The 144,179-nt window shown below is 42.2% G+C and overlaps 1 protein-coding gene, 1 long non-coding RNA gene, 1 other non-coding gene and 2 pseudogenes across 3 annotated transcripts; 3 read left to right on the top strand and 2 right to left on the bottom strand.

Moving 5' to 3' along the window:
• Positions 1–6,989: 6,989 nt before the first annotated feature.
• Positions 6,990–7,469, top strand: LOC125352279 (annotated as a pseudogene).
• A 45,019-nt stretch (positions 7,470–52,488) lies between these two features.
• Ly86 (lymphocyte antigen 86) lies at positions 52,489–122,800 on the top strand. The gene is made up of 5 exons (XM_048348562.1): positions 52,489–52,657; positions 93,485–93,571; positions 95,457–95,585; positions 119,410–119,462; positions 122,378–122,800. The coding sequence occupies exons 1-5, from the start codon at positions 52,519–52,521 to the stop codon at positions 122,459–122,461; spliced, it is 492 nt and encodes a 163-aa protein (XP_048204519.1). The 5' UTR covers positions 52,489–52,518; the 3' UTR covers positions 122,462–122,800.
• LOC125353100 lies at positions 63,871–85,446 on the bottom strand. The gene is made up of 3 exons (XR_007211264.1): positions 85,225–85,446; positions 82,170–82,175; positions 63,871–63,882 (listed from the first exon to the last, which is right to left on the bottom strand). It is a non-coding gene; the product is annotated as an uncharacterized LOC125353100 (long non-coding RNA).
• Positions 64,090–64,678, bottom strand: LOC125353098 (annotated as a pseudogene).
• On the top strand, positions 64,799–64,905 carry LOC125354053. Its single transcript, XR_007211437.1, has one exon. It is a non-coding gene; the product is annotated as a U6 spliceosomal RNA (small nuclear RNA).
• Positions 122,801–144,179: the final 21,379 nt, after the last annotated feature.

Raw genomic sequence — 144,179 nt, 5'->3', positions numbered from 1 at the left:
GTTCTTTGAAAAAATCAACAAGATAGACAGACCCCTAACAAACCTGACCAAAAAACAAAGGCAGCACACTCAAATAAACAAGATAAGAGATGAATCAGGTAACATCACCATAGAAACAACCAAAATTCAGATAATAATTAGGGACTATTTTGCAAAATTTTATGCCAACAATTTTGAGAACTTGGAAGAAATGGATGATTTTTTAGAAAAAAATACATATCCCCAAACTCAACCATGAAGATTTAAACCTTCTAAACAGACCCATATCCAGTATTGAAATAGAAACAGCAATAAGTGATCTCCAGCCAAGAAAAGCCCAGGTCCAGACGGATTCACTGCAGAATTCTACAAGACCTTCAAAACAGAACTCACACCAATATTTCTCAAACTCTTCAATGAAATTGAAAGAGAACATTCACTACCAGACACATTCTATGAATCCAGTATAACCCTCATCCCAAAACCAGGCAAGGACTCATCACAGAAAGAGGACTATAGACCCATTTCCCTGATGAATATAGACTCAAAAATTCTCAACAAAATTCTGGCCAATAGACTTCAACAGGTCATCAAAAAAAATCATACACCACGATCAAACTGGACTCATCCCAGGGATGCAAAGTTGGTTCAATATATGCAAGTCAATTAATGCAATTCACCACATCAACCAGAGCAAGGTAAAGAACCACATGGTTATATCACTCCATGCAGAGAAAGCGTTTGATAAAATCCAGCACCCATTTATGCTAAAAGACCTGGAAAAATTGGGATTCCAGGGAACATTCTGAATATAATCAAGGCAGTTTATGACAAACCAACAGCAAGCATAACTCTAAATGGTGAAAAAGTAAAGCCATTCCCTTTAAAATCAGGAATAAGACAGGGATCTCCACTCTCTCCCCTTCTCTTCAACATAGTACTAGAATTCCTAGCCGGAGCAATTAGGCAAGAAGAAAATATAAAGGGGATCCAAATAGGAAAAGATGAAGTTAAACTTTTTCTCTTTGCAGATGACATGATCCTATACCTAAAGAACCCCATAGACTCTACCCCCAAGCTACTAGAGCTGTTCCAAAACTTTGGCAAAGTTGCAAGATATAAAATAAACCCTCAAAAATCAACGACCATTCTCTATGCTAACGACCCAAAGACCGAGACTGAAATCAGGAAAACAACTCCTTTTGCAATAGCCTCAAAAAATATAATGTACCTAGGAATAACCTTAACAAAAGAAGTGAAAGACCTCTACAATGAGAACTTTAAAAACATGAAAAATAACATTAAGGCAGAACTAAGGAAATGGATAAACCTCCCATGCTGCTAGATTGGGAGGATTAATATCATCAAAATGGCAATATTGCCAAAGGCTATCTACAAATTCAATCCAATACCCATTAATATCCCAACACCATTTTTTAATGAAATAGAGGAAGCAATCCAGAAATTCATATGGAACAATAAAAGACCTAGAATAGCAAAAACAATCCTAAGCAGAAAGAACGGTGCTGGAGGAATTACAATACCCAACTTCAAGCTGTATTATAAAGCTATAGTAATAAAAACAGCTTGGTATTGGCACCGGAACAGGCCTGAAGACCAATGGAACAGAATTGAAGACCCAGAAATGAACCAACAGAACTATGCCTACTTAATCTTTGATAAAGGAGCTAAAACAATAGTCTAGAAGAAAGATAGCCTCTTTAACAAATGGTGCTGGCAAAGGTGGTTCAATACATGCAACAAAGTAAAACTAGATCCTTATATATCACCCTGCACCAAAATCAATTCCAAATGGATCAAAGACCTAGAAATCAAAACAGACACCCTGAAAACACTACAAGAAGGAGTAGGAGAAACACTTGGGCTCCTTGGCACAGGACGGAACTTTCTTAACAAAGACCCAGAAAGGCTACAGATCAAAGAAAGGTTAGACAAATGGGACTGCATCAAACTGCAGAGCTTCTGCAGGGCAAAGGACATAGCTCGCAAAATAAACAGAAATCCCACAGATTGGGAGAAGATCTTTACTGGCCATACCTAAAATATATGCAGAACTAAAAAAATTACCTTCATCCAAAACAAAACCGCAAAGAACCAATAGCCCCCTTATCAAGTGGGCTAAAGACTTAAAAAGAGACTTCTCTGATGAGGAAATGAGAATGGCCAAGAGACATATGAAAAAGTGCTCTACATCACTGGCCATAAAAGAAATGCAAATCAAAACAACATTGAGATTCCATCTCACCCCAGTAAGAATGTCCTAAATCAAGAAAACTAACAATAACAACTGTTGGAGGGGATGTGGCCAAAAGGGAACCCTACTTCATTGTTGGTGGGAATGTAAACTGGTTCATCCACTCTGGCAAAAGGTGTGGAGATTCCTCAGAAGGCTAAACATAGAACTCCCCTATGACCCAGCAGCCCCACATTTGGGTATCTTTCCAAAAGACCACAAACATAACCACACTAAAGCCACCAGCACAATGTTCATCGCAGCATAATTTGTCATAGCTAGAATCTGGAACCATCTTAGATTCCCCTCAGTAGAAGAATAGATCAGGGAAATGTGGTACATATACACAATGGAATTTTATGCCTCTATCAGAAAGAATGACATTGCCCCATTTGTAAGGAAATGGAAGGGCCTAGAAAAAGTAATACTAAGTGAAGTGAGCCAGACCCAAAGAAACATGGACTCTATGGTCTCCCTTATAGGGAATAATTAGCACAGGTTTAGGCAAGTCACAGCAGAGGATCACAGGAGCCCAATAACTATATCATTATGAACACATAAGATAATGCTAAGTGAAATGAACTCCATGTTATGGAAATGATTGTTATATCACAGTTGTAACTATGGCACAGTTTCAACGTGCCATATGTAACTGTAGCCTCTATTATTGATGATCTTCTTGTATCACCTTCCTGTGGCTGTACCTACACTTTCTCTGTACCTTATCTGAATATATTGGAAACCAGGCATACTGGTTTTAGAACTAGGAAATTGGAAGCGAATACCAAAATCGAGAGACACAGGGTTAAAAAAAAAGACAAACAATTACAAAAGCAATACTTGCAAAACTGTTTGGTGTAAATGAACTGAACAACTCATGGGGGCGGGGAGGGAAAGGGGCAGAGGAGAGGGGGGAATGAGGGACCAGGTAACAAACAGTACAAGAAACGTATCCAATGCCTAATGTATCAACCTGTAACCTCTCTGTAATTCAGTTTGATAATATAAATAAATAAATAAATAAAATACAGGGGAAGAAATTACAGTTTTATTATTTAAGATCAAAAACAGAAAATGTGAGCTATTAGTTTCTTTTAAAATCGGCAGTTCAAATTTAAATTAATGTGAAAAAATACTTCTCTGGGTGCTAAACCTTTTTAATAATGTAGATTCAGGTATCATAGAGAAGAAATTTTAAAGTTCCACAGGTAAAGGGGTGGGGATGGGGATCCAGGAGGCCGTCCTTTCTCTGAAGCAGTTCTGCTAAATCCTCACCTGCCAGATTGGAGGTGCAAGTTCTACCCTCAAAATAGCTCCTGGTCTAATGCTAAGTAGGCTAGAATTGGCACAGTCTTCTTTCCCAAGAATTTCACACCAAAGAGTTAATTGTGTCAGATTGTTCTATATCTATCTCTAACTCTGCTAACAAGCAAATTTCCAACAGTTTCCATTTTCTTTCTAGAACCAGAGAAAATCTTCCCTTATTTCGTTCAACATTATTTTCTTGAAGCTCTCTCATCCTTTTCATGCTTCTCATCACAGTGTAAGCCCATGAAAAATTAACACTCCTGTTCAGCAGGGAAGCTAACTCCTTTTAAAAGAATGTTCTGGTGAAGCCAACACCAGCACATGAATCTCCAAGGAGACTAGCCTCAGAAAGGTACAGTGTGTTCCAGAAGTTTCTCCCCTGAGGATGGGTCTCAAAGTCATGTCAATTCCATCAGACACTCCTTTGGCTTCCTCTACCATCCCTTCTTCAGTTCCTTCACACAATAACACAGTTTGGATCTATGAATTTGAAAAATCAAAATCATCCATTGTAATGATGTAGGAACCACTATACTTTAGTGGCCTCCACAGCCAATGAAAGAAGCAGATATGTCTAATCCTAAATTCAACAAACAAAATATCACACTCACAGTTGTTGAAAAAATAATTGAATATCAGGTGAGACATTTTGTGCATAACAAAGACCTTAAAATATCAAGGTCTACTAGAAAAATATGCAGTGCAGCAAGGAAGAAATGTACTTACAATGAGACAATTCATCAGGCTTATGAAAATTCCTCTTAGCCCTCTCCAGATTCATACCTGCTAGGCATCATTTCAAGATGCCAAAACCAAACCAACCAAGTGACACAACAGCTTTAAAACAGAAAAGGGATTATCCTGAGAGACAGACTTTGGTTGGCTATCAAAGAAGAGCCCTGTTCAGATAAATTTTATTTCCCATTCCTTCACTTCATGTCACCCCTCCATACAGGATCCTCCTGAACCCAGTGAACTCTCTCCTCTTCCGTTGACAGGTCTTAAAATCCTAACCATCTGACTCCAGTAAGATGCCCATTTTCACAAAGAGCCTTCCAATGTGCTTATAGTCTCTCCCTTCCCACTCATCCCCTCTAGGTCTAGAATCCCTTGTATTCCACAAGCAGTCTTAACAACAACACTCAGATTCTGCTATCAGTGCTTGATTCTGACTGATTTACTCTTCCTCTAGAGCCTACTCAAAGGTCAAAATAACCCCAATTCCTTTGGATAGACTGGATAAAGTGCATACAGTTTGGGAGCCATCTTCACAGAGAAATGTGCACTGTTTTCCTTCTTTCTAATGATTTCACAAGTCTGTCATCTTCTTCCTGAAGTTTTTCAAGTAACAAAATATTGAATGAGCACAGGATATTCCTGTGTCTTGAGATATCTTGAAAGACTTTCAAAAGGTTTAACAACTCCCCTTTGTTGAACCAGAATAGCAAAGAAACACTAAGAAGCAGTGCTCTCTCTCTCTCTCTCTCTCTCGGTCCTCTATTTCTCCTTACCCTCCCTATTCCCCTTTGTCCTTCCTGCACAAAAACTCTCAGAATCAGATTTTGTCACCTTCATTCCTCTTATATCCACCTCAATCATTCAGCATGGGAAGAATTCATTATTCCTCAATTGCGTAGGATGCTGCTAAAATAGCTACCCTACTGTCGCCACAGAATTGGGAGTTCAGACAGTGAAAGTTCAACCACATATCTGGTCTTAGGGCAGCATTAAACAGGTAGAGAAGAAAAAAACATTTAAGACACAATTCTTTGGGGTTTTTTTTTGGCCAGTCCTGGGCCATGAACTCAGGGCCTGAGCACTGTCCTTGGCTTCTTTTTGCTCAAGGCTAGCACTCTGCCACTCAAGCCACAGTGCCACCTCTGGCCTTCTTGTATACATGTGGTGCTGGGGAATCGAACCCAAGGCCTCATGTATACGAGGCAAGCTCTCTTGCCACTAGGCCATATTCCCAGCCCAAGACACAATTCTTAAAAGTAGCCCTTTAGTCAAAACTGTTCACATCTAAATCCACTCTAAACCACTGCCCGATTCAATAGGAACTGAAAGGGAACTGCACACTAATGGATTCTCAAAAGAAAAACACATTCTAATTGAATCATTGTATTCCGTGGCACACTTACCAGCTGCTCTGACCACATGTGGAATATTATGTTGAATGCTGGTGCCATATTTTTAAGAGGGAGAATGACAAAGTGGAAAACATATTCAGAACAGGACAACCTATTGGGGGAACCATTTTGTGTGATAAATGGTAGAGAGAATTGGGGATCAATAATCCAGCAGTGAGGAAATAGAGGTAGCTGCCTGCATCCCTGGGGGTGGCTGGCAGGCAGGTGTAGGATGATAAAAGAATTATCCATAATATTAATCAAGGAAAGCGTGCTAATCAAATAAATGCAATTTTTTTTCAAATTTTTATTATCAAACTGATGTACAGAGAGGTTACAGTTTCATACGTTAGGCATTGGATACATTACAAATAAATGCAAATTTAAACAATAGTGAAATGCTATTCCACATTCTCTCACCTTAGCAAATTGGAATATGAACACATACACAAACACACACACATACACACACACACACACACACACACACTCCTAATTTCATTTCTGACAGAAATGCCTGCTGTTTTATTGATAGGGATGATGGGAGCTTTTCTGTTTGTTGGTTTAGAAATAAGAATTAAAATTAATTATATTATTTCAACAATTTTTTTCTATGTAGCAGTTCATCTCAAGAAAATAACAACATCCAAGTGCCAGTGGCTTACCCTTGTAATCCTAGTTACTCAGTATGCAGAGATCTGAGGATCTAGGTTCTAAGCTATCCTAGACAGGAAAGTCCATGAGATTCTTTATCTCTAATTAATCACCAAAAACCTAGAAGTAGAGCTGTGATGGACTGCTAACCTTGAGGAAAAAATAATAAGGCACAGAGCCCAATCTTGATTTTCAGATTTGGTACTAGTACCAAAAAGGAAAGAAAAGAAGAAAATAACCAGAAACATTTCCAAAGACTATTGCAAATGAATTTTCATCATAATCATGCTTACAAAAACAATGAGCAATACTAAATACTTCATAGAAATCCCTGGATGTTCTCCTGTAATATTGAGTAGTGCTTACAATGCACCACTCACTCCAAGTATTTTTCTCATGACTCCCACAATCCCTTGCACAGCTCCCTGTGTAGGACAGAATAATCTCCATTTTAGAGATGAGGAATTTCAAGTGCAAAGATGATACATGCTCAAGGCCTCCTGGTGACAATTTGAAACTGAAATTCCAACAGGAGAATCCAGGCTCCACATAGGCTGGTTAAAAAGTCATGATACTGGCTGTTGCATCATGAACAGCTTGTCCTATCTAGAGCCCAGTAGCTCACCTGGATGATTGGGCCATGGTCTGCCTGTAATTGACCAATTATGAACACAAAGGGAAAGAGGAAAGCTACCCAAGACATGTTCTTTAGGCTGTTCAGGAAACATGGAGTTGTTCCTTTGGCCACATACATGAGAATCTACAAGAAAAGTGTCATTGTAAACATCAAAGGAATGGGTTCTGTTCAAAAAGGAATGTCCTACAAATGCTACCATGGCAAAACTGGGAGGGTCTACAGTGTTACCCAGCATTCTGTTGGCATTGTTGTGGACAAGCAAGTCAAGGGCAAGATCCTCACCAAGAGGATCAATGTTCTTATTGAGCACATCAAGCACTCAAAGAGCAGAGATAACTTCCTGAAATGAGTGAAGGAAAATGAGCAGACAAAGAAGGAAGTCAAAGAGAAAAGAACCTGGGCTCAACTGAAGCATCAACCTGCTGTTTCCAGAGGAGCACAGTTTGCGAGAACTAACAGAAAGGAGTCTGAGCTGTTGGAACCTATTCCCTGTGAGTTTATGGCATAGGCAATATAAATACAATACAAGACAAGGCAATGAAGACAAGATAATACAATGCAGTAAAAGACAAGACAAGACTGGTGGACTACAAAAATTTTTAAAAATCATGATATGACAAAATATAGTATACTAGTTTTTAAAATTGCATGTAAAAGGCATATGATAATACTCACGGGTATTAGCAAAATTTGATTCAACTCCATTTTTAACTAAGACTATGTTGGCCTTACTTGGAAATCTCTCCTGTTCTCCAACCTTTCAAAGACATCCTCACACTCCCCTGCCCTCTCGATGTGATTCTTTATCTTGTGTACAGCTGGGGTCCCAGTAGCTAGGGGCCTTGACACTGTCTCTGGCCAGTAGGTTCTTCTTCAACTGTGGTGGTTCTGTAAGATCAATGCACATAAAGTACTAAGAAGATATTTTTGAGGTTTTTTAGGAAGAATATTTTTGGGGGGGAAGGGGGCAGTCCTGGGCCTTGAACTCAGGGCCTGAGCACTGTTTTGAACAGTGGCTTCTTTTTGCTCATGGTGAGCACTCTGCCACTTGAGCCACAGAGCCACTTCTGGCCATTTTCTATATATGTGGTGCTGAGGAATCGAACCCAGGGCTTCATGTATATGAGGCAAGCACTCTTGCCACTAGGCCATATTCCCAGCCCCAGAATATTTTTATTTTTACATCCTTCACCCCTAAAAAAAGTATTTTCAAGCAAATTAAAATATTAAAAATTAGTAATAGGTTTGTTTACTTTTTTCCTTTTCATCTTGGAATAATTAGAGGAAACTGGATGGTAGTTGTAATTACTAAGAAGAAATTTTAAAACAGTTTAGGTTAATTCCATCCACTTTGTCAAATGAAGTAAATGTTTTCATCTTTTCTCTTCTTCCTGATGGATAGTTCCTGTCAACCTATAGAGATAAACCAACAATATTTCTTGGATATCAACAACAAAATCATGATTGTTACTTTTTCTGTCTTAGAAAATATCTTGTTTTAACTTTTAACTCCCTTGTGAGCCCAAGCCAGTGTTTTCAACTCATTGGTTTCTCACAAAAGTTAGATTAAAATATACACATAAATGACCAGATAAAGAGGATTTTTAGAATCCTTTTACATAAATACAAATAGGAAGCTAGATGTTGGCGGCTCATACCTATAACCCTGGAAAACTAAGGAGGCTGGGATTTGAGGACTGTGGTTCAAAGCCAGCCCAGGCAGAAATGTCCATGAGACCCTTATCTCCAATTAATCACCCAAAAGCCAGATTTAGAGCTGTGGCTCAAGTGATAGAGAGCTGCCTTTGAGCACAAAAGCTTGGAGACAGCCCCCAGGCCCTGAGTTCAAGCTTTAGGACTGATGCGCATGCGCGCACGTACACACACACACACACACACACACACACACACACACACATACAATTAGGAAGTAGGAAACAAATATGCATCCAGTGACTTATCCCTATTATCCCAGCTACTCAGAAGATGGAGATCCAGAGAACTGAAATACAAAACCAGCCAGGGCAGAAAAGTCTTCAAGATCCCATCTCCATAATAACCAGCAAAAAGCTGAGCTGGAGGCATGACTCAAGTGGTAGAGCACCAGTTGTGTAAGAAAGCTAAGTAGAAAGTAAGGCTCTGAGTTCAAACTCCATTAAAGAGAGAGAGAAAGAGAGAGAGAGAGAGAGAGAGAGAGAGAGAGAGAGAGAGAGAGAGAAAATACATAGGTGGAATTGCCCAAAAAAGGTACAAAGAAGTAGCAATATAGGAATGTCAACAACAGATCTGCCAACACCATGTTTGTTCAAAAAGAGAAACACCTGCAAATAAAAAATGAAGGACATGTGTGACACCATGAATCATGGTTAAATTCAGAGAGGCCAAGGGCCAGTTGGCTCATTAACAAGAAAATGAAGAGTTCACAGACGTTATCTTGAGACCTGGTTATGGGGCCACAGGGCCTGAGCTTATTTCGTTCCTGGAGACTGTGCATCAGATGAATTTTTACACTGCTCCAGAGTCTCAAACGTTTTGGAAGTCATAGGCAAAAGTAAGGCAAACATAGCCTTCAGTTAGTCTTAGCAATAGTTCTTATCATAGGCATGTGGCTTGAAGACCCTAGAATTTTTGTTTTGTTTTGTTTTTTGCTTGCTTGTTAGGGCTAGACACAAGTTATGCCATTTTGATCCTGACAGTTTTCGCAGTGTTACCTGAAGAAGTGGTAGAATGCTCACAGTTGCTCTAGAAGATACAAGTTTGATCTCTAGAGATCTGGTGGGAGCTGGCAGGTCACTCTGATCTTCCCAGTCTTCTGATTTGAACATCTTGCATCTGCTCCTGTAAGAACCTTACATTCTCCTGGTTATCCTCAGAGCCAGCCCCAGTTCTTCCTGAGTTGGTGGTGCTCACTGCAGGTCCTATTATGATCCCTCCACCCAGACAGGAGCATAATGCTTTCTTTCCCTTTCACAAAAGTGGACATTGCTCAGAAAACAAGCATGTCAAGAGAAGCCAGGCTCACACTTCCTTTGCACAGCAGGCTTCACTGGAACACTGGAGGCAGATGGCCACCAAAGAAGTTTACATCCCAGCAATGTAAACTTGAGGTGTGCATCCTATCACCTTCTTCCACATGCACTTTTTTGTTTGTTGGTAATGGGGCTTAAACTCAGGGTCTGGGCATTGTCCCTGAGCTTTTTGCTGTTGTTCAAAGCTAGTATTCTACCACCTAAGCCACAACTCTACTTCAAGCTTTTTGGTGTTTAATTGGAAACAAGAGTCTCATAGACTTTCCTACCTGGGCTGGCTTCTAACTGCAATCCTCAGATCTCAGCCTCCTGAGCAGCTAAGATTACAGGTGTGGGGCACCAGCAGGGTGCTCTGCCCACATGCACAGCTGACTACCTCCTTCCTGCCATTGCTGTTTATTGGTTACATCACACTGGCAGGTGGCAGGCATCTAGCTACTGTGCCTCAACTTCCCTTCTTCTCTTTCCCCTCCTGAGTCCTGTTCATTTATAGTGTCAAGCATCTAACTCTTCTCATTCTTTTCCTCCAGCCACCTCTGTATGATTTCCTATGTTAACAAAGTCAGTTTCTCTAACAAGAATGCTATTTATTTTCCTGCCACTTCCATGCCATAGAATCTTAAAAGCCATTTGTTCAATTTCCTTACTTTGACAAGTGGGAGGGGGAAAAGAAAAGGAGAAAAAAGATTTCCTCCAAGGTCTTTTATGTTAATATGACAGAGCTAGCAGGCAAACCACTTCTCCTCACTAAATGTAAATCCTAAACAAATAACCACTATGCAAGTGTTAATTTTGTTTCCTTGTTTACTCCAAGAAAATAACAGAAGCCAAGCTCTGGTGCCTCACACCTCTAACCCTAGCTTCTCAGACAACTGAGATCTGAAGGATCATAATTTGAGATCAGCCCAAGCAGGAAAGTCTATTCAATTCTGCGAACCAATAGACCAAATAAACTGATGTTGAGACAGGGTCTTGCTGTGTAGCCCAGGCTTGCCACAAATAGGAGTGCTGAGACTATAGGCATGAAGCACCATGCCTGGCCTATTTCTGAAGAGTTTTGGTCCATACAACTCAGATCCGTTTTCTGAAAGGCAAAACCCGGTCCTGGTTTTTGGCAGGAAAGTTGTGGTTATGGTAGAAGCTTTACTCTTTCATAATATTCCTCACAATTTTTGTTTGATTTATTACTGGCTGATTTTGTGCTTTTATTGTTATTGCAAATAGCACCATTTTAGTGTAGTTTTGAAATATTTATGGTTGACTTTTTAATATTGATCTTATACATCTTGTTTACTTGGTAAAATATTTACAAATCTTTTACAAGCCAGCCATAGCTTCATTTGGAGTTCCTTTGTAGAAAACTTTATTATCTGCAAATAATAATAGCTACATTTTCCCCTTTCAGTTCTTCAATTCCTCTTTTATTCCTCTTTTATCCTCTTTTATTCTTTTCCTGTTTCTCCTCTTTCATGAGCTTGCTAGAAGATATTAAATGTCCAAGCTGGGTGCTAGTGGCTCACGCCTGTAATCCTAGCTATACAGGAGGCTGAGACCTGCGGATCATGGTTCAAAACCAACCCAGGCAAAAAAAAAAAAAAAAGCCATGAGACTCTTTTTGCCAATAAACTGCTTAGAAAAAGCCAGAAGTGGAGTGGTGGCTCAGGTAGTAGAGGCACCAAGAGGCTCAGAGACAGTACCCAAGTCCCAAGTTCAAGTCCCAGGAGTGGCAAAAAAATTAAATGCCCAGATCACATTAGACACGTTTGGGTATGTTCAGGGCAGTATTGCCATGGAATCCAAATAACATTAAAATCTGTTATAACACGCAGGGCCATCTTGAATATTTTAAGTAGAATGCTTCCATGGTTCATTCTTGCATGTAATATTTACTTAAGATTTGAGGTTAATATACTTTGTCAAGCTAATGGTTTCTAGTTTCATAGTAAGGATAATAATTATTTTGATATATTGAATATTTTGACTACTTCTACAGAGATATCATCCTCTTTTAATAATAGATTATTTAAAAATGATTAATAAATCAATTTTTGCCACTCAATGTGATCCTCTTCTTCATGTATTTCTGGATTTATCAGTTAGCATTAACATATTGTACTATTGTTCTTAAGTGAGCTTATGCAATATCTGTCCCATTTGGGGATAAAGTTACACTAATCTTATAAAATAAATACTCTTTTTTCTACTTTTATGAAGAATTTCTGTTATGTTGTAATTATCTTTTCTTTGGCAGATCAATACAATCCATCCATAAAATCCTCCAGGCTTGTTTTTCTTAGTGAAAATGTTTTTAATCTACTAACTTTTATCTTTTGGTGATTGTTATAAGCCTGTTTGTGCTATTTTTTTCCCTTGACCTTGTTTGGGGAAAAAAAAATCCAAGGGTTTGTCTTTTTACCTAAATATTCTGGTTGCTAGCATATACTTTTTCATGATGATCCTGGTTCAAGGCCAGCTTTGAAAATGTTCATAAGAACCCCATCTCAACCAATAAAAAGATGGATGTGGTGATGCACACTTGTCACTCCAGCTATACAGGAAAGTTAAATAGGGAAGATCATAATCCAGGCACTCCTAGAGAAAGAGTGGGATCCTATTCAAAAAATAACAAAAGCAAAAAGGGCTATGGGTATGACTTGGGTGGTAGAATTCCTACTGAGCAAGCTCAAAGCCCTGAGTTCAAGCAACAGTACTGAATAAATATTTATTTAATTGTGTTTCCTTTATCTGTTACCATATTCTTTCCATTTATTCCTAATTGCTCACTTGATGCACCCCTAAAATTTAATAATCCAGACTCACTGGAGATTTTTCTGTGTTCCTTCTATTTTTTAAAGAACCAGCTTTTGAAGTCAGGTGCCATGGTTCACACCTGTAATCCTAGTTACTCAGGAGGATGCGATCTCAGGGTGGAGGTTTAAAGCCATTGGAGAAACCAAAGTTCCTAAGACTCATTTCTCTAATTAACCAGCAAAAAGCAAGAAACGGAGTTATGGTCCAAGTAGTAGGGTTCTAGTTTGGAACAAAAGCTAAAGGACAGTGCTAAGGCTGAGTTCAAGACCCAGTACAAGAAAGAAAAAACAAAAACAAACAACAAAAAGCAGTGACACTCCAGGGTCTCTCTGGCATATTTTTTGCTGTTCTTTCCTTTATTTTTTATTGTTTCATGCTTGCCATTTCCTATTGTTGCTGTTCTTCCAAACTTCATCTGGCTCCCATCTGGTCACTTAGTTCTTCCTTCAATTATTCCTTAGGTTGGGATTTTCAGTGTGTGTGTGTGTGTGTGTGTGTGTGTGTGTGTGTGTGTGTGTGTGTGTGTGTGTGTTGTGTCTCTCTGCTGGCCATTCTTTGAAGATTTTGTAGCCCTAGCTTTAAGTTCCATTGCATATACAGTACAAATGCCACATGAACAAGACTTGGTGTTCCCCAATTATTCAAAATTTTAGGTATAGGGTTCAATGTAAGTATCTATTAAATCAAACTGTGTACTATGTTTGCTAATCTTCTCTATACACATTTGTTTCCTTAATCAATTCAGTGTTAGAGTGATAGTTTAATGGAGATTTATCTATTTTTCCTTGACCCTTGGTGAACTTTGAGTTTCTGTCTTTTATGTTTATTAGGTGCATATGAATTGAGTCTTTTAACATTTCCTCCCTACCTTTATGTCTGTAACAAGTTGTTTTATCTTTTTATTTAATATAAGTTTTGTTTTAGCTCATGTTTCTTATAGCCTGCATTTGCTTGGAGTTTTTTGTTTGTTCTGTTTTGTCTACTTGGATTAGCCTTTTATTTTTAATTCTTATATGACTTAATTTGTAGGTGTGTTGTTTCTAAAAGCTCTTAACAATTGATACGTTTAGTGCTTCTGTATTTGTTGTGACTGTATTCTAACCACTCCAACCTTATTGTTTTGTTTCCTTGTTCACAGTTCTGCTGTTGACTTTCTCATGTGATCTTTTTAATACAGCTTTTCTCCTCTGCTAATTGGAACTCTGCTTTTGTTCTTTCAGGATAACCCTTGAAATTTTACTATACAAACAATATCAATGTAAATTAAATCTGTAGCCTCCTTATGAGGGATAGAGAAGTGCATCTTCAATCACTTTCCCTCTACTTAATGGATAATTATCGTAATTTCATCTAGGTTTTTTTTTTTTTTTTGGCCAGTCCTGGGCCTTGGACTCAGGGCCTGAGCACTGTCCCTGGCTTCTTCCCGCTCAAGGCTAGCACTCTGCCGCTTGAGCCACAGCACCGCTTCTGGCGGTTTTCTGTATATGTGGTGCTGGGGAATCGAACCTAGGGCCTCGTGTATCCGAGGCAGGCACTCTTGCCACTAGGCCATATCCCCAGCCCTCATCTAGGTTTTTGAAACTCCACAAATAGGACATTTCATGCATGACTGTTTTAAGCAGTTAATTATATAGGTATTCTTCAGGAATGATTTTTCTTCTTCCTAAAGCAGATCCTTAAGGATTTCACTGAGTCTCTTGTAAGATTGTTATGCCTTTTCCTTTTCTCTCCAATGACTGTATCCTCTCTATGATCCGTGTGGGTAGTATCTTCTCTCTTGTTCATGGATTCTTTTTCATTTGTATAGAACATGTTAAAACAAATATTCAGCGAGTTTGGGCATAGTGGTGCCCACTTTTCCCAGTCCTTGGGAAACTAAGGCAGGAGGATTATGATTCTGTGGTCAGCCTGGGCTGCCTGGTGAGGTCCTGTCTCCTTAATGACTAAACTTTGATTCATTTCTGAAAGTACTCTGCTAATTTTCTAATCTCTCTTGTCATTGTTTATTATCTCTTGTTTGATGAGTACATTTTTTATTTCTTTAAAAAAATTTTATGTAATTCTGTATCTAAGAAACATACTGTCTCCAGTGGCCATATTCTGTGTCTAAGAAACCTACAGTGTCCAGTCACTGGTGGTCTGAGTCTGTTTTCTCCTGCTGACTCCCACTGGTTGTGGTTCTCTGTTCTTGAGTGCTCACACTTCTTGAGTTCCTATGGGGTGACATTAAATCCTGGAATGCAGAGGGGCTTTCCTCCTGGCTTCTACACAGCATCTGGAAGCCTTCAGACAAGCACTGCTCATGACATTCCACCTATGCGGTCCTACTGTTACATTAAGTCATAAACTGCCAGAGGTTTTTAGCCTCCCGCACTCTCCTGTCCTGCAGGAGAGACGGGAAAGCACACCCCACGCGGGCAGGTCCAGGAAGAGGATATAGGGGGCTGACAGACTGCCACCCCTCTCCACGGAGGACACACAGACAGTCAGGGAGCCAGTCAGCACTAAGACTCATTTAATGGCGGCAATGAGCTGTTATTTTAAAGGGGTCAGAGTGTGGCGAAAGGGGAGGGGTACATGCACCTACATAGGGGCTGGGATTTGATGCCTGATCTATCCATCAGGGTGGAGCCCCGAGGGACCTCCCTAAGGGGCGGCCTACATCTACGTGGACCGCCTCCGGGTTCACCACCAGGCCCATCTTGGTTACACGTGGTCCCAAGGCTGGGAGGCAGGACCAGCTAGAACTGCCTCTTAATGATACAAGGCATCTGGGCGGGTGGGCCCCACAATAAACATAGTCACAATTCAGAAAATGGATGGCACATTCCCTTATGAATACATCATATCTCTTCTCCTCTAGCCTCTTGTAGGGGAAATCTGAGTGTCACTCCTCTGTCCCCCACTTTCTCCCAACAGTTTCCTCTCACAACCATGATATCTACTGCCTTACACTCTGCAGCATCAGGACCAAGAAGGAGGACAAATGGAGAAAAGTCTGTGTCTGACTTTTCTTTAGTAGATACTTCCTCGGGTACTTCAGAGATTCTTCAGTTTTATTCTTCTTACTCATGAAACATGGGTGATGCCTTTTCAATAAATAAAGGCTGTTGTTTCATTTGTTTTCCATACTAGGGTTTGAACTTAGCCCTAGCCCTTGCTATGTGAAACCTCTACCACTTGACAAAGCCTCAAGCCCTCTTAACAAGGGTTTTGGTTGGTGGTAGTGGTGGTAGTCTTTTTGTTTTTGTTTTTAACAATAGTCATAGGTTCACAGGAAAACTGAAAGAAACACAGACATAACTTTCAATTCATGTGGTTCCCCAGTGGCACATGAATGTTGCTGGTCCCTCTTACATTCTGTGGGCATTGACAAATGTGCAGTGACACCAACCCACCAATGTAAGTAGCACATAAAGTAGTCTCACTGGCTTCAGTTCTCTGTGCTCCAGTTACTCATCCATCTCCTTCCCTAGCCCTTAGGAGCCTTTGCTCATTCACAGTCTTCATCCTTCTACCTTTCTCAGTATGCTATTGAGGTGGAATCATGACATGCAAATAGAAGGCCTGTTGGATTGGCTTCTTTTGTTGGCTATAGGTATGTAAGTTTCCTCAATGTCTGTGCATGGTTTGATGGCTCATTTTTCATAGTGCTGAATAATATTCCATTATCTGGATATACCACAGCTGATGTATCCATTTATCTCCTGAAAGATATCATCATTGCTTCCAAATATCAATAATTAGGAAGAGAATTGTCACTTTGTGGTGTGTGTGTGTGTGTGTGTGTGTGTGTGTGTGTGTGTGTGTGTATGTGTGCTGGTCCTAGGGCTTGAATTCAGGGCCTGAGTGCTATCCTTGAGCTTTTTTGCCCAAGGCTAGTACTCTACTAGTTGAGCCACAGTTCCATTTCCATCTTTTGGAAGATTAATTGGAGATTAAGAGTTTCCTTCCCAGACTGGCTTTGAACCACAATCCTCAAATCTCAGCTTCCTGAGTAGCCAACACTTCAGGCAAGACCCACCAGCGCCTGGCTTGCTTTTTGTTTTTTTTTTAAGTGCACATATGCTTATGCCTCCCTTGAGTACCTTCCAAGGAATTCAGTTTGGGGTTGGTGAGCACATGTTTGGGTTTGTGAGAAACTGATAAACTGTATTCCAAAGTAGATGAAGCTTTGGTACTGGTCACGCAACTTAACGAGTTATCTGCACCTCATCCATAGGCAGGTCCCCTGCAAACACATGACTGCAGTCCATTACCTCCTCCATTCAGGCCTCTCTGGCAACATCTAGAAATGGCTCCAGCCAGATCTCTCTACCAGAGAGGCCACATCTGGCCTAAGGATTCCTCAGTTTGTCCCATTGTTCTCTCTTAGCAGCCTGCATCTTCTACTCTCCAGACATCTTGACTGGTATGTAGAAGTGGAATACAAAACCTGGTATGGCGCTGAAATGTGTTGTCTTTCCACAGAAAGGCTGGCTTTATTTGGGGCTGATGAAAAGGGAATTTGAGGACAGTCTGTACATCCCCATAGAATGGTGGCCACTGGAGCCCATGTTTCTGGCTGTCTGAGAGCTGCTGTTGTGTGCTTGCTCTTATTCCTGTGGCCTGGGCCTCCAGAATCACTAATAATTCCATCTTTTCAAGGCCTGACCTCCTTTGCAAGCCTACAGCGCGTGCTATATCTACCCACCGTGAGGTGCATGCCAGCATCTTGGCTTCACTTTTGCAGCCTCTTAGCAGCTGCTTTTGTTTGGTTTCTTGGCATCTTGCTCTTCTCCTGCTTGGCTTAGAAATTGGGAAATGGTTTGAAGGGAAATTGCATGCACACTCAATTTTCTTCAGTTCCCTTTTCTCTGGGTGTTCATGGTCCATCAAGTCCTGGCAATGTTGTATCCTGAACTCCAATTTTTTTGACTGTGGCAATGAACTGTCACTTTCCGTTTGGCTCCTCCATCCCATGACAGTACATGCCTCAGCAAGAGCTCCCTGGGGACCAGAAGGCTGGAAAGGACTCACTACCATGTGGCCCTTTCCTCTCCAGGCAGTTCCCACCTAGCAATCTAGATTGGACCTTGATGTCCTCAGACTTCTGTATTATATTTTGCTGTATTCAGCCTTCAAAATTCTTCAACAGAATTTTGAACCTGATACAAACGACTCCTTCTAGCCCAATGAAAATCCTCCTTTCTTTTCTTACCTTCTCTCTTTTTAAACAGACAGAGCAAGCTTATTTGAAAGTAAAAGGAAGCCAAGAAGCAGACTCTCCATAGGAAAGAGGGCCCGGATCCAGAAGTCCATCTCATCTCTTTCCCCCAAGAAATAAACTGGTCACTTTCCTTTCCTGTTGGTTTCATGTTTGGTTTTATCCACTCTGAGGTCTTTTGAGACAGGATCTTACTAGGTAGCCTGGGCTGGCCTGCTTCTCCAGGCCCTTCTGCTTCTGCCTCCCAAATGCTGGAATCACAGCATGTGCCAGCATGTCCAGGTTGTACTTTCTTAGTTAATGGAAATGTCTTTCTGTTGGGTTGAAATGTGAGATTATTGGACATAGAATAAAAACCCTTGGTTCATAAAGAACACTTTTTTCTTTAAAATGCTGGAGATATTGGTCCATTTTTTAATATTTAGTATTTCAGAGAAAACCTCTAAAGTAGGCCTGACTTTTGTTGAAATGAATTTAACTAAAGTTGTAAGCAAGGCATCAGAAAGGGTGAGACCAGCTGCCATGAAAAGACAGAAGGATTACCCACAGAGGGGATTCCACACTCTGGCAAGGAGAGCAGCAAGGAACTCTGTAGGGAGGACTCAGGGGAGCAGATTTGAGGAGCACCAGTCTCTCACTGACATCTTCACCAAGTATTGGAGGGTAGGGTGAGCTGAAGGGACCACCCAAATAATCTAAGACCATTTCTACCTTTACTTTCAGATAAGTAATGTTTTCCCATACTATCCCCCCCCTAACTCCCCACTTGCACTATTGGGGATTGAACCCAGTGCCTCACAATTGCTAGGCTAGTGCTCTACCTCTTGATCTCTATTGTTTATACCTCATATTTGTGTCTTGTCTAACTTTGCCCCAGCTGGCTGGGAGCTGCCCATGGTCACTGTCTACCCCTGGAATAGCTGGGATTACAAGTGTACACCACCAAACTAATCCAGTAATAATTCCTTCAATAACTACATGTAAACAGACCAAATGGATTATAATATATTTAGAATTTGGATCAAATTTTTTAAAGATTTTTGTCTTCTCATATTTCCTTCTCCTCCCAAAATATACAAAGGTGTGTACCACCATTTATACTAAAAGTTATTTCAAAAATATCATTAAGTCAAAAATATCTTAATAAACAATGGTAAATGCTACCATAGGGTAGCATATAGATGCATAGTCTGTGTGTATCTTTTAAACACACAATTATGTAAAAAGAATACATAAGGCTGAAGACCTAAAAAGAAACATCTCACCCTCATCCAAGAAAAACAAACCCAGTGTTTTCCTCATCTACATGTTATCCCTATATATACTTATTTCCACATTTCTCTTTTGTGTGTGTGCCAGTCCCCAAGCTTGAACTTAGGGCCTTGGTGCTGTCTCTCAGCTTTTGTTCTCAAGGTTATCTCTCTACCTCTTGAGCCACAGTTCCACTTCCAATTTTTGTGTGGTTAATAGATTAGAGTTTCATGGGTTTTCCTGAGGAGCTACAATTACAAACATGAACCATCATTGCTCAGCTTCATTTCCACATTTTTATAGAGAGGAGGAAAGTAAGCAAATGCCAGCTTAGTGGTCTAAAGGCCACACCTGGACGGCCTGCGCTGTTCTTCCTACTTCCCCCTGCAGCTTCAAGTTACACCCAGCCCTCACCTGCTTCTTCCTGTGACACCCTTCACCCCACTCCTCCCAGCTCCCAGAGACCTCAGGGAGCATCCTGGGGCTCCTGTTCCAGGCTGAGCCCAGACAGGCTTTCTTCAAATGTCACTAAACTGGGCAGCACCTTCCCTTCCTTGGCTTTTCTACTTTTGTCCCAGGCCTGGAAGTCTAGCAAGGCCAAAAGGGCCCAAGAAGTGCCCTGGAGAGGGAGGGGGACCCCAAGGCTCTCCAATTCCCCAGATGTCAGTAATTAGCACGGTCAGGGAGGGGAGAGGCTGCCCCTGGCACAGACACTGAGTCCTTAATGGTTCCTGCCCCAGAAATTGCCTTCAGATCGACAGCCAAGGGAATCGCCATGAAAAATTCATCAGCTTCTTCCCCCCTGCAGCCCAGCTGCACTCAGCAGATGACCTCTTGGTAGGAGCGAGACACGCCCTGGGGGAGCTGGTGGTGGAAGAGGCCGCCAGGCTGCCGCGGGACCTGGGGCAGGGGACCTGGGGGAACCACACCACCAGCCTCCGGCCTTTTGATGTGAGCTGCAGGGAAGCAGCAGGTCCCTCTGGGGTGTGCGCCTGCCCGCAATCCACACCTGCCTGCCCAGAGCACACACCACCCTGGCTCAGCTGCCTTTGCTCCCTGGCTAGCAATGGGCTGTGCCCTACAGGGACCCCAGGGCCCCTCCAGTGTGCAAAGAGGCCAGCCTTGGTGACTGGGCCTCCTAATTTCCTTGTCACCAACTCCTACACACACACACACACACACACACACACACACACACACACACACCTTCCTCAAACGGCCAGAGCAAGCTCACCGCCCTGGCGGCTTGGGGGTGGTCAGGACCCACAGATACAGGGCCGCCAGGACCCACAGATACAGGGCCCTGGTGCGAGGGTGGCTGGAGAGGACAGAGTTGGGAAGATGCCAGGGAATCGCGGGTTTCCGGAGGCCTTTCCGCCCCTGCCATCTGGGCGTTGCGCTCCCCTGGTTCTTTGCATTTGAAGCCATTTTCTTGGCCACCTATACGTCGCCCACACTGTGGCAGTGCGGTGCCATCCCTTGCCTCTCTGGGTTGCACAGCTTTTCTCTGCTGTTTTGCTTTGCAGCCAATGTGGTGATTAAGGAAATTCTAGATTCAGGTCAGGCGTTCCCATCACGTATCCCGGGACGGCAGCGCCGCCCCGTGGCCATCGCGGGGAAGGCCGGAGGCCGGAGCCAGGCCGGGCGCGATGATGTAATGGCCTCCTGCCCTCCTCCCAGAGAGCCCCACCGCAGCCCTGCCAGCATCTGCTGTCTAGCTCAAGGTTTGTGGGATTTTTATTTGAGGTTTTGTTTTTGTCTTTTTCTTTTATGTAAGCGAATCGCAAGGCAGGGGGTCTCTTCTTAAGACCAATGCTTTACATTATAACAGAAATTACCCTTCTTGCCATCTATCAGGGACATACTGGGTTTGAAATTGAAGACGTTGTTGGAGATCAAAATCCAACCAGAATTTGATTTACGGCCATAAAGTGAGCTGGTTATCTGACTTTCCCTGAGTCCCACGAAGACACAAGTGGAGATCATCTCTCCTGATTTCAACAGTGGGGTTACTTTTCTGTTCTGGTGCTCTCTTGTAATCCTGTGAGCCCCTTTTACTCCGCCCCCCCCCACCCCACCCCCTCAGTACTAAAGTACAGGCCCCACAGTGCCTGAGAAACATGACAGACACTGACTCTCATCTGATTCTCCCTCACTCCTTGGGGTTTCTTCCTGTCCCAGTCCCGGTACCTTCGGTTTCCTGGGCTCTTTCCTCTCTGTTCTTTACCTTACCTTACCTTACCTTACCTTACCTTACCTTACCTTACCTTACCTTACCTTACCACTGGCCAATATCCTGCCTCCCCCTCCCACCAAGGCTAACCAGGAAAGGTCATCAAATTATGCTTGTGGGCCTAATGGGAGCTCAACTGCAGCTCAGGGTTTTCAGCATGTGTGATTACTGCATTGCAGACATCCCAAATGTTTCCTTCCCATCTGGGGCTCTCGCCTTACAATTTTGAGCAACAAAGTCTCCTCATTTCCAGAGATGAAGTTCACCTCATGTAAACTCACTCAGTATTATCTCTTTCACCCTTTAAACATTTAAATCACCTCCTCTTCTTTCAGATTGTCTTACACTGGGGAGGAAAATAAAATCCCATTGTCTTGTCCAAGACAAATGCATCTGTTATGACTTCTAACATAAAATATGAAGTGCATGCCAAACAAGGAGGGTGGGGGAGGGAGAAACCCAAAGGCAAAAATACAAGCAGTCAAAGGAAACTTCAAGAAGCTATCACTAACATTCTCAGAAGAATGAATAAAGAATATTGCATGCATAAAAAGTATGAAACAAGTAGAAGAATATTCAAGCAATTGGAGAAAGCCTCAAAACATTTTTAAATGATCATAAAAATGAAAGATTCAAAAAAGGATAAAAGTTTAAAGAAGCTCCCACAAAGTAGAACAAAACAGCAAAAAGATGGTCAATTTTTTAATAAAGGGAGAAAGAAAGAGAGGGGGAAATGAAGGAAAACTATGAGATCTAATCTAAGAAGCAAAATCAACTATGTAATATAAGGGTCTCAACAAAGAATGCAGTCCTCAATGCCAGCCTAGCTACATAGCAAGATCTTTAAAAAACATTCTTTAAGAATCTCAAACAGTGACAACACAGGGCTAAACCAAGTGTTGTCCAATAGATTGAGCCCTGCTCCTTGGCCTGTCTTTCCCTCACAGCTCAGGAATTCAGCAACTCATGCAGATGGAGTCCCTCGAGTTTGGAACCACAAAGTTCTGTCTGGTGGACTGTATTCAGAGTAGAAGGCAAGTTTCCATCTCACAGTTGAGGGCTAAGAGGTGTAAACTAATACAGAATCCCTGTCACACATGGCTACTGACACTTAAATGTGTGTAATATGAAAAAGGATGCCAAATGTGTCACTAGTTACTGTGTTACTTTGGTTACATGCTAAAAGTCTAAGTGTTTTAGATATGTTGGATTAGATTAGATGTATATTAAATTTAATCATACCTGTTTCGTTTGACTTCCTTTAAGATCTAACAACTAGATTTTTTTTAATGTGGCTTACATTGTCATTCTATTGGATGACATTGATCTTTTAAGATTTATTATGGATCCAGTTACTAATTGATCATAGTTGAAGGCATCAGTTTGCAAGGAAGACAACAAAAACCATTTTAGATATTTTGACATGAAGGAGATTTAGTATGCTTACCAAATTGCTATGAAGAGTGGAAGAGCAAAAAGTAAAAGGTAATGTTTCCAGAAATCCTGCTTCCAAGAGAGCTACCATCAAACCCTCAGGAGCTAGTGCTCATGAGGGCCACCCTCCCTTGGCTGCATTGTGGGTAGAGGGCTTCAGAGTCCAGTCATGCACTCATTATGCCAGGTGGAGCCAGTCATTGCTGGTATTGTTGAAAGAGTCAGGGATCATCCTGTCCCATCACATCATTCAGCTGGAATCACTGATGCTTGCTGCAAAACGTCGCTTCCAAAAACGTCAGAGGCCACCTTTGCATACCTTCAAACTCCTGTGAATAAATCCAGTGGCAGAATGCAGCTGAGAAGAGAGATGGAAAAATGTAGTTTGAAAGCTCTCAGCCCTGATTGTGAAGCCCTGATAGCAAGGCGATGTTTTAGATAATCGTTTACTAAAATGAGTAAGTATAATTAAATATACTAGGAGAGCAGTCTTAGGAAGGAATTATTGATGGTGACATAAAAATCTTAAACTAGCTGGGTGGTGGTGGTTCATCCCTGACATCCTAGCTACTCAGGGGGATGAGATCTGAGGATCATAGTCCAAAGCCATCCCAGGCAGCGAAGTCTATCTTCAATTAACCATCAGAAAACTGTAAGTGGCACTGTGGCTCAAAGTCCTAGAGCATTAGCCTTGAATGAAAAACAACTCAAGGATAGCATCCTGACTCTGAGCTCAAGCCCCATGGCCAGAAAAAAAAAAATCTTAAACTGAATCAACTATAAACTCCAAGAAAAGCAAAAAGTTGTACTTAACAATGGAAATACACTCACAGGACACTACTTGCTTTGGCTACGAGCAGGGTTCCTACTGCCATGGTGATATAAACACAGAGTATTAACTTACCAAAAATGATGCACAGTTTTTTGGGTTGATGGAGCAAGTAGGAAATTGCATGCAATAAAGGTTGGTGGATTTGAGGTCAAACGTTTCATCTTCCACAATAGGAATTTAATACATAAACATAAACACAAGTAGGAAGGGAAATATGAAACAGCATGAGTGATCATGTTTGAAGGTATATATACCATACATATGGGTGTGTGCGCACATACACACATATATGTATATATGTGCATATATATGTGTGTGTGTATTCAAGGAAATGATTGACTAGAGTAGACTCTGAAAGGAAATAGGGGACAGGGAATTTGAGGTTGTAAGCCTTGGGATTATAATTTGTTTTTATGATATATGCATTCTTACATACCATCTTATATATGCAATTCAATGTATAAACATTTATAATGTAAACTTATATATATATATAAATTTATGCATACAAAATTCAATAAGAGACTTGTAATTTTATAAGCAAGGAAATTCATGTCATATAAAATCCTTTATTTCTCAAAACATTCATTATGTATACAAATTTATGGCTGGGAATATGGCCTAGTGGCAAGATTGAAGCCCTTGGTTCGATTCCCCAGCACCACATATATAGAAAACAGCCAGAAGTGGCGCTGTGGCTCAAATGGCAGAGTGCTAGCCTTGAGCAAAGAGAAGCCAGGGACAGTGCTCAGGCCCTGAGTCCAAGGCCCAGGACTGGCAAAAACAAAAAAACTACAAATGTATGGAAATGATGATATGAAAATGTCATTACTGTCAGAGAAAAGAATGTTTGACAGCAATGAGTGACATGATTTATGGAAAAAGTTGACTAAGCAGGAACTAATTATGGCTCTCTTTGGCCAGTAATTTTTTTTTTTTTTTTTTTTGGCCAGTCCTGGGCCTTGGACTCAGGGCCTGAGCACTGTCCCTGGCTTCTTCCCGCTCAAGGCTAGCACTCTGCCACTTGAGCCACAGCGCCGCTTCTGGCCGTTTTCTGTATATGTGGTGCTGGGGAATCGAACCTAGGGCCTCATGTATCCGAGGCAGGCACTCTTGCCACTAGGCTATATCCCCAGCCCTCTTTTTTTTTTTTTAAAGACAGGGTCTTGTCAATGTATCTCAGCCTGGTCTCAAATTCAGACTCCTCCCCCCTCAGCCTCTTCGGTGCTGGAATTTTAGACATACCTCACCAGGCTTGCACTAGCCATTGTTCAACAAATTCATGCAAATGCAATTATTCTTTGAATGAGCAATTATAGACATTTTGTAAAAAAGAAAAAAAAACTCTGCTTTGGAAGGATACATGGAGCATGTTGTCCCAGACTATCAGCCATGCTGGGGTTCTTAGATAACTTTAAACTATGTGTTAGCTCTTTGAAGCAAAACTGTATCGGAGCAGGGGGAGCCACTACTTGCTAAATAGCTACCCTTTCAAGGTTAAGCAGGATGTGATGTAGACCAACAACAGATGGAGTTGATTTCTATCTTTTCTGAGCCAAAGCATTAAGAGCCAGTGTTGAACTCTTCAGCTCTGTCTCCCACGCTAGTTGAGAAGAGAGTACCCCGAGAGCAGAAGCATTTTGGGTTGCCTGGTTATCACTTGGAAAAAAGTTATCCTGAGATCATAAATTCATAAATAGACTATTTCATCCAGGATCTTCAAAGAAGCGACAGTTACGTTATACCCCATACATACCATGCGTTACTTCAAAATGACTACCATAACAAACTATCTAAACTGATTGCCTGACACAATAGAAAGTTATCTCTCTCAGTTCTGTGTCTAGCAGACTAGAATTAAGGTGCAGCATAACTAAGCTCTAGTGAAGGCCTTGCTGTGAGCATGGAACAACTTCTTGTATCTCTGCTTGGCCGAGTCAATACACATTCTATTCATGAGGGCTCTGCCCCAGGACCTCACCACTTCCTGATACCATTGCTGTAGGAGTGAGGATTTCAATGTGGAGGTGGAGGAGGGGTGCAAGCAGTTAGCCTGTAACAGAAAGGAAAGTACTGCAGGAAATTACATAAAAGTCTTTTCTTTATGTGAAGTCAACTCACCTGTTTGAAAACAGTCCACCACCATGCTTTAACTAACTGACATAACTCACCAAGACAGCAGTACCAGGGTTAAACAGGACTTCAGTCACTCATTAATAGCATTGATTTGAAACCTGCTGAATTGAATGTATTGAGCCACATCTAACATAAGACTGAAAATAGTGGGAGGTAATTGATCTTCCCAACACAGGAAAGAAGGACCGCCCATGGGAAAATCACTACATTAAACATGTTCATAAAATTGCACCTTCAACAAAGGTACAATGTTCTGCACATTTTATGCTTGGGCAAAGAATAAAGAAGACAGGAGCAGTGACTTAAGTGAAGGATTCACAGGAATGGTATTCTATGGTGGGCTTCGCTAGAGGTAAAGGTGAGTGGAGGACACATTAGATGAAAATATTGACATATAGCAAACTGGAGTAGAGACTAAGCATGAAGCAGATGGGGCAAGAGTTTCTGTATAAGGAAGTGGAGATTATGTTGGGAGGGGGATGGGTATAAGGCCAGTGGTACCTAGCATCTCTGAGGCTCTGGGTTCATTCCCTAGCACCAAAATAAATATGACATCAATAAATAAAATATGTGGGGAGAGAGAGGAATTAAAAGTGGGACTTTGAAGACAAGTGATGAAATCATTTAAGAATTGTTTCGGTTTTATATCGTTCCTGATTTATAAAATTACATTTACAAACTAAATCTGGGAAAAGAAGAGATGATAGAGGTAGAGAGAAAAGACCAGGTAGGTCTTAATACAATAACTGAGCTATAAAATCATACATTAATGCCATAGTTTGTGGTTTGGATGAGCAGAGTCCAAAAGAAAAACCTCAAAAGGATTTGAATGAAGAACTATACCTTGCATGGCCTCAAGGTCAAGCTTAGGAAAATCAAAGGGATGTGCTTTGGGGATAGCAAGTACCTCCCAAGGATGACTTGGTTTTTCTCTAGAATCTTGTGTATGTCACAAATTAGACTAAAGAGAAGATTAGGGTGACCAAACAACGTGGTGTTAGCTTTTTGAAACTGATGGTCCCACTCTCCTTTGTGTCCTCCTTCGACACCTAACTTAAGAACTCAACCCTTGTACCCACAATAGTTATGGAGTAAGAGAATTGCTTAATTCACAATTAGGCCATTTTTCCTCGTGATACCTGAATGATGTAAAATTCTGTTATACTTGGGGGTGTTGAGGTTTTTATTTCAAAATCAGCTCTTTTCCCCTACCAACTAAAGATCAAAAAGGCAGGAAAGCATTTAAACAGAATAAGTTTATTTAAAAGGAAAAAGGAAAAAGTGTTCATGAGAACAAATTCTCCAAAGAGAAGGGTATCCACAGGCTGGGTATACACAGACACTTTGTCTGGGGCGGCCAGATGTTCAGTCCCAATTTCTTTATCTCTTGGGAGAAGTGCATGTTTGGTTTGATTGGTAACTGTAACATGTGCTTCTGGGGGCCTTTCTGATTGAATCGCCCCTGCCCCTCAGCATGGGAAACAGAGCACAGAAGTTCCCTTCTGATTGGAACCTACACGTATACCCCCCCAAAGTTTGAGGTAGGAGTGGGAAGGTTTATCTTCCATTTTAGTAAAGCATGTGTGTCAAATTCTTGAACATTCCATCGGCCCCCTCCCCAACCTCCCCAAGAACTAGGAAGGTGATCCATGATGAATTCTTGTCCCCACAAGGTGCCAGTCCCCTGAGTGCCTTCCTGAGGAAAGCCCCCTGAGTAGCCAGGACACTTTTTCAGGAAAAAAGAACAAATGGTAAGTGGGGAAGACATGGAGCTTCCTTCCACTCCTCCTACCAAGGCTGAGCTTTCTGTGCCACCTTGGTCATAGAGGGAAGATGACTCAGGCAGATGATGGCTACATTGTCTTTCATGCAAATAAGCAGGCCCAGATCAGAGTTTGGCCACGGGGATGTCAAAATTGATGTGGCCACATCACCACCAGTACTTGGAGAGGAAGCAGGGACTATGACACTCACCAACCCCTGGGGACACTGTGGAGGCCCCTGGCAGAGCAGGACAGTGACCATGTGCTGCCACAGGGGAGCTTCCAGCTTCCAGCTAGTATGAGGGGGGATAGCCACATGACATAGTTCTGAGTTAGGGAACTCTGAGTAGTGTTTCTGCAAAGGTCTTCTCCGAGGGGGTACTTCTGCTCTATGACAAGCTTTCCTCATGCTTAACTGGAACAGCTGGCCATCTTGTGAACACAGGCTAAATAGGACCAATACCACATACCCAGAGTAAACAAATGAAAAGCCTGGGGGCCCACAGGGCTCTGGTGACAGCTTTAAACCCACTGTACCTATCCTGGGTTGCCCACCTCAAGATGCTAGGCTACAGCTGTGTGTGGTTGTGTTTGCTTGTTAACCTGTTCACTAGGGAGGTGAAAACAGGATAATTACAAGACGAACCCCAGCAAAGTTGCTAAGACCCTATCTCAAAAACTTAATACAAAAACAAAAGGGCTGGGCTTGTGGCTCACATGATAAGAGGACCTGTCTAGCATGTGTCTTCAATCACACACACACACACACACACACACACACACACACACACACACACACACTCCAGTTTGGAAGATTAAAAAAAAAAAGTCAGGTTAATTAACCATTCCAAGTTTCTTCCACTTGTAGCCAGTGCAGTTTCTAATTGGCCAGTTTGCCTTTGCATGTTTGTGCAAATAATTGCTCATCTGGACTGCTCCATCCTCTCTTCTCCTTTTCTGTCACTGTGCCCATTTCTTCCTGGCCACTCTGCATGGCCCTTCCACCAGTCCTTAGTGCTGTGTCCACGGTCTGTGGTCTCTAATCAGCTTTTCCTTTGTGTATAATGTATCTTCTCAAGAATCTTGGAAGGTTGTTGGGACCAAGTTCATGGCAGATGCTTTCTTTTAGACTTCCACAGAATCCTTGCACTTGATACAACATGGAATCCATTGAGTATTTCCCCTTTAAACATTAACTTCTAAAAGGCTTTTGCACTAAAGTTCCCGAACGCTTTAGTCTCAGCTTCTAACATACCATACATGAATTATGATTCATCCAGCATAAAAATGCCAAACTCTAAGCCACCCCCACAGGACCAGGAACAACAGATACTCCCAAAGCTGTGTGAAAACATCAGCTCTGGGGACTTTCTTTGTTGGAGCACTCTTAAATCTTCCTGAGGAAACTTCTAGTGACTCACAGGCACCCTTCTAACACTACCACCTCTCTGTCCTTCAGTAGCTTGGTCCATCTGGTTTCCTATGGCCAAAATAGCATCTTGAAATGACTGTCCCGGAATGTACCAAAAAAAAAGATGGACAGAATGATGATGTTTCTTCAGCAAAACCTCCAGTGGTTTTCTGAACCAGAAAAATGATAGCTGATCTCCTCTATACCGGTTGGTTTAGTACTCCTTTGGTTTAGAGCAGACTACTTCTCCCCCTTGCTCTACCCCACTGTCCTCTGCCTGTTCCTTCCCAGTACATTCATTATTCCAAGATTCTAGCAGTAAAATCTGCCTGATGTGCAGCTTGCCTATTGCTCAAGAACTTCCATTTGTCTCATTATGAAGTCTGTTCTCCTCAACATTAGATGGAGGACCACATAGGACGTAAAGAATGGACATCTGCAGGCTATGCAACAGTGCAGCTCCTGGACTATGTTCGTGGTTGTTATTAGAAAATGATTTTAGGACCCCATGGTCTGTTTATGCTTAGTCAGACCATGATCACAATGGCTCGCAAAACTCACCTGCTATGGAGAAACTCCGTAATGAAAATCTCCACCCTACAACATCAAACTTTAGACTCAAGTAGTATTGAAAAGGTTAGTCCTCTCTCCCAACATGTTGTTCAAATTCCAGTATCCTGGGAAGATGCAAGCTGGCCAGATGACCACTAGGAGGCTCCCTACTGACATCGGCAGAGCCAGAGCACTTGTTCCCTCAAGTTTCTGGCATATTCTACCCACTTTATTCCAGAGTCCTATTTATGACCATATTCCTTAAAGATTTAGAAAGTGATAATAATGTAGCACATCTCAAGGGAGGAAAAACCTTGTTGTCCTTTCATTTGCTTTTAGAAAGAAACGGCATTTCATATTGGCCAACAGTGTCCAAAGGGACTGGGCTGGACAAGGCAAAGCCCTCATGCAAACCCCTCAAGAAAACCAGCCGCATGGCCTCTGGTCCAACAATGCAGGTGCTGACCTCAAGAAAGTAGGACTCCTGATGGAGCTACCTGAAGACAAGTTCATTAAGCTGAAGTTGTTAATGAGAAAATTAAAAATTCCAATGCAGTCCTATACTGTAAGTAGTAGAGATTTTTACTCATTAGTAATCATCAATTACAATAATTGATGGGTTGATTATTAATCAATACGCAAAAGATTCTAAGTGTAACCTACCTAGTTCTCCCAAGCACAACATTTTACAAAACTACACCAGTGGCAGAATTCTTGTTTTACGTGTGTGTGTGTGTGTGTGTGTGTGTGTGTGTGTGTGTGTTGTTCTGTACAATTTTCTCAGTCTATAAACTCATGCATTCATACCAGTCAGTCAAGATACAAACATCCCCAGCTCTCCAAGGACCTGCTCTGTGGTCCCTTTCCCACCACCCCAATCTTCCACCCTTTGTGGACATCACACACAAACCTGTTGCAGCAACTGCTTTCTCCTCCACTTTTAAAATTTGATCATTTAATAAACAGTGAAGCAGAAATGGTGGGACAAAGGATGAACAGATATAGCAGTGAAACCCACTAGACTCTCTGTTGGAAATGATCTATACAACTTTGGGGAGAGGGAAGTCAGGAGGGGAAAAACTGGGAGAGAATGAGGGAGAGGTGACACTATTCAAAAGGAAATGCACTGATTACCTGACTCATGTAACTATAACCGCTCTATAACCACCTTTACAATAAAAAATTTTAAGAAAGGAAACAGTGCAAAAATGGAATGTGCATACATTCTATAAATATAATATAAATGCTACATCGCTCTTTGGGATTAGGCTTTTTTGCTCAGCATAATTCCCTGGAGAGTAGAGTCATCTAGGTTAGGCAAGTCACTGTAAGCATCAGTAGTTTATCCTTCTGTGTTGCTCAGCAGTATCTAGTCCCTGTGACACTTAGGACACTTAACAACCCACAGGCTGCACTCCATCCTGGCTGATTCTGTGTTTGACCATTGAACAAAGCTGCTATGAACATTTAAGTCACACTTAACTGTCATAATGGCCAAGAATATGGAGCATTCTCACATGCTAGCTTTACTACTATAGGCACTCCTCAGTGAGTCCTCCTGTCTCATTTTGTGTCCACCCTCGAATTGGATTGTTTCTTGACTATTGCATTTCAAGAGATTTTTTTAATATAGTTTGGATACTAATCCTTTTTCAGATATATGGTTGCAAACATTTGCTCAAGATTGTGTCTTCTCTTATCCCCTCCATGTGGACTTTCACAGAGCAAAATTTAATTAATTAATTAAAATTTTTTTTGCCAGTCCTAGAGCATGGACTCAGGGCCCAAGCACTGTCCCTGGTTTTGGGGGGGGGGGGGGTTGTGTGTTTTGTTTTTTCTCAAGGCTAGCACTCTACCTCTTGAGCCACAGCACCACTTCTGGATTTTTCTGTGTATGTGGTGCTGAGGAATTGAACCGAGGGCTTTGTGCATGCTAGGCAAGCACTCTATCACTAAGCCACATTCCAGCCCAAAATTTAAATTTTTATGAGGCCCAGTATATTGATTTTTTTCCTTTAATTGTGATGAAAATTCTAATAATTCTTTGTCTCTCCCTCAGGCCCAAAAATGTTACATTAAAGTTTTTCTAAAAGCTTTAAAGATTCATATTTACTTTAAATTCCATAATCCATATATATATATGTATATATATATGTATATATTTGGGTAGATCTGTATAGTTCTGTTCCCAGATTCTTCATTCTCTTCCATTCATCTGTACTTCTGTCCTTCCACCATTACCACACAGTCCTGATTACCATAACATACTGAGACTTCAAATCAAATAAATTCCCTTCTTTATTGCTCTTTGTCAAGCTTGTCTTACCTATCCTTTGCCTTTCCAATATAAATTTTAGAATAAGCTTATGTATTTCTATTTTGATTTTTAATTTTTCTATTTTTAATTTTAATTTTAAATTTTCTATTTTTAAGTTTGTTAGGATTGCCATTAAAACAATGGATCTGTCTGACTAGAATTAACCACTCTGATTGCTTTCAAGATTTTTTTTCTTTGCCTTTGTTTTCAGCCTTTTAAAGTTTTGAGTATGTCCTGGCATAGCTATTGTTTTATCTTGTTTTGAGTATTCTTGTCTTCTTACACCTAATATTTTCTGTACTTTGCCAAATTTTGTGAGTTTTCCACTGCTATTTCTTCAAATCCTCTTTCTGCTCCTCATTTCTTCTTGAAGTCAGTGATTGCAACACTGACTCTTCTCCCACAATTCTGGAGGCTCTCCCTTTTTTTTCTTTTTTTGTCATTCCTATATTTGGTGAGTTCTGTTCATTTCCAGCCCCTGCCCTTAAAGGGGCAGTGTATGTCCTGGCTCTCACAGTGGACAGGACCCCCCAACACCATGGTGGTAGAACAACTAGTGCAGGCAGAAGAACCGTGCTAAACCCCAGGGCAGAGCAGGCTACCTGATCTGCCTCTGATGCCAGGCATGGGTTTGGAAAATGCCAGGTTGGAGAGGGAAAGATTGTCTGCTACCTCTCAGCTGGACAAGAAGTTGCCCAGGTATTCTTTAGGGACATAAATATCCTCAAAGGAAGGCACTCTTGGGCTCTGGGAATTGTGGGGCCTCTCTGGGAATGAAGATCCACTAATGACACATTCCTCAGAAACACTCAAAGGGATATGCAGGGTTGCTCAAGTCATCCCGAGTGCCCAGGGATCTGAAGAGTCACTGTATGTGTGTGCCATGATTGGCACACTTGGAAGAGACATAATTGGGTATATAGAGGAAATGACCTCTAGGAATGGCCTAAAGTCCAAAAAGCTTGGTGTGATGAATGGGGATGCCAAGGTAGGTTCAGTGGCGATGGTAGAGAACTCTTAGTTAGCAGGACAGGAAGAACATTTCATTTGTACAGCTATGAATTTTAGCCTACTTCACCCTTTACAAACTGAGGCTCATGGAGACCAGGTACAGCCTATGAGAGGTAGAGCTGGATCTTCTTGACCCCAAAAATCCATACTTCACAGACTGTATCTCCACTCCTCCAGACTCCAGATGTGGTAGCATGCTCTAGGAATGCAGCCAAGTTACCCTTCCTTGTTCAGATCAGATTTCACTGACACATTGGGTAAAAGCCAGCCAAAGTGTTGACCAAGGATTCCAAACTTCAGAAAGCCCTAAACATAGCTGCAAGCAGCCAGAGAGAAGAGACCTCCCTGGGTGGGGGATCAGGAGCCCCCTCAACCTGCCCATCATAGCCTTCCCCTTTTGGAGGCACATACTGCCAGCGTAGGTGTCTTCCCCCCACCCTCCAGTCTCCCTGCTCTTAGTAGGAGTCCCATACTTTTCATGATAGAAAATGCAGGTAAATGCATATGGCTGGAATTGGGAGAAAACTGGATGGAATGAATTCAGCATGAGACATGGCGAGACTGATGTGAGCATGAGCTGGTAGGAGGAGCAAGCTGGAGCTGTTTCTTTGCCATTTATCACAGAAACAAATTCTCCTCCAATCTCATCTCCACAGAGCCCAAATTGAAACATGTATTAAATCTGAATTTAACTTCTTAAAAAATCTCTTTCATCCTGAAGGAGGAAATCACAGGTAGCGGGTACACCCTGTAATAATGGCTATAATTAATATGGAAGGCCTGTGATTTGAAATGCAGTTGGCTGGAACCATGGATGCTCCTCAGCTTCACAGCCTTGGGCTTCTGAACAGAGACAGTAGGTCTAAGAGATGATACAGTAGAAAACCCAAGGCTACCTTTGCTCAACTCCCCACTCGCATCTGGCTGCAAGGTCCTGAACAGGTCAGGTCTGGGGGCATTTTCAAAATCACCTCTCCTGTGTTGGGCTATAAATCTTTTATGGAAATTTTTCATTGGCCTCATTTGTATAATAAATGCTCTAGGGACTCCCTGTTCCATCAATGCTTTCAATCTCCTGAAATTAAATTATCTTCCGCTCATGGACTAGCTGAAATGATGTAAGTTGGCGGAATAATGTGGCTCTTATCTTAGTATTATTGAACAAATAGCACTATCATCAATGCTTTTTCCTGCCTGTGTTATTTATTTCAATAACAATCTAGTGATTCTCGAGAGACAGAGACACAGACACAGGCATAGAAAGAAACTATTTCAGTAAAGAATGTTTCCAAAATAGTTATAGTCTGTAACTAGAAAGTTGCCAATTTACCCTTTGGCCTTCATCAAATAAAAATGGATTTAGTCTCCCTAAAATCAGAGCATTTATAATAAATTCAAATTCACTCTTACATGAAACAAAATGCTTTGTAATTACAAAGAAACTTAGCAAACTTGTGTCCATTTTGCAAGAATAGTTTAGTTGGATATATTTCTTTTCTGTTTACTTTACACATATTTACTAAACCACTAATGTATTCTAAGCTCATGGCCAGGTTCTGTGATTATGAAGATGGAAAATACATAGACTTACAGCCCACAAAGCTTATTGATGGAGAGATATAAGTGTACATAAATAATGACCAAAAAAAAAACCCTAAAGGTATATTAGCTCACTGGTAGAGCACTTCCCTAGCATACAAAAGTCTCTGGCTTGAATCCTTCAATCCCTAGCACTGCAAAATGAAAATAAATAAACAAAACCACTGCAGTGTGATAAATGTTATAGTTGAGATATGCAATTGGTCCCTGCACAGGAAGGAGTTAGGGATGAGGACGTACATTCTAAAACAGCACTGTCTATGCTGACTGCAAACATATTCAGTAACTGTACACCCCACTCTACTGGACACCAGTGACATGCAGCTACTGAGCACTAGAGAGTCTTTGTTTAATTTCCTTTTAATTAACTTTGCAGCCATATGGCCAGGGGTTACCATATTGGATTGCGTAACTCAGCACCAGTGATTCTCAAGCCATTATTAAGCATCAGAACCACCCAAAGCCCTCAGTTCTGGTAGGTCTGGGGTAGTGCCCAATTTCACCTCTTAAAGGTCTAGATAACTACCAACACTGCTGGCCCAGAGATCTCACTGTAAGAAGCACTGTTCTGAAGGACTCCTGTCCTTGGTGTCAGCGTGGGGCAACACATGCCTGTGCCATAGGTTGAATTACTGCGCAGCTAAAGAAGTCAGCTTCAAGGGTCTCATGCCCCAGGCACCTTCTAAAGTTTTCCTGGTGGGATGAACTGGCCAGTCGCTTTTAGGAATGGTACTGAGAGCTACAGAGCCAAGCATCTATTCTCTTTGTTAATTGGGGGTATATTTAGGTATGTAGAGTAACTACTTGTGCTGTGGCATAGGAATTGATTCCAGGAGGGCCCCACAATCACTCTGTGGACCCATCAGCGCTGGATGGAAGGTTCAAGCCCAGAGGTCTTATGCATCTCCACAGCATCAAATCTCAGAATTCTGTGGATACAGCTGAGAAGAAAGGATTGAAATGGAGTCTGATGAGCAGACATTTATAATTCTAAGTGAAGAATTCAGTTTCTTTCATTTGTTTGTTTTTGTTTTCAGATTTGGGTTTTGTTGGCTTTTGGGTTTGGTTGTTTCTTTTTTTGTTTTTGTTCTGTGTGTGTGTGTGTGTATATATACATGCATGTGCATGTGTGCACGATTGTGCCAGTATTGGGGCTTGATCTCTGGTCCTTGTACTCTTGCTTGGCTTTTTCACTCAAGATTGGAACTCTACCACTTGAGTTGTACCTCCACTTTTGGCTTTTTGTTGGTTAATTGAAGATTAGAGTCTGGTTTGTCTGCCCAAACAGGCTTCAAATCATGGTTCTCAGGTCTCAGCCTTATGAGGAGCTAGGATTCTAGGTGTGAGCCACCAATGTCTGGCAAGGATGCATTTTCTACAAGCATTCTGTCAAAACAGAAGTTCTCTCCTATTAGAAACATACTAGATCAGGCCAGGCACAGGTGGCTCACACTTGTAATCAGTCCTAGTTACTACTCAGGAGAATGAGATCTGAGGATAGTGGTTCAAAGCCAGCCTGGGCAGGAAAGTCCATGAGACTCTTATCTCCAATTAACCACCAGAAAACCAGAAGTGGTGCTGTCTTTCAAGTGGTAGAGTGCTAGCCTTGCGGTGAAGAGCTAAGGGACAGCGCCCAGGCCCAGAGTTCAAGCCCTACAACTGATGAAGCGGGGGAGGGGGGGAATACTCAATCAGTTTAGTACAATTCTAAACAAATCATTCTCTCATTTTTCAGTTTTGTAAGGGAAATGGAATTTTTATTGTTGTTTTGTCTTGTTTTTGTGCTGGCCTTGAAGCTTGAACTCAGGGCCTGGGCACTGTCCTTGAGCTTCTCTTGCTCAAGACTAGCACTTACAACCTGAACCATAGTTCTGCTTCTGGCTTTTTTTTTTTTTTTTGGAGTAATTTATTGGAAATAAGAGTCTAAGAAACTTTCTTGCCTGGGCTGGATTTCTTGCCTGAGACCTCAGGTCTTAGCTATCCTGTGTAGCTAGGATTGCAGGCATGAGCCACCAGTGTCCAGCTTCAAATGGAATTTTTGATAAAGCTTGAAGATGTCACTTTACTTGCAAATTAAAAAGAGGTTTGAGACTGTTTCAACAAAATGAATAAACAATGATGAAATCCCATGTTGTATTTTAAAAAGAAGCATCTACTGTGGTTACCATTAAATTTATTCCCTAAGAAGCTGAGGTAAATGTCCAGTTGAAAAACAGATAAAATATAAACATAAATCATGATGGACAATTCACACAGTAGGAACTATTCTGGTATTAGATGTAAGTTGTTACAACACCACAATTTACTACTCAACATTAAGTCAAAAGTAGTAGCTCAATCAGGGGAAGTGCTATGTTGTAGGTAGAAGTAAAGTCCAGGGTCTTTGAGTTGTTTTGTATTCCAATTAATAGAGTAAGAACCTGAGTGTGACAGAGCATACATATCTATACTCTCAGCTGTGTGGGAGGCAGAGAAAGAATCATTGTAGTCCAAAGCTGGTCCTAGGCAAAAGTGAGACTACCTAAAAAATAAACTAAAGCCAAACAGGGAAGAGGGAATGCTTCAAGTGGCAGAACACTCATCTAACCACAATTTGCACCACCACCACCAATATTAAGGTAATGATGACAACAATACTAGTAATAGTAGTAATAGTAGTAATAATAATGAGTGTTCTATGTAAACGAGAAAAGTTTATACTCTCGGGAAGTTAGCACAAACCACTGATATCAGCAATAAGTACCTAAACTCTTAAGAGGCCACTTAATAAGTGTCTTAATGACAAAATGGTTCACCTGTGTTTCCAGCTCAAAGGTTTGTTTGGGTTTGGGCTTTTTTTTTTTTTTGCAATTAGTGCATGAAAACATTAGAAAAGGCCTTTTAATTTTTGTATGGAAGAAGTTCAATAAATGTTGTTCAAATTTGACCAAGAAATATTTACTAATAACTAATGGGGAAGTGGAAAAAGTCATTTTTGTAGGCTATCTATAATAACAAATTCAATCAACAATGCTAGAGGAAAGATAGAATGAGTACCCTAGTCCCCACACAGGAAAATATTAATCACTATCTGAAAAGGGAGAAGCCAAAAACATCTGGGTGGATCATATATTTAGAAAAAGCAGATACCTGGCTAATTAAATTATTATTTTCATGTATCTTGCAATGATACTGGCACTTGTGTTTTAAAGTTAATGATTTCATAGATATAGATTTTATATATTTTAAAGATAATGATTTTATATATTTGAACTGAATATTCATTGTATTTACATTTTAGTAATTTTTTTAGGTAAAGAGGGCCCCAAATTGAGAACTTTCCAGCCACTCCAAAACCTGGTTCACCACTGACCTTTTCTGAGTGATTTTAAATAAAATTAAAATTAAAGTTCTACTGGGCACCAGTGGCTCATACCTGTAATCCTAGCTACTTGGGAAGCTGAGATCTGAGGATTACAGTTCAAAGCCAGCCAGGGCAGGAAAGTCTTTGTGACTCTTATCTCCAATTAATCACAGAAAAAGCCAGAAGTGGCCCTGTGGCTCAAATAGTAGTGCACTAACCTGGAGCAAAAGGAGCCCAGGGACTCTGCCTAGGACCAGAGTTCAAGTCCCAGGACCAGCAAACATAACAACAACAACAACACAAGCAATAACAATAATAATAACAAAAGTTCTACCAGCAGAATTGAATTTGGAAATGCTTTCTCCACTATTAACCTTCAGCATCTCCCACAGTGCTCCATGAAAACTTCTTCCAAAATAAAGGAATAGCAAGCCCATATCAAATACTAAGGAGTCATTCTGAGACAGAGCTCCAAGTCAAGGAAGAACCCACCCACCCCACTTTGCCTCCCATTAACCCCAGTGTAAAATACTCCGCTGTATTCTGAAAAGCTAAAGCTGTCTATGGCAATCCCTACAGGAGTCGTAATCTAGTCAAGGGGACAGGATATATATAAACCAGAGCCCAGCCTTGAAGTACTGAGTCTTTAGGCTGGGATACTGAGCAGAGAGACCACTCAGGTGGGTGTAGCAGGAAAGTTTTTGTATGACACAAAAAAGAGGGGAAGTACAGGACAAATGACATGGACAAGGAGCAGAAGCCACCAGGCCTGCTTAGTAAAGAGAAAACCAACCATTTTCTGTGAATAGGGAGACTTCAAAATGGACCACGTGTGAGATAACTCAGACTAAGGAGTTGGGTGACATCTTGGATAACATAGAACATACAAGGAGAGCCCTGGGAAGAGGGTGGGGCTCAAGATGTCATTCATTAGGGCTCTTCTGTTTGGAAACAGAAGATGCTTTAGAAAGAGAGGCTCTGGGAAGAGAAAACAGACTGGAAGCTATTTCCTAACTCAGATGCAAGGACAGGAGCCAGGGTGAGAAGACAGAGGTGAAAATACATAACAGGAACAAGCTCTAAAACTCGGGGGGAGGGGGAATGGGGGTGCGTGCACCTTCATTGAATGCTTTCTATATAGCAAGAGCTATTTTATTTCATTTTCAATCAACCCTAGGAAAACAGGTTGTCATCTTCATGGCACATGCGAGGCCACCGGGGGCTTTCAGTAGAGAGGAGGTTGGTCTCCAGCAGCAGGAGTAAAGCTGTGTGCTTCCATGTTCATGCCCCCTGTCTGCAGGAGCAAATAGAGGTGTAGCATCATGATAGGCTTCTAGGTCTGCAGTGTGGCATCCAAGATTGAGGGGTCATGGACGTCAGTCACAGAGCTGACTGGGGATGGAAGACAGGAAAACAATCAAACTGTGTTTCTCCTCCTATACTCTGCTCAGTAGCTTGATTCACTCCTGGTGAAGAGCAGCTGAGTATCCTCTAGTTCCTCTCAACCTGGCACAGTCTTCCTGGACACAGCCTCACATCACACAGGCTGAAGGCTCAACTCCCAGAAGTGTAGGCTTTTCTGATGCCAACTCTAGTCTGAACCTCTGACACATGGGCTATAAGGTGATGTTCCCACAATCCCTCCTTGAAGGAAATGAGGAAAACCATTATGCTCACTTGCTGGTTCTAGATGATGCTGGAAAGGATACTGGGATTAGTCAGGTGGAAGAGGCACAAGAAGCACAGACTTTCCATGCCTTCTCTGGTGCACCCCACCTCCAGAACTGTCCACGGGTAGCCCACCAACCTTTCCCTTTGGGGTTCTTATAGGAACTACTACACAGGCATGATTTATAAGTCCTTGGCCACCCGGGAGACATTATATATGGGGTTGGAAGCCCTCCTCCTCCACATCTACCTTGCTTCAGCTGATGAAACTATACTAAACCACCCAGCAGCCATGTGGAGATTATGAAGTCTCAACCAGCCTTCAGCTATCTGCTTTTGTATCAAGTACTTGTGTTTAAAAAGTCAGTTGCAACAAAGACACTCACCATCTTGACAAGCCCAAGGGTTTTATAATTTGTGTGCAAGGAAACAGAGAAAAAGACTAGATAAATATGTCATGGAATCACCAGAGAGAGAAGAGGAAGGAACTGTTTTAGAGGAGAATCTTTGAGCTATTGGCATATCTGGAGTACAGCTTCTTTTTACTGTTCCCCCCAGGTTGACAAGCATTTTGAGCCTTGGGACTTTGAGAGAATCACTCCCCAGCTGTCCTTGACATTTTAAAATCTGTTTCCACTTTGAATTAAGTAGAGTCTACAGCTCTTAGACATGAAGACTATTGCCAAGAGGTTGTACAAAGCAGTTTTTATTGGCTATTTTTTCTCTTATTGCAATCAACTTGTTAGACAAAAATATTCAATGCAAATAGAATTCCCCTGTCTAGTAAGGGCAAGTCCAGAAAATACAGTTAAGAGCCATCAAGATCATGATGGACTCAAATGGAAGCTTCCAGAAAGCGTTTGTCCCAAATAGGGCAATCTTCTCCCCAAAGGACTAAGCTGTAGGCACCGTTGATAGCAAGTGTATGATATATAAGAGTTTCCTACAGACTCATATGCACACAAATGCAAATTAATTGACTGAAAGATGGTGTATGCATGGGAAGAGTCCAAGGGTGTAACTTTTTTTTGAATAACTGACTTACAATTAATGAAATGAATACCAGGAAGCTGAAACATATGTTGTCAGGAGAGGGAGGGCCAAGGGCAGGGAAATAGAAGAATGGTGAGAGAAAGAGTGGGCTAACACCGTTATAATATTAATGTATATATGTGCAAATAGAACCAGGTAACTTGAGGGGTAGGCATGGTTGGGAGAGATGGGGGAGAATGGTGAAAGGTGTGTTGTATTCGTATGCTGATATATTACATTGAAATCCATTTTTACAACTACCTAAAATAGTTTTTAAAATTAAGGAAAGAATATTAAGAGAAAAAATGAAGAAGAAGTATTTCCTCCAAGAAAGTGTTTTCTACTTTCTCCCCTGACTCCTTGGAGAAAATTCAAACACTGGAGATGCTCAGAAGAGAGGTACAAGATATGTATGAATTCCCATATTTTTCATGCTAACAAAAACAAGTTATTTTGTTTAAAGATTCCATGACAAGTGAGATGTAGCTTCTTCTATTAATCTGTCAAAGGCAACTCAATCAGCTGAGAAGCTAATTTTTCAGTTTTTTTCCAAAAATCAAAACTAACCAGTTTACTTTTTTTCTCTTACCATAAAGAGTGTTGAAATTCAGGAAAAAGAAACAAAAAAAATTGATTATCTGCCACAGTAAACTGACTGAAGAGGCTGGGGACATTCTTTAAGGTTTGGAGGAATGATATTAGAAGTGAACATCCCGGGGCTGGGGATATAGCCTAGTGGCAAGAGTGCCTGCCTCGGATACACGAGGCCCTAGATACGATTCCCCAGCACCACATATACAGAAAACGGCCAGAAGCGGCGCTGTGGCTCAAGTGGCAGAGTGCTAGCCTTGAGCGGAAAGAAGCCAGGGACAGTGCTCAGGCCCTGAGTCCAAGGCCCAGGACTGGCCAAAAAAAAAAGAAGTGACCATCCCAATCTCTGCTTGGCACCAAGTTGTTTACTATTTTTGAATTTTCTTTTCAAATCACATGAGTACCATATGCTTGTTGTAAAAGATGCAGGTGGTATACACAAGGACACTTTTATAACCTCCTCTCCTCACCCCGCCCCCCTTTGCTGTCTATCACAGAACCTCAGATCACTGGAAGAATGATATACATGATTTTCAGCTGAAAACATATAGTCCATTTTCCAGAAGACATTGTCCCCATCATTCTTAACCCTTAGCCCCCATGAAATGGCTTGTGTCAGCACTTTAGTCGATTCTTTTCTGGAATGAGAACCAGTGCTTCCAAACTGTCTAACCACAGTCATAGAGACCTGCAGAACAAGATACTTAAAAGAAGGAACCCAGTGGTGTTTTCATCCCCCTGACTTTCTGCCTAGAGGCTCTCTCTAAGCTATGGCTCAGGTAGGCAGTACACAAACAACATCTAACTGGTATGAGACATAGATGGACAGCTACTATAAAATGATTAATGATTTTTTTTTGCCAGCCCTGGAACTTGAACCCAGGGGCCTGAGCACTGTTCCTGAGCTCTTCAGCTCAAGGCTAGCTCTCTACCACTTGAGCCACAGTACCACTTCCGGCTTTTTCTGTGTATGTGGTGCTGAGGAATTGAACCTAGGGCTTCATGCATGCTAGGCAACCACTCTACCACTAAGCCACATCACCAGCCCCACTTTATTTTGGTTTTTGAAGTAGGGTCTTAATATATAATCCAAGCTGGCTGAGAATTTACGATCCACTTCCCACCTCAGCTTCCTGAATATTGGGATTACAGGTACATGCCACTGTGTCAGGCTATGATTAAGGATTTTTAAGGAAGAAATGAACTAAATGGTGGATGGTCTTGGCAAAGAAATAATAAAAATCAGCTGTAAGAAAATTTACTTGAAATATATTATTTAATATAATATGCAATGAAAAAATATAATACTTAAAATATTTTCAATTTTAAATCAAAACAAAAACATTAGGGGGTAAGGAATAAGTAAGATTTTTTTAAATTAACAGCTCTAATGATCTGTGTGAAAATAATAGCCTAACATAAAAGTAATCAGAATCCAGAAAGAAAAGAGATAAAAAGCAGAACATATTTAAAGAAAAGTAATCTAAAATTTTCAAAATGAAAACTCAACTACCAGTTCCAAGTAGCTCTAAGAACTACAGAGAGAGAGAGAGAGAGAGAGAGAGAGAGAGAGAGAGAGAGAGAGAGAGAGAGAGAAACATGGCTAGAACCACAATAGGGCAGATCATCATCAAATTTCTGGAAAATAAAGATAAAAAGGAAATTGTAACTTCTTTGTACAACTACTTAATAATGAAACATTTTTAAATTAGCAAAAAATAGCCATGAATGAGAAAGAAAACATGATCCCTAATTGGTCACCAGATTCAACAAAAGCCAGAGAGAGTAGGATGCCATCTTCAAGGCACTGTACAAGTAACTGATATACCTACAGGGCTATACACAGCTGAAAATGAAATCAGATCTTCTCCGATAAACAGAAGCTGAGGGAATTCATCACCAGTAGATCTGCACGTCAGGAAACATTCAAAGTCCTTCAGTGGAAAGTAATAATAGTATTGGGATCTGGGTTTCTCGCATAAGAATGAGGCATACCAACATGCTAAATATGAGGATGATACAGAAGAGTATTTTTCCTAATTATTTTTATTTTTATTTTCCTTAAAGATGACTGTTGGGAGAAGCAACAAACCACACATCTAGAACATCTGGCATGGGCCTGGCTTCAGGGTGTAGCTTGTCTGTCTTCTGACAAGGGCCAGTTGCAGTAGCTAATCACAGAGGTGAATGAGAAACAGGAAGGATGAGGTGACTGGGAGGAACTGTTGGCTTTCCACCAGAGGTAGGTAGGGTGCCTTGTTTGCTGCCTTCTACAATGCTTGTGCCTTGCTCAAAAGTTGTGTGCTGCATCACAAATCTGCATGTGTGACGTCACCTGGGCCCACGCCACTGCCCATCAGGGACTTGACTGTGTTGGTATGTTCTCCCCCTGACAGGCTTCTTCTTCCAAAAGTACTGTGCTTGTCAGCTGGGTGCTGGTAGCTCACGGCTGTAATTCTAGCTACTCATGAGGCTGAAATATGAAAATCAGAGCCACAGCTCTACTTCTAGTTTTCTTGTGATTAATTAGAAATAAGTGTCTCATGGACTTTTCTACCCAGACTGGGTTTGAACTATGATCCTCAGATCTCAGCCTAGGAGTAGCTAGGATTATAGGCATGAGCCACTGACATCCAGCTTAGAACTTCATTTTTTTTTAACTCCCTAATGAGAATTCTCTGATCTTGAGTTTCAAAAGCAAACCTGAGGAAACAGCAGCTTTGGGATCAGAAAGTTACCATTCACAGCCAAGAAGTTAATCTGAGTAAATTCCAGGTGAGTGGAGGCAGGCCACAGCCCTGGGAAGCACCATTTTAGGAGATAGTTGCACAGTGCTTTTTTTTCCCACTTTATTCATTGTCAACATTACAATTGGACATAGCAATATGCTTTGCCTCAAATCAGAGCTTTGCCTCTGACTTGGAGGAAAAGCTCAGTCTCTGACTGGTAGGAGCTTGCCATGAAATTAGCTGATCTTTTGTTCCAATCTTTTCATCCAGGGGATGTGGGAAAGGAGTCATTCTTTCCTTAGGGGTATCCCATGTCACCAGCCCCCTTCCAGCCTGTCTTCAGCTCCTCCAAAGTGCCATTTCCCAGGGTCACTTAATATTTTGAATGGGCAGAGGTCTCTGTAGATTACAGACCTAGTCGTTTTGTCATCCTCCAAAACTGGCTGATGATCAGAATCTGAAAACTGGATAACTGAGAAGCTTTGAGCTTCAGGGTAGCTCCTGGGATCTGGTTTTCTGAGAAGATATGAATATCAACAGTTAACCAGGTCTAGCTTGCTTATTAAGTGATGCTGGACACGTCCCATTGGTTTCCAAGAGAAGGGAATAATTTGCTGATATTACAAACTGGATGATAAGCAAGCATAGCAACCACAGTCATTTTCTCCAAGGTCCAGAACTGAGGCTCTGGAATTTAATTGGCCAGTCTTCAGAGGTGTCACCACACATGTGACCCAGGAAAAATTATTAAAGGTCGCCTTAGTTTTCTCATGTGGTAAATGAGAATCATCACTCAAAGGTGCAGAATTTTATTGTCAAAATCCTTGGACACAAATGTGTTTTAGGAATTAGAATTTCAGCTAGAAGCCAGTGGCTTATGCCACTCCTAACTATTTAGGAGGCTGAGACTTGGAGGACTGTAGTTCAAAACTAAACCAAGGGCTGAGAATGTGGCTTAGCAGTAGAGTGCTTGCCTAGCATGCAAGAAGCCCTGGGTTTGATTCCTCAGCACCACATAAACTGAAAGGCCAGAAGTGTCACTGTGGCTCAAGAGGTAGAGTGCCCTGAGCAAAAAGAAGCCAGGGACAGTGCTCAGTCCCTGAGTCCCAAGCCCCCGGGACTGGCAAAAAAAAAAAAAAAACTAGACTAAGCAGAAGACTCAACTAGGTGGGATCAATGAAAACTATAAACAGTATCTTCTATTTAGGTAGCATTTTTCTACCAGAAAAATTGCCTTTAAAACAAGTCTAGAATTTTAGAGTGGTGGAGAGGGTGGGATTGGGTGAGGAGCTTATGTAGTTGTACCTGCCTTGTGAAAGACTAAAGGTGCAAAGGAGTGTGTGTGTATGATAGAGAGAGAAAGAGTGGGGGGTGAAAGAGAGAGAGAGAGAGAGAGAGAGAGAGAGAGAGAGAGAGAGAGATACCAAAAGAGTACCTGACATATATTTATTACATTTTTGGCTATTCTCAAGCATTCCAAAAGTGACTAAAGTACAGACTACCTCAGCAATGCTTATTCATATGTTAAAATTACTGCTGGATAAGTGTAGTACTTTGGGCACTAGAAAGCTCTTCATTCAAGCTTTCAAAATTATGCATGGTTGTCCATCAGGAGAGAGAAGTTTAGAGGGGAAAAAAAATCCCAGAGGTCTGATCTAAAGAATAAGTAAGTTATTTTATGCCAAATAACACATTCTAGCCCAGCAAAATGTATGCTTCAATAATTTAGGTTAAATAAGATAAGGGTAAATCCTATCATAATAGCTAGGAAGTTCTAGAAGCAACCATGGGTTCTACCTATAATAGCACATGAGATTCCTTATATATCATATGAAAGATTGTGTGTGTGTGTGTCTATGTGTGTGTGTGAGAGAGAGAGAGAGAGAGCGAGAGCTCACAATCTAGAACTAGGGCTTGAATTTAGGGACTAGGAGTTGTCCCTCAGCTTTTTGGCTCAAGGAATGTACTGCATCATTTGAGCCACACCTTTACTTCTTCTCCCCTATTCGTTACTACAGTTCTGTGTCTCTAATGTTTTCTCCTTCAGCTTTTTAAAAACTTACTTTCAAAATCTCATCAGGAGTTTGCTCTTAAGACTCAATTTGAGGAGGAGAATTTTTGCTACATGTTGCTCATTTGTCCCATGCTTGGAAAATTTTTTTTTATACAATGAACATCAGTTCTTTTAGATGAGACCTCCCCTCCCTAAATCTCAGAACAATTTCTTCTGCCTTAATCGGATAGTGCAGTGGGTTACCCATTCAATCATTGGAAAATTGATCAGGCTGATGTATAAACCCAGTTTCTTTCCTGGTGCAGCAAACATTTCTCAAATAATAAAATCTGTTTCTGTGTATAGTTTGTCACAAGATTTATAGACCCATTTAGAAACCAAATGCTTTGTATATTGTGTCCCTGGAATAATTAAACATTAACAATGATAATAAATCCAGAAACAGCAAGAAAATAGGAGGATGTGACATTTCAGATCTACAATTCGTCCACTGAAGCGCACAGTTATTGGAAAATTTTAATGAGCTCCCAGTCTGGGGGAAAAATTTAACAACTGTATATATGCAATAGTCAGTTGAAGATACTTCAGAAAGCTCAGTCCAATTTTCTATGTAGAACCCAAACAAGTTTCCAACAAACAAAGCCTCTTTTCTTTTATTACACAATGGTACTCAACAAATAGGTTTATTATTTGTCGACTCACACTGGAAAGTGAACTCTATAAAAATAAGGATTTTGTTTTGCTGTGTTCTGAGCTGGGGCTGGTGTGGGAGAGATGCTTGATGAATACATGCTGAATAAATTATTGAATGAATCTATTGAATGATAAAGAGATAGTGTTTCCCTGATAGAATAGAAAACAAGTGGCTGTGTTTTGTACATTTCTATCAGATGTCTACATATTCTATGTGATATCAAGAACTGTACCTTGCGTAGGAGAGTCCTCCAGAAATCTGAAAGCCATAGAAAAGACCACCAAAAAGCTCAGTAGTACTAGGCATGGTGGCTCAAGCCTGTAATCCTAGTTACTTCAGTGTCACAGATTGAGGTATGGAAGTTCAAGGCCAGCCCAGGAATAAATTCTTGAGTCTCCATAGTACTTAACTGCTAGGTACGATAGTATGTGCCTGTCATCTTAGCGATGTGGGAAACACAAAAGCAGGATGAACTATATCACGTGGCTGCCCAGCAACACAAGATGCACAAGTCAGAGGATCAGAACCCAGGCCAACCCAAGCATAAAGTGAGACCATACCTGGAAAATAACCAACACAAAGGAGGTTGGAGGTGTCCCTCAAGTGAAAGTGAGCCTGCCTAGCAAGTGGGAAGCTCTGAGTAGAAGAAAAGAGGATGCCGGGAAGGAGGAGGAGCAAAAAATCAGTATTCAACTAGGAGGAGGCTGTTAAAGATTCTCACATAGAAGCTGGAAACTGGCAACTGACACCTATAATCCTAGCTTCTTAAGAGGCTGAGATCTAAGGATCATGGTTCAAAGAGAGCCAGGAAAGAAAAACCCATGAGACCCTTATCTCCAATTAACCACCAAAAAACTGAAAGTGGAGCTGTGTCTCAAGAGTGCCAGCATTGAGTGGAAAACTAAGGGACAGTGCCTGGGCTTTGAGTTTAAGCCATGATATCAGCACAAGAAAAAGGAGAAGGCGGGGCGGTGGGGGGGGGGGGCCGGAATCCTTAAACAGGAAGTAGCTTGACTTCCTCACTTGTACACAATGGTGGGAGGAGGGAAGATTTTCAGTTTTCACTCAATTGAAAGGTGAAAGCCAACGAGATCAAGTCTGATTCCTCTGGCTAGATAGTGACAGTCCACAGGAAAAAGGAGCAAAGAAGCAGTTTCATTTTAATTATACTGTATGATCTTTAGTTGTACAGAGAGGCTACCATTCAGCAAATCAGCTTACAAGTGCAATGCATCTTGATTGATGTGACCCCTCTCATTGTTCTCCCCCATCTCTACCAACTCAATTCCTCCCCCTAGTTTGATAGGATATGCACTGAATATTATGACTGTATTCTCCCTCCCTTCCTCTCTTCATTCTTCTAACCTGCTCTCCTTGACCCTACCTACCAACCTTTCAAGTACCAGCCTCCTCCTCATTTCATTGGATTGTGAGTTTATTTTTCTAACGAATTACATCATTTGAATTCTTTGCTGTAAATACCTCGGTGAATAGTTTTTGAGCAGTGCCATACAACCCCCTATGTGTTTATTGTACATTTATAAATAAGTTCTACTTTCCACATGCATCCTGTCTCTCTGGGCCTGACTTATTTCACTTAACATAAATTTTTCAGGTCCATCCATTTCTTTGCAAATGATATAATATCATTCTTCCTAGTGGATGAATAAAAGTACATTATGTATATATACCTCACTTTCTTGATCAATTTGTCAATTGAAAGGAATGCAAGCTATTTCCCTACCTTGGCTATCATAAATAGTACAGCAATGAACATGGCTGGACATGTAGCTTTACTGTATCCTATTGTAACAAATCCTTTTGAACAAATGCCCTGGAGTGAAATTGCTAGATCATAAAGTAGTTCTATGTTTGGTTTTTTGAGGAATCTCCAAACTGCTTTCCAAAGTGGATGAACAAGTTTTCATTACCACCAACAGTGCATTAGGGTTCTTCCACACACACACATCCCACATCCATGCTAGCGTCTGTTATTGTTTGTATTCCTGATTATGTACAGTGTAACTAGAGTGAGGTATAATCTCAGTGGCTTTTTTATTTAAATTTCCTTTAGGGTCAGAGATGTTGATCATTTCTTTGTGTGTCTACTGACCATTTTTACTCTTCTTCTGAGAAGTCTCTATTTAGCTAGTTTGCCGAATTATTAATTGAGTTGTTGATTCTCTGAGGGTTTGGTTTCTGAGCTCTTTGTAGATTCTGGAAATTAGTCCATAAATTCTTCAGCTGCTTTCACAATAGCATTAGCAGATTCACAATTCACTGTGTAAAAGTTCTCCATCTGTTTAAATCACTCAAAGTTAGTAGTCAATTCAAGATTAAAGTTGGAGCCAGCTTTTATTTCAACATTAAATACAAAGTTCTTGCATCTACTGTGGTCATCATGGTATCTGGTTTTCAGTCCAGGTCACTGGAAATGTCTGCATTTCTGATATGGGATCTTCATAAATCCATCACCTTGTTGCTTTCAGTGGAGCAGGCTCTTCCACATTGTTGCCACTTAGCTTTTATTCTTCAAGGCGGAGTGGGGTGATTCTGAATGTAAGCAACGACAACCATTGACTTTTCATCGTTGTAGTCATTTGTCACTTTGGATTTGGTTCTTGGTCAGATGCCTGATGTGGTCCCTTATAAACCACAGATTTTGTGTGCAAAAAATCCTTTTTTCTATCTATGTATCTATCTAGCTATCTATTTTTGGTGCAGGACCTGGCTTTTCTGCTCATGGCTAGTGCCCTACCACTTGAGCCACAGCTTTTTGGTAATTTGTTGGAGATAAGAGTCTCCTGGGGGCTGGAAATATGGCCTAGTGGTAAAGTGCTCACCTTGTATATATGAAGCCCTGGGTTCGATTCCTCAGCACCACATATATAGAAGAAAGCCGGAAGTGGCACTGTGGCTCAAGAGGTAGAGTGCTAGCCTTGAGCAAAAAGAAGCCAGGGACAGTGCTCAGGCCCTGAGTCCATGCCCCAGGACTGGCAACAAAAACAAAAACAAAACAAAACAACAAAGAGTCACCTGGACTTTCCTGCCTGGTCTAGCTTTGAACTATGATACTCACATCCCAGGCTCCTGAGTTGGTAGGATTACAGGCATGAGCCACTTGTGCCTGGTGCAAAATCTATTTTTGATGAATAAAATGACATGAGATTAAACTAAACATAAGAGAAAAGGGTACAGTGGGAAATGCTGACCACTGCCATAATGTGGTCCATTGTTGACCAAAACATTGTTATGCAATGCACACGTATAATAACTATCTGAGAGGAATTCGAAGAGGATAGTCACAGCCAAATACCAATAATGATGAAATCACATTTAATATTGAAGACAAAAAATGCTAGATGGAGTTGGGTGTTACAGATAGGAGCTTCTGACTGTCATGTATCTGCACAAGAAATAGAGAGAAAATCGTCCTGAATGTCCTAGGGAAGTGCAGTGCCCAACCCTTGATTGGGTTGGGTATTCCCAAGGGGGATATATTGGCCCACCCTCACTTCAATTGCACGCTACATTGATGAAGATAAGAATGTTTTGTCTTTCCATGAGCACACGCGTGTGCACACACACACACACACTAAATGAGACCACTAGGGTTGTCTGTCACACAGCATGTTGTAAGAACCTTTGGCTCCTTCCTGCAGACAGGATGCCTCACCTTACGTTCCAGCAGCCCTTCCCCATCACCTGCCCTCCATTTCCCTCTCCCTCTCTGCATCATCTTGCTTCCTCATGTGAATCAGCTTCATACTCACATCCAAGCATAATTGAACTCCTAATCTCAGACTCTTTCCTCTTCCATTGTCACCGTCTCCTCCTCCTCTTCCTTTTCCTCCTTCTGTTCCTCCTTCTGGAAGAATGTAAATCAGACCAAATTCTATAACCTAAAGCAGAGGTTCTCCAAGTATGACATTAGCATCACCTGGGAATATTCTAGAAACACAGGTTCTCAAAACCTGCCCAGATTTACTGAACTGACACTCTAGGGTTGAGGAGCCCAGGACCTGTGTGTCAGCAGCCCTGGTGGAAGCTGAAGCCATTGTCTCTGCTGGTCACACTTGAGAACCCCTGTGGAAACCGAGCATCACTGAACCCATGACCCAGTGCATAGCTAAAACAATAAACCCAGGCTTTCCTTTCCCAGCATGACTACTCCTTGATATTTCCCAAGACATCCAAATTATCGCCCAATCAATTCAACAAATTTTTCTTCATAGGTAATTAAATTCCACCTCCTTCAAAAAAATGTTTTGAGATTACTTTATTTCTTCTTTAGCCAGTAGCAGAAATAGTCAATTTACTAAGTGCCCTTGAAGAAATGCCTGTTCTCCTGGAGAAATAGTCTTTGTGCTGCTCCTGAATTCTTCTGGCCTTGTCCCTAAGTCTGGTTCTCTTGCACTAACATAGAACTGGGGTGAGGTGGGTGTTGGGTTGAGAAAGAAACCTTGGTTGTCCTAAATTGGGACAGAGAAACAGAACAGAATTTTGGCTCCAAGAGGAAATAGGATGTAACATTAATCCTCCCATTGGCAACCCAGCAATTAAGCTAGCCTTAAAAGAGTGCTAATGGCTCAATCAAACCTGTAATCCTGCCTACTCAAAAGGCTGAAAGCTGAGCACTGAAATTTGAAGCTTGCCTGGGGCAGAAAAGTCCAAGAGACTTGTATTCCTAATTAACCACCAAAAAGCCAGCAATGGAGGCCTGGCTCAAGTAGTAGAACACCAAATAAGCTAGGTGCCAGTGGCTTATGCCTGTAATCCTAACTACTTAGGAGGGTGAAATCTGAGCATCAAAGTTTGAAGCCAGGCTGGGCAGGAAAGTCTGGAGACTCTTATCTCCAATTAACCACCAAAAAGCCAAAAGTGGAGCTGTGGCTCAAGTGGTAGAGAGCTAGCACTGAGCAAAAAAAAACAAAAATAGAAGAAGAAAGAGAGAAAGAAAAAAGAGAGAGGGAGGGAGGAAGGAAGAAGAGAAAAGGAAGGAAGGAGGAAGGAAGGGAAGGAGGGAGGAGGAAGGAAGAAAGGAAGGAAGGAAGGAAGGAAGGAAGGAAGGAAGGAAGGAAGGAAGGAAGGAAATAAGGAAAGAAGGAAGGAAGGAACGCAGGCACGTGAGAAGACAAGACCCCAAGTTTAAGCCCCAGTCCTGGCACACAATTTTTTTGAGGGAGGCCTTGCCTTTCCTTCCCTTCCCTTCCCATACTACCAGCTCCTCACAAGGAGCCAAAGCCAACAAGAAGGCTTACTCCTTGGGTCCATACCCACTCCCAGATTCAGAGACTACATCCCCTCTTCTTAAAAGTGAGATCCTGCTCCACAGCTGGGCAGTTTATTACCAAAATCCAGTGGTGGAGCAGAAGCCAGAGGAGAGTCAAATCTCTACATGTCGAAGTCTCATTCCACAGTCATTGAAACACAGACCACCACCAGCCAAACACCACCTACCAAACACCACCTGCCGAACACCCATGGTATCCTTGCCAACAGACCAAGTCAGCACTTGGCAGAGACATGGGTGGAAAACACATGGTGGCTTGTGGTTCATCCTTCCTGAGTATGCAGTCTCTACCTCCTCGCCCAGGAATGGTGGAGAGTGCTCCAACAAGGGCAGCTCTGGGGTGCCTGAGGCAGGAGTTGATGCATCATGGGGCCCTCTCCCTGGGAGAGCAGAGCGTCAACATTCAACCTGTCCCAGACCCAGACAGCCTTCACCCTGATGCTTCAGACACCAACAGTCCCACAGACCAGCATTCAAATGTCTCTGTTCACTGCCTTTTGCCTGTTATGGTGCAGTCCCCAATTTGAGAAGTGAAACTGGCCCTCCCCTTCATCAGTGGGGAGAAGAAACCCTGTTGTTTATCTGCTGGTCACAAGCAGGCCCTTGCCATGATCAGAGTTACCATGTCCACCTTGCTCCTCTGGACTCTGATTGCCTGCAGCAGGGGTGGCCATGGTGGGGGTGAAGATTGGCCCATCCACAGGGCCTGCAGCAGCGACGGCTTGGAGATTTTCTACCAGAGTTGCGGTAAGGTCTTTCTCAATGTCACCTTTGTTTATGGGGAAATTAAGGCCCAAAGCTATGGGCTACCTAAGTGCTATATTGGTATGAGGGAAGGGAATGGGAACCAACAGTCCAACTTTCTACCTGCAGAGAACTTTGAGGACATTTTGAGTCCTCAGGAGAGGAAGGAGGGGAATGAGGGAGAACAACAGAGAGGGTAAGAAAGCGAAAGTAAAAGTCTAAGCCCATTCAGGTGGCTCAGGCCTGTAATCACAACTACTCAGGAGGCTGAGATCTGAGGATCACAGTTCAAAGCCAGCCAGGACAGGAAAGTCTGTGAGACTCTTATCTCCAGTAACCACTAGAAAATATAAAGCCGAGAGAACCAGAGGTGGTAGCTTGTGTCTGTAATCTGAGATACTTGGGAGACTGGGACCAGGAGGATCATGATTTGAAGCCCAGGAAGAAAAGTCCAAGAGACTCCAGGTCCATACAACTGTAATCCTAAAACAGATGGATTATAGACCAAGTGCATTCTTGCTGGGGAATTAAGACCTTATCTCAAAAGTAACCAGTGATAAAAGGGGGAGGGAGGGAGGGTAAAGTGTCAGTTTAGCAAGCAGAAGGCACTGAGTTCAAACCCAAGCACATCCTAAAACAATGATCAAAGATTATTCCAATCATAAAAATTAGGGAAAGGTATCTGCAGGAAACTTTTCACTCATGCTGTGCCCCCGAACTAGCATTGCAGTGTATTTAGCTAGCTTATCAAATGAGAGTCACTGAGCCCAAGGGTTCCTGTGCTCTGCTGCCACTCCTGTTCTGTGACAGCCATGAGCTCCCATTCACTGCAGGTACCTGTGCCCAGGACTTTCTCTAGTGTGAAAATAGCAAAAGTGAGGGCTGTGGCTTGACTGTGTCCCCCTCAAAAGCAGGAGTTGGAAACTTGATCACCAGGACGTTCAAGTTGGGAGGTAGGATATAATGAAAGGTGTGAAGTTGTAAGGGTTCCACCTGCATGAGTGGGTTGGTGCCAATATCTATTATGACACGGCACAAAGGCCTTCATCACACATCAGCTCCTAAATCTCAGACTTCTTACTCTTCCAGAATGTTGAGCCAATAGTTTCTGTTCTTTATAACATATCAGTCTGTGGTATTTTGTGATAGCACAGAATGGACCAATATAGTAAGTGAGAGATGTGGTGGTTTCTCTAATGTATCAAAGCAACCTGTCTGTGCAGAAATTTCAATCTAATGAGTAGAACATCTGATGCAACCTATGGGTACATCTTAATCTTCTAAGACTGCTGAAAAATTTGCAACATACTTAGTGACTGAAACAATAGAACTTCATCTTCTCCCACACACAGTGGCTAAAGTATGAGATGGCCTGATCATCAGGACTAGTTTCTCCTGGAGCCTTTCTCCTTGGCTAGCAGATGGCGTCTCCTCCCTGTGTTTTCTGTGTGTCTGTCTATGTGTGCATGTGTCTGTGTGTGTCTCTTCCTTGATCTCCTCTTCTTCCAAGGTCACCAAACACATTGGATTAGGATCATCTAATGACTGCGTTTAAACTTAATCATGGGTGAGAATATAGCTCAGAGTACTTGTCAACCACATGTGAGACCTTCCTTCAATCACCAGCACAAAAGAAACGTAGTTAGGTTTCAGTGTGATGATGCATGCAGGTTATCCCTGTGCTCTGGAGGCTGAGGTGGGAGGATAGCAAGTTTAGAGCAAGTCTGTTCCACTTAGCAGTTTGAAGACAGCCTGGCTAGAGTGAGACTGTCTCAATACATCAGTAACTAAATTACATTTTTGAAATGAGCCTAATCACCTCTTTAAAGCCCTGGTCTCCAAATGCAGCTAGTCTGAAGTATTTACAATTACAACTTTAACTTATGAATGGGGGGAAGGGGACACAATACAAAAAAGTTCCTGAGTAGGGAGAAAACAGCTCAGCACTGGAATCACACCTGAATGGAAGTGAGAACTGGCTCCTGGAAATGTGCAGCATTGCAAACATCTGCCAATCTGGAGGGAGACAGAGCAGGTGCCATTTGGGCTAAAGGAGGTGGTAAGGAGGGAAGATCAAGGTTGACCCCATTCTATACTAGGGATGCAGCTCTTATGCAAACAGCTGGTCCTGATTTCTGTAACCCTAGAAGCTGGCCCTGGGACATCTGGATAGTTGGGTTGCTGACCAGGACCATTTGATGGACTTGTTTTACTCCTTTCAAATGAAAGAACATGAGTAAGCAAGAATGAGTGGCTGGATGGAGAAAGTGCTGATGTCATCACTCTTGCTTTTCCCCAGTGGTACTGCTGTGTGGGATGATAGGGAAACCTGGGTAGCAGGGCATAACCAAGATTATCTTTCCAGTTCATCTCATGTAAAAAGTGTTCAAGGTCAACTGACCTCAGACTCCAGCCCATCCCAGCATGTCCTTTCAACTCAACACCAGGGAAGGCAAGAAGATTGGGGACTTCCAAGAAAGAGCAGGGACTTGGAACATGCCCATCCAAGGATGCCACATCCTCTAGAGATAGGGCTTTTCCATGGGGTCCCTAAACCTCAGGGATAACCCAGGTTTAAAGGAGGAGACACGGCTGCCAGCAGCAGGAGTTGGCATGGTTCCTATTTTAATCATTTCTTTTCTTTTCCTTCCTTCCTTCCTTCTTCCCCTCCCTCCCTCTTTCCCTCCGTCTACCCCCCCCCCCTTTCTTTCCTTTCTTTCTGTGAGGGCCTGGCTCCTTGGGTGCTGTCCTTAAGCTTCTTTGCTCAAGGCTAGTGCTCTACCACTTGAGCCACAGCTCCATATCTGGCATTTTGGTGCTTAACTAGAGATAAGAGTCTCATGGACTTTGCTGTCTGAGCTAGTTTGGAAGCATGCTCCTCAAGTCTCTGCCTCCTCAGTAGCCAGGATTACAGGTATGAGCCATGGTCACCCAGTTATTTTAATCATTCTTTAAGCTTCAACTCCAGCTTGATGATTCCCTCCTGGACAAATTCAGACACCAACCTCATCTTTTTCTGACCTCTGTTATCTCCTGGTTCAGGACATTTGCCTCTGTGACAGCCACATGAAATATTAGCTAACTTTTCTAATACAGAATGGGTGGTAAAATTATGTTGTTATGCCCAGATTTTGGGGTCCCCAAAGACCACCTAGGAGCCAAAAGCCGATGTTATCACACGAGAGTCTTTATTGCAAGCTCGAGCCTGGGCTCACGATCGTCACCGACACAGCAGGTCCGAATCAAGAGCCCTGACCCTCCATTCAGCAGAGTTTTTAAAGGGTTTGGGGGAACATTCCATGAGTCACATCATCACACAGCAAATCATGTCACACCACAGGAAAGTTATAAAATAATTCTTAAGAATGATTGGCATAATCAATGGCAGGGACGGGCCTGGTGAAGGTGATTGGCTAGCTTATGGGGTTCTAAATGATTGGTTTAGACAAATGATCTGGGTTGGGTCACAAGGGTGTCACCTGGGTCATCCTTAGCTTGAGGGGACCCATTAACCATGTTTCAGGAACACAAAACACACTGGCCACACCTCAATACATTTCCTTTGTGCCATAATGGCTAAAGCATTCTAACTTTAACTGACCTCTGGTCAAATGAAGTCTCTCTGGCTACCTTCATTATTTTAGACTGCATTTTGTTCAGGCTCTTCACATTGACATGTTCTGCAGTTATTGCAGGAAGCTTCTGGGACCTGTCAGGCCCAAACTACACAATATAGAGGCGCACTGGCTGCTCAGGTTCTTCATTCCCCCCTTCTACTGGTGACTAAGGGGGCCAATCATGGTCCACTTCTGTCCATTTCAATGGCTTTCACGTCTAGGGGCTGGTATTGAGATAAGACATGGGCCAATAGTTAGGGCCAAAAGTAGTAGAACCAAAGGACCTGTCAACCCAGCTATCAGGAGAGGTGCCCACGAAGAACAGTGGCTGATACCAGTACTCTCCTTTTTGCTCTCTATTTCTACCAATTGCCAAGCTTTCCCTAATGATTCCTGATTGGCATAAAAACAGCACCCTTTTCCTAAGGCTACACATGAGGAGCAAATCAGGCTCCACCTACTTTGCAAGACCATCTCAGCGAGGGAATCAAGGAGTTACAGATATTTACATGAGATCTTTCTGGTTTACATTTAGATGACATCACACAAGTCCCTTAACCCTGCAGATGCAGGTACAGAGAAGGCAAGGCATTTTGTGCATGTTTATGGAATTAAACAGATCGTCAGCCTGGTGACTCTAGGCACCATGGCTGTGCTGTCTGGTGTTTTCTGTGTGGGCTGGATTGAACAGAGGAAAGGAGAGGAAGTGAGCATTGGCAAGGAAAACAGCATTATGAAGGCAAAGAATCAGGGTTACTGGCCTGGAGACTGGAGTCTGGGGCTGAGATTGGAGAATGGCAGTGGGGTCAAAGAGTGGTCTGGCTCTCTTTGGGAGTGAGGAGGGTGCCTTGTAGAAAGCAGATAGTCCATAGGAGCATGGATATTAGAGTGGAGGCCATGTGTGGATGCAAATAAGGTTTGTAGCCAGGAAGAATGGAACTTTAAGCATCATTCCTATACCTTAAGATCAGGGTGAGTCTTGAACGCACTTTGGTATCAGCCAGAAAGGCAAGCTGACCTACCAACTTCTGCAGGGTGGACTCTATCTCCTGAAAGTCACTGAGCTCTTGAGGGCTGAATGGCTGCACACACTTACCAGGTGAAGATGGCCTCCCACTTTAGCTACTGGGTTCCCAAGGAGGCAGTCCCACTGGGCCCTTCCCACTGATTACCTAGGGACTTCCTGCTGCTCTATCTAGCCCAGGGTGTAGAGCTCTCAGTGCACAGCAGGGGGCCTTCTGGGATCTCCTGTGTGCCCAGCTATGAAAGGCTTATCTGGCAGAAAAAGGCTGCTTCACTTTTTAGGATTTGTGCTTCAATTCTTTCTTCTCTTTTCTGTGTGTGTGGGGGGGGGGGGGGCAGGGAAGGAGACCATAGGTTAGAAACTGTTCTGAATAATCAGAAATACTTGAGGAAGAGGAAGGAACTCACCAGCAGTTTCTGAGCTAACAATATCAATCAGGAAGTGAGCAGATTTTTCTGAAAAAAGAAAAGGAAGCAGAAATCTTACCATGTTCAACTGTCAAGAAGGCTGTTAACAAGAGCCATTCCCTTCATCAAAGCACAAGATACATAAAAATAATTTGGGAACTTTCCTTTATTCAACTGTAAAGTCATTTTTAAAAAGCTCAGAGACATGCCACAAATGCCCACCAGTGTTTTTTCTTACATGTGGTTTCTAGTACACGAAGATGAAGGAGATTATGAAATGTACAGGACTAAAATCATGTATATAATATGTAATCAGCAATGGGGTCACAGGGACAGCAGATGGGTCAGGGCCAAATGTATGGACTCTGTGCCTCTTATTGGTCACACTTTTGATTGCTGCTACCAAATACCTAACAGAAGGCATTTAAGGGAGGAAAGATTTATGTGTATGTTTGCTGGTCCTGGGGCTGGAACTTGGTGCCTAAATACTTCCCTTAGCTTCCCTTATTCAAGGTTGGAACTCTACCACTTGAGCCACAGCTCTACTTCTGACTTTTTGTTGTTGTTGTTGGTTAATTGTGATAAGTGTCATGGACTTTCCTTCGCAGGCTGGCTTCAAATTTTGATCCTCAGATCTCAGCCTCCTGAGTAGCTAGGATTACAGGTGTGAGCCACCAGCAACCAGCTATGAGATTTATTGTGACTCATAGTTTCAGAAATTTTAGTCTGAAGTCCTGGGTTCAGTTGATTCTCGACCTATGATGAGATAAAACATTTGACAGAGAAACAGAAGGCAAGATGGTAACTAAAGGCAGACATTACACTGTTGGCTTTGGAGATAGAAGAAGAGGCCATGAACTAAGAAACACAGCTGTGCAATCAGCTCTCCTTAGGAGCTTCCAAGGAGGCTAGGCCCTGCCACACCCTCACCTGGGGAAACTGATTTTAGGTTTCAGATCCCAAGGGCTATGAGAGGGTTAGTATTGTGTTCTTTCAAGCCAGGGAGTGGAAACTTGGTACAGCAACAACAGAATGAAATGCTCGAGTTCGGATCCCCTGAAAGACCTCCAGAGACCAAGACCAATGCAAGCAGCAAAAAAGGGCGTTTATTTCCAGCTAGCTCAGTCCTCCGCGCACTCAGCAGGCTGATGATGCAAGAGGCCCTGAGCCTCGGGCTCCCAGCTGTTTTATACATTTTTGGGGGAAGGCAGGGACTTAGCATACATCATAGCATCTTTTAACAAATCAACACACACCGCGGGAAAATAAAAAAACAATCCTAAAGCATGTTTGGCGCATTTGGTGGTGGGAAGGAATCTGGAAAGGGTCATTGGTCAGATCAAGGGATGGACGCATTTAAAATTGATTGGTTAAGCCATAGGGGTGTAGCAAGGGGGGATGTGTGCACAGCTGCAGGGTTTTGATTAGATATTGGAAATTGCACTCACAATTGGATATTGGAAATCCCTCTCACAAATACTGGAAATCACACTCACGATTAGATACTGAAAATTCCACTCATAACTCACAGTTGGATATGGTCTTTACTGGGAAGCGAGGGGTGAGGGGAGTAGGACTTACAGTAAGGTCAGTCAGGTACAGAATGAGGTCTTAGTACAATATAGAGTTACTCTGGTACGTCTGGCTCTACAAGAAAAGACTTGAGACAGAAATAATATTGACTGAGTTGGAATGAAGTTTGCCAACTCCCCATCCTCAACCCTCATCTCATCTGTGTAGTATCCTGGCCACCCAGATGGGACTCAAACCCACAATCTGGTATACTGGCCACCCCAGTGGGACTCGAACACACAACAGTAGAGTCACCAGCACTCAGTCAATTGGGCTATGAGTCTTTATTTAGCTGTGCACAGCACCTGTTTGCCACCATTGGGATACTGAAGATCAGCACTGGGCTTCAGTAGGGCTGGGTTTTCAAAGGCAAAAAGCACACAGGTGGTGATGTACCACATGCAGGTGGTCAGGCAAGTTAGGCAACGCAAGCAAGCAGACATACAGAAGCAGAATTGGCAGTTAGTGATTAAAAATAGCAATTACAATTCCCGTAAATTCCAGTAAACAAGGCAATAAATCATTTAAGCAAGCAAAATAGTCTCTTTGTTCAATTCCTGGTTCTGGATGTAACTGGTATTTACTGCATACCTATTTAGCTCCTTAATTTACCTTAAGTGTCTCTATCTCTGGAATTTCATGCTGGTCGTTCTCCTTTCTTTTACAAAGGTTAAACAGCTTTTGGCTCCTGTTCTTAGGCTTAAATTTGCCCTTCCTCAGTCCCATTACCTTGTCTAAGCCTGCTGTTTCTAGGGACTTAAAAATGGGGTCTCCCCTATACCTTTCACTTGGTTTCCACAATCTGTAATGTGTCCTGACCTTTCCTACTCTTTTATTCCTCTTATCTTGGGTACCATGACATATTATCACAGATTTGGGTCACTTCCCGTAGTTCAAGAAGCTGAAAGTCTGAGATCAGGGTGTCAGCAGGGTTAGATTTGGTGTGGGCTTTATAGCTGTCTTTTCAGTATGTCCTCAAATGGTAGAGAATGAGATGTATAAGGCCTTTACTATAAGGGCACTAATCCCATTTATGTAGTCTCCACCCTCATGACCTCATCACCTCCTAAAAACATCATTTTGGAGGCTAGTATTTAGCATCTGCCTTCTATTTCTGTGTTAACTATTTCTCTGTCAGTCTTCTATATTGGCAGTTGTGATTAGAATAATTTCCTCATGCCATGATGCTTAATCATACATGAAAAGTTGCTTTGGCCATCTAAGGTAACAGTCACAGGTTCCCGGGAGCAGGATGTGGTGGCCTTTGGCAACCAGAACTCTGTCTTCCATAATGCTTTACCTACCTATCAGCTGTGAGAGGATTAAATTGGCAAGACTACAGGAAAAGTAGTTAGTAACTATTACATGTTCAATAAATCTTTGTGCTGATGACTTTGTACGGTATTTTACAGTCAATAGAGGTAGATTTAATTTGTCCTGAAGGCAAAGCAAATAAGGAAGTGACATTGTTACTAATGTTTAATGAGTTTTTAAGATTTTCAACTTCTGACCAGAATAAACAAAATAAAAGGAGGTTAGGCAGTGGTGGCTCAAACTGGTAATCATAGTTAATCAGGACTTTTGCGTATTTATCCAAAAAACTACAAACAAAATCAAAGTAAAGCCACCAGCACAACAATGTTCATTGCAGCGCAATTTGTCATAGCGAGAATCTGGAACCAACCCAGATGCCCCGCCGTAGACGAATGGATCAGGAAAATGTGGTACGTATACACAATGGAATTTTATGCCTCTATCAGAAAGAATGACATTGCCCCATTTGTAAGGAAATGGAAGGACTTGGAAAAAATTATACTAAGTGAAGTGAGCCAGACCCAAAGAAACATGGACTCTATGGTCTCCCTTATTGGGAATAATTAGCACAGGTTTAGGCAAGTCACAACAGAGGATCACAAGAGCCCAATAGCTATACCCTTATGATCCCATAATATGATGCTAAGTGAAATGAACTCCATTTTATGAAAATGATTGTTATATCAGAGTTGAAACTACTTTCAACATCCCATGTGTATCTGTAGTTTCTACTATTGATGATGTTCGTGTATCACCTTCTTGTGATTGTATCTACACTATCTCTGTAATCTTATCTGAGTGTATGGGAAACAGTGTGTACTGGTATTAGAATTAGGAAATTCAAAGGGAATACCAAAATTGAGAGACAAAGGGTAAAATACAAGAAACAACAACAAAAGCAATACTTGCAAAACTGTTTGGTGTAAGTGAACTGAACACCTCAGGGGGGGACAGGGGGAGGGGGGAGGGGGTATGAGGGACAAGGTAACAAACAGTACAAGAAATGTATCCAATGCCTAACGTGTGAAACTGTAACCTCTCTGTACATCAGTTTTATAATAAAAACTTAAAAAAAAAGAAGATAAAAAAAAAAAGATTTTCAACTTCTGACCAGAATAAACAAAATAAAAGGAGGTTAGGCAGTGGTGGCTCAAACTGGTAATCCTAGTTAATCAGGAGGCTGATTAGCTTCAGAATCACAGTCAACACCCATTCTCATGTCCTCAAAGGCAACTAGTCTTGCCCACATCTGCCTAAATAGGCTTCATGAGCTGCTAATGTTTGCTACAGGGCAGGCAATTTACCTGGTCTCCAAAAGTTCCTTAATTACTAAATCTACATTGAGTCACATTGCAGCCAAATAATGAATCCATCAGGGTAGTCAAGCAAGACAATTTAATCAGACACTCAGAATACAAAAAGGATGCTGGCAACATCTCCAGCAAAGCCTTGGGTAAACTGCAGATGACAGCTACAGAGCAAAAAGAGCAAGGAACATTGCTAGAATGTTTCACAAAAGAAAAAAGAAATTTAAGTTGCCCTGGGAGAAAAGGGATTGGGAAAAAAACTAAACCTACTTTCCTCAGAACCTAATAATTCTGAAGTAAATGCAGCATACAGAGACAACAACACCCCCACTGCCTGAAAAAAAAAATCACAACCATGTAGTCATTTAGCAGTACTTCCAAATATTGCACACAGAAAGCCATTTCTCTCAGAGTTTATTTTCCCAGATTAGCAGGGCTATAAAACTGTACAATTAAGGAAAAATAGACACACAACCAGAGAGACAGAAATGCAGTTGTAAAATTATAACTTTGGGCATGCAAAGTTGAACAGCGGGCTGCCCAAAGCAGGGCTGGCATTTTGGATCATTGGTAAAGACAGGAAAACAATAAAGAAATAAAGTGTCAACAAGGAGATGGAGATTAAAAAAAAAATGTTCGTAGAAAGCAAATGAGTCCTGGGATGGTAGGAAGTCATATAGGATGCCACTAGTTCCTCTGGGGATCCATTTGGTGTTAACCCCTTTGCAGACAAAACACAGAGGAGGCATGAAAGCAATTTGAAAGGAGATGCTAAATAGCTTCATGAGTGGGGACCTAAGGAAGGAAGGAAGCCAAGAGGCTGTGGGTGTGAAGGGGCCTCTTGTGCCGGCAGGAAATATCTTCTGAAGGGCTGTTCACTCTTCCTTCTGATGAGATCCCTGTGGACAGCTGGCTCTGCTCATGTCTCAGAAGAAAAATTAGCAAGAGAGGTGGGCTGTCTTCTGCCCCATCAGTCTGTTTTATAAAGGTACAGCCTAGACAGCACACCACAAAGCAGCAGGCTTGTTGAAGGGAGGTGAATGAGCTCCAGCTCATGTGGCTGGGCTCCTGGCATCATTTGCCAAGCACAAGCTCCAGTGATGAATGAGCAACCAGCTGGCAGAGGTTGCCAGTAAGGATCACAGTTGTCTAGGGACGCAGACCAGAGGGTACTCACCCAAGGCCCACACAATGAGATGAAGGCTTGCACTGAAAGAAAAGAGTGGAATCTGCCCAGGAAATACAGGCACCCTAGTTTGCCACTGTTCCTTTTCTAGGATGCCCAAGGGAACATCCCAGGTCCCTGGTAGCTTTGTTCTAGAATACTGGGGAAGCCAGTATTTGCACATTTATGTGAGGCTGGTGAGTGACTTGTGCATTGCACAGAATACAAGGCAGCAGTGGCCACATTTGAGTGGCCAAATTCCTCAGGAAGTGTTGTTTGTCCTTTCTTGAAATTCCAAGCCAGTTGTTCTAACCTCTCCCCCTTCCGCAGAGGGCTCAGAAACCAGGCTCCACTGCTAGAGAAATAAAGAAGAGCATCCTCACATCCCAAATCCATACTCACCTTTTGCAAGCACAATTTACAGTGGTAAGATTCACAGGGACTGTGTGCTCTGCCAGAGTGCTTCCACCCCTACCCCTTGGTTGCAACTTGACATCTCCCTCCCCTTTTGGACTAGACAGAAACCACAGCAGCTCCAGTGAAAAAGCAAGAATAGAGCAAGCAAAATTCCCTTGTCTGTTGAACATTAGGACCCTTTCACTCAGCTGAGAGCTTTTCTATTCAAAGAACTGTATGGTTTTTTGTTTGTTTTCATGTTAGTCATGGGGCTTGAATTCAAGGCCTCAGCACTGTCCCTGAGCTTTTTCACTCAAGACCAGCACTCTACCACTTGAGTCACAGTGATCCTTCTGGTTTTCTGGTGGTTAATTGGGGATAAAGGTCTCATGAACTTTCCTTCCCCAGTGGCTTCAGACTTCAATCCTCAGATCTCAGCCTCCTGAGGAACAAGTGTGAGCCACAAGAGGCAAGCCTCTGTATGTTTCACTACCCATTTTTTTCTTTTTATTCTGTGCTTAAACATAATCCTAAATAATTAAAAAACAACGTACATGTCAATTACATCAAAGATTTGTTAATTTAACTTTTTTTTAATGATAGCATTCATTTATTTGCAATTTTATGCTAAACTTATTCCTGTGCCATAAGTTTTTGTTTCTTCATTTTCTTCTGGGATACCTTTATCTTCTGTGCAACTTCCTCTTCTGATTTAGGAATAATCTGCTCCTTTTCAGTGAGGAGCATCTCAGTGTGGCAGGGGAGCTCATGTATGGGTTAATCCTACCATGGGCTCTGTAAGTTCGGCGGCGCATCTTGGGTGCTTTGTTCACCTGGATGTGTTCAATGACCAGGGAGTCTACATCTAAACCCTTCAGTTTAGCATTACTCTCTGCATTCTTAAGCATGTGCAGCAGAAATTCAGCACTCTTTTTGAGCCACCGACCCTGTGTCCAGCCTCACTGTTTGTCCTGGGGACACCTGCCAACTCCACCATTGTAATACCTGAAGGGCACACATTGCTTCTTTAAAGTGACATCTTTCAGGTATTTGGTAGCTTTTCGGATATGCATACCCTTGATGGCCTGGGCTGTTTCTCTGGTGTTCTTAAAGTGAACACAAAGATTCAAACCTTGTGACTTGCATGATTTTGTGGGGTTTTCTGGGTCTAGAGAGTAGCAAACCATTTTCACAGGTCACCTCAGGCCGCTTACAGGAAGAGCTAATTTAACTTTTTTGTAGACATGCACATAATGTCCACAAATTTATTAATAGAATTGCCTTAAGCATCTAATTGAAATCAGCAAATTTTTGTTAATTGCTTTAAAAAACCCCAGTGCCCGTGCTCACTTCGGCAGCACATATTCTAAAATTGGAACGATACAGAGAAGATTAGCATGGCCCCTGCACAAGGATGACACGCAAACTCATGAAGTGTTCCATATTTTTGCCCCTCAGTAGACAAATGGATCAGGAAAATGTGTTACATATACACAATGGAATTTTATGCCTCTATTAGAAAGAATGACATTGCCCTATTCGTAAGGAAATGGAAGGACTTGGAAAAAAAATTATACTAAGTGAAGTGAGCCAGACCCAAAGAAACATGGACTCTATGATCTCCCTCATAGGGAATAATTAGCACAGATTTTGGCTAGTCACAGCAGAGGATCACAAGAGCCTAATAGCTATGCCCTTATGAACACATAAGATGATGCTAAGTGAAATGAACTCCATGTTATGGAAATGACTGTTATATCACTGTTGTAATTACTTTCAATATGCCATGGGAAACTGTAGCTTCTATTGTTTATGATCCTCTTGTATCCCCTTCCTGTGGTTGTACCAGCACTATCACTGTATCTCATCTGAGTACACTGGATACTGTATATACTGGTATTAGAACTAGGGAAGTGAAAGGGAATGTCAAAATCGAGAGACAAAGGATAAAAAGACAAACGACTCCAAAAGCAATACTTGCAAAACCATTTGGTGTAAACCAACTGAACAACTCATGGGGGAGGAGGGCAAAGGGGAGAGGGGAGGGGGAATTGGGGAGGAGGTAACAAACAGTACAAGAAATGAACCCAAGGCCTAACGTATGAAACTATAACCTCTCTGTACATCACTGTGACCATAAATAAGGAAAAAAAGAAGAAGAAATGTACTCATTACCTGACTTATTACCTGTACTCATTACCTGACCCATTGTCCATTACTTTTACAATAAAATTTAAACTAAAAAAAAAAAAACTTCAGTACCAAGTGCACACAAATGATCACAAAATCATCTACTTGTTCTTATCATTCTTAAGCTTGTTTCAAAATATTGGTTCTACAGGTTTAAATTTTCTTTGTCATCTTTGTATCCTTACTTATTCCTTTTTTTTCTTGAGATGGAGGCACTCTTGATGTTTCCCAGGGTGGCCTCAAACTTGTGGTCTTCCTACTGCAGCCTCCTGAGTAGCTGGGATTACTGACATGTCACTGCACCAGCTTGATGCCTACTCTTACCTATATCTCCTATATTTTCCTGAGGTTGTAGTTGTAGTAATATATATTTCAACATTTCCCTGAGTGTCTATTGATATTCCTAAGTGTCACAGATAAAATATTTTCTTAGCATGATTTGAGGTGTTTCTACCCATTAGCATTCAGTTATTTTTTAACTTTTTGTTATTATAAAGGTGATGTACAGAGGGGTTAACAGTTATATAAGTCAAGTAAGAGTACATCTCTTTTTGGACAATGTCACTGCTTCCCTCACACTCTCCATGTGTTTCCCTCCCATCCCCACTCATATGTTGTATAGTTCATTTTCAACATGGTGTTCAGTGAGTACCATTCCTCATTTGCTCACCCTTTGCCCTGCCATTTCTGTGTCTCCCCTATATTCCCAAAGATATAGAAACTAACAAACAGGACAAACAGAAAGAAAGACAAAAACAGCAAGAAAGAAATAAACCTCTTATTTCAATTTCCTGGAGTTCACTTCATAAATGTTATTTTATATGATCAGATGCACATAACCATTGCACCTTTGTTCCTCTCCTACGAGTATTCTCCTTTACTCTCACTGTGTACAAATGCCTTGTTGTTCAGTTTTGTATATTATTTGTATATTAATTGTATAAAGAGCATTCTTTGTGGTATTTCATACACATATATGTTGTTCTTTATTAAGATCTCTTTCCACATTCTCCTTACTCCTGTATTATTCAGTAGCTTTTGATTCGTTTCCTTATGCCATTTTCATACAGAAACACAATGTCTTTCAATATTATTCACCCTCTGTCATTTTATTTCCTCTGCTTTCTTCCCTGGGGTCTCCAAACAATCTCACAGGTACAGTTACATTATACATGGAGGTGGGGAAGGAATGTATATTTAAAATTAAATTCCACATATGAGGAAAAAAACTTGCTTCCTTTGTTCTCCTGAACCTGGTTCACTTCACTTAATATGGTAATTTCTAAGTACATCGATTTCCAGCAAACGTCATCATTTAATTCTTGTTTATAGTTCAATAGTACTCCATTGTGTAAAAATATACCATATTTTCTTTACCCATTTATCAGTTGTAGGGCATTTGGCTTTATAGCTTGACTTTTGTGAGTAGTACTACAAGAAATAAGAGTAGAAGTTTCTCTGTTGTATTCAGACAAACACTTATTGGGATATATACCCAATTTGGACATCATTGGATCCTGTATCATTCTATTTTTAGTTTAATTGAGGAACCTCTATCCTATATGCAATTTTTATGATACCTGAGCATGAAAAGAAGTGTTCCTATCCACCATTTTAACCTTTCAAACATGTGCCCTTGACCTAAACATGCACAACAATATGTCCATCATTTTACTTTTTGAACTTAAACTGAGCATGGCAGAAATGTGCCTGCCCCTGAAGCATTTTCCTGTATAAACCAATACAGCTGAATAAAATGTCCATCCTCTTCAGAAGGGCATTACCTTTCACATACTCTTATGTTTTTCTTATGTGTTTCAGATAGTAAACCTTTCTCTACTTCTTAGAAAAAAGTTAAAATGAGAAATATTGTCAGGTCATCAGCGGTCAGCAGACTCTGAGTTACCACCCAATTGATTCTGAACTTGTAGATGGTTTCCAGTTGAGCTCTCTGGAGACCTTATGAAAAGGCCTTTTCTTTTCATAACAGTCTCTCTACTCCGGTGCTTTCTCTTCAAATGCTGTGCTCTCTCATTTCAGGGTCATTGTCTTGTAACTCATTGTCCTGCCATTGTTGTACTTGGATCTACCAACTACCTTGGGAATATAGCTGCTCAGCTCAACACATCATCAGAAGGAGGGTTGAAAAGAAGGAATGGATGTGGTCTGCACAGTGCAACTAGTTGTCTTAGAGCTTAGCACTGAGCTATCTGCTTGGATATTCTGTGCCATTACTGGTGCTGGGTGTTGGTCTGGCTTTCGGCTGATTTTTTTTTTAATATGGAACCACTTGAGATGATCAGTTCTCCTCTTCTATTTTTTCCCCCCAGGACTCCTTATCCCATTTTATAACTCTTTGTCTTCATTCCTACTTCCTTTCAAAGACAGAGAAAAACACACAGTTCTTTCTGGTCTGTCCATATGGCTAACAGCATTCTGAATTTCCAAATAACTAAGAATGAGGTTTTGTGCACATTTAGCACTTAGGATGTGACCCAATTTCCTTCCCAGCTCTGTTAGCACCAGCTATGACTGCTAAGTAATTCCTAGAGAAACAGCCACAGAGGTGAGGTCTCCAAAAACTCAAAACAGCAGACTGCCTTTCCTTCTATCCCAGCAATTTCTGGTATTGTCTATGCCTCTGACTCCAATCAAATAGGATTAGGCACTGAGTGCTCCATCCCAGCTCGCTCTCCCTGTTCCCCAGATGGGCTTTACAGATCATGCAATCCTGTCTGTTCATCATTTTGTGGCAACATAGATGTAGCGGAGGTTGGTCTGCTCAGTCATATGCTCACTGGTCTGTGAGGGGAGGGAAACATGAGCTACTCCAGGGTGAGGAGTCTAAAGCAGCTCTTACATGTTGGTGTAATGTCTTGAGAAGCAGAGTCATAGGTTTGGACAGTCTGTTTTTTGGCCACTGATGTAACATCTGTGTTGGGGGGAAACTATCCTATGCTGGCTAATTTCCCCTGAAGCCTGGCATGCTGCAGGAGCAGGCAGCATCATGCCAATCCCAACCACAAGGCAGACTATGGTGCTTCTTGTAGAAATGGAAGCTGTTCTGCCAGGCTGAGCCTCAGGGCATCCATGCAAGTTCTGCCCTGTTCAGAAGAGGAGCCTCAGTCACAAAGCTCACCAGCAGCAGAACCAAACAGCGGGAGTGTCCCAAGCTGGCACAAAAGCACCACGAAAACTCGCCCAATGTGGGCCACAGATATCACATAAACTAAGATCAGTCTCTCTCCTCACACCCATATCTCCAAAGTACAAAGAATTCTTACCAGGAAATTCTTCTCTTGAGATGATTTTACCACATCCCTTCTAACTCAAGACTCTGTAGAGGGGCTGGGAATGTGGCCTAGTGGTAGAGTGCTTGCCTCACATACATGAAGCCCTGGATTTGATTCCTCAGCATCACATAAACAGAAAAAGCCAGAAGTGGTGGTGTGGCTCAAGTGGCAGAGTGCTAGCCTTGAGCAAAAAGAAGCCAGGGAGAGTGCTCAGGCCCTGAGTCTAAGCCCTAAGACTGACAAAAAAACAAAACAAAAAAAAAAAAACCAAAAAACAAAAAAACAAGACTCTGTAGAATTAGACTCTTGCATAAACAAAGAATCTATGAGGCTTAGTTATATTTTGAGGAGGACCAACAATTATAAAGCCATAAGAGACTTCACATGGAAATAACATAATTTTCTCCTGTTATCATTCATGGAAGTTATGTCCCAGGACCCCAGTGGATACCTGAAACTGTAAACAGTACTACATCCTATATATACTATGTTTTGTCCTTACATGTGTGCCTATGATAAGTTTAATTTATAAATAGTCACCATAAAGATGAACACTAAAGTAATTATAACAATGCACTGTAATACAATTGCTAGCAATGATACTCTTGCATTTGGAGGGCATTATGTAGTAAAGCAACAGTTATGTGACCATAAGCCCTATAACTTCAGGAGTCTTTCCAATAACTGGAATTGTTACTGAGTGACTAACAGGCAAGGGGAAGAGTCAGGCCCCAAGTGGGAGGGAGAGGTCAGATCTCAGCCTTCTGAGTAGTTAGCACCATAGCATCCTGCTTTTCCCACCTTATTTTTCATGTCCACTTCTTACCTTTCAATGTGATGCTTTGCATATTTTCAGCAAAACCATTTTTTTCTCAAATTTTTATTATCAAACTGATGTACAGAGAGGTTACAGTATCATACGTTGGGCATTGGATACATTTCTTGTACTGTTTGTTGCCTTGTCCCTCATGCCCCCCTCCCTCCCCCCCTTTCCCTCCCCCCCCCCAGGTGTTCAGTTCACTTACACCAAACAGTTTTGCAAGTATTGCTTTTGTAGTTATTTCTCTTAGCAAAACCATTTTTTACCTCTCTAATGAGGAAGAGAACAACAAATTGCATCATGCCCTTCAGAACATCGTGTAATTTAAAATTTATGAACTGTTTACTTCTGGAATTTTTCACTTAATATTTCAGGGCTGCTGTGAAGACTGCAAAGTAAAACTATAGATTAATAGAAACTGCTGTTGTTGGTTTTTTTTATTACTATTCACAGTGTTGGAAGCAAAAAAAATCTATTTAGAGTAAAGACTTGGGCCTCCTATGAGCCTTTGTAAGGTCTCTTACAACTTATCGTAAACAAATGACCATGACAGGAGGAACTTGATGAAAATAGGACAAGTTACTTGGGCACCCAGAGTCTGAAATCTTGATACTTCTGGTTTGTTATCTCCATGCAGAAAAGCTTGCTATAGTCTACCGAATTCCACCTTGAGATGAAAGGAGGGTACTTCCTCCGCCACCACCACCCTCCCCTGGTCTGTCTGCAGCGGGTCTGGATCAGTGGATGGTGGATACTCAATAAGGGAAGAGCAAAAAACCTCAAGACTCCAGTTTGAATTCTAATCTGACTGACACTGAGCTGTGTACACTTCTAATAGAGTGGGGAATAGGCACAAAGACCATTTTTGCCAGAGAAAACAATAGCTTTCCACCTCACACTTGGCTTCAGTTTGACTATACATTAATATGAAGTTCATGGGTAATTTATGTTCTCAAAATACACCCAAGGAGGAAATTGCCAGTGGCTCTTTGTTTATTTGATCAGCTTGCTAGCAAATATCAACTAAACAAAAAAAATAATCCCTGAGGTTTTAAAAGTAATATGCACAAGAAGGAGCGGGAAGCCCAGTGCTCATCACTTGATTGCAGGGGCTCCCTGCCAGGAGCAGTAGATCTTCATAGTGCTGGAAAACAGTAGCAAGAGAATGGGCTGGGAATATGGCCTACTGGTAGAGTGCTTGCCTCACATACATGAAGCCCTGGGTTTGATTCCTTAGCACCACATATATAGAAAAAGCCAGAAGTGGCGCTGTGGCTCAGGTGGTAGAGTGCTAGCCTTGAGTAAAAGGAAGCCAGGGACAAGGCAAAAAGAGAGAGAGAGAAAGGGGGGAGGCACAACTATTTTGCCCCACTCTCACAGGAGGAGGTAGAACAAGGTCCAGAGGCTGTCTGTAGGTGCACTCTTCTTATGTGTTCATCCCAATTCCAGTTTCTAACTCTGTGTGTGTGTGTGTGTGTGTGTGTATGTGTGCGTGTATGTGTTAAACTCAAGGCCTCACATTCCTGCTTAAGACTCATCCACTCAACCACTTTAACTACATCACCACTTTTGGTTTGTGGCTGGTAAATTGGAGATAATTGTCTGCTGGGGCTATCTTCAAGCAAGAATCCTCAGGTCTCAGCCTCCTGAGTAGGAGTGATTACAGACTTAAGCCACGAGCGTCTAACTTTCCCACCCTATTTTTTCCCTACCTTTTTTTCATGACCATGTCTTACTTTTTATTATCTTTAAGTAGCTGTAAAAGAATTGCCATTTAACAAGGCAGTTTATGAATACAATGCATTTTGATCATACCTTCTGATGTGATTCTCTCCAAATCTTTTTTCAGCAAAATCATATTTTTGTCCTCTAATAAAGAAAAGAAGATCATGAGGACATCTTGATTTGGGAGAAAGAGAAGCAAGTTATTTCCTTGGTTAAGAATTTTTTCTGGCCAGTCCTGGGTCTTGAACTCAGGGCTGAGCACTGTCTCTGGCTTCTTTTTGCTCAAGGCTAGCACTCTACCTTTTGAGCCACAGCAGCACTTCTGGCCTTTTCTGTTTATGTGGTGATGAGGAATTGAACCCAGGGCTTCATGTATGTGAGGCAAGCACTCTACCACTAGGCCATATTCCCAGCACCTTGGTTAAGAATTTATTTTGCAGACCTACAGCAGTTGCTGCTTTGCTCCTCCAACATTGACTTGCCAGAGCTCATAATCCCATATTGTTCATACCCATGGGATCTTACTCCCAAATTTTCTATGTCACATCAGTGATAACTGCAACCAAGGAGTGTGGAGTTTCCCATGGAAATATCTCCTCCTCTTGGCAGAGAGAGCTAGCTCTCTTGCTGAACTGGGAATCCAATAAACTTACTTAGGCTCCTACCCAGTGAGGCACAATAGCAAGAAATAATGGTGAACTGGCTTTGGGAGGGAGGAATTTTATTTCTCTGGTTTCACTCCAAGTCATTCTGGCAGACATTCCCATTGAGAATCCTCTGCCCTCTCTGGAGAGCTCTGTGCTGTCTGTAGGAGGCCTGTGGTTCCCCTGGGGAAAACTGAGTCTCTGATGTTTCTTGACTTCAGAGCCTGTTGACTTTTAAATGAGAGGCAGCCACATTCACACCTGCTGAGATGCACTAATGTGGAAATGGAGGTGCATGGAAAAGCACCTCTGTTGACAGAATTGCTTCTTAGGAAATGTGTGAATTGATTTTTTTTTAACTCCTACTGGTCCACAGCAGTGGACAATTCATTACCAAGCATTGGAAGAATAGGATGAAAAACAGGAAAACAAGTAACACAGATCTCATACTAGAGAGCATTTGGGAAACAAATCTCAACAATTAACTCTCTCTCTCTCTCTCTCTCTCTCTCTCTCTCTCTCTCTCTCTCTCCTCAGATTTTTCCCCTTTATTGTCAAAGTGAATTACAGAGGGGTTACAGTTTCATATGTAAGGCAGTGAGTACATTTCTTATCCAACTTGTTACCTCCCTCCTCCCCCCCCCCATGAGTTGTACAGTTGGTTTACACCAAATGCTTTTGTAAGTATTGCTTTTGGAATCATTTGTCTTTTTATCCTTTGTCTCTCAATTTTGATATTCCCTTTCCCTTCCCTAGTTCTAATACGCGTACATGCAGTATCCAGGGTACTAAGATCAGATACAGTGATAGCGGGGGTGAAACCACAGGAAGGGAATAAAAAAGGGTACAGTTTCACATGGCATGTTGAAAATAATTACAACAATGATATAACACTTGTTTCCATAACGTGGAGTTCATTTCACTTAGCATCATCTTAAGTGTTCATAAGGGAACACTTTTTCTTTAGGCTTCAGAGAGTAGTCAATGACCTCGGGGGTCCTCAGTGCAGCCATGAAATAAAGGAAGGTAGCTACACAAAGACACCAGTTGTGCCAAGCCACCATGCTGTCCCCGCCCCTACAGCACAACTTAGCTTCTTTGATACCAATTATGTCACAAGGAAGGCTTGTCAAATCCATTAGGGCTAAGTGGGTGTGTAAGTTATTGACCCTAACTTGGATTCCAAGATAATGAATTTTTCCCTCAGCAACTAGCTTCTCCAGCAATATTCCCTGACTACTGGATCCTTCCTTCATTGCTAGCAGGAGACATCAGTGCATGCACAGCCACATTGGAGGGCAGTGGGGAATTACTTTTTAACAGCAACCCTACCCGTGGCATTTATTCCAGAAAAATGAAAATATCATTCCTACAAAAGCTGTATATGAATGGTCATGGCAGCTTTCCTGATACTAAGCAAAAACAAACTCAATTACCTTCCCACAGTCCTGCTGGGGGTGATTCTGGGACCTCTACTCTTAATGTTCAAGCAAGCAACACCCACAGCATGCTCCACAAACAAGCATGTTCTTGTGGGCCCTGCAGGGTTCAGGAGTCTGTGGTCTTGGCTTCCCCAGCCCTATGTCTCCTAACATCTGCCAAAATTCTGCAGTTCTCCAACATTCTCCACATTGGGCTTTTTTCAAAGGTGTTTTATTTTTCACCAACCTCCACCAATCAATTCTCATTCATTCTTTTACTTCTGTCTTCTTTATCCTTAGACCTGATCTCAAATCTTTTCATGCCATGATCATGTTTGTTCAGGGAGCTGATGCTCAGGGGAAACAAAGCTCCTTGGAGGAGTTGAATGAATTGCACCTAAGCAGAGCTTTGCCTTTGCTGAGAGAATTCTGGTGGAGTCACGGAGCCATTTGCTCAGGCTCCAGGAGGGGTGGGTCTGGTTCTAACTCTTCAGCATTGAGACAATGGAACATGCGCTTTTTCTCAAGAGATAGGCTTTACATTACAAAGATGAGAAAAGGGAGGAACAAGTAATCCAGGAACAAGTAATCAATTGGTTGGGGGCCCGAAGGGGTACCCCTTTTGAAGCTTACTACAGCATAAACTTTATGAAAGTTGGAAGTGACTTGTAAATAGATTTACTATGAAATCTACAGAAGGGTTAAATTTTGAGACTGGACTGATTGATGTGTTGTGGGTCCAGGGGCTCACCCATAAGATCACACACCTGGGAAATTAACAGAAAAATCTGTATAGCTTTTAACAGTATTTCCAAATAAGGTGCATAACAGAATCACTTGGAGATGTTGAAAATTCTCTATGCTGAGGCTATACCCAACATCTTAAGTCAGAGCACCTGAAGTGGAACTCGGGCATGGGGATTTTATCGTACTTCTCATAAGGCTCGATACACAGCCATGTTTAAGAACTGGTGAGAAATATCATCTCTAACTACAGAGTCAAGTTCAATGCAACCCTATTTATAGTAGTCCCCTCTTGTCAGGAAACAGGTTCTCACACCTCCATGGTTGTCTGAAACCATAGAGCTTGCTGGGCCCAATAACATTTTACTCTTAGCATAGATCTCAGCAAGCCCTGTTTTCTGTATTAAATGAACAGGTTTTATCTTTTCACTTGAAGGAAACACTTTACAGCATCATTTTGGTATATCCAAAATGATAGCATTACCAATCTTGTGCTTAGGGACAATATTGTTTTGGTTGATCAGACTGTTTACAAACAACAAATCATTGCTTTTCTTTCCAAAGCATTGTGAGTTTACAAGTAGATCAAAGTTACAGACCGCTTGATTCATACTAAGAATGCAAGAAGTGAGGCCTGGTACTGCCTCACTTTAGGACCATTGTTAAGTCAAATAAGGCTGACTTGCACACAGCACTATGATATTGTGACAATAGGTTTGCTAACCCGGGCAGCTGCTGAATAATAGGTGGGAAGTATATATGGTGCACATACTTTGCACAAAGAGATCACCCATATTTTTAGATTGCTTGAGGTTTTTCTCCCAGCATGCAAAATGGCATGAATGTGAAATGAAGGTTTTGTACATTTTGAGTAGTTTCCAATGTTTTTGGACTTCAGCTGAGCATGGGTATTGAAAACCATACAAAGTGAAATTTCAGATAAGAAATTATTGTATCATGGTCCAAACCTCTCATGCTGAAAGAAGCCAGACTTAGTTTGCTCTAGAGGACTAGACTGAGAGGCCAGAGTAAGCCGTACAGATTCCTGTCCTAATCAGTCAACATAAAGGCAGAATTAATGAGTTAATGAATTCCATTTATTTCACAGTTGGAAACAAGTGAAGGACTTGGAGTTTTCAATTCTGCAACCTAAGCATTCTTTCACACTCAAAAACACATCTAGCCAGGTGTCAGTGGCTCACACCTGTAATCCTAGCTACTCAGCAAGCTGAGATGTGAAAATCAAGGTTCAAAGCCAGCTGGGACAGAAAAGCCTGTGTGTGAGATTTTTATCTTTAATTAATCACCAAAAAGCTAGAAGTGCTGTGGCTCAAGTTGTAGAATACTAGCCTTGAGCAAGAAAAGCTCAAAGACAGTTCTCAGGCCCTGAGTTCAAGCCCTAGAACTGACACGGGGGGGGGGGGGGCTAGGATCAGGTGACTCACACCTATAGAATTATAGGCCTATAATTCTATTCAGGTGGCTGAGGCCTACAATTCTATTCAGGTGGCTGAGATCTGAAGATCTTGGTTAGAAACCAACCCCAGGCAGGAAAGTCCCTGAAATACTTTTCTCTCCTTAACTGACCTTACCCACCCCACCAGCCAAAAAAAAATCTATTTACCACATTACCAGAGAGCTTGCAAGGCACTAGAGTTCTTAATCTCTTATTTCACTAACAGTGGCTATTCTGTTATGACAGTTTTAATTCTGTTTTTATTGCATTTGATATCAAGAACTATGTTTAAGCATCTATATATCTCAGATGGAAACACAAGACTGTATAATGTACACAACTTTAAGTGTACCAGTCAACTCCTAGTAACTCTGGCAGAAGAAAGTTGATTAGGAGCAAAGCTGCTATTATTTGAAATGATGTTTATTGGGCTTTGTTGTGCTGCTCTATAGAGAAGAGATTTGACAGGTAGAAAAAAAGAGATAAGGAAATAATAGAAAACATAACTAGAATACACTTGCCACATTCTAAGTTATTGTTTTTTTTCTAACAATGGCAAGAAGGAAGTGGAAGGATGAGGTGAAGAAATATAGTAGACTCAAGAACAGAAAAGATGGAAGTTCATATAGTGTTGTGCTAGTAACAAGTATGATGGTAATGAATTTCCAAAGCCATATGCACCATCTTCTTTTAGGTTTTTAATGACCTTTGAATTCATACAAAAGAATAATTGAAACACACCAGTCCAAACATAGCCATGTAAGAAGGCAAAGTGGTGGTTCAATGCCCCGTTAGATCTAGATCACACAGAGTATGAGCTTGCAGAACTGGTAGACAGCCAGTCAAAAGGAAAAAGTTAAAAGCTATGCCTGTTGGTTATTTTATTTAAAATTCTCAAAAATGAGTATCTGCTAGTATTTCACCTCTGATTACCAACTTTGTAACCACTCTCAGAAAGTCCATCCTAAGCCCCAAAGTAAATACCTGATAATTTTCATAGCAAAGTGATTTTCCTAGCAGTTTGCAGAGAGCATTGCTCAGTGTGCAAATGAGATGGATATAACTAGCCCCACACCCAGGCTTCCCACGTAATTGCTGGCACCCATAAAAGTCAAAGCTGTAAATAAAAGTTCAATGTCCTCACATCTCCTGCTCTCATCATGTTACCTAACTTGCCCACCATTCCATCTATTTATCCAACCAGTCAACATTATTGAGCAGGCCCACAAGAGTAGATAGTAGTTATTTGAACACAAATAAATAAAACATGGTTCCTATTCTCTCATAGCTTACCTCTGGAGGACTCTAAGGGGAGGGCAATGGAGCCATAGTGTCTTCTGCATTGATAGACAAGGTAGAGCTATGATGTAGAGGATGGCTGAGAAGGCTAGAGGAAGGACAGGTGAGAAACTAGAGGGCATCCTGGAGAGCTGTGGTTGAACCAATTGTGAAAGTGCAAAGGCAGGAGCCTTTCACAAGACACTTGCTGGGAACTAGCCAAGCACACACATTTTCTTGATATTGACCTTCTCCTGAGTCAGGGTGCTTTATGCTAATAGCATAGGGAAGCAATAAAAGCTCTGAAAGTCAGGTGAGTCATGGGAAGCTGTGATAGTTTGCAACTGTTAGAGAGACGTTTGTATTCTAGGCTAAGTGCTGGAAAGGGGTGTGTGGAGAAGAGGAAGTGGAGGGCAGAGGGAATAAGAGGGCGGATTGAGGAGAGAAGAGAAAGGGGAGGAGAGAGGGGAAGGCTACCTTTGAATTAGCATGGAAGCTTGAAGCTGGCTATAGACATGAAAGTGGTAGTAAAGTTGGAGGAATGTCAGCTAATTTCACAGTAACTTTGCTTTGAGAATTTCATTGGCTATAGAAGGTAGGCTTATTTCTGGCCTTTTTGAAATCCAAATGATAGCTTTGGAAAAACAGAAATGCACATTGTACTTGTGCACACATGTGCACACATGCTTGTGTGCACATGCACACACACACATACACATACTTATGACACTGGTCAAATGTGAATGGTAGCAGTGCCCATATTCTGGTTTGGTCACTTTTCTATTTGGAAGCTTTTACAATGAAACTTCCCTGAGTCTATCTATAATTATTTCAAACTATAACCCTAGCAAGAAAAAACTCCACAGAGCTCCAAAACATAACAATGAGGACTAACTTCATGAAATTCAGCAGTTTGTCTACGCCACCAACCACTTCAGCAGCAACTCAGAGGTTGGTACTTGGTACAGAAACACAGTAAATCTCCCTGAGAACAAATCGTGCAGCATCCCAGCAGGGTGCACCTGCCTTCCTGCTCACTCTCAGCATTCTCTGCAGAGGAACTGTGTGTCCAGGAATTGCATTTTCAGAGCTGTTTTCTCCCTATTGCCAGCTCCCACACCCACAGTATCTAGAAATTACCGACGCAGCTGTGTCCGCCCCTAGACCACAGCCCAAGACTAGAGTACACTAATAAGGTGTGGAAAGGCTCTGGGGCTGGGATTCATTGAGGTTCTGCTGTAAGCCCAGCTTATTTCTGCAGCTTTACTCCACGAATGTGCAGGAAAACCTACACAGGCAGGATTTGGTTGTGGCTGCACTCTGCACATAAGGCTGGTGTTGCTGGCTGCTTTTACCACCTCACTCCTACCCACAGCAAGACTGGCACTTAGCTATCTTGGAGTCCTCCTGAATACCTTCCTTCCAGGAAGGAAGCTCTGGGAATGGGGGCAACTGGCATAATTTGGGGCATTCTGGGTTCACTCACTGCAATACTGCTCTCCACTGAGCTGAAGCCATGATATTGACAGAACATACAGAAAGAAGGACTAATACAGAGATCAGAAAAGAAAGATTTAAAAAGAACAGATCACATATTTCATGATGAGGAACATTTACTTTCTCTGTAGCTCATTGGCAGCTCTGTAATGAAGTAGCTGGAGGAAACATTTATCTCTGCCCTGGCAGCCCAGGAGCACCACGTCTCATTAAACTTTCAAGTTTTTTTTTTTTTTTAGAAGATTCAGGATCAGATGGTCTGATTTATGTGTATTAGAAGATACTTGAGACCAGGAGTGGTGATTCACACCCATAATGCCAGCTTGCTCAGATCAGAAGTATCGAAGTCCAAAGCCAGCCCTGACAACAAGTGAGGGAGACTCCATCTCATCAAAGGCAGGCATGGTAGCACACACTCATGATCCTAGCTATGTGGGAGTTATAGTTAGAAGGCTCAAGGTCTGAGGCCAGGCCTGGACAAAAACATGAGATTCTATCTGAAAAATAACTACAGCAAAAGGGACTAGAGATATGGCTCCTTCCTAGCAAGCCCAAGGCCCTGCGTTCTAACTCCAATACGTGGGGGGGGGGGGGGGGGGGGAGTTACTTAAGGCAAAAGTTCAGGATTTTCCAACCACCTTTTAAACCATATGAGAGAAACTGCCTTCAAAATGTAACCCATTGCCTCTTACTTTTGTGGGTGATCCTGAGGCATTTGCACAGGTAAAGCATGGTAATTGAGAAAGTAATTCTTAAACACAATACTTTTCCACTAGTAGGGAGTTTGCTCTCTCTCCCCCAGCTCCAGTGGGGAGACTTTGGCACTGCCTGGAAATATTCTGCCACACTGGAAGGAAAGAAAGAGGGCAGACTACTACCTAGTAGGTAGACCTAGGAATGCTACTAAACAGAAAAACCTACAAGATGGTCCCACAAGGAAAGATTATCTACAGCAAGGAAGTAATGAAGAGGCTGAGAAACTTTGCTTCAAGGTTCCAACTGAACTCACTCCAAATATACTTCCATACTCATTTTGCAAACAATGACTTGGGATTTTAGTGTAATCTTTTTCTTTTCTTTTCTTTTTTTGGGGGGCTGGTTGTGGGGCTTGAACTCATGGCTTGTATGCTGGCCCTGAACTCTTTTGCTCAAGGCTAGTGCTCTACCACAGTGAGCCACAGCACCACTTCCAGTTTTCTGGTAATTAATTGAAGATAAGAGTCACACAGACTTCCCTGCCCAGACTAGCTTTGAACCATGATCCTCAGATCTCAGCCTCCTGAGTAGCTAGGATTACAAGCATGAGCCATGAGTACCTAGCACTCTTAGTGTGATCTTAACACGTGATGCCTCTGGTGCTGGGAGCCTGCCTTTGCAACATCAGTGGAGGAAAGGCTGAGATATACAGACAAACAAATGTAACACAGAGCCTGCTAGGTTCTGGAGTGGAAACATAAGGAAGCACAGAGTCCATGAGGGGGAGATGGAGGATGGAGAGGAAATGATGATACTTTTTCTAGAGCTTCAAAAGACATGTGTATGCTCAAAAAGTATCACTCTCACATGTGGACTCATAATAACTGCTAAAAAAAAGTACACCACTGCCCCTCAGGACATTTTAAGCAATCTGTCTTCCTGTTTGTATATGCATATCCTTAGAAAGACAGCCCACTGCTTGCTAACAATGATGTTCTTTCTAGTAGCAAAGGAATGCTTTATTTCCTTTTCTTCTATTTCATTTATTCTTTCTATACTTTAAAATATTCACATGCATACAATAGTTACAGCTGCACTTGTGGATTTGGGGTGGTTAATTGGAGATAAGGGTCTCACAGACTTTCCTGTCTGGGATGACTTTCTTTAGTTATTTTTTAGTAGGGTCTCAAATTTCAAACTGGTCTGTACAGAGATGCTCCTATTTATAATTCCTACATAGCTGGAGTGATAGGTGTGCATTAGTATACCTAACTTTTATTGGTTGAGTTGGAGTTTTCCTGGACTGTCCTAAAACTGCAATTTTCCCAGTCTCAGTTTCCTGACTGGCTAGAATTACAGGCATGGGCCACCATGCTGGCTACTTTTTTCAGTATTGAGTGTCAAATATGTAGTAAAAACCATGATCTCTATCATCCTTAATCCCTCTTTTCTGATCTGAGAGAAGTCCTCAAACTGCGTGAAGTGCTTAGGAAAGATCAAATGGGTGGGATTGGAGGAAAGATGTCAGAGGTACAACTGGGGTCTAACTGAGCTCTTGCCAAGAAACCAGTTTTAGTGTCCCAGCAAAAAGTCCACAGATAGTCACACCAAATGAGCCATTTGGACCAGAGAGTAAATATTTAGGCAGCCTGCTTAAGAAGACAGATTTGAGCACATGTTGGCAACAGCGGCGGCATCAGCAACAGTGGCTGCCACCAGCAGCAGCCAAAACTGGGACAAGGCTCTAGGTACAGAGTGCACAGGTAATAACTCACCTCCAGCATGAACTAGATGACTAAGATGGGAAACATTCATCCTGTGGGCCACAGACATATGCAGATTATGGACAGTCCGAAAAACAAAGGAAAAGTGTGAGTACCTCCCAAAAGCCAACCTCATTCTTGCTCATAGAACAGCATTTGGAAGGTAGCCCTTCCCCCCCCCCCACCAGAGAGGAACGCCATCTTTGATACTGGCACAGACCCTGCCAGAACAGCTAGCAGATAACTCGACCCTGAGAAGCAGCAACAGCAGAGCCGTTTTTCAACAAGGCAAATGAATCTGAGCAGTGGAAGTCAGTTCCACCCAGGGGAAGGTTGTCCAATGGAGGTGGGGAAACTCATCCCAAGGCAGGGAAGCTTCCTTCTTCAGGTAAACACAGGCAGAGGCGGCACTCCTCTGCAGAACTGCAGCCTAGCTAGCTGCATGAGTTTTAAAAAGAAAATCTGGAAAGGCTGTAAATGCCAAGAGCAGCTCCAGGCTGGCCAAAAGAATGTCCCAGTAGCTAGATCCTCTGGGGAAAGCCATTGTTTCCAGACGGGCCACAACAAACTCCCACATTCAAACTCCCTGGAAGCGACTCCAAGCTACAGAAAACAGCCACTTGCAGCCTCCATGACATGCAGAGCAGATCACCTTCTCACTAAACTAGTCAAGGAGGAAGGTTACAAAGATCCCATATCTGTAAGGCAGAACTTTCTGCCTGCTCAAACACATTGATTTAAGAAACCAAGTAAGTAATCCACAGGAAAACTGACCACCAAAATCAGAGGATCCCTCAAGAGACTGGATAGCAGACACAGGGGAGGCACAGGTCTGCCAAATAAACTGAAAGAATTCATTTTCTAATTATAATTTTTCTAATTTTTTTCATTTTTTTTCTCTACTTCATTGTGGTTCTGTTCATCCTTAGATACTTAGATGACAGTGTTTATTAGGCCTGCTCTTGCATTGTGTGCATACTTAATTCAGACTTAAGTTACTCAATTCTCTATGTCTCAATCGTAGTACCTTTAATTTTAGTGATTTTCTTTATACTTAGATAATGTTTTTACATTTTTCAGTTCCTTCTTTATTTTTTATTCTCTTATTATTATTATTTTATTTTTTCCTTTTTCCTTTCTCTGAATTTAGGTCTTAACTATCTTCCTTCTTTTCCTACTATATTACTCTACTCTTATTTTCTCCTCCTACCTTTCCTATACCTCTTAATTTCTGGTCCTCTGGTCCCCCTTTGATTTTCTTAGTCCATTGATCCCTAGTTGGTTGTTGAGCTAGACTGTATCTGTATTCATTTTGATTGTGTCAAAGTGGTTCATGGAGTTATCCTTTCAGTCCAGACTGATATAAACCAAATCACAGATTTTTTCACTGGTTACAACTATATATAATCCCAACTCCTAGATCATAATCCCCCCTCCCTTACATAGAAAAGCAGAAATAGATAGGGGAATAACTACCTATGATTTTGAACCTCTAATGTCTGTGCAAGTACAGGGCTTGGGGTTGGATTTCGTCTTAAAATTCTTTTGTGGTAGTATTGGATCTGTTTTTATATCCATAAAAGGATATAAAATGACTGTGAACCTATAAAGTCTGTGCAACTAGAGAGTACTGGGCTGGTTTGGTCCATTCTTAAAATTGTGTTCTGGTATGCTATTGGATTTGCTTTCATTTCCTTTTCCAGTCCTGGGGTTTGGACTCAGGGCCTGAGCACTGTCCCTAGCACTCTGCCACTTGAGCCCCAGTGCCACTTCTGGCATTTTCTATATATGTGGTGCTGAAGAATCGAACCCAGGGCTTCATGTATACTAGACAAGCACTCTTGCCACTAGGCCATATTCCCAGCCCCGGATTTGCTTTCATTTCCAAATGTTCACAAAAATGTCAAGCCAGGGAACCTCAACTCCAACTCAAAAAAAAATAGGAAAAAGAGCAGTTAATGAAAACCCTATAGAATAGTCCTCAAAATGCTCTACAAATCCTACTGGCAAACATGATTTAAAAAAAGATTGAAAGCCTGCATATGGCTACACATGAGAATGATGAAGCTAACCAAAGATTAATAGAGGAATTCATGGAATACACAAACAGAAAGCTGAATGAATTACAATAGGAGGAAAAGGAGTCCAATGAAAGTACAGCCACTCAATTAAAGGATTTGAGAGAAAGCTAAATCAAGGAAGTAAAGAAGTCCATACAAGATCTAAAAGAAAACTTCAGTAGAGAGGTCAAATGACCAACTAGAAGGAAAGGAGATTTAAAAAAAATACTGGACAACAGGGAAGATTGAATCTCTGGAATACAAGATAGCTTAGACATTATAGAGAAAGTATACAAAGACATTCAAAACAAAATGAAGAAACATGATGGAACTCTGGGAGCTGCAAGATACAATCAGAAAGCCTAATTTATGGCTAATAGGTATTGAAGAGGGTCAAGAGAAAGAAAGTAATAGAATAGGAGATATATTTAAAAGAATCCTAGCAGAGAACTTCCAAATAGCCAAAAAGATAGGCCCATCCAGATATTAAGTATTTAGGACCCCAAAGAGACCAGACCAGAACAGGACAGGACCTACCGCTGACACATTATAGTCCATACAGGATGAATAGAGGCCAAGGAAAGGAGCCTTAAAGCTACCAAAGAGAAGACAAAAATAAACTATAAAGGAAAATGAATCAGAACTACAAACTGCTCAGCAGAGACCATGAAAGGAAAGAGAGCCTGGAATGAGGTATGCCAAGCCCTAAAGTCCAATAACTACCAACCAAGACTAATGCACCAAGCTAAGCTCTCATTCATAGCTTAGGGACAAATAAAAACCTTCCACAGCAAGGAAAAATTGAAACACTATGATGCCTCCACCAAACCAGCATTACATAAAATTCTCAAAGACGTTCTGCACATTGAAAACCAACAAGAACAATATATGGCAGAGAAACTGCCCCTAAATAGAAAACCAGGTGATTATAACAAGAATTAACAAAGCACAGCCCCTAGAAAGATAGAAAAATGGCTGGAACTAACAAACACCTCTCAATCCTAACTCTCAATATTAATGGACTTAACTCTCCATTAAATGACATAGACTGACAAGTGGATCAAAAAGCAAGATAAATCTTCTGCTGTCTTCAAGAGACACATCTTGCCCACAAAAGCAAACATATTCTGAAGGTGAAAGGCTAGAATATAATCTATCAAGCTAATAGCCCCCCAAAACAGGCTGGAGTTGCAATCCTAATATCAGATAAAATATACTTCAAATTAAAATCAATGATAAGAGACAAAAAAGGTTATTACATAGTAATAAAAGGGATCTCTCCTACAGGAAGATATAACCATCCTAAACATCTGTACAACAAATGTCAGAGCTCCTAATTACATCAAACAAACACTACTGACACTAAAAATACACATATATCTAAACATAGTGAACATTGGTGACTTTAACACACCGCTCTTGCCTCTGGATAGATCAACATGGCAAAGACTCAACAGAGTAACCTCAGAAACACAATTGCATAGATCAACTAGGCTTAAGCAATGTCTATAAATATTCCATTGAGCAACATAAAAATATACATTCTTCTCAGTAGCACATGGATGATTCTTGAAAATAGATCACCTCTTAGGGCAAAAAGCAAATCTGTGCAAATACAGAACTGTTGAAACTATGCCCTGCATTCTTTCAGACTACAATGGAATAAAATTAGAGCTCAATACCAAAAATCAATAGAAAAGCCTGTAACTCATGGAGACTGAACAACACATTGTTGAATCATGAGTGGGTCATTGAAGAGATCAGAATGGAGATTCAAATGTTTATGATATTTAACCAAAATAAGCATAGAAAATACCAGCTCAAACGAAGAATAAAATACCTAGGGATTAACCTAACCAAAGATGTAAAAGATCTATTAAGTGAAAGCTATTAAAACCTAAAAAGAGAAATCAAAGAGGACACCAGGAAATGGAAAGACCTCCCATGCTCATGGGTAGGCAGAATCAATATAGTGAAAATGGACATACTGCCAAAAATGTTATACAAATTCAATTCAGTCCCCATAAAAGTCCCAGCTACATTCTTCACTGAAATAGAGAAAACAACCCAAAAATTCATATAAAATTCATACAAATTCATATAAATTCATATAAAAGACCTAGAATAGCCAAAGTAATTCTAGCCAAAAGAAGTAGCGCAGGAGGCATCACAATTCCAGACTTCAAGCCATCATAACAAAAACAGCCTAGTACTGGCACAAAAACAGACCTGAAGATCAATGGAATAGGGTAGAAGAGCCAGAAATAAATCTGCACACTTGCAGTCAGCTGATATTTGACAAAGGAGCCAAAGACATACAATGGAAAAAAACAGAGCCTCTTCAACTATTGATGCTGGGAAAACTGGGCAGCCACATGCAGAAAACTCAAAGTGGACCCTAGCCTATCACCATGCACCAAGATCAACTCAAAATAGATTAGTGACCTCAACATCAGACCTGAAACCCTGAAACTACTGAAGGGACACTATAACTTGTGGACATAGGCAGGAACTTTCTGAATAGAGTCCCAGGGACACAACAGATAGGGGAGAGACTTGACAAATGATACTACTACAAAATAAAAAGTTGCAGGGGCTGAGGATATGGCCTAGTAGTAGAGTGCTTGCCTCACAAAATAAAAAGTTTCTGCACAGCTGAAGACATATCCACTAAACTAGAGAGACAACCATATGGGAAAAGATCTTCACCAGCAAAGTAACAGACAAAGGCCTAATATCCATCATCTACAGAGAACTCAAGAAACTAACCCCTTCCAAACCCAGTAAACCAATTATTAAGTGGGCAAGAGAGCTAAAGAGAGACCTCACAGAAGAAAAAATAAAAATGGCAAAGAAATATATGAGGAAATGTTCAACATCCCTGGCAGTAAAGGAAATGCATATAAAAACAACTTTGAGATACCACCTCACCCCAATTAGAATTGCCTACACTCTGAACTCAGGTAACAACAAATGCTGGAGGGGATGTAGAGAAAGAGGAACCCTTCTGCACTGCTGGTGGGAATGTAAACTAGTACAACCACTCCAGAGAACAGTACAGAAGTTCCTAAAAAACTCAGCATAGACATATGCTATGACCCAGCCATACCACTCCTAGGCATCTATCCAGAACAACAGGATCCAGGATACCACAAGGACACCTGCACCTCCATGTTTATCACTGCACAATTCACAATAGCCAAGATATGGAAACAAGCCAGATGTCCCACTACAGATGGATGGATCCCAAAAATGTGATACCTGTACACAATGGAATTCTACATGACAATCAGAAATGATAAAATAATGGCATTCGCAGGGAAATGGACAGATCTTGAAAAAATAATGTTGAGTGAGACAAGCCTAGAACACAGAGAACAAAGGTGCATGATTCCCCCTGATAGGTGGATGTTGGCGGGGGGGGGGGGGGGGGGGGGGAAGGGCAAGGGAATTAAAAAGCAGAGAACTTGTCTGTAAAATAACACACATCTTTTTAAGTGGTATTTCTACATGTTTTGGTCAGTGACTTTATATCATGTCTCTAAAACCAAACAATTACTAAATAAACATAAAAATGTCTAGGATAGTCCTAGCAGAGGAACACAAAAGCTCAACAGCTATGTACATATGATCATATAAGCTGAGGCTAATCAAAATTAATTCCAAGATATGGGAAACAAGAGGATTTTATTGTTGTTTTTATTTTTAATGTACTATTTGAATCTCCTATGGCTTATCCCCTGTTGTTACTGTATATGATTTTGGTACAATGAATATTGTATATATGCTTATCAGAAGTAGGGAAGGGAATGGGAACATCAGAAGGGTGAGACAAAGAATAAAGGGCAAACCAATGCAATAGTGATACTCATAAGACAATAAATTGGAAAGGAACTGTACAACTAGCAGGCTGGGAGGGAGGGAAGGTGAGAGAAAAATAAGGGAGGGTGTAACAAGTATGACAAGAAATGTACTCACTACCTTATTATGTAACTGTAACCCCTCTGTACATCACCTTGACAATAAAATTTAATTTAATTTTTAAAAAAGAAAATACTAGCTCCTCTGGGACACAGCAAAGGCAATACTCAGAGGAAAATTTGTAGCTTTACATGCCTACATCAACAAACTGAGAAGTCTCAAGCCAACAATTTATTGATCAACCTTAAGCTCCTTGAAAAAGAGCAACAATCCAAACCCCAATCCAGTAGACAGAAATAGATAATTAAAATTAAATTAAATTAAATCAGAATTAAATGAACTAGAATCCAAAGAAACATTGGAAGGAATCAACAAAACAAAGAGTTGCTTCTTTGACAAAATTGACAGAACCTTAGCAAAACTTACCAAAACACTCAAAAACACATAATCAGAGATGAGAATGGAAACATTACAGCAGAAACAACAAAGATTCAGAACATTATAAGGGAATACTTTTCAAACCTTTATGCTAACAAACTTGAGAATCTGGAAGAAATGGTCAAACTTCTAGCAAAACTAAACCAAGAAAGTTTAAACCCACTGAATAGGCCAATATCAAATAATGAAATAGAAATGGCAAGAGGGGACCTGCCATCCAAGAAAATCCCAGGAACAGATGGATTCTCAGCTGAATTCTATAAGGCTTTCAAAGCAGAACTCACACCAGTACTCCTCAAACTCTACAATGAAATTGAAACCAAAAGTTCAATACCAAACTCATTCTATGAAGCCAGCACAGCCCTCATCCCAAAACCAGATAGGGACTCATCAAAGAAAGAGAACTGTAGACCCATTTCTCTGATGAACATTGATGCAAAACTTCTTGGCTCCTTGGCACAGATTGAAACTTTCTTAATAAAGGCCCAGAAACACAACAAATCAAAGAAAGGTTGGACAAATGGGATGCATCAGACTGCAGAGTTTCTGAACCATAAAGGACATAGCTTGAAAGATAAATAGAAAGCCCTCAGATTGGGAGAAGATCTTCACTGGCCATACAATAGTCAAGGGCCTCAGGTCTAAAATATACTTAGAACTCAAAAAAGAAATATAATAACAACAGCTGCTTGTGGGGATATGGCCAAAAGAGAATGCTACTACACTATTGGTGGTAGTGTAAACTTGTTCAACCACTCTGAAAAGCAGTATGGGGGTTCCTCAAAAGACTAAACACAGAGCTCCCCTATGACCCAGCAATCCCACTTCTGGGCATTTACCCAAATGATTACAAACAAGGCCACACTAAAGCTACTAGCACAACCATGTTCATTGTAGCATTATTTACCATAGCTAAAATATGGAACCAACCTAGATACCCCTCAGTAGACAAATGGATCAAGAAAATATGGTATATATACACAATGGAATTCTATGCTTTCATTGGAAAGAATGACATCACTTCATTTGTAAGGAAATGGAAAGATTTGGAAAAAATCATATTAAGTGAAGTAAGCCAGACACACACACACACACACATACAAAAAAAACCATAGAATCCATGGTTTCCCTCATTTTTTTCTGAATAATTACTTATTTATTGTCAAAGTGATGTACGGAGAGGTTACAGTTTCATACTTAAGGCAGTGGGTACATTTCTTGTACAATTTGTTACCTCCTCCCTCATTTCCCCCCCCATTCTCCTTCCCCTTTCCCTCTCCCCCCATGAGTTGTTCAGTTGGTTTACACCAATTGGTTTTGTAAGTATTGCTTTTGTAGTCATATTTTTTTTATCCTTTGTCTCTCAATTTTGAATTACGTTTCCCTTCCCTAGTTCTAATAGCAATATATACAGTAACCAGTGTACTCAGATAAGATACAGTGATAGTGCAGGTACAACCACAGGAAGGGAATACAAAAGGATCATCAACAAAAGAAGCTACAGTTGCACATGGCATGTTGAAAGTAATTACAACAGTGATATAACACTTATTTTCATAACATGGAGTTCATGTCACTTAACATCATCTTCTGTGTTCATAAGGGCATAGCTATTGGGCTCTTGTGATCCTCTGCTGTGACTAGCCTAAACCTATACTAATTATTCCCTATGAGGGAGTTTCCCTCATTTGTAATAATTGGTATATGTCTAGGATGGTCCTAGCAGAGGATCACAAGAGCTCAATAGCTATGTACATATGATCACATAAGATGATGCTAAGTGAAATGAACTCCAAGTTATAGAAACAGGATGTTTCTCATTGTTGTTGTTATTTTTTTCTAATTTTTTTTTTTTTTTTGTCGGTCATGGGGCTTGAATTCTGGGTCTGGGCATTGTCCCTGAGTTTTTCAGCTCAAGGGTAGTGCTCTACCACTTGATGTTGTTATTTTTAATGTACTTTGTGAAATTGCTTCGTTTCTTTCCTTTGTTTTTCTTTCCTATGGTTATCCTCATCACTTTATTCGATTTTGGTTGCCTTGGTATTGTATATATGCTTATCTGAATTGGGAAAGGGAAGGGGAACATCAAAATGGTGAGAAAAAGGAAAAGATAAAGCAATGCAACAGTGAAATTCACAAGATAATATGTTGGAAATTACCTATACAACCCGGAGGTGGGGTGGGGAGGGAAAGTAGGAGAAAAATGAGGGAGGAGTAACAAATTTGACAATAAATCTACTCACTACCTTACATATGTAACTGTAGCCCCTCTGTATATCACCTTGACAATAAAATTAAATTTTAAAAAACATTAAATGGGCATTAGGAATAAAAGTACATTACCAATCCCAAAACTTAGTGACAAGATAGAAGCTATTTAACAAACAAACAAACAAAAACCATGCTCCCTTGTTAGATTTGCAAGTCTGGACTTTCTTGGTGATTTTTTTCTACACAGATGCCATAAGCAGTATGGACAATAAAACAGTCTTTAACAATTGTTGGCAAATGTTTCAGTTTATATCTCAGCTGAAATGGAGGCCAGTTATGAAACAGAACTATCCAACAGCATATGCCTGCACAGGAAATACTCCAGACAAACTTATAAATACAGCAATCAGCAGATGTATGTGGGACTCAACATTTTGAGTATTGCTGCAGAATACTAAACACTAATGTGTTTGTTTGTTTCTAACTCTAGTTTTAGGTCTTGACTTTGGCACTTCCTTTGGGATCTGAGTAAGTTAACACAACCTTTTTGAGTATGTGTTTCACCATCAATGAAATGAGGAAAATCATGCCTATCCTTCAAGATTGTTTTTTATTCTACCAGCCTGGATTCTGTTGGAAAACAAAAACAGAGACCATATCAGTTACCTTAAGAGGAAAAAAAAGTAATATAAGGAACCGATTGATCAGTTCTAAGAAAACCAAAAGAATGAGCAAACAAACCAACAAAAAGACAGTGAAGATGCCCTGAGGGCTTGGAGTGCTAAAGGCAGAGGTTAGACTAATGAGAACTTGAGGGCTTTGAAGACAGTGGCTGAAACAGAGTGCAGAAGAAGTGGTAGCTGCTTCTAAGATATGTTACGTGAAGGATCCAAAGAGCTGAGTCCACTTGATTCTGGGAAGGTACAAAAAGCGGGATGCTGGAATCACCTGCCAGTGGCAGGACAATCTGCCATTTCCAGTGGCATGAGAGGAAAATCCCACGCTGGCTCTACCCTCTGTACCCTCTGCACGGGCAACTGGCAAAGGAGAAATGACTGCAGAGGCCAATTTTACTGAGCAGAGCACACAGGCTCTGCTCAGGATATGGAACTGTGAAACACATAACTTATTCTTTATGTGCATTACAGAGCACTTACTTTGTAAGAGGTGTTGTAGGTACTGGGGAGCCTGGAGAATTAAATGGGAAGGTTCAAAAGTGCACAGCTCAGTGATTACTACAAGGTATACCCTCATTTAAATGAGCTGCTCTCTCTTAGGACCAGTGGGAAACATGAAGGGAAAGGAAATGGGGAAAAATTGTCCTGCCTGCTTTTAAGGAGTCTAATGTCTACATTAAGTGTTCTAAGATAAGTCACAAAGCAAAGTACAAAGCAAAACAGCTCCCAGTTTCACATCCTCATATTCAAATAACTACAGACCTGAAGTAATTTTTTAAAATTATATCTGCTGTGAACATGACACAAGTTTTTCTTGTCATTATTTCCTGAACTATATGTTATAATGATTATTAACACAATATTTATATTATATCAAATTTTAGTAATCTGGCCATGATTTAGAGTATATTGGAGGATGCTAGGCACCAATGGCTCATACCTATACTTCTAGCTACTCAGGAGGCTGACCTCCAAAGATCTCAGTTCAAAGCCAACCCAGACAAGAAAAATCTGTGAAATTCTTATCTCTAATTAACCACCAAAATGCCAAGAGTTAAGCTGAGGTTCAAGTGGTAGAGTGCCATCCTTGAGCAAAAAAATCTAAGAGGCAATGACCAGACTCTGAGTTCAAACCCCAATACTAGCACACCAGCAACAGAGAGAGAGAGAGAGAGAGAGAGAGAGAGAGAGAGAGAGAACAGGATACAGGAAGCTGTGAATAAGTTCTGGGCAAATACTAAGATATTTTGTATCCAAGATTTGCATATCTACAGAATTTGTTATTCATGAAGGTCCTGGAAAACAGTTCTTATGAACAGTGAGGGATGTCTATACCTACCTGATGGTTGCATACACTAAAAACTCTTTCAGAGTTGGGCACTGGTGGCTCATGCCTATAATCCCAGCCACTTAGGAGGCTGAGATATGAAGATCACGTTTCAAAGCCAGCCCAGGCAGGGAAAGTCCTTGTGTCCCTTATCTTCAATAAGCTACTCAGAAAAAGCCAGAAATGATGCTGTGGTTCATGAGGTAGAGAGCTAGCCTTCCTTCAGCACAAAAGCTCAAGGACAGCACCCAGTCCCTAAATTCAAACCCCATGACCAGCAAACAAAAAACAAACAAAACAAAAAACTATTTCAGATGTAACTTTTATTAATTCAGAGAAGCAAAAGCATACCTGGGCATTAAAAGTGAAACTTTTGTGATCCTAATATTCAATGCTTATTCTATGATGTGTGTGTGCATATTGTTCAATGTGTGTGCATAATATTTAATTCTTATCTTATATGTGTGTGAATATATATACATAGATATGTATATATGTGTATATATATATATATATATATATATATATGGTTTTCAGTGAAGTTTTCTCAAAAGGCAGGGATGAGTAAGGCCTAAATGTTCTTACTATAGAGTGTAAATAATAAGAGTTGGGGTATTGTTCAGTGGTACAACACCTATCTAGATAGCAGTAGGGCCATTTGGTGTAGAAGAAAGTATACAAGGACTGGAAATATGGCCTAGTGGTAAAGTAATCGCCTCATGTACATGAAGCCCTGGGTTCGATTCCTCAACACCACATATATAGAAAAAGCCGGAAGTGGCGCTGTGGCTCAAGTGGTAGAGTGCTAGCCTTGAGCATAAAGAAGCCAGAGACAGTGCTCAGGCCCTGAGTTCAAGCCCCAGGACTGGCCAAAAAAAAAAAAAAGAAAGAAAGTATACAAGCAAAGCAAATATGGTTTGCTTGGAAATGGGATGAGTATATACAGCACTAGCCAGTCTCAAGGAATGGACAATAGACTCATTATATGCAATTTGTTGGGGGTAACCTGCCATTTATGGACTTCATTCTGAAGCATGGATGAGCCATAGGAGTCTCTTAAGTAAGCAGGAAATTATGGGTGATAGATGGGTATAAGAAGGGGAAAACTATTACATTGAATGGGATGGAATGGAAGAGGATCAAATACAACTACAAAGAAAGGTCTTAACTTTGAAATTTTGCATGTGTCTCCTTCTGTCTTTAATTACAATAACAAATATTTTATGAGATGGTCTATGCAATCAATGAGTAATCTTTAGGCCAAAAGTTCTGGAACTGAAAAAACTCAAATGATAATAGAATTTAAAATAATAAAGTTTGAGTGACCAATATTTTAAGAAATAAAATTGAAACCCAACCTTCCAGACACAGTACTTAATTCATGAATTGAGACCCTGGGGTAGGGGATCAATGACAGCTGTGAGAGTGGACATGACATTGACATGACAGGGTGGGAGGAGGGGTCAGTGGCAACATCACAGAGCTCAAAAATAGTGAATTTATGTTTTTAAACAAATGTTAATGACTTAGGCCGGCAGTGGCTCATGCCTATAATCCTGGCTACTCAGGAGGCTGAAATCTAAGGATAGCAGTTTGAAGCCAGATAAGGCAAGAACGTCCCTGAGACTTTTATTTCCAATTAAAGACCAAAAAGCTAGAAGTGGAGGTATGGATCAAGCAGTAGATTGCCAACCTTGAGTGAAACAGCAGAAAAATAGAGGCCCTGAATTCAAACCCCAGTCTGGCACATATAAAAACAATAGTAATAGAGTTGGGTAAACACAATTCATATAAGTGGCATGAATTTTAATTATGAGTTTGCAGAGCATTTATTGTACTCATGGATACTTTGTTTTCTTCTTGGCAGATCCTTTACAGGATTTTGGCTTTTCTATTGACCAGTGTTCCAAACAATTAAAACCAAATATCAACATTAGAATTGGACTCATTCTGAGTAAGTAGAAAGCAGTACCTTGGAGTAAAGCATGGTACAATTCTTTCCTGATCTACGCAGCCAGCTGACTTGTATCCACTGCAAGAGCTGACTAAACTATCATCCTGCACCCTCTCAAATGAACACTTTCCATCTTTATTTTCAGACCTTTCCCTGGGCACAACTAGGTAGTGTAAAACTCTCACTTAAGGCTGTGCTTTGCACTAAAAAAGACTCCAGACACTTGTCTGGGTTATATAAGCACTTGACATCAGTAAGGCTAGCAAAAAAAAGGGAAAGAAAGAAAGAAAGAAAGAAAGAAAGAAAGAAAGAAAGAAAGAAAGAAAGAAAGAAAGAAAGAAAGAAAGAAAGAAAGAAAGATTGTTTTTTCAGGTCACGGAACCTGAACTAAGGTCCTGGGCCCTGTCCCTGAGATTCTTTTGCTCAGGGCTAACACTCTATCACTTGAGCCACAGTGCCACTTCTTTCTTTTTCTGAGTAGTTTTTTGGAGATAAGAGTCTCATGGACTTTTCTGCCCTGGCTGAAAGAAAGAGAGCAACTATTGATGTCTATAGAAGACAGAGCCCTTGCTTGATTATTTGTGCCACGTGTAAATCTGTCCCCTCCTCCCAGCAATGTGGTTTATTATTTGCATTATTTTGCTTGCCCGATTGCTAATACACATTCTTAAACCTTAATTCAGACAAAGAAGATGTGTAAACTCCTTCTTCCCCACCTCAGTCAATAAACTCCAGCAGCCATATGCCTCTCTGTATTGGCTTTACACAGTGTCTGTACTCCAGCAGCATCTCAACAATAAAATGCTTTGGGGAAAGAAATAAAGAAGAGAGAGAAAGATGGGTAGTCATGCAAGCTTCTTGCTATTGTGTGGACTGCTCTCCCCTTCCTGCTGCGCTGCCACCTTTTATTCCAGCCCTGTTGGCCTTTCCAACACAACTCTCTCTGCCTATGCATTGGTCTTTCCCACACAGCTCTGCCTACACCCCGGGAATCCAGTCTGCAGTTTTCCCTTTCTCACTTCTATTTGTTCTTTCCCTCCAAAACTTCTCCTTCATCCTGGAAAATCACACTCCCCTCACCTCATCTTGAAAGACTTTTCTCAAGTCACAGCAGCTCCTGACCCAGTGCATCCCACCTTGATCCACATTCCTGTTATAGAGAGAGACAGAGAGAGACAGAGAGAGACAGAGAGAGAGGAGGAGGAGGACGAGGAGGAGGAGGAGGAGGAGGAGGAGGAGGAGGAGGGTAGGGTAGAACACAAAGATAGTAATGGAGGAAAAAGCAGAAAGAACAAGAAGCCACCAGAAAGCTCACTGAGGCTCCCAGTGTGCTGTGATGGTCCCCACAACCATATTGGGAGTCTGTGGCTTGACCACACCCTATCTCACTGCTACCATGAAAGATAAATAATACCTTGTTTCTTGAAAAGTTCTAGAAGATAGATTGCAGACATCCTGTTCCAGAATGAAGAATATGGCCAATGAGTTACCTTGCACCAAACAGGCACAGGGCCACTTTTGAGGCAAGCACTCTTTGCCACTAGGCCATATCCCCAGCCCTACAGGGCCACTTTTACAGGTAAGGTGTTCATCATGATCTCCTATAGCATAGTCCAAATGCTGTTTTACCAAGAAAGGAAGAAAGCTGAGCCTTGGGCGGGTGGGGGGGGGGGGCGGAAACAGCTCAGGGAGAGGGTTCAAGCCCTTGGTTCAAGCCCCAAGACCAAAGAGGAAGGAGGAAGAGGAGGTGAAAGAAAAAGGAGAGGAGGAAGACAAGAAAGCTGTTATCCATAAAGAGGAGATGAAGGGGACTCCACAATGTAGGAGTCTCCATCACCTTGAATATGGAGAAACACAGTAACAGAGTTGCTCTTCCTTTGTCTAGGAGAGGACATCAGAGAGCTGTTCCTTGACATAGCTCTGGTCACTAAAGGCTCTTCTATTTTGAATTTTTCCTACCCCATCTGTGAAGAGGACCTTCCCAAGTTTTCTTTCTGTGGAAGAAGGAAAGGAGGTAAGTCATCCCTTACTGACAGCTTGTACCTGAGGTCAGGGCAAAGCGTTGCCCAGCCCCTCACCTACGAGCAACCTTGACTTCATCCGCTAGTGCCTGATACATAAAAAGAACAAGAAAATCCAACCATGGAGCTTACCATACAGGGATCTTGTGAACACCAAACTGAAATGGTGCATAAGAGATTATTTCAGACAAAATCATTGCTGTGAATGGCATCTTATTTTATTATACAAAAAAGAAAAGGAAAGGCTGGCAGCAGAAAAGATTCACAGTTTCAAAAAATCCTTGAGGATTCAACAGGTTTCCAGGTTTATTCTCAATTATCTTTTTAAGGGAGGATCTCTGCAATATTGCAATAGCTCTGAAAAATAAAATGAAGAGAAAGAAACTTAACCAAAGTGCATTCTATCATTGCCTTTCCTATGGGGGGGGCGGTAGATAGCAGATAAAAATGTCAGATAGCTAGACTCAAAGCAAAGAAGCTGAAGGCCTCAAGCTATTGCTTCCTTTTTTTTTTTTTTGCTAGTCCTGGGGCTTGGACTCAGGACCTGAGCACTGTCCCTGGCTTCATTTTGCTCAAGGATAACACTCTGCCACTTGAGCCACAGCGCCACTTCTGGCCTTTTTCTGTATATGTGGTGCTGGGGAATTGAACCCAGGGCTTCATGTGTGCAAGGCAAGCACTCTTGCCACTAGGCCATATCCCCAGTCCCCCCATTTTCTTAATAAAGCATTCTACTATACAGGTATATGTGGTTCACACCTATAATCCTAGCTATTCAGGAGGCTGAGAGCTAAAATCAAGGTTCAAAGCCATCCCAGGCAGAAAAGTCTATGAGGCTCTTATTTCTGATCAACCACCAGAAAGCCAGAATGTAGCCCACCCCTCCTCCCCAACCCTCCCCATCCTATCCTGACAGTCAGGCACTTTGTTTAATAAAAGCTTAGGTTTGGGGCTGGGAATATGGCCTAGTGGTAAAGTGCTTGTCTCATATGCATGAAGCTCTGGGTTCAATTCCTCAGCACCACATATATAGAAAAAGCCAGAAGTGGCACTGTGGCTCAAGTGGCAGGGTGCTAGCCTTGAGCAAAAAGAAGCCAGGGACATTGCTCAGGCCCTGAGTTCAAGCCCCGGGACTGGCAACAAAAACGAAACCAAACCAAAAAGCTTAGGTTTGTTCTGTGGTAGCCTTCTCTACAAGCCATTCCCTCCTACTCAGGGCCTCCATTTTGTTCTTACTGTCTAACAGGGACTAGAACTCAACTTCACACTCCAGAAACATCCTCTTGCCAACTTCTCTACTCAAGGAAGCTAGGGACGAAGCTGGGGAAGCAGCAAGAATCCTTGAACCCAATTATTCTTTCTAAATGAAATCTAGAGAAGACAATGGGGACCCTTTCTTAGTCCAAGGGATACAGGTGAAAGATGTTTGTTTACAAGAAAAGAAAACAAGGAACTCAAAAGAGGGTTGACCAGAAGGAAACCGAGTGCATTGTGAGGATTTGCAGATTTCTGTCTTGCAGTGATGGAGGCATTGTATTACAGGCATTGAGCCTCACTGGTCATCCACACGGTCTTAGACACCTGGAGACACTTGTCTCTGCAGTCCCATACAGTCATCCTGCAGTGCCCATAGGAAACTGCTCTCAGGATCCCTTGAAGATGTCAAAATCCATGAATGCCCAGTCCCTTTACATTGAAGTCAGGAGATCAGGTCTGGCCAGCACCATCTTGGCCACATGATGGATGGTAGGGTCTAGCATCTTGTCTTTATGGTGGGAGAAGGTGAAGCCCCCGCCTCCCAGGTGAGAAGTGTACCTGAGTCCCTGGAGGCAGGGGTGAGGACTTGGATGGTAGGTTACTAAATCTGTCGGTCCTGTGACCCTGCCCCCTGACCTGACCCTATTTAGGCCTAGACCAGCTTGGGTACCATTACAACATGCCACGTATCTCTGTGTGCATGTCCTGGCTCCTGGCTCTTCTCCAGTCACCATGGCATACTGTTTCACCTCTCCATTGGAGCTGAATTGGTTTGTTGGTATTGTTTTTGTTCTTTTCCTCTATGGCCTTCATGGCTCAGTTTCCTAACAGTGTTAAGTGTATTTGCTGGTTACTGGTTTTTGAGACAGGAGTCTACCATGCAATTGCCAGCCTTTTAATAAAGACTCCTGATTAAACCTCTCAAAATGTGGCTTCTCCATTTTCTCACCCTACAACAACATAAAATGAACAGTATTATATAGAACTTGAATGTATACTTGAAATTGCCTCTAGATTGCCGATATGTAAATGCTTGCTGTGTAAATACTTGCTATGCTGTATTGTTTAAAAAATAATGCCAAAAAAACGAAAACAGCCTGAATGTTCATTACAGAAACAATGTTGGATAGTTGGTTGGTTGATTGTTGGTTGATTGGTTCATTAGTTGGTTGGTTTTCAAATATTTTTGGCTCCATTATTTATTGAGTCCAAGGATGTAGAATCTGTAGATGCAGAAGACCAACTCTGTTCCAGGTGTGGCTAGTTACTTAGGGAGGGTTCCAAACAGACACATAGAGGGAACAAGCTAACCTTATCCAGAGTTGTATCAGCTGCTGTTCTAAGAGGCCTGCATCTATTAAGTCATTTAGTTCCGGCCCTATGCATAAATCCATTAATATTCCAAATCCATGGATAAAGAACTGAGCCACAGAGCGTTTACAGTCTCTAAGCCTCAGATTACAGAGCTGATAAGGAACTACTAGCCCAAATCCAGACAAGGTGGCTCTTAAACCCTAAGCTTAAATTGGAATGAATGAATGAATGAATGAACAATGAAATCTATGGATATAAATGAATACATATTTTAGCTATGAGTGTACTTTTTTAAAACCACTTAAGGACTCTTGCTGCCCACTGATCCTACTATGTTTCAAATTTGTATATAGATATATACAGATAGATAGATGGATATGTTCTTTTAACTAAATCAACATATAATATCAGTCTTCCATCAACTTACTGGAAAGATTTTTGATGAACTGAGTATATTCATGCATTGCTTCAGCATGGTTAATCTTTTTTTATAACTTATTTATTAATTAAACAAATTGTTTGACAAGGTGTTGTGCAAAAAGGGTACACTTACTTAATAGGGCAGTGTGTACATTTCTTGTGATATCTTACACCCTGCTTTTCTTTCCCTTCCCTAGGTCAGGTAGACATATATACATTACACAGTGTACCAAAAACATATACAGTAGCCACGTGGCCTATGCCAAAGGAAATTCACCTAGGCCTTTAAATGTAATGTCATCAATAGAGTTTGCTTATCCTTGTCTTATATGAACGTACATATATAGCTTTTGAGCGATTGTGATCCACTGAGAGGTCTATTTTTGACCTTTATATGTTGAGAAGTTGTTTGGTTTTAGTTACATAATGTAGGGTCGCTGACCCAAATCTGTGGGAAATAACATTTGACAAGAAGTTTTTGGTTTCACAGACTTGGTCTCTACTGTGTCCCCCTCCCCCCACCTTAACAGTCATATATCAAAGAGATCATGCCCCTTTGTTTTCTGTGTTCTACACTTGTCTCGCTTAACATTATTTGTTCAAGCTCTGACCATTTCCCTGCAAATGCCAATATTTCACCATTTCTAATCGCTATGTAGTATTCCATTGTGTATAAGTACCATATTTTTTGGATCCATTCATCTGTGGAGGGGCATCTGGGTTGTTTCCATATTTGGGCTATTGTGAATTGTGCAGCGATAAACATGGAAGTGCAGATGTCTTTTTGATATCTTGGGGCCTGTTGTTCAGGATAGATGCCTAGGAGTGGTATGGCTGGGTCATAGGGTAGGTGTATGTTGAGCTTTTTGAGAAACCTCCATACTGTTCTCCAAAGTAGTTGTACTAATTTGCACTCCCACCAACAATGGAGAAGGGTTCCTCTTTCCCCACACCCCCTCCAGCATTTGTTGTTGCCTGAGTTCAGAGTATAGGCCATTCTAACTGCAGTGAGGTGGTATCTCAGGGTTGTTTTTATTTGCATTTCCTTTACTGCCAGGGATGTTGAACATTTCCTCTTATGTTTCTTTGCCATTTTTATCTCTTCTCTTGTGAAGTCTCTCTTTAGCTCCTTTGCCCATTTCCTAATTGGTTTACTGGGCTTGGAGGGGCTTAGTTTTTTGAGTTCTCTGTAGATGACAGATATTAGGCCCTTGTTGCTGTGCTGGTAAAGATCCTTTCCCATATGGTTGGCTGTCTTTCTAGTTTGGTGGCTATGTCCTTAGCTGTGCAGAAACTTTTTATTTTGTAGTAGTCCCATTTGTCGAATCTCTCTCCTATTTGTTGTGCCCCTGGGACTATATTCAGGATGTTCCTTCCTGTGCCTATAAGTTCTAGTGTCTTTCCTACTCTGTCCTGCAGTAGTTTCAAGGATTCAGGTCTGATGTTGAGGTCCTTGATCCATTTTGAGTTGATCTTGGTGCATGGTGATAGGCTTGGGTCTACTTAGAGTTTTCTGCATATGGCTGCCCAGTTCTCCCAGCACCAGTAGTTGAAAAGGCTCTGTTTTTTCCATTGTATGTCTTTATCTCCTTTGTCGAATATCAGATGACTGTAAGAGTGTGGCTCTACTTCTGGGTCTTCAATTCTATTCCATTGGTCTTCAGGTCTGTTTTTATACCAATACCAGGCTGTTTGTGTTATGATGGCTCTATAATAGACCTTGAAGTCTGGTATTGTGATACCTCCTGCACTGCTTCTTTTGCCTAGAATTGCTTTGGCTATTCTAGGTCTTTTGCTGTTCCATATGAATTTATGGTTTGCTTCCTCTATTTCAGTGAAGAATGTAGCTGGGATCTTGATGGGGATTGCATTGAATTTGTATAACAATTTGGGCAATATGGCAATTTTCACTATATTGATTCTGCCTACCCATGAGCATGGGAAGTCTTTCCATCTTCTTGTGTCTTCTTTGATTTCCCATTTTAGATTTTTATAGTTCTCATTAAATAGGTCCTTCACGTCTTTGGTTAGGTTGATCCCTAGGTAATTTTTTTTTTTAGCAACTGTAAATGGTATTATTTCCATAATTTCCTTTTCTCTTTGTACATTGCTGGTGTACAGAAAAGCTGCTGACTTTTGTGGATTGATTTTGTATCCTGCTGCTTTGCCAAAATGGTTTATTAGGTGTAGGAGTTTGGGGACTGAGTTTTTTGGGTCCTTCAGATATAAGATCATGTCATCTGTGAATAGGGATAGCTTGATTTCTTCCTCGCCGATGTGGATCCCTTTGATGTCCTCCTCTTGCCTTATTGCTATGGCTAGGGATTCCAGCACTATGTTGAAAAGAAGTGGGGAGAGTGGGCATCCTTGTCTTGTTCCTGAGTTTAGGGGGAATGATTTTAGTTTCTCCCAATTTAATACGATATTAGCATTTGGTCTGTTGTATATGGTTTTTATTGTTTTAAGGAATGTTCCATCTATTCCTGTTCTCTCCAGAACTTTTAATAACTATGGGTGTTGTATTTTGTCAAAGGTTTTTTGGGCATTGACTGAGATAACAATGTGATTCTTGATTTTAGTTCTGTTGATGTGGTGAATTACATTGATTGATTTACGGATGTTGAACCATTCTTGTGACTGTGGGATGAAACCTACTTGGTCATCAGTTTCTGGATCCTGTTAGGTAATACTTTATTGAGGAGCTTTGTGTCTGTGTTCATTAATGATATTGGTCTGTAGTCCTCTTTTTTGTTGGGTCTTTGCCTGGTTTGGGGATGAGTATAATCTTAGCTTCATAGAATGAGTTTGGGATTTCTCCCTCTGTTTCTATTTCATGGAAGAGTTTGAGGAGTATTGGTATTAGCTCCTCACTAAAGGTTTTATAGAATTCATTGGTGAATCCATCTGGGCCTGGGCTTTTCTTTGTTTGGAGGCTCTTGATTACCCCCTGTATCTCACTGTAAGTTATTGGTTTATTTAGTTGATTTATTTCTTCTTGGTTCAGTTTGGGCAGTTTATATTTCTCTAAGAATTGATCCATTTGTGTAAAGTTATTGTTTTTTAGTGAGTAGAGGTTCTGGAAATAGTTCCTTATGATTGTTTGAATATCGTGTTGTAATTTTTCCGGTGGCGTCCCTGATTTTACATATTTGAGTCTCTTCTCTTCTTTCTTGGTAAGTCTTGTGTGGGGTCTGTCAATTTTATTTATTTTCTCAAAGAACCAGCATTTGGTTTTATTTATTTGTTGAATGGTCTTTCTATTTTCAATCAGATTTATCTCTTCTTTAATCTTGGTGATCTCTCTCCTCCTAGTCATTTAGATTTGATCATTTCTTGTTTCTCCAGTTGTTTCAGTTTTATCGTGAGGTTGTTCACCTGCTCTGCTTCCATTCTTTTAATGTGAGTGCTGAGGGCAATGATCTTGCCCCTCAGTACTGCCTTAGCTGTATCCCATAGGTTTCTTTGTGATGTATTTTCATTGTCATTGTGGCTTATGAATTCGTTAATTTCATCCTTAATTTGGTCTGTGGCCCAAGTGTTAGATAACAGTGAGGGGTTTATCCTCCAAGTACATGTGTAGCCTCTGTGGTATCCTTTGTTATTGAGAGTTACCTTTATTCCACTGTGGGTAGATATAATACATGGGATGACGTCAATACTTTTGTATTCTTTGTGTGGGCTATGACATGGTCTGTTTTGGAGTATGATCCATGGGCTGCTCAGAAGAAGGTGTATTGGGTTTCTGTAGGGAGAAAGACTCTGTACAGATCTATCAGATCCATTTGGTATATGGTGTTACTTAGGTCCTAGGCTCCCTTGCCAATCCTCTGGGTGTTGGACCTGTCTCTTGGAGAGAGTGGAGTATTAAAGTCTCCCACTATGATTGTGTTTGGGTCTATCTTGTTCTGTAATTCTGTGAGAATTTGCTTGACATATGTAGGGCCTCTTTTGTTGTTTATCACCGTGATGTCTTGATTCTGGATTTTTCCTTGTATTAAAATGTAGTGTCCTTCTTTGTCTTTTTGAGTTGATTTTAATGAGAAGTCCAGCTTGTCTGAGATCAGGATGGCTACTCCTGCTGTTTTGGTAGGTGTGTTTGCTTGGAAGTTATGGCTCCATCCCTTCATTTGGATCCTGTTTTTATCCCTTGCTGTAAGATGGGTCTCTTGAAGACAACAGATGGCAACTTTTTGTTATGGATCCACTATGTCAGTCTGCTCCTCTTTATTGGAGAGTTTATACCGTTTATATTCAAAGAGAGCAAGGAGAAGAGTGTTTTTTTCCCCTTCCATTTTCCTGTTAAGCTGTTTTTCCTCTCCTTTTTTCCTTGTCTTTAATGAGCTGCTCTTTCTGTTGGGCTCTGGCTATTGTAGTTTCTTTGTGTTTCTGTCTGTGTGTCCTTTATGATTTTGTTGGGTGAGGTTCCCCTCTTAGAATTCGCTGTAAGGCTGGTTTTTTATTCAAATACTCCTTTAGATCCTCTTTGCTATGGAAAGATCTGGTTTTTCCCTTGAATGTGAATTCTAGTTTTGATGGATATCTAATTCTGGGTTGGCAATTGTTGGCCTGTAGGACTTGGATTGTGTTCTTGCACACTCTTCATGAGTTGTAGGTTTGTGTGGAGAGGTCTGCTGTGATTCAAATCCTTTTCCCATTGTAATATAGCTCTTTCTTCGCTTTGGCTGCATTCAAAATTTGCTCTTTATTCTTGAGGTCTGAAGTCTTGATTATTATGTGCCTGCGGAAGGATTTTCTAGGGTCCGGTCTGCCAGGCGTCCTATAGGCTTCGGTTACTTGGGTGAGGTCCTTGTGAGATTGGGGAAGTTTTCTGCAATAACTTTATTGAAAATATGTTGTAGCCCTCTGCTCTTGTGTTCGGCTCCTTCTTCTATTCCAATTATGTGCAGATTATATCTCTTTTCTTTGTCCACTAGCTCCTGGATTAGTCTGCCCTGGAGTTTTACCGTTTCTTGGAGTGTGGTAATATTCTGGTCCTTATCAGCTGCATCGTCATCCAAAAGAGAGATTCGGGATTCGATATGATCAATTCTCAATTCTTTGTCCTGTGGCTTCTAGTCTGGAGTTTATGGATGTCAGCGAGGTATTTATGGTTGCCAGATTAGCTTTCGTTGTGGAAAGTTCTTCCTTTAAAGAGTTGTATTTTGAATCTATTTTTTTATGCATTTCGCTTCTCAGGATGTTAAGGTCTTCTTTAATGGAGGATTGCACTGTATCCATTTTTGCTTCCATTTCTTTCTTGACTTCCTGAAGGTCCTTCGAGACTTCCATTCTAAACTCCTGGAATTGTTTTCTGAACTCGTTCCTGAGGCTTTCCATCATTTCTGTTATCATAGCCTCAGTTGTTTTTTTATTCTCCATCTACTCTTCAGTTGTACTACTTTTTGGAGCTGGCGAGTTGGCTTGACCTTTCATGAAGTTTGTAATATTTCTTTGTGATTTGCGCATCAGGAGATGTGTAGGTGGCACCCTTGGCTTGGCTTTGTGCTGGTTCCCACTGGTCCATCAGTGGAGACTTGTTTGTGTCCTGGCTCTGGGTTTGAGTTTGGTTGTTGAACCTTACTGCCCAATGGGTGAGCGTGATCGTCTCAGTTGTTGCTAGGGTGGTCACCCTCACTGCACTTGGGGGTGGGTAGGTTCTGTGTCTTTCTCTGAAGGACTGCTCTCCAGCTGTGTTGTGCTGACCCTTGTGTGCCCCTGATGGGGGTTTGCGGGTCGCTGATTCAGTGTGGCATGGAGACTTTTCTCTTCTTTGAATCTTTTCCCACTTGGTACCATGGTCAGAGTTGCTCACCTCTCAGATTGAGAATTGTCACTGAGAGACGGCTCACCCACCTGTGTGGATTGCTCCTGTCGGAGCAGGTGTTGCTGTTGAGGGGTGTTCTGCCCACTCTGATAGGCAGAGTGCGCCTATCAGAGCGGGCGCTGCCACTGGGGGGCCCTGCCTACCTATGCAGAGTGCACCTATCAGAGTGGGCTCTGCTGCTCGGAGGCCCTGCCCACCTTTGTGGAGTGTGCCTATCAGAGCGGGTGTTGCATCTTGCCCACTTGTGTGCTCCTGCGGGGCGTTGGGCAGGAGATCCTCCTGCTGGAAGGCTAGCCCGCTGGCCCATGCTGGCCCTCCGGTGGGCACATGCGTGTGCACTCTAGTGCTTCCTTTGGGGACATGCTGCCCCGAGTTGTTGGAGGGTGCCTGTACCCTCTCGCAAGTCTGCTGTGGGGGGCGGTATGCATGGATCCCATAAGATTCAAGTGTCTGGGCGCGGGTTGGTGCCCACAGACTCTCTGCACCTCCGCTGTGAGGGGGGCATGTGTTCGAGCCCAGATGTCCCTGCCAGGCTGGTATTGCACACCAGCAAGCCTGTGAGTGTTGTTCAAAAAGTCTGCGAGGACCAGGTGCCTCAGATGGCATTCCAATGCCTACCAGTCCCTGGGTCCCTGCTTGGGGGGGGGGGGGGGGGACGGGACGGGGCATGTGTGACCTGGTTCAGGCTCCTCAGCTGGGGCTTTGGGGGATGCCTGTCTAAGGTGTTTCCGGGTCACTTTGTTGGGCACTGCTCCACCTCTTCTAGCTCCCGTGTCCTCCCAGAGGCTGTAGGGTCCTAGAGCCGCCAGATATGGGCCTCCTTTGTAGGGAGGGGGAGGGAGGGAGCTCTAGCTTCTTTGTAGGGTTTGGGTCTCTGCTAGAGCTGGTCTCCCGTTGCGGGGTGGCAATGGGGAACTTACTGGTCCTGGATTGTGTGTGTGTCCTGCGCTTCTGTGGGGTTTTCGGGGCTGGGGTGCTGGGGTGTGACAATTTTTCTTTTGGTGGTGGCGGTCCCGGCTCTCCCCATACAGCTCTCCCCATCTGCGCCACCCGGTTCCCCTACTGTTGTTTTCTGGTCCCAGCCGTTCAGTCCCGCACCTCCAATCCCACGCTGCAGTCTGTCTCGGTCGGTCTGCGCTCTGCTCCGTCTGGGGTTCGTGGAGCTCCTGCTCTCTGGACTCTGCACTCCTGGCATGACTTTTCGGCTGTTGCTTCTCTGGTCGCTGACGGTCTGCAGTCCCATTTGCCAGTGCCGGTTCCCTTTCCCAGCCTGGCCCTGTTCGGGCTGGGGTGGGGGGGGATACCTTGGAGATTTTCTGGCTCTGTCCAGGTTATAGGCTCTTTTTATTTGTTCTTTTTTGTTTCCTGTGTTTCTCTGTTGCTTCTGGTTGTTGGATTTGCTGGATTCTTGATGGAGTGTTGGGTGCTGGAGTTCCCAGCTCACTATTCAGTTGGAGCGAGTTGGGGTGCCTCCCTATTGTGACGGTGCTATCTTCCCTCTCTCCTTGTTAATCTTTTGCTAGTCTGCCTCTGTTAGCACTTTTCGACCTGCCCTCATCTAGACCAACCCAATGCCTCAGCCACAATTATCGCACCCTTCTCTGTCCCTTCCTGCCTCCCTCCCTCATTCCAGCCCTTCCCTCTTCTGTCCCTTCCTCTTTACTTCCCTCTTGTCTTTTCTTCATTCTCCCTCTCTCCATTTACTCTTTTCTTCCTTTTCCCCCTCTCCCTCCCTTCTTCTACTTCCTCCTTTTTGCTTCCTTTATCCCTGCTTTTTTCCTTCCTTCCTTCCTTCTTTATTTCCTTCCTTTCCTTCCTTCTTTCCTTCCTTCCACAGTGGTTGAGTCCTAGTCTATACTAAGTTCTCTGGTAAGGCTAAAATGAACCAACACTGCTTGCTAGTATCAACAATACCCTTAATTGCCAAGAGGAGATGACATATGCATAAGCAACAGCTTCAAGTTGCCCTTTGTGCTATGTTCAGTGAAGAGGAACAGCCTGAGGTGGAGCTGATTCCCAGAGGGATCCACTGTTGGAATATAGACAAGAAATTGAACAATGGATTACTTTCCTATTTCTCTTACATTATGTGAAGTCTGATGCAGGGTTTTGGCATTACATAGATAGATGATTGATAGATAGATAGATAGATAGATAGATAGATAGATAGATAGATAGATATAAATGATAGATAGTCTAAAGTCCAAAGTGTTAAAAGACTTTCTCCTCAAGATGGCACTGCTAGGAGAGGTAGAGACATGTGAGAGGATCTTAGGTCATTGGAGGTGTGATTTCAGAGGATTAGGACCCTGTTCCTTCTTCTCTCTTGCTTCCTGGACATGAGTTGAGCAGTTTTCCTTATGAGGAGCTCCTCCTATGATGAGCTAGCTAGTCAGAAGCCCAGAGAAGACAGTGCCCACAAGAACTGCTGATTTATGATGCAACTATTCTTGTAAAAGCCAGGAAGAAATTTGTTGTACAAAATGTGTACAACAGATATGGACGTACCTCATTTCTTATAGGGAAAATTGGGTTTGGATTTTGTACTAATTTTAAAGGCTTGTAACTAAAAGAAATATTACAGTAAGAGCTCTCTCAAGCAAAGAATTCTTTAGGGAATAATTGCTCTCTGGTTTATCTTTTGTGTAAATCTGAACTTTTCTTCTTTAAGTGCTTGTCCAAAGCAGGGACTATGTCATAATTAGATGAATTCCAGTATATAGCAGTATAGATCCCCAGAAACCTATACTTAAAGTCTAGCATCACACTGCCCATAAGGTGGGGACAGATACTGTCCCTGACAGTATCTAAAGGATTAGATTATAATGTGTATTGATTTTACATATGCAAATAAGTAAAACCACCACTGTGGTTACAATTAATGCTCATGCTGGCTATTTGTTTTTCCTTCCTTTCTCTTATCAATGACATTTTCCTTTTTGGTCCCAGTTCTTGCTGAACAATTTGCACATAATAATCCTGAGTATCAGTAAGTACAGAGCTTTCTAAATTGAAATGTCTGTAATTCAATCTTAACCACTCTATCTAGATCAGCAATTCAGATTCCATTAGCTGATTTCTATGCTCTCATTATTTCTGTTTCAATGTGCTCCTTTTCGTGGGCTAAGGAAAGGAGGAGGGAACTTTGGTCAAATAATGGGAATGCAATCTGTACATGGCCTAGATTTGAGCGAAAAAATCCCATAAACACTTTCTGCAGAATTCCTTATACTTTGCACTGCTGTAGCAGAAGACATGGCAAAACCTACCTTCCAGATAAAGGCTACCTTGAAGAGCATTCATCTGTACTGACAACATGACAATCTCTATAAAGCATGTCAGCAATGTGGCACCACTGTCAGGAGCCTCATTCTTCAGTTATTTAATGTCCTCTGTATATGTTAACAAATGCAAGCCCAGGGAACTTGCTCACTGATTTCTGCTGTGACAGAAAGGGATTGAGCAGCTATATCTGAGACCTCAATTATAAAATGTCACCTCTCTTCCACTGTCAGCACCTTTGGTTTGGGTGGGGGGACATTTTAGACCACCTGCTCCCATGAGCTCTATTGCTATAAGCTTTCTGCTCCAGTGGTTCCTGTACTTCATTCTCATCCCTTCTAGTCTCAGCCATGGGCTTTGTCCTTCATCAATCACTACAGGTAGCCCACATGAAAAATGTCTTGATACTCTTTCCCATGGCTCATGGAGAGAGGGATAAGTCTCTACCACCTAGGAAATTGTATGATTTCTTGTCATCACATTTCCCACTATCATTTTGTAGCTGCAGGCAGCTGCAGGCAGGATGTTACCAAGAGTGATATTACTCTGTTAGAATGCATCAATGGTTCCCTACCTCATCATACTGCAGTATTTCCATTGGCTGCTAAGGGAAGAAGCCCAGCCCAGCAGCTCTCAAAATTGACCATACCTCAGCAAGGCTTGAAGAATGTGTTTGTTCAACAGCACATTATAGAACCCATCTCGGAGAGAAGCCTAAGAATCTGCATGTCTTACAAGTCTTCAGATGGCGTTGATGGTCCAGGAAACACAGCATCACTATACTAACTTAGTGAATAGACACAAAGTTTGAAGCCAGACTACTCCATTTCCCACCTTTGTGACTCAGACAAGTTATTTAACCTCTCTGAACCTCAGTTCCCTCATCTATAAAATAAGGAAAATGTGAGCAACCTCATGAAATTCTCATCAGAGTAAATGTATGTGAAGCCTTAGCATGGAGCTTAGGAGATTGAACACTCACCAAGCGGTCATTGGCAACTACTTCATGCAGCTAAGAACACACAGGGCTCTGGGACCTTTGAGAGATTGTCAGTCTCACAGTAGAAGTGGGGGATGGGGTGGGCATGCACATGCACACCATGACTGGGTCTTAAACTCAGGACCTTGGTGCTGTCCCTTACCTTACCTCTCAAGGCTGATGCTCTACCACTTGAGCTACAGCCCCATTTCTGATTTTTTAGTGGCTAATTGGAGACACAACTCTCATGGATTTTCCTGCTTGGGCTGGCTTTGAACCACAATCCTCACAAGCCTCTTGAGTAGCTAGCTAACATTACAGGTATGAGCCTTGGGCATCCAGCAGAAATATGTATTTTAACAGGAGCCTGGAGACACAGTGGAGCCTCCTTTGATGCTTGGAAGTTTAAAGCCTTTTCCTTCAAGATTAGCAGGAAAGATGCCTTTGATTCAAGCCTGTTTATTCCTGCTAGTTGTCAAAATATGGAGTCTTCCTGGCCCTTGTGCCTTGTCTATGAAATTGGAAATGTGAGGTTTTATCTCCTTTCTTGTCTTCAAGTTTTATTCTTTGTTTGAAGACTTAGGGCAGCTGTAGATTTCCTCTTGTGCAGCTGTAATAGCTTTAAGTTCATGGACAATCAACAAAGTAACAGCTCACTGAATTAGCAGAAAATTCTCACCATGAATTGCAGAGCACAGACCTAGGAAAATGGCCACCCTGGAAAAAGTAACAGCAATGACCAGGCAAAAGAGGACTCTTCCTTTCTGAGCTACATGAAAGAACATAAATTACTGATAAGGAATCCAATAGTTCTAGGCTTCTCCATTCACAACTCTGGGTGCATTTATAAATGAGCATGTTGAAATGATTCTTTGACACCAGTCAACTTATTTTGCAAGTAGAGATCATCATAGTAAAACTAATGATGACCTAGGACCAGAAGCACTTTTAATTTCCTAAGACAAGTCAACCATCTTTATGTGTCCTTATCCTGTTATGAAACTCTATAAATCAAATTCACACTTTCATGCAATAATCATTTAAAAAGCTAATTAAGGAGGAGGACCGGGACTGGGAATATGGCCTAGTGGCAAGAGTGCTTGACTCGTATATATGAAGCCCTGGGTTCAATTCCCCAGCACCACATATATAGAAAACAGCCAGAAGTGGCTCTGTGGCTCAAGTGGCAGAGTCCTAGCCTTGAGCAAAGAGAAGCCAGGGACAGTGCTCAGGTCCTGAATCCAAGGCCCAGGACTGGCAAAAAAAAAAAAAGAGGAGGACCACCAAAATGGAGAGACAAAGGGTGAACAAACACAGCAATAGTACTCACTGGACACTATGCTGAAAATTACCTATACAATTTGTGAGTGGAGATGGGAGGAAAAACTGGAAGAGAGCAAGGAACAGGGTGGCATTGTCCAAAAAGAAATGTACTCTTTACCTGACTTATACAACTGTAACCCCTCTGTACATCACCTTTATAATAGAAATTTTTTTTTAAATTAAGAACAAGCTATAGTTCCCCCATACTAATATAGTCTGTCCACAGTCACTAACATTTGCATTTTTTGCCATTATTAGGCCTTGAACTCAGGGCCTTACACTCTTATGTGACTTCTTTTCACAAGACTGGTGCTCTACCACAAGAGTCATACCCATCTTCCAGCTTTTTGTTGGTTTATTGGAGGTAGAAGTCTCACAGACTTTTCTGCCTGGACTGGCTTCAAACTGCATTCCTCAGATCTCAGCTTCCTGAATAGCTAAGATTACAGGCATGAGCCACCAGTGCCCAAAGGTATTTGCAATTTAATCAAGTAAACATCCCAAAAGTTCAGCTGTGTATGGACACTGGAGCATCTTGTCTGAGAGACACAGGCCACTGCCATGCTTACTTAGTCAATATCCTTAGTCAGCTGGCTCTACCCCAGAGTTGCCTACAGTTCTGCAGATCAAGCCAAGTCCTCTCCTCTTTCCTCCCATCACTAGCTTCTTCATTTCCACATCAGTGGAGCCAATCAGCTCACCAGTCTACAAGTTGTATATTTAGTCTGGTCATCCACAGTAATGTAATATATTGGTAGGAAAATAAAGCAATTTAAATATGCTTTCCCTTGCTGCCAGAAATTATGTAGTTCTCTAAGAGAACCTAAACAGCAATGACAAACAGGCCTGGTAGGAAGAAAGACATTGAAAAGAAATTATTTCACCTCCTAGGTCTCCCTTCCCATTCCAGGACTTAATAACAGGCACTGCTCAGTCAAGAAGAACCCCTATGAGCTGGGAATATGGCCTAGTGGCAAGAGCGCTTGCCTCCTACACATGAAGCTCTCGGTTCGATTCCCTAGCACCACATATACAGAAAACGGCCAGAAGAGGTGCTGTGGCTCAGGTGGCAGAGTGCTAGCCTTGAGCAAAAGGAAGCCAGGGACAGTGCTCAGGCCCTGAGTCCAAGGCCCAGGACTGGCCAAAAAAAAAAAAAAAGAAGAAGAAGAACCCCTATGACTCACCTGTGGCTGTTTAGCACTTGGACCATTCCCCATTCAAAGTGAGATGTGATAGATCTATGGAATGCACACTGGTTTTGAAGACTTTGTGCCAAAAAAGTATGCAAAATACAAGTGTGCCACAAATATTATGTGTGCCATTATGTGGATGCATGCTGAAATGATATTTTAATAACCACATTAAACAAACTATTTCATCAAATGAATCTGCCATTTACTTTTCCTGTTTAATGTGGCTATTAGAAAAATTAGAATCACATTTATGAATCACATTATATTTCTGTTAATGTTGACTCAGAACTATGTTGTCCAATATGGTAACCACAAGTTACACATGGGTGTTTCAATCATATCCATTTAAGTTCCATGTTGACTCATTTGTCACATTAGGTACTATGTAAGCTCTTAGAACCCCAAGCAGCCACAGCTATCACCTTTGATGGCCCACATACAGGACATTAGCACCTTTGCACATAGTTCTGGTGCAAGAGGGTCAGACCTGGTATTTGTATACTCCTCTACCTTATCTCTAATCTGGAACTCATTGGTAGATGTTTGTGCTCAAAATTTCCTCCCTTGACCAAGCTCAAACCCAAGGGTCTTGTCTTCTGCTCAAATCCAATATTAAATTTATGGCACGCTTATGAGAGACCCTTTATGAGAAGCCCAACTCCAAACAGGCCATCATACGCAGCCTCCTCTCAGGTGACCATCAAGGCCCTTCTCTCCTCATCCAAAACCTCTATATTAGTTTCCAATTGCTGCTATAATTAATACAACAAACTTAGCACTTTACAACACTGATTTATCCTCTTCCAGTCTAGATGTCAGCAATCTAAGATCAGCATATTACCGGACTGAGCTCGGATGGGAACACAAGGAAAGGAAACCTGTCTCATTGCTATGTCAGCTTTCACCAGGCTGCCTGGACTCCTTGACTCACTACTGCAGCCATCCTGTCCCTGCTTCCCTCCCCACATAGTCTCCCTAATTTCTAATCTCATTCGTACCAAGATTCTTGTAATTATACTTGGTCCACCTGGGTAAAGCAAGATAACATCCCCATCTTAGAATTCTTTATTATTCTTCTATCTACAAAGACCTTGTTGCTATGTAAATTTAAAACTTCACTGTTTCTGGGATTTAAACTATGGGAGACCCTTGCTACCCAGAAAACTAGCACACTTTATCTGACTACTGCATGCTGGGTAAGGAAGGAAAAAAATTGTACATAATCCAAGGAAACCTCAAACTGTACATGTTTTTTTTTATTACAATGTCCTCAGAAAAGTCATGCAACTCTGAGAACTTCACAGACCATGCAGTTGCTCATGGGCCTGAGGCAAGATATGAGTCTTTCTCTTAGGAGGTCATATCACTGCTCCCTATAAAAGCTCCATCAAAGGCTTGTTACTGGGCTGTTACTACCACAAATTCTCAGACCCCTCGAAACCCCTACCCGCCACATCCTCTACCCAGGAAAGAAGCTATTTGTCCAAAAGCCAGTAGCATGACTAGTGTATTGAAACCATCTTTGTTGGAAACCAGTCTACTATTTGAGAAAAAAAGAGCGGAGATAGTAAGCATAAGTCTGAATCACCAGAGAGGCAGGGGTAGAGAGCCTCAAATGAATCAGTCCAGGAGAATTATTTTTTCCAGTATTAGGGTTTGAACTCAAGACTTCATACTTGCTCAGCTTAAGCAGTTGGCATGCTGCCATTTGAGCCATTCCTCAACCAGTCTTTTGCTAGTTCTTTTGGAGATGGAATTTCAAGGACTTTTCTACCTGGTCTGTGAACAATGACCTTCTAGATCTCAGCATCCCACAGTGTCCATCAGTCCTCCAGACACTTTGGGACCTTTTATCTCCCCAATTTAAAACTAAATATCCAGCCAGGCGCTGGTGGCTCACACCTGTAATTCTAGCTTCTCAGGAGGCTGGGAGCTGAGAATCATAGTTCAAAGTCAACTTGGACACGAAAGTCTGTAAGACTCTGATCTCCAATTAGCAACCAAAAAGCTGAAAATGGAGTGTGGTTCAAGTGGTGAAACACTATCCTTGAGCAAAAGAAATGCAGGGACAGTGCCCAGGCCTTGTATTCAAGCCCCAGGACCAGCACACACACACACAAAAGGATAATTTCCAGGGCTATGAAAATCAGTGGTAGAGCACTTGCCTAGCATGCATAAGGCTGATCCCTGGTTACAGCACAATAATAAATGAAATAAAATAGTAAAATAATAAGAGAAATCAATTTAATCTCCAACAAACAAACAAAAATAAGTTTCCAAAACTATCAGATATTCAGAACTAGGATTTTAAATATCTTTTAAAACAGGTAAGGATTTCAAAAGGAGGAAGAGAAGAAATGGCTGCAAATATACTGGAACTCTTTTTATAGTCCTGGAGTGTAAGGATGTTAATTAAAGAATCTCAGAACCAGAGAGGATCTGAGAAAATAAGGAGTAAAGGCATAATTGTAGGCATTGTTTCATTTAGTTCGCAACAACAATTGAAAAGACAGTTCCATGAGTTACTTGCAACTCTTGTCAAGATCTTGATAATCCCTGTTTTCAAAAATAAAAACAAAACAAAAGTTGAAAGTGCAGAGTGTAGGAGACCAATTTAATGAAAATCTTCCACCCCAGTAAAGGACCTATTAATAGTGAAGAACATGAAACAGCAAATCAAGGGTTATGAGTGAGCATGGGAAAACGTCTTATAGGTATTTGGTCCCTTTGAGAACCACATTCATAAAGTGGAAGTATGGCACAAGTGATAGAATGCCAGCTTGAGTGAAAAGGCCAAGGGAGAGCATAAGACCCTGAGTTCAAACGCCAGTGCCAGCACACACACACACACACACACACACACACACACACACACACAGAGAGAGACAGACAGACAGACAGACAGAGACAGACAGAGTGGGGCGGCACACATCAGGCTCATCCATCTCTCAAAACATAGGTAAAGGATTTAGTGATTGTGAATGATGGCTCCACCAAGAGGTTCCCCAAACCTATTGTATTGTGTATTTTAGCTCCCCCCACACACAGTGAATGATAACTGCTGTGTCCCTCCTTCCTAGGGACCCTGCTGTGCTCCGTATGTTTACATACAAGTTCTCTAGCCCTCCTCTGCTAGCAAGCAACCATTCCAAGTTACATTTTACAAGGGCAGAATTGCATGGGGAGACATTTAAGCAAATGGCAAACTACCATTTAGCTTGTGAGTAGGGACACTGGGTCTTGAGCTCATCCTAAGTCAAGAAGCATAAACTGGGCTTAAAATATGCTCAAGGGATCCAGCCAGACCACATAGGGCCTGGCATATCCTGTCTCCGTTGTCAGACTCACCTGAAGTCACTCTGACTCCCAAGCTCTGGTGGCAGGGACTCCAGTGTTTTGTGCCCCTAGAAATCATATCCTTGAGTTGTGGGTTGCAAAAACCCATTTTATGGAGCAAAACAAGGAATAATTCTGTAAAGAGCATCTAGGGGTCCCAGAGATGATAAGAAAGCTGATTGCCAGGCAGAAACTAGACAGCTCTAGGGATTGCAGTAAAATTACCTCTGACCAGAAGGATCCAGGCAAAAGACTCCTTGGCCCTCTACTCTGATGTTCTGGCAGAGTATATCCACTTGGAAAAACAATTTCCTAGAATTCCTGGCCTGTTAACAGTGACACTCCACTGTATGTGTGCTGGGATGGCAGGAAGGGTACTCCCTTGGGATATGTGAAGCACCAGCATGAAAACATATTGATACCAGGGGGAAGCTCCCACAAACCCTCCATACTTAGATTCGGTGCCCACATTCTTCACAATTAAAGTTTGGTGTAATTTCTTATCGTGTCTTCCCCAGCAACACTGAAAGGTCCTTGAACACAAGATCAAGAACTTTGACATCTCTGCTTCCAATACCACATCCTCTAACCCAGTACTGTCTAGGAGAACTCCTGTTTATCCGGATCCAACTAGCCATGTGTCATGTAACAATGTTTCAGCCAATCAAAAGCCATATATATGATGGTGTCTCATATACCACCTCATTTGTGTATGTACCTTCTGCTATGTTTGCACAATGATGTTTGCATAGCAAAAGATGCACTTCTCAGGCCATGTCCCAGGATGTCCAGTGTGGATACAGGAATATCTGACATCCCCCATATGTGTTATATTTGCATGTTATATTTGTAATGTACCAAGAACTGACCAAGGAAAGAAAAGACAGATATTTTGAGACCCTGGGCATTAAGAGAAGTCAAAAATTACTCTAAGAATGAGTCTCCTGTCAGCTATCCTGTGAAAAGCTCAGTTCCTGATTGCACTGCAGAGGCATGGGGGGAGGGGAGTGTACCCACTCCAGTTCTGGAGCTTGAACTCAGAGCCTGGGTACTGTCCTTTAACTTTTTTTTTTTGGCCAGTCCTGGGCCTTGGACTCAGGGCCTGAGCACTGTCCCTGGCTTCTTCCCGCTCAAGGCTAGCACTCTGCCACTTGAGCCACAGCGCCGCTTCTGGCCGTTTTCTGTATATGTGGTGCTGGGGAATCGAACCTAGGGCCTCGTGTATATGAGGCAGGCACTCTTGCCACTAGGCTATATCCCCAGCCCAGTCCTTTAACTTTTTTGCTCAAGGCTAGCACTCTACCACTTCAGCCACAGCTCTACTTCTAGCTTTTAGGTGATTAATTTGAGATCAGAGTGTCATGAACTTTCCTGTCATGATCCTCAACCTCAGCCTCATGATTAGCTAGAATTACAGGCATGAACCACCAATGCCCAGTTTGTAGAAGCATTTTATTTTATTTTGGGCCTGGATGCTGTTCCTAAGCTCTTCAGCTCAAGGATAGCACTCTACTATTTGAGCCACAGCGCCACTTCTGGTTTTCTGGTGGCTAATTGAAGATAAAAAGTCTCACAGACTTTCATGCTGGGTTGGCTTTGAACTGCAATCCTCAGATCTCAGCCTACTGAGTAGCTAGGATTACAGGTATGTAATTACCAGCACCCGGCATGGCTTGTACAGGCATTTTAAAAGGGAACTTATCCTCATGCCTTTGAGTTCACTCAGTTTTAACAACTGCTTATATAAAAGCCATGCCAGTAATCCTAGCTACTCAGGAGGCTGAGATCTGAGGGTCACAGTTCAAAGTCAGCCCGAGCAGGAAAATCCTTGAGATTCTTATCTCCAATTAACCACCAGAATACTGGAAGTGGTATTGTGGCTCAAGTAGTAGAACTGTGGCTCAAGTTGTAGAGCACTAGCCTTGAGCTGAAGAGCTCAGGGACAGTACCCAGGCCCAGAGTTCAAACCACATGACGCACCGAAAAAAAGAGCCATGTTTTTCTTGGTCCAAAGCTCATTTTGAATAAGGACAATCTGAATGTTTCCAAATATTTTCTGAGCACTTATGGAAAGCCAGGTGCTGGGCAAAGCAGGAAGCCAATGTATCATCAAAAGAGCTTGGTACCCAACACCATCAATAACCCAGTGTTCATTTACTCCCCTTTTTCTACACCTGTCTAGTACCCATCAATATTCTGAACAGTTTACTCCTTAATCCTTTATCATTCCAGGCCCCACCCATCTAGCAGGTGAATTAGAGCATGAATGAAATGGATTAGTAAACCTGTTTCCTGAATCTGGCTCTACTCATTCAATAGCTCCTGTTTAAGTTAAGACACCACAGCTCAGTGGAAGGTATGCAGACAAGAAGATAGGATCCCATAAAAGAAACAGCCCCAGAAGCCAAAGATTTACACTCCCAGGTGGCCAGTGCCTTAAATGGCTCCTCACATATCATTCCTGTGCACTGCTATACACAGCACCCTGCAGAGCTCCTGAGCTCTGTTCATTAGTGTTGACTGCTGAGTGGATTTGTTAACAGAAAAACATGTGTTGGGTACTTAGCATGGACCAGGTGCTGATGCATAAAGACCCTATGAGGTGGATGACAGTATGGTTCCATTTACTGATCAGAAAAACAGGAAAGTCAAATCATTTGCCTGAATTAATAGGAAGATGAGCAGCCATTCACCTCAGATGGTCTGACCCCAGAGTCTGTAGCCTTAGCCACTCTGGTGCTAAGTTCACGGTGCAGGGGAAGCAGGAGGCAGTAATCACCTGAAGAGCTGATGTGGTTCTTCCCTCTTGCTGACTTTAGTATTGATGTGAGTGGCTCACCTCCTTACCTCCAACCACCACTTCCCCATCCTCATCACCTGTCATGTCAGTCCTGGATGTTGTCACAGACCATAAACATGCACCACTGCTAACACACAGGCACAATGCCTACATGCATCTGATCATATAAAATAATATTTATTGAAATGGACTCCAAGAAATGAAAATCAGAGGATTTTTCTTTGTAGCTGTTTTTTTTTGTTTATTGCTTTTTGTCTTGTTTGTTAGTTTATCCATTGTTGGCGGTGTAAAGGGAGCACAGGCATGGATGGACAAAGGGTGAACAAATGCAGTACTCATACTAGACACTATGTTGAAAATGAACCTACAACTTGTGGATGGGGGTGGGAGGGAAAAACTGGGAGAGGGTGAGGGAAGGAGTGACCTTGACCAAAAGGAAATGTCCTCATTACCTGACATATAACTGTAACCCTGTGTATATCACCTTTATATTAACAATAAAAAGAAAAAAAATTAACTGATTTGAAACTTTGTGTATGTATACATACACACATTATGTATATTACATATACACTATATATATATATCACTCCTAAAATCTCACCTCAAGACTTTCTTCTACCTTCTAGCTCCCCTTGAGAAATTCCATTCAACTGATTCTCTTACCCAAAATTCCAGTTTCATAAGTCCAATTGCTTTCAAAGACATTTTATTAACTATTTCCCAGAAACAGAGCTGTTTAATCATAGCACCCATGTGTGCTTTTTCCTCACCAGGTTCCTCTACCTGGATAAATAGCACTTCCTTTAGCCAGATGTGTGGGTGGCAGGGCTTCCTGGCCTTCACTCTCCATATCATTTGGGCACGAGTCCTCTCTCCTAACGCCACAATCTCATCAGTGTTTCTCCACCTCTACCTCAAGCAGTCCCTCACTTCCCCTTTCTGCTCTCCCTCTATTCTCTACAACACAGGAAGTCTCTGTAAAACGTAAGTGAGGGATTTTTACAGGAGCTTCTAACACCTTCAGAAACCCAGACTTCTACCTTGCCTTAAGTGTGCTGAAAGATCTGTGCCCCTTCATTTACCCAAGCTTCTCCAGTATGTTCCAGCTTGCTTCAGCAAACCCATTTCCCATCTGTCCTTCCACTCTCCAAACTTTTATCCACATCAGGGCCTCTGTCTGTATTCTGCTGCCCTAAAATTCTCTTCTCTCAGCTGTTGAAGCAGTTGGTACATTGGCCTTCAGGACTTTGTTCTTAGTTTCTTGCTTTCTTCTTCCTTCTTTCCATCCTTCCCTTCTTCCTTTTCTTCCTTCTTTCCTCCCCTTCCCTTCCTGTCACCTGCCCTCTTTTCCTCTTTATTTGCTTCCTTCCTTCCTTCTTCTCCTCCTTCCTCTCTCCTACCTTTGGATCAAACCCAGGACCTCACACATGGTAGGGAATCACATCACCACTGAGGTATATCTATGGCTTAGCTCCGAAGTCCTGTCCTCAGAAATGCCTTTCCTGGCCCAGCCATCCTGTCCCACACTGTCTCTGGGTCCCAGTGCTAGCAAACATTGACCAACTGCTTTCCAGGTGCTGTCATTTATTCTGTTCTATTGATAAGCTCTCAATTCTTAACAACTCTGTGAAGAGGGCACTGTGTTTGCATTAAAGTGACTGGAAACCAAAGAACTCAAGACTGAAGACAAAATGTGCATTTGAATCTGAGGTTTAATAGTTATGAGAAATGGTCTCTTAATTGCATTCTGTGTAGCCCAGCTCTATTCCCAACTTCACACCATATCAACCACCTCTCTCATTTCCTTTAAGCACATATTATCTTGTTTTGTTATTTCAGTATTACCAGTCTGTTTGGTCAACAGTAAACAATGTGTATTCACCTTCCCAGTGCCTTCCATGAGGTAGGAGAACAATAAAGATGTCATCATATAAATGAATGAAGATTCTGTTGGGATCAAGAAACTAAAGCATTTCTGATGGCACTTTAGTGTCCACAATTGTCATCTGTCAACACAAATAATAAGGACAAATTGTTTTAGTTTTTAAGTGATTGAGTAACATTATCTATGCTTCATGTTTTTCAGAGCAATTTTACTATGCAGGTCCCATCAATAATCTCGGAGTCAGCATTCCAACGGTAAGATTGTGATGTTCTATTTTGTGTTGTTATTTAGTTATTGTATTGAACAGTTTATTGAAAGAGGAGAGAAATAAAAGGGAAAATGAAGAAAGAAGAGGAGCAAAAGTAAGCAATGAAACAGTTTAAAATTTTCTGAGCTAGGCACTGATGGCTCATTCCTATAATCCAAAAGTTGAGCAGTGGCTCAAGTGGTAGAATGCCAGCCTTGATTGAAAAGGCTAAGGTACAGCACACAATGCCTGAGCTCAAGTCCTAGTACTGGTGCACACACGAGTGCATGCACGTACACACACACACACACACACATACACACAAAGATCCTTACTTAAGCAGTGAAGAGAGATGAGGAATAGATCCTTTCTTAATAAAGCTATTATTATACAGTGAGCACTTACATGTTTGGTTTTATCATCTGATATGCCCTTGAACTTTCAAGAATCCTCCAGGCCCCAAACCCACTAAGAACTGGGGCTGCTGCCAAGTGCTGGTGGCTCATGCCTGTGATCCTAGCTAGTCAGGAGATTGAGATCTGAGGATCATGGCTCAAAGCCAGCCCAGACAAGAAAGTCTGTAAAATTCTTATCACCAACTACTCAGAAAAAAAAAAAAAACAGAAGTAGAGCTGCTATGGCTCAAGTTGTAGAGCATTCACCTTCAGCAAAAGAAGCACAGAGCTGGACATTAGTGGCTCACACCTCCTAGCTATTCAGGAGGCTGAGATCTGAGGATCACTTCAGTTAGATACCAGCCTGGGCAGGAAAGTCTATGAGACTCATCCCCAATTAACTACCAGGAAAAGGGAAGTTAGAGCTGTGGCTCAAAGTGACAAAGTACTAGCCTTGAGCAAAAGGTTCATAGACAGCACCCAGGCCCTGAGTTCAAGCCCCAGGACCAGCACAAACAAACAACAACAACAAAAAGAATTGGACTGCTGGGTCTTGTCCACAGGACCTCTGATGTCTACATCTCCACATGGCTGGAGCTGCTAGTGGAATGTAGGAAGCAGTAGGCAGGCCAAGAACTGTGCTTAGGGAGGCTGTCCATCCACTGAAGGCACAAACGCCAAAGGCTTCTACAGCTCCCCTGTCACTACCCTTACACTTACTCCAAAACTGTGTGTTGGTCCCCTCTAGATTGCTCTAACTACATAGCAAAGGATGGGTAATTCCTAAAGAATAAAGGTTTATTTAATCCACATTCTGGAGGTTGGCAAGTTCAAGGTCAAGGGGCAGACAGCATTGGGTGAGGGTCTTTTGGATGACATTGCTGCAGAGTTCCAAGGCGGCCCAAGACATCACAGGACACAGGGAAAAACAGAAATCAGAGGTAAACTGGACTTTATAACAAGCCCTGCTCTCCAGAAAAGCTACTGGCCCATTAACACATTTTCTTAAAGGTTCTACTCCTCCAACCTCTTAATAAGACCTCTGAGGATTTGACTTTCAAAACAGTTTTAGATGGCAACTTTCCAAACCTGGCAGGTTTCCACCAAGTAAACAAGAGGCCCGCATCCTGAGTACTCACGGGTAGGACTTAGAGCTGAGACACATTCCTTTTCACAAAAGTGAGATTTATGAAATGGTTTGGATTTGGGCTACTCTGACATGGCAAGCCATTTTCAGTGTGCAACAACAGGAAGAATTTGATGAAATATATAAAAAGGATTGTTAAAAAAAATGCCAGTCATTTACAAAGTTTTCTTTTCATCTTCTCAGGGACCCACAACCTGAAGGAAGTTCAGTGTCTTTCTCTCTTCTACTGAGTTTTATTCCGTGGATTTGTTTCATTCCCACCCTGATGTCTGAGTTGCTAAACTGCCGTTATTTCAGCAGCCATCATCCCAGTGGCCATCTTGGATTTCTACTAACTTTCTTTTCTCAGTGATACTTTCCAGGCTCCCCACTCTGAAATTTGCCAGAATTTTCTCCTAGTGCTTTTAAGTATAATTTAAAAAAACTTTTACAAGGGGGCTGGGGATATAGCCTAGTGGCAAGAGTGCCTGCCTCGGATACACGAGGCCCTAGGTTCGATTCCCCAGCACCACATATACAGAAAGCGGCCAGAAGCGGCGCTGTGGCTCAAGCGGCAGAGTGCTAGCCTTGAGCGGGAAGAAGCCAGGGACAGTGCTCAGGCCCTGAGTCCAAGCCCCAGGACTGGCCAAAAAAAAAAAATGTTGGTACTGGGGATTAAACTCGGGGCCTAGGCATTATCCCTTAGCTTTTCCACTCAAGGATAACAATCACATTTCTGGATTTTTGCTGGTTAATTGAAGATGAATTTGTCTTCCTGGGCTGACGTTGAACCATGATCCTAAGATCTTAGCCTTCTGACGACAAGCTAGAATTACAGTCTTGAGCCACAATGCTTGGCTTGAGTTGTTTTGTTCTGTTTGTTGTGTTTCTGGTTTTATAAGAAATAGCCACCTATTTTACTCCAACCAAACCCTAGCAATAGACTCTGACTATCCTAGTTGCTCAGCCCAGAGGCCCTAGATTCATCTTTTGCCATCTCTCCCACCTCCACACAGGAAATCCTATTAGCTCATCTTTCCAATCTATCCAGAGTCTCACCCTTCTCCCCAGCCCCCCCCCCCCCCGCCCACCAGTCATCCCCATCTCTAACCTGCAGTAGTCTCTACCTCTTCACTTTCACTATAGTCTCTTTTCCGGCTAGCAGCCAGAGACATCCTATTAACATCTATTAACACCCTATTAGCAACTACCTAACTCTACTACCTAACTCCTTCTGTTCCCACTCCTCTGTGAGTACATGTTCATTACAGATGCAATTGTCAGGCAACTATTGGACTTCATGGATGCTGAACCCTTGGGTGTGGCGGGATGATTGTACTTAGTAAATAGTTGACTGTACTATGAGTCATGCATCTAATACTTGACCTGTGTTCCTTTCAGGGAGAATATCAGGTCTTGCTGAAACTATACAATGAAAAACGTTCCACTGTGGCATGTGCCAATGCAACCATTATCTGCTCCTGACTGGCCTGGAAACTCAGTCTCATGGAAGCTCTGGGACCCCTAGATTTCCTCCTCTATAAGAACCAGTGATGACAGAAAGTGGCTCTACAGCAATGCGTTTTGGAGTGCAGCTGCTGAAGTCTGCTCTAGGATCACATGACACCAGGCTCTGCAGATGTAAGGAGGCCCCTGGAAAGATTCACTTCCCAGGACACTCTGTCTGAGTGGTCTCACCAGCCTTCAGGATCATGCCTTCTCACCTCAAACTCACATCCATTTCACTCTTTAAGAGTATGTCCCCTCAGTTTCCCAGAATAAAATCAGGTGTCCCACAACTGTGTTCATCACTTGTCCAAACTATTTTAGTTCTGTGTGTGCTGTCATTAGAGCCATTTTCTCTAGACACAAGTGTCCACAGCAATGCAGCAGAGCAGTTCTAGGAAATTCAAAAGGGTGGTGGCCTGTCAAAAATTGAGGTTCCGGGATGATTGCGTCATTGCTGCTCCTGGGAAGTTTCTATGCCCTTGAACCGGGTGTGGGGGTGGGGGTGCTCATTTTACCTTCATCAGCTTCCCATCACTCTAGCAAGTACATGGACATTCAAGTCCATGATTGGTTGGCCCTATTTCAACCTATGACAAAGCACAGTGGGAATATGTGCCCAAGCAAATTCACCTCACAAACAGGAGTAAGAGGGATAGAAGGGATCAGGGCCCACAATCCCCTTCAAGGTCACGTCCCCCAATTACCTAAAGGCCTACCTCTTAAAGGCTCCATCAGTTCCCAACTACCAAGCTTTTATCAATGAGTCTTTGGGGAAACATTCAAGATCTAAACAATACCAACCCCCAAAACATGATTATATCTGGCCTCAACATAGGATGACATTAATTCCTTCCTTCTTTCTTTCCTTTCTTTTTACCTTCCTTTTTTCCTTTGTTCCTTCCTTTCTTCCTTCCCTTCCTTCCTTCCAGGAATTACTATTAAATGTTATATATGCCTTTATGATGCACTAGGGAGCAAAATAGACACTGCCCCTGCCTCCATATAGTTAGTGGTCTGCTGAAATATTCAGAAACCACATGTCTAATAGTGGGCCCATTAATTCATTTGTGGAAATCCTCCTCTAACGCCTCAGTAGACAAGCAAGTTGCCCACCTCAGAAGCCCTGGCCTCTTGTATCCTGCATGTGAAGATGGCACCTAGGCTCTGCAGCCCCTCCTCCACATTGAGTCTCCTATCAAACCTTCCTTTCCATGGCCACAGGCCCAATGGTTGGCCCTCTTGCTCCTGCCAAGGGATGGAGTAGGGTGGACTTTATCATTTATTCATTTCTGATATCCAGAAGACTGCCACTGTGCTAGATTAAAGGAGGAAAAACAATTCCACAGGTGCTTGTATTTCCTATATACACATAATTCAACTACCTGGAATGGTTGGCCACAAATGCCTGGTAAACCAGACTTTTAAACCTTACCATCTAAGGTTTTCTGGGTTATAGAGAGACAAAAATAATATGTAGCTGTGACTACATCTAGGCCTATAGTGTTCCGGAGGAAAAAAAAATATGCATGATGGTACCAGGCTCCGGACAAACCTCTGGTTACAATAAGGGTTAGCACTGTTAGACACAGGAACAAGCCCTTTCTGACTCCCTCACACTTGAGTCATGGCTCCTTTATTGGTGCATGGTCCCACAGCTAGCACAGGTTCTTCAGATATCCCATGTCCCAAAGCTCAGAGTAGTTGTCACAGCCTGACAAGGATGTGAGTGAACCCAGCCATTCCCTTGAACTTGAACTTGACAAGTGTGCCTGTGTCTATGAGTATGGGGGTGGGGGGCGGGATTCAGCCACTGTAAGCATAGGTTAAAAGTTTGAAAGTATGGGTTAAGCAGGGATTTCCATTGATGGAGACGACCTTTGTCAAGGCTGAGCAAATATACCAGTACTCAGCAATGTCACTAAGGATGTCACATAGGAGAAAAAGAAAATGTTTTTTGGTCCCCAAATGTGCCGTGTCTTAATGTCCTGCCATGAGCATTAACTTTCCCTACCAGGAGTTTTATACAAGTTGAGAACATTTCTAGTGTTTAGGAGTCTAGCATTAAAACATCATCAGCCTTGGAAGGAGAAAAGGGCAAAGCCCATGACCACTTATTATCTCTGCCAGAATATAATAACTAAGACTGAGTGTGGATTGGGTATCCCAGAAGGCAGGATATGTTAAGGGGAGCTGGCAGCACAGCCAGGTTCTCTTAAGGCAACTATCTTTGGGAAAAGAGGGGCTACAGATCCCAGATAATCTATAAAATAAACTCATAAACAGAGTTTACTACTTTTTCAAAACTCACCATCAAGAAACTCCAAAGATTCAATTACAATGGACTCCAGATAGGAAGCAACAGTCTGGTTCCAGATTATTCTCTGCCCAGGACCAACAATCTCCCAAGGGAATCATCCAGGTCTAGCCATTGGTACCTACTCACCCTTCTTTATATTTTTGAGGAAATTCCAATGCTTTTGTATACAGCATTTAAAAAATATATATTTTTGAAGGAAATTCCAGCGTTCCAGGAAATTTGTTAGGCAAGTCTGGCAGAATGGTGGAGAGCCCTTGGGTACAGATTTCGGCCTCACTTGGAAGGTTTTGGCTGTGAAAGAGAACACAGCTCAATGTGGACATGCCGGCACTTGTGACGCTGAGTCCTCTGGAGTTCCAGTGTCAGTCAGGACTTGCTGGGATGTTCTTGGTGTTGTCAAGCTCTCACCTTCGTTTCTCTGTGGTGTTTTCCCTCAGGCCTCCCTGAAAGTTGGCTTTGCCCTTAAAGAGTCCTGTAATAGAAAATCCTTTCAGCAGCTGGAAAGCCCACCCTCACACTGCCATGACACAGAGATGAGCTGGGCACTGGTGGCTCACACCTGTAGCCCTAGCTACTCAGGAGGCTGAGATCAAGGAAGCCAGCATGGGACCCACCAAAAAGCCAGAATGGAGCTGTGACTTGAGTGGTAGAGCCAGCCAGTTTTGAGGAAAAATATCTCAGGGACAGCACCCAGGACCCGGGTTCAAGCCCCAGGACTGGCATTTAAACAAATCAAAACTAAAAAAAAGAGCCATCTTTTTTCTGAAGTCCTGTCATTCATTCTGATTGGAAAAACACCAGTCACATGACCACTTCTGACCAATCATATTGGCCCTGTCCTGATTGAGTTACCCTATCACATATCCCTGTTGCATCCTAGTCTTAATAGAAACACATATAAACCTAAGTGGAAACGGGAAGTAGAGAAGGGGTAAAGAGAAAAGGAAAAAAAGATATTACAAGTTTGGAGTGTGTCTAGAATCAGGCCAGCCTTTGAGATATGAATCTCTGTTGGCAAGTATCTTGTCTTTTAGAAGGTTCAGTTTCCTTATATGTAAATGCAAACTATATCTCCCTTGGAGTGATCAATCCTGTGAGACTAAAATGAGAGGTACACACTGTGTTGATCACCCTTCTGTCACTGAGTAAAATGCCAGCAAAAATTAAGTTAATAAAGGCACAGTCCATCATGGAAGAGGGTATGGGGAAGGAGGTTTCTTACTCATGGCTGCTGGAAATGAAATAAAGACAGAAAGGAACTGGATCCCCAAAATCCCTTCAAGGGCTGGCTGCAGGGATCTAACGCCCTCCCAATAGGCCCATCTCTTAAAGGTCCACCACCACTAAGTAGCACATTCCTGGTAACCTGTGGACAAAAGCCTCATTTCCTGACTGATCCCACCTACATCATTATTCCAGACAATTTTCTACAATTGTCCTTCTACAGCCAGCACTCTCCATCTTTGGCCAGTTTTTCATCATTGTGACAAAATACCTGAAGAAAGGGGGGTTTATTGACTTGCAATTTCAGAAGTTACAATCTCTGGTAGCTTGACTTTGTAGGTTTTAGGCCTGTGGCAAGGCAGAATGTCATAACAGAAATCCTTGGCAGAGAAAAGCTACTCACTTCATGGTGGCCACAAAGCAAAAAAAGAGTAAGGGACTGCAATTTAATATTCTCTTTAAGGATGCATTCCCAGTGTTTTAACTCCCTCCCACTAGGACCACCTCTTAGAGATGTTATCACCTCTCAATCTTAAGGTCAGCTAGGGACCAAGCCTTAATTCATGGGCCATACCAGATCCAAACATCAGTGTTGAGAATCCTCATTCCCTTTTAAAGCCTGAAATGGTTCCTGGTGTTCTGATTTCTTCTAAGTGTGGGACAGCTAGTTTTGTTAGCTAGGGTGGAGGCAGGTACATGAGCTACATGCTAGGACAATATGCTCTTCACAATACTTAAGGGAAATATTTTTTTTCCAAAAACAGAAACATTATAACCAGGCCAACGGGGCCTTGGAAAGAAAGTGTAGTGTGTGTGTTGTGTGAATGTGTTTAAATTAAACTTGTTTCCTGTAAATAAAGACACATCTCCAAGGCAAGAAGAGCTAAATTTAACAGCTAAAAATGTAACAGTTATATCTTGCAGAAGGAGAAAAAAAAAACACAAAATAGAGATGGAAAAGGTTTACATCCTGATTATAGCCTGGGTTGTCAGGGAGAGCTCAGCATCACCAGTTAGGGCTCCATTAGATGTGAGCTGGCTCCATGTTTCTCCATCAGCAACCCAAGTGCCTCTGTCTACTCCCTCACCTCCTCTGAGAAGTCAGGGTCTCTAGGGGCCAACAAAGCTGTCCAGTTTGCCAATGCCTGTAGCAATGTATGGCTTTAGTTGTTCAGTTTGGCTCTGAACAACTTTCAAGTTGATCAGTCTATTAAAAAATTTTTTAGAGTATCTTTAAGTAGTTGTACAAAGCAAATGCCAAATAACAAAGCCGTTTATGAATACAGTATGTCTTGCTGTCACCTCTGTTGGAAACGGTGGTGAGTGCCTTGACCCACTGCAGCAGGGAACAAGGCCGGGAGCAAAGCAATGATGGAGACTGGACCATGGAATTGATTGGCGGGGTACCAGGGGACCTGCTGCCTCTCTCCAGCATCAGATGCTGGTCCCATGGACAGGGTTTTTATTCATTATCAGAGAAGTACACACAGGAAGGTAGCTACATCAAAAGACTACTTCAATAAGGGCAGAAAGGTGGCTACATCAAAGAGATAAGGGTGTCAGTTGGGAGGGAATAATTCTAGGATTGGCAATTACCATTTTGCATAGGCCACCCGCTGGCTTTTGTGATGTTCCAGATTAACAGGAGGGTGAAGACTGTGGCCATTGTAATGCTAAGTACAGTAGGTCTTGACAGGGACAGAAAATGGCCTTTGTTCGAATTCTCTAAGGCTGACCTTATGCCCCAAAGGTTTGCAACAACCCTTTCAACATTCTCATCCACCTCTGACCCTTCCCTTCCCCTTTTCTTAATTTTGTAGTATATATGATAAATTATTGGCTGCATTCTCCTCCCTTTCCCCATTTCATTCATCTACCTCTTTCCTCTAACCACGCCCCCCCTCCCCCCACTTAGATGAACCCATTTCCTGGCCCTGATTTTGTTGATCTTTGACCTAGTCTTTCTAAAAGATTATACTATTTGACCTCACCTTAGAGTCTATTATACATCAGTTACTTCATATGTAACCATTTGCAAATCCCCTCTAATCCAGCTTTCCTTTAATGTATGCTAGATTTGGCCCATAACTGTAACCTAAGTATAAGACTGAGTCACACTTACAGCTCTTTTTTTCCGCTTGGTAATTTTAGGATAGATCTGAGCTGCCCATCCACCTACTTTAGTCATCCCATCCACCTTGGGATGCACCCATGCATCCCATTTCCTTCTATGAAGATGGGGTCTCAAGGACTTTTCTGCCTGGACTGGCTTGGCCCAGTGATCTTCCCAACTTCATACCATTGCAACTAGCTGTAAGTTGAAAAGTTATCTTAAAGGCTGGGGATATAGCCTAGTGGCAAGAGTGCCTGCCTCGGATACACGAGGCCCTAGGTTCCATTCCCCAGCACCACATATACAAAAAACGGCCAGAAGCGGTGCTGTGGCTCAAGTGGCAGAGTGCTAGCCTTGAGCGGGAAGAAGCCAGGGACAGTGCTCAGGCCCTGAGTCCAAGGCCCAGGACTGGCTAAAAAAAAGAAAAAGAAAAGAAAAGTTATCTTAAGAATTTTTCTGCCAGGGCTGGCCTCAAACCATAATTCTCTCCTTCTCAGCCTCCCAAGTGTTAGGATAACAGGCATGAGTCACAAGTGCTTTACAATTACCTAAACAATTGTTTGTTTTCAGATAAGGCCTCCAATTTTTCCTCAGAGCCAGTCTAGACCATGACCCTCCTACTCATACCTTCCATGTAGCTGGGGCCACAGGTTATACTGGCTTTTTGTCAAAATGAGGTTTCCCTAACTTTTCACCTAAGCTGGCCTTGAACTTCAACCCCTCCAATCTCCTCCCTTCAGGTAGCTGAGATTAAAGGGTTGAGCAACCATAAACTTTGAAGAAGTGGAGCTAGTGAGGGCATGATTTTGAAGGAGAGTGTGCAATACCCTCCCCCTTTTCCTTCTGCTTCCTGGCTGGTAAGGCAAGTGGTTTGGCTCTACCATTATGCTTTCACCATGGTGAGCTGCTTCAGCCCAGGTCCAAAACAACTGAGCCAATCGACCAAGAACTGTAACCTCCCTCCCAAACTGGGGCTTTCTAGACTGAATATCTCAGGCATTTCATTAAGGTGACAAAGAGCTGACTTACACAATGTGTAACCAGAAATAAGACTTTCCTTCCATCCTTGTTCTCTTCACTACAGAGGGAGGGACTTTATCCACCAGTATTCCCATAGCTGCAAATGATGATACTTCTCTTTTCCTGAAACCCAAGAAGGGGAGAAAGACAAAAAACATCTAAGCCTTCAAAGCTGCTCCTGTTTTACTGTGGCTTTTCCTCCTCCCTTCCTGCTCAGAGAGAGTGGAAGTCATTCTGGAATAGTCTAGGAAAAAAGAAAGGTGGTTTTTTTTAAAACTGCTGAGAATTGGAGCATTTCCTCTGTGTGACGTCATGTACTGGGCATTTTACTCCCATCTCAATAATCTAATTTTGATGGACAGTTTGTGGGTAGGTAATGAGAAAATTGTACTTTGGAGAAGTGGGATAGCTGGACCAAAGTTCCCCATGCTCCTAAGCTCAGCCACCAAACTAGGGATCAGCTTGGTCTGGTTCTAAAGCCAGACTCTGATGCCATTTTGGCCCTTGGGTAAGAGCCAACCTAATGGAGAAGTGCTTTGTGGTTTTAGTTGTGGGCTTGTAGAATTTTGTAACTGGAGCAGCAGATGCAATGAACTAAACATAGCTGAGCTAAGGAAAGGTTGGGCTCATTCACTTGATGAGAGGGGGGAGGAAGAGAGATCGCCATGTTGATGGGTTTACTGCACTGCTTGCTGCGTTTCAGAACTTCAGGACTCTCTGCTGTGTGCTCCAAGAGAACCTGACACCACACGCTATCAACTCCAACCTAGATGAAAGGACAGGCAGAGGAGCACCTTACCCTCTCTCCTGTCATCCTTTCCTTCCTCCCATAAACCTCAATTCAGCACCTACTATTTGATTAGCTCTAGAATATTAAAAACTGTGTGTTAATCATTATAATTATATAATTCCATAATATAGTCATTATATAATATATAGCATATATTATATAGTATTTCCTATTATAAAGCATTTATAATATTGCATTGTTATATGTAATATGTTGTTACATATACTATGTTATATATAATAATGTTATTATATTCTGTATAATCGGTGCTATTATATTATATATTTAATATGTGATAATATTTTATATTTATTATAATATAATGAATTCATTATCTATTTCATTGTAGCAAATATATAGTACATATTATATTATAAATTGTGTATTTTATTATATAACATATAATAATTATATTATGTCGTTATATGTTATGTATTATATTGTTCCAATAAAATTATAAGAAATGTTATTATATTCATTATATTTTAAATATTATGATAATTCATTATATAATAAACACTATATCCTGGTTCAAGTCAGCTTATATTTTAGGCAAAGGAAAAAAGGAATGTAAATGAGATCATGGCAAGGCAGGACAGCGATAATCAGGCCCATGGCTGGGCAGAGAGGGTACCAGGCTTAATGTCCCATTGTAGGGCTTGGCTGCACTTGAACAATGTGTGGGAAGTTCACAATGGGAAACATAGTAGCCTCAAGGCTTAGCCCTCAAGGAGCCTCAAGGCCCTGGAGGTTTGTTGGTTTGTTTTGGAAACAGTATCTCTAAACACATCCCAAGATGGCCCCCAACTAGTAGTCTTCCCACCTCTGCCTCCAAAGTTCTGGGGTTGCAGGTATGTCCTGCCACATCTAGCAAGAATGCCTTGAGCTGGGCTGGGGATATAGCCTAGTGGCAAAAGTGCCTGCCTCGGATACACGAGGCCCTAGGTTCCATTCCCCAGCACCACATATACAGAAAACGGCCAGAAGTGGCGCTGTGGCTCAAGTGGCAGAGTGCTAGCCTTGAGCGGGAAGAAGCCAGGGACAGTGCTCAGGCCCTGAGTCCAAGGCCAAGGATTGGCCAAAAAAAAAAAAGAATGCCTTGAGCTAACCAAAGCCCCTAGATATAAATAGGTAGGAAGTGAGGAGAGCGTAGAGAGACCGCTGTGATGCTCGTAGTGATAGCTCATAAAGTTGCTCTTGTTCAGTATCTTCCTATAAACCCAGATGACTATAAAATCAGAACACCAGGTTTTCTGCTGGCAGGACTGCCTTCTTTCCTTCCTTCCCTCCTTCCCTTCCTCCCTCCCTCCCTCTCTCCCAGAATCATACCAGGATGGGGATCTCATGGTTCCATCCAAGCCCACACCCAAGCCCTGCTGTTCCTCAACTGCCATTGGGAGTCAGCTTGGGCCTGGCTCCCACTGTCCCTGGAGCACTGGTTTTCCTGCTCTCAGCCAGCTAGGATGTGCTGCCCCAGGAAGTGTCCCTCCTCCTCCTGCCACCGCTGAGCCTCAGCACCTGTCCTGTGTCCTCTGCACAAAGCACACCTGGACCCTTGCCATTTATTTGCCTCACACCCAAACAAATATGTGTGGCGCTCTGAGGAAGGAGCAAACTCAGGGAGGTTGCAAAATATGTCCTTTAAGCAAGCAACAAACAGGTAATTTATGAGGGCCATTGTCCTTACAACACAGACATAACTATAACAGACACTTGTTGGTCAATTACACAGAATATTATCCTGTCCCTGACTTTGTAGGCTCCATACAAATATGGTCTTGACTTAAGATGCGTGAATCAAAAGCCATGTAGTAAACAGAGTTGGTAATTAGCTAATGAGATGAGAGTACACATTATTGTTGACTCAGGGCAAGGCTTTAATTGTGTAACAAGGACCTCTGTGCCTTCCAATATGTATAATGGCCTTTCTTTTAGTGAAACAAAGCCTTGTCATGCAGCCAGACCCCCAGACAGCACAGCCATCTCACTGGCACAGATGGCACCTCTGTGGGTGCCTTTCTGGGTTGAACAGGGGTCAGAGGCATCCAACTTGGCAAGCAGATGGCACCTGTGGGCAAAGAAGAGAACACCCACACCCTGGATTTCAGTCCTTCCTCTCCCATTAGCCAGGGATGCTTGTGTGGTCCGCAACCTGTACTACCATACCCAGCTGCTCAGGCCATGTTTCAAAATCTTCTCCTGCCACATATTGAGGGAAAAGACTTAAATAAGAAGAATATTCTGCCTTAAGAAGATATCAGCCTCCACCTATTGTTTGATATTCCCTGATATCATTTTAACCCTACCCTTCCCCAGAACCCCACCAACCAATCCCCAGATTTAATAAGGAAACATCCCAGCTGAAAGTTATTCTGGCGGCAAAACTGTTGAGTGCAACGAGCTCCTTAGCCTCCTTCCTAATTTCCCTCTATCATCTTGCACATGTGCTTGACGCTAGACCTGCTCCATTATCATTGCATTACTCTCTTGACCTTGCCACAGCCTTGCCCTGCCCACTCCTCCAAAAAATTTACAAATAACAAAACAACAACAACAGAAGACCTTTAGGGCTATGGGATGGTGGCTCATGCCTAACACACAAAGGTTAATGTGTATTTTCATTAATCCAATTATGCAAAATGTTATTATTGCAACATGCCATCCCTTTTTAAAATGATTAGTGAGATCTTGTCCATTGTTATTTCTATACTAAGAATCCAGTGTACCGCTGTATATTTTATATTTACAGCACATCTCAGCTGAGACTAGCTTCATCTCAAGCGTTCAGTGGTCACATGCCACAGAGTCACTGTAGATGCCACATCAGATAGATTAGATGCTAATGTAAATAGAAATGAGAACGAGAGTTGTGTATATACGACAAATCCATACTCTATCAAGCCTCTGAAACCACAAGCTTTATCAGACTTGATGCTTCTAACAACCCTACCAGCTAATACTGTTATTAATCTCATTTACACCAAGAGAACAATCTTGCAGACTAAGTACTAGTACTTACCCAAGGTTACATAATATACTGAGAGGCAGAAACTAGTCTCGAACCAAACTGCAGCCTCAGGCACTTACCATTGCCTCTAAGGCAATGAACAGTAAGTTTAAGATAATTTGCTAACGCCACATTGACACACTGAAAGTACTAATGCTGACTAAAAATGTTATGAACAACATAGCCCAAAATTGTTGTTACTGTTTGTTTTTGCTTTGGTCTACTTCTGTTTTTGCATACTGGAGATCTCACCCATACCACCATGCATGCAAAGCAAGGGCTGTCCCAACCCACCCCAGCCACAGGGAAACTTTCCATAAAGAATAACTCTATCCTCACCAGGTGCAGATGGCTCACATCTGTAATCCTAGTTACTCACATAATGAATAACCATATCTTCACCAGGTGCTGTTGGTTCATGCCTGTAATCCTAGCTACTTAGTAGGCTAAGATCTGAGGATCACAGTTCCAAGCTAGCCTAGGAAGTATATGAGACTCTTATCTCCAATTAACCACTAGAAAACCAGAAGTGACACTGTGTCTCAAAAAAGCTCAGGGACAGAGCCCAGGTCTTGAGTTCAAGCCCTGCACTGACAGGAAAAGAAAGAATAACTATATCCTTCTAGAAAATACCAAAAAACAAGCCCAATAAAGGACAATTTTATTATGTTCTCTAGCTTTTAAAACTTCAAAAAGGATAGTTTAAAGAAAATTTCAAGAGACTCATGACAATTAAAATGAAAATGGTTTGCTCTTTGGTCTCTTTGCTCCATAAACCCCTCAGCCTCTAGGACCAGAGTTTTTAAGCAGGCACTCAGGACAAGGGAAGGTGACAGCTGCTTCCTCCTGCTCTATTCTCAATGGCTTCTCCATGGGGAGCATTAGTTTCCTTCCTTTGTCCTTGCCACCTAGCAGTGGGAGGACTTGCAACCACCTCCACCAGGTAACACAAACACAACCTTTGAAGAGCTGGGGCATGGAGATGCTCTTTTTTTTTTTTTTTTTACAAAATTTAGCCTCTGACAAATGCTTACTCCTGTAACCTTCACACTTTCCAAATGAAATTATATTTTTTAATTTATTTACTTATTTTCAGTTAGGATTGACTTCTGTTGCAACAATAACCAAGTGCCTTCCACAAAGTAAACATTTACTTCTCAGCCCTTGGTGGCTGCTACTGGGCTGCCACTCTGCCCATGGCTTCTGTTTCATATTCCACAAAAGCTTCCCCAGATCCAGCCATCCCATCACATTCCGCCAGTCAGAGAGGAGACAGGGCAAAGCACACACACACACACACACACACACACACACGTGCGCGCACGCCCCCCCCCCTCCATCTTCCCCCTGTTATGTGCCTATACTGAGGCTTGAACTCAGGGCCTCCAGCTCTCACTTGGCTTTTTTACTTAAGGCTGGCACTCTACCACTTGAGCCACTTCCAGTTTTTTGCTGGTTAACTGGAAATAAGAGTCTCATGAACTCTTCTGCCTAGCTTGGCTTTAGATTACAATCCTCCCCCTGATTAGCTTTACAGGCTAACAGGTGGGAGGCACTAGATGCTGGCACCTTCTCTCTTTTAGGATCCCTTCCTGGAGTTGTGTATATAACATGGACACACGCCATTTTGGCCAGAAGGCCACCTGACATGACTGAGGTCCTACATCTTCCTTGGCTGTTGGCTGGAGTCACACCCAGCTCCATTTTACACAGACTGCCAACATGACAGCCTGTTTTATGGAAACAAGATTCAGAGATAACAGAGGAGAAGGGGCAGAGGGAAAGGGGGAAGGGAAGAAATGAAGAGAGAGATCGATATCTTTCAAGCCTTCAGGGAGCATAAGAAGTGTGGTATAATGTTTGCTCCAGTGTCTGTAGTGGCCATGAGATTATGCCTCTCAGTTTCTGGCTATAGGGAATGTAAATCCATCCCTACATCAGGGCGCAGAGGTGGGAAGGAAGCTTGCAGTCCCAGCTACTACGGAGGCTGAGACAAGATCACTTGAGCCCGGCAGTTTGGGGCTACAGTGCTCTATGTTGATGGTGTGTCTGTGTTAAGTTTGGTGTCACTGTGGTGATATTCCAGGCGCAGGGACGACTAGGCCACACTTGCTCAGCAGCGGAGGATGGTGACTAGCCATGCACCCTGCTGAGGAAGCACAGCAAAGTTTCATCTCTTTTTTTTTTGCCAGTCCCGGGCCTTGAACTCAGGGCCTGAGCACTGTCCGTGGCTTCTTTTTGCTCAAGGCTAGCACTCTGCCACTTGAGTCACAGCGCCACTTCTGGCCATTTTCTGTATATGTAGTGCTGGGGAATCGAACCCAGGGCTTCAAGTATATGAGGCAAGCACTCTTGCCTCTAGGCCATATCCCCAGCCCAGTTTCATCTCTTAATTGAAACACACTGCCAATTCCATGGTGAGGCTCCATCTAGTCACTGAACTCCTCAGGGTGATGAGTCAGGTTTGTTTCCAGGCAGCAGAGAACTTCTCTGATGGACCAGGTGGCCAAGAGAAAGTCAAGTGAGGTGACCTCATGAGAACAGCATGCCTCCTGGTTTGCCACTTTGCATTCAGAGGAAGCTACTCTCTAAGAGGGAAAAGGTGGCACAAGCACATGGTTGTCAGGAGACAAGGATCATAGGAAACTTCTGTGGTGTTTTCCCTGAAAAGGCATAAGTAACTCCATTTTAAAAATCTAAGCTTGCTCTCCCCTAAATCAGGAGGTTACACAGAAAGCCTGCACAAAACATTTTTTGAGAAAAACTGCTGAATGTCTCAAATTGAGGATGTCTGTGTTAGATATTAACAGAGATTGAAGTTTAACTTTAGGAATGCGGTTTAGCCTTCTGCTAACAGAGTTAACTATGGCCCTCTGCTAACAAATGATAGATAAGATTAGCCTATTTCCCTCTGCTTGCTTAGTGTGATGTATTGTTAATCAAACATATGTCTGACTGTGTGGAAGTTTCCCCAGATTGCTTAAGAGTTGTTTGTTTCATGATATAAAAAGACTGCTAGATTTTGACTCCGGGCCTCTGAACGTCATCAGCGGAGGTCCAAGCTAGCTTGCAATAAACACCTCTTTGCTGTTTACATCGGTCTTGGTCTCTGGTGGTCTTTTGGGGGGTCCTGAACTCGAGCATAACATTCCCATCTATAAGAGTCCACATTTACCTTTGATCTATGCTATGTTCTATAACGTCTCCCACCTAACTGTCTCACCCCTCCTCCCCTTGGGTCAGCCACCTAGCCTTCCTCCCATCCCTCCCAGCCTCTCTGGCAAATGTCTCCCTAATAAATCCTTTCATACTCAGTCCTTTGGTTGCATCATTCTCACAGAGGATGACCATATGATCCCCTGGAATCTGGGGTTAGAGAAGGAAGAAAGGTGTTCTTAATACAATTCTGAAGTCCTCCTCTATGAAAGGATATGTCCCAGCCATCCCAGGGGACCATGTGGAGATAATCACAGACAGGAGAAGAAGGTTCATAAGGTTTATTAGTGGGGCCATAATTCCCACGGGAGAGGGAGCTACAGGGCATCTTCACCTTATCCAGGTGGCAGCTTTTCTCTTTGGGGGTAAAGGGGAAGTAGGTAGGTAATGAGTAGGAGTGGCTCATTAGGTATGGATGGATCTGGGGGCTAATGGGAGGAGCTGAAGCTAGGGAAAAGCTAACACTCTAGGTATCAATCCACACTTTGAACATTAAGGATCAAATACAACCTCTCACTGGAATGAAATATAAGCAATGTTTCTGACTATCAGGGTAATCCTTCATCTGACCCAGAATTTACATTTATAGACAGGAAGGGCCAAGGTAGGAAACCAATATTGAGGTGCCAGACTTTGAAGTCAGGCCCCACCACGTGAACCCCATTTTAGAATCGAACCCTGAGCCAATCAGATTTGTACCTGTGTTCTAATCTTGCTTGCACAGCTGATTGTTGTAACCTTGTTCTTTGCCTTTATAAGCCCTGTGTAATCACAGCTCGAGGCTCCCTCCTAACCTCCGCTGTGTCGGTGGGTAGGACGAGGCCCGAGTTGGCAGCTCGTTAAATAAAGCCTTGCCTTGCTTTTGCATTTCGGAGTGTCTGAATCTCGGTGGTCTTCTTGGGGGTGGTCTTGCAACTTGGCACAACATTTGGGGTTTCGTCCGGGATGGCCCCAGAGACCCCGAGATCCCAGACTCCGAAGGTAAGAAAACAGCGCTGTTCATTTGTCTTGTCCTGTAATTTGTCTGTCTGTTTTGCTTTTGCTTATACTTGTAGGGCGCGAGTCAGTTTGGTTTTTGGCCAGAACTGACCAGGAGGGCCTCCTAAAGGAGACTCAACCCGCCCACCTTGTACTTGGGTCTGCTCCTTCTGCTTATCTGGCAGGAGGTTGTGGGCCAACTTGGGTCCACTCCTCCCGTACCCTGGCAGGAGGTTGTGGGCCAACTTGGGAGATCTCCAACTCATAACTCGGGTCCACTCCTTCTGCACCCTTGCAGGAGGTTGTGGGCCAACTCGGGTCCACTCCTTCTGCACCCTTGCAGGAGGTTGTGGGCCAACTCGGGTCCACTCCTTCTTACAGGAGGTTGTGGGCCAACTCGGGTCCATTCCTTCTGCACCCTTGTAGGAGGTTGTGGCCCAGCTTGGGAGATCTCCAACTCGTAGCTTTTCTTAGGCCTGTGTGTTTTCCTCCTTTTGTATTAATTGTTTGTTTTTTGTAGCCTTTTGGACTGAACATCTGATCAGCGCTATGGATAACGTTCTATCTTGAGGACCTCCATCTAACCCCCTAGACTTGATCCTAGCTCACTGGAGGGAGGTTAAGGAGATAGCTCATTTTTGTGTGTTTCTTTCTTGCACTGTGCCTGACTGACAAACGGATGATGGGGAACGTTCCTTCCACTCCCCTGGACTTGACTTTAGCTCACTGGAAAGATGTACAGGTGACAGCCCACAATCAGTCAATCAGTGAGAATGTCCGCAAAAAAGAACTCTAGGGGGACCCCACACCCAGCCTTCTTAAGCAGAAAATTGTTTGGTGCGCTAAAATGTTTTACTAAGACTAAAAATGTTTTACTAAAACTATCAAGCCCTGGAAAATGAGGCTGGAGAATGCTAAAATCATTTGTTAAAGGTTTTTGTCTTAAAATGTACGGCCAATGCTTATTCAGCGCGCTTTAAGATCTTTTGAAAATGTATGTGTGTGTGCATGTGTGAGTGTGAACATGTTCAAGACTGCAGTATGATGCAAAACTAAGTTTAAATTCAAAGGTCTTCATGCCATGCAGTAACTGGGACGGAAGAAAAAAAAAAAAAAAGAGGCTCTTTTGAAACAAGCAGCCCGTAAGCAAAGGGTGGCACCTGGTTTCAGATTACCTGTGAGCTTCAGTTTTTCTGATGCAGATAAAAGCTAAAGTGTTGTGTTAGTGGTAAAAAGGCTTTGGAAATCAAGAATACATTTCTAGATAAGAAATTTGGAAGTAAAATTGTCCTAAATAATTATTGCAAAGTGAGAAAAGGAGAATTATGGCTACCAAAATGTTTAATTGCCATTCCAGCTTCTTTGTAGGTTTTTTTGTAACAGTTTCCAGCAGGCCCACAGAGAAGCACAGGTGATTCCTACAAGTTTGTCAAGATCTAATACTGACCCTTAATAAGTTCCAGGTAAGAGAGCATGCTTAAAAACTACTTCTGTGTGGACCACCTTGTTGCTTATAATTGGAGTAAAGTGGCCCCTTATAAGACTCATTGATCTGAATCTGCGGTTCGAAGCCAGCCCGGGCAAAGAAAGGTCCCTGTGAGAGACTTGTCTCTAATCAGCCAGCAGAGTGCTGGGAACGGAGTGGTGTGGAGCTCAAAAGTGGTACGGTGCTAGTCTTGAGCTGGAGAGCTGAGGGACAGCACTCAGGCCCTGAGTCCAAGTCGAAAGTCACTCCTCCTGGGACAAAAGTGATGGAGCATCCAGAGGCAGTAAGCCACTGCTTGGATGGCAGAGATGGTGTCAGATCCTAGAGTCACTACTGTTGGCCTTTCAAAAGTTAAAGCCGGGAAGTCCTAGAAGAATAGTTCATAAGCATGCCTTTCCAATGCCCATGTCTGTCTACTGGGCAGGAATTTGCCAGTCATCTGTGATAGTGGTTAGTAAGGGTAAGTTTGTCAAATGAGAGGATAGATTAAAATCTCACCCCCCGCATTTACTCAAAGCCCTGACTGGCAGTGAGAATTTTAAGCTCATACATCTGTTTAGTAAAGAAAGCTTGTAGACCTGAGATTGTGTCCTTATTGAGATCTGTTAAAGGCCTGCAAAGGTATATTGTTAAAAATTGCAAGATCTGTCAGCTTACCAATGCCCCCAATCAACAGATTACTAAAGGAGCTCGCCTCTGTGGGAATAGGCCAGGCGTGTATTGGGAAGTAGATTTCACAGAAATTACAAATATTTGCTAGTTTTTGTAGACACCTTTTCAGGATGGGTTGAAGTCTATCCAACAAAGCATGAGACTGCGAATGTAGTGGCTAAGAAGATCCTGAAAGAAATCCTACCCAGGAGACTGAACTCCTTAGAACCACGGTGGAAGGGACCCTAGACGGCATCGCCACTTGGGTTCATTGCTTCCACGCCAGGCCAGCTGACCCCTTTGCCCTGGATGACAACTACCGTGATGGAACATGGGAGGTCTCCAAGCACCCAACTCAGCCGCTTTGCCTTCGCCTCAAGACTGAGACTAAGGTTATAGGTTCCTGGCTAGGTAAGGTCTACGCCCCTGAGTCAGCCTGAAGAAGTTACAGAAGATGGATGATCTTCACCCATCAGCCCCCCTTTAAAACCGAGGGACCAGAGTTATTTTCGGATACTACTTTTGGCCCTACTGGCCCATGCCTTACCTCTATATCATCCCCTAGACATGCAAGCCATTGAAATGGACAGAATGGAGCCATGATTGGCTCCCAAGGTACCAAAAAGAAAAAGGGGGAAATGAGGTGCCAGACTTTGAAGTCAGGCCCCACCACGTGAACCCCATTTTAGAATCGAACCCTGAGCCAATCAGATTTGTACCTGTGTTCTAATCTTGCTTGCACAGCTGATTGTTGTAACCTTGTTCTTTGCCTTTATAAGCCCTGTGTAATCACAGCTCGAGGCTCCCTCCTAACCTCCGCTGTGTCGGTGGGTAGGACGAGGCCCGAGTTGGCAGCTCGTTAAATAAAGCCTTGCCTTGCTTTTGCATTTCGGAGTGTCTGAATCTCGGTGGTCTTCTTGGGGGTGGTCTTGCAACTTGGCACAACAATATGACATAAGCAAGGGAACAGATCCCAAGTCATTTCTGTGCCTGATTTGGCAATAGGCCTTACCCCCCATAATTTTTTTTGAAGATGGTATGTTTTTGTGCTAGTAATAGGGCTTAAACTCAGGGCCTCACTTGGCTTTTGTGCTCAAGGCTGGCCCTCTACCACTTGAGCCACAGCTCCACTTCTAGATTTTTAAAGGTTAATTGAAGATGAGAATCTCCTGGACTTTTCTTGCTCAGGCTAGCTTTTGAACCTCAATCCTCAGATCTCAGCCTCCTGAACAGCTAGGATTACAGGCATGAGACACCAGCACCCAGCTAGATCCCATAATTTTTATTTCAAAACGTTCACTTTTTTATTTGTTTGTTGAGACAGGGTCTCACTATGTAGCCCAAGGTGGCCTCTAATTTGAGATCTTCCTTCCTCAGCTTCTTGAGATTACAGCATGAGCCCACCCCCCTTACCTACAATTTTTTACTTTTTAATTCCTTAATTTTGCACTGATTTTCAAAAATGATTCGTAGATCCTTCTAAATCTGCTTTTAAAAAAAGGGTCTTAGAAATTCAGATTGGAAGCTTACCAACTCAGAGATATAATAAAATGTCCTGGTGAATTCTTTATCCAAGCAGCTCAGATGAGGTTCTTCTGTGGCTTTTTTCTCATTCTTGTGTCTGCCTTGTCACCACAGGTTAATGAAATACACCAATAAATGCTCCTGTCTCTTTGCTTTTACTCCACAGAGAACTTGAAGAAAAAGCTAAGGGAATCAATTCACCAGGAAGCCCATGTAGTTTTTGAGGATAGCCAGCAGATGGCAGTAGCAACTAATGAGAAAAAACTGAATACTCTGCCTCTCTCTCAACTTCTCATTGTCCTCAGGATATAATGTGATGCTTATGAAAATGATTTCCTTCTTTCAAAAACACACAGTCCAAACAGAAAGTAACCTCATCCTGCAGATAAAGGATGTTTGTGCTTTTCAAAGATGTCAAACTCTCCCAGATATCTTTAGAAAACATCAGCCTTCCCCAGAAATCAACCCTTGGATAGGAAGAGGTGTGTAAAAGGGGAAGCACCCAGCCAAGCTACCAGCCTGATCCAACACTACTGAGGAAGGCTGAACCTGCAGGAAGTTCTGCAACTGGCAATCGGAAGCTGAGCCACAGAGGAGGTGAGAACCTCAGCCTCCCAAGTCTGAGTCCCTGCAGCCCCCCACTGGCACAGAAGCACACACCTTAGATGTCAGTGTCAATGGCAAGAGTGCCAGATTTAAAACAGTTGTGTGACTGCTTGGACCATGAGAGGTTCTGAGGGAAAGAAAGGGAAACTGTTAGGTAGAAAGCAATAAAAATGGTGAATCCAACAGGTGACAGACAACATGTGGCCCATCATGGTGTATCTTGGTCCTATAGTGCCTCAGGCTTCTGCTCAATTGATTCTTCCCATAAGAATTATTGGTTGGGTGCCTGCCCAACCAATGAAAAAAACCAGAGTCGTACATGCATAAGCAATCAAGCAATCAGGGCAAAGCCCCATGGAGATGTGTGAGGAGGTCCATATGATAAAAAAACCTCCCTCAGAAGAAAGGAATCCTTGGGCTCATCTTTGGGGCCTCTCTCCCCAGAGTGTCTTCCTACTTTTACAGCTTTCCTTTCACTTTCAAATAAATGTGCTCTGTCTGCTTTAAACACTTTTCTTACTTTTTAATTTGTTAATGGATGAGAAAGTGAGCTCATACCCATAGACAGACGACATCTGAAGATTTGGGAAGCCACAATGAGGTGTTACCTTGGGGCAGCTTGGGGCAGCTCTGGGCAGCGGGCACCACTGACAGGTTTGAAAGCTGGGAGTGCTCTGTCTCAGGGAATGTGGAAGAAGGTAGGGAGGGCGGCATTATGCAGATTTCCTGCCCTCAACTTTAGCACCAGGCCACATTTTCTCAACAATACTAAAGAAGGCTAGAATATTCCCTTCTGCTGCAAAAGGGAAGTAGTTTCTATTGCCCCAATTTTCACCTTGGTTTTTTGTTTTGTTTTGTTTTCTTTTGTTTTTGAGGCAGGTCAGCCTTCAATCCTCATACCACAAGGACAGAATGGTGGTGGCCTAGTTCTATGGATGCAGCATCCCAGGAGGACAGCTTCCATGAGTGTCAATTAAGGAAATAGTTCCTACCTCAAGGTTATTGTGACAACTAAATGAAGCTTTATGTGTTAGTAAGTCAGTAACTTAAGCCCATAAACAGTAGTGATCACAGGCAAGGAACCTGTGCTGGGAAGTGGTCAGAAGACAGTGCACAGTTGCCAGCCACACTGAGAGAGTCCTGTGGCTTCCACACCCAACTGGTTTACACACACATACACATACACACATCACATACCATATAGACACACAATACACACATATACATGCCACATATATATACCATACACACACATGCACATAGCACACACATATATATACCACCACACACAGCAGCCTTCATATACACATACACATGCTGCATACCAACCTACGCTGAGGGACACATACCAAACTACACACACACACACACACACACACACACAGAATGGCTCCCTCCTCCATCCCATATACACCAGCCACATCTACTGTCACTCCTCTGCTTCTGTTCACATGTCCTAGAAACTGTTCTTATTGCCTGCATATGCTTGAGCAGGCCCCCAGGGGCTCAGCCAGGGGGCTCTGGGCCCACTGCCAGGGCTCCCCTCAGCAAACCTCCATTTCCCTTGTGGCCAGAGAAAAGTCATCCTTTGGTGCTGAGAGTCCTCACTGAGAATGTTGGTCCTAAAATCCTGAGACCGAGCTGAGCTGTAGCACTGGCCTGCAGCACAGGGGGAGGGAGGCAGGTCCTCACAGAGCCACACAGTGAAAAGCTACTACTGAGAATGCCAATTTCACCCCAATAGGCACAGAAAATAAGCCTGCCCCAGCCTTAGGCCCTTAGCTGGAGAAATAATTCACCCATTGTTGAGATCCCTGGGGTAAATGACCTCCTCACCCAACAATCTCCTAGGAACTGCGCCATTTTCCAGGGCCAAGCCAGGAATTCACCATCAGTCACCTAGGCTTCTTGCAATTGATGTTGCAGTCCTTCCTCACAAGGCTGGGTTAAAAAGGTTCAGCCATCTCTACGGGAAGCTTACGATATTCTAAAATGGCCATGTGCCAGGCGTAGATGGGATTCCTCAGTCAGTTTGCAGCACCTGGAGCTCTGACCACAGTGTGTGAGGAGGAAAGGGTATGTTTCTAAGACTCTCTGAAAAGCCAGTGGCACCTACACTAATCCTGCAATGAGCTTGGAAAGGCAAGAAAAGACTGGCATGTTTGAGGAACTAGGTCATGCTCAGAGTAACTGCAGAGTCAGTGAGGTCACAGAAAACAGAAGGAGAAGAACCAGAAGATGCAACGAGCTCACTCCAATGCTGGAGAATTTGGGGAGTCAGGCTGGTTGCTTAGATTTTACACAAAGCATAATGGGTTACCACCTAAAGCTGTTAAAGTAGAAGAGTCACCTAACCAGAAGGATTAACCCCCAACTTCCATTGGGGAATGGGCCAACAAAGGAAAAAAGGACCTGGCGAGGAGACACCCCATGCTCTTGGCTTTAGCATTGGGAATGGGACCCGTGGGAGCAGGAGAGGGGTACTGGTACAAGATGCCTACAGGGAACTTAATTCTTGTCAGGGAGCCTCTTTCAGGTGGGAATCACATTCAACATCTGCATTGGGGTTCTTGGGAATATAACTTCCTCCAAGCATGCATTTCTGTCTATCTCCATCCCCTGCTACATAGATTTGGCCATCGTGTCTTTCTAAAAGTAAAGGAAGCATAGACGTGCACCTGCTAAAGTTAAAAGAGTACAATAAGTTTAGATATATTCATTATTAAAACTATGAGCTAAATCAAGAGAACTATAGTAAGTTC

This window comes from Perognathus longimembris, chromosome 6, assembly GCF_023159225.1.
Source record: "Perognathus longimembris pacificus isolate PPM17 chromosome 6, ASM2315922v1, whole genome shotgun sequence".
In the NCBI taxonomy this organism is placed as follows: domain Eukaryota; kingdom Metazoa; phylum Chordata; class Mammalia; order Rodentia; family Heteromyidae; genus Perognathus; species Perognathus longimembris.
The sequence above is the reverse complement of the archived record's forward strand: the minus strand, read 5'-3'. Positions and strand labels throughout refer to the sequence as shown.

Bases quoted from the DNA above. Each gene is read 5' to 3' on its own strand.
- Ly86 (XM_048348562.1), top strand. From the start codon at position 52,519: ATGATCAGAGTTACCATGTCCACCTTGCTCCTCTGGACTCTGATTGCC. The intron at 93,572-95,456 runs GTAAGTAGAAAG...TCCTTTGTCTAG, and splicing joins TAGAATTGGACTCATTCTGA to GAGAGGACATCAGAGAGCTG. The intron at 95,586-119,409 runs GTAAGTCATCCC...CATGTTTTTCAG, and splicing joins CTGTGGAAGAAGGAAAGGAG to AGCAATTTTACTATGCAGGT.